The 144,179-nt window shown below is 38.5% G+C and overlaps 1 protein-coding gene across 3 annotated transcripts; it reads right to left on the bottom strand.

The window, feature by feature from the left end:
* Window positions 1-38,898: 38,898 nt before the first annotated feature.
* Window positions 38,899-140,618, bottom strand: BAALC (BAALC binder of MAP3K1 and KLF4). Of its 3 annotated transcripts, XM_044668725.1 has the most exons (3): window positions 140,173-140,618; window positions 72,496-72,675; window positions 39,178-39,260 (listed from the first exon to the last, which is right to left on the bottom strand). In XM_044668725.1, the coding sequence occupies exons 1-2, from the start codon at window positions 140,375-140,377 to the stop codon at window positions 72,542-72,544; spliced, it is 339 nt and encodes a 112-aa protein (XP_044524660.1). In that variant the 5' UTR covers window positions 140,378-140,618; the 3' UTR covers window positions 39,178-39,260; window positions 72,496-72,541. The 3 variants fall into 3 exon arrangements, with proteins under 3 accessions (XP_044524674.1, XP_044524660.1, XP_044524667.1); XM_044668739.1 differs by lacking the exon at window positions 72,496-72,675 and having other exon boundaries at window positions 38,899-39,260; XM_044668732.1 differs by lacking the exon at window positions 39,178-39,260 and having other exon boundaries at window positions 72,494-72,675.
* Between the last annotated feature and the right edge of the window lie 3,561 nt (window positions 140,619-144,179).

Genomic DNA, 144,179 nt, shown 5'->3' with positions numbered 1-144,179 from the left:
GGTGATCTTAGTCAAGTTTTGACTTTTTTAAACCTCAGTTTCCTGGTAGTGTAGTAGATAGAGAGTCAGGTCTACTGTGAAGAAGACTTACCTCTTCCTGGGTTCAAATCCAGCCTCAGATACTTCCTATCTGGGTGACCCTGGGTAAGTCACTTAACCTCTGTTTGCTTTAATCCATTGGAGAAGGAAATGACAAAGCACTCCAGTTTCTTTGCCAAGAACACCACAAGGATAGTTATTGTTATGCTATGTTCCACGGGGTCATGAAGAGTTGGATGTGACTGAACAACTACAGAGAACACAGATTTAGGTCTAGAAGGGATCTAGGAGGCACTCTGGTTTGAGTCTTACTTTACATATATGAGAAATCTAAGGCCTGGAGACGGGGAAGTGATTTGTCCAAGGTCACACATATAAGAGGTGCCAGAAAAAGGATATCCTCTACCTCCAGAACCAGTATTCTTGCCATTTGACCATGCTTGATACATTCTTCTCTTTATTCCTGATTTTAAAATTATTTATTTTTCAAGTTGACGAAGCCACTTGCTTTTTCAGAAGATAAACAATCCTCCTAAATCCTAGTTGGTTCCTTGAGCTTTATAAGCAGGCAGCTTGAAGGGGTATCTAAACACTAGGAGTTGAGACCTGGAGTCTTGTACCTTTTCTGCTAATACTTATCCATGTGGTCTTGAATAACTCAGTCACTGTAGCCTTAGTTCCCTCATCTACAAAATAAGAAATAAATGCTTGAATAGTGGCGTCAAAAAGAAATAGGAGTCCAGACCACATACTGACTTAGAAAACCACATGTTAAGCTTTTCTATGCGCTAGTCTATTCTATTTTCCTTTATTTAGTTAAATATTTCCCAAGTACATTTTCATCTGTTCTGACCACCCTCCTATGGGTGCAATGCCAGTGAAGCCTGGGGGTTTGACACATCTGACTTAGGTGATTTGAAGATCTTTTTCAGCATAAAAAGAATGCTACGGTTCTACAGGGTTTTGTGTACAGTGAAATGGAAAAAGTTAAAAAACATTATATTCATTTTTCAAGGTCTCTAATGACACACATACCCCCTTCCTTAATCAAAAGTTGAAAACTAATATGAAGGACTCAAACCTTGGATGCAGATGGAAACTCTAGCAACTGCCCTCAGAACCTCATTACTAGGAATTTTGAGTGGATTATAAACTTTAAAAGAGCCACCCCTTAATATATAAAAAGTCTAGACAATTTCCACAGCATTTAATTTGCTTCTGTCTCGCTTATAGGCAATGCATCCATTATAGGCATTATTTTATTTGATTTCCAGAGCTCTATCTTTAATAGCATTCCAAACTGATGAATTCTTAAACATTCTTAGTTTTCTTTTAACTTTTCAAGTGAGAGAAACAACATTCTAAATTCTTTAACAAAACATGGCATGATGTTCCTCTTGACCGCACTCCAAACCATATCATCATACTGTGATATTTCCTCTGGATTCCCCACATTTTCCATCGTCCTAATGAAATAGTTGAGTGATGGCTTGCTTGCTCAGTGGATGAAATATTGCCCTGGGAGCAGAGCCAAACTATCTCCTCTGGCCACAGGGTGGAGTTTTAAAGAGACTAGAGTCTTATAAAAGCAGAACTCTTCTTAAGATGGTTCTTTGAAGGACAGGGTTTCAAAATGACCTTTGAATCAAGATTGAATGACTATTTGATGAAACTGTAAATGGGATTTGTGACCTGAGGGAGGGGATGGACTCTTAGTTTTCTTCCAACTCTGAAGTCTTGTGGACTTTCTTTAGGAAGATATGGCCTCCTTCACTTTGTAGGAAGCCACCTGCTTACCTGCAGACTCTGATCCTGTATTTCTAAGGGGGAATAATGGTGAGGGTAGCTGGTTAGGGTGCCTTCCCTCATATGTGGTATCAACTATTTATATTATAGTCGGTGAGGTTGTGTAGTAGAGCACTCTGCCTAGAGTCAGGAAATTCAAAGTTAGCATCAGAAACTTAGTAGTTGTGTGATCCTTTACAAGTCACAACTTTTGTTTGCCTCAGTTTCTTCTATTGTAAAATGAGGATACTAAAAGCACTTGCTAACTAAGTTGTTATGAGGATCAAGTGAAATATTTATAAATTGCTAGGCACATGTTAGGCACTCAAGAATGGCTTGTTGCCTTCTATTTCCTTCCAATGTCTATGATGGGGTTTTAGTGTATCAGACAGAGTTGTTCATGCCTACTCCAGATCTGCTGCTTTGGGATAGAAATTTCCCAGAGTTTCCCTATTTGATTCCCCTGGGAATTTTGTACCAACTTTGGGATTAGTATAAGGCTTGACTTTGACTTACAAGCTTGCCTTGCCTCCATCTTTTTGGATTTGGGGGAAGGAGAAGCTGAGAAGTTACTTGTGAACTGTTGGCGATTGAAGAGACAGCTGCCATGAGACTGCTAGTGCTAAACTCTGGGATCAAGAGCATGTGGCTTGAGGCAGATTAGGGTAGATATTTCACATATGAAATCTGGTGATTAAAAAAAATTCTCCTTTAATCCCCTTATTGTTCCCCTAACTCAAGTCTACACTTCTGGGTCTGATGGATCTGCATCTCCCAGAAGAGAGGTTTATCCCCATTTCTTACTTTTTTATGTTTAGATGTTTACTTTGCCTCAAAAGAGCAAAAGAGGTGAAACTGTTAACTGCTTGCATTGCTATAATGTGTGTATTTTTATTCTAGTGTAGTATTCAAGAGGGTGATTAGCCCAGGCACAGAAATAGATTTAAATCTATAATATTTTGCCAGAGTGCGAATTCTGGCCAAGGGCTCAGAGTCAGGAAAGAGAGTTATTTATTAACTCTTTCCACTTTCAGGGTGGAGAGAATATTTTTAAAAAGAGTTACTATAAGGGAGAAAGTCCTGGAGAGGTTTGCAATTTCCTTTTCCAGCTCATTTTACAGGTGAGGAAACTGAAGCAAACAAGGTTGGTTAAATGACTTGCTTAGGGTCCCACAGCTGGTGAGTGTCTGAGACTGGTTTTGAACTCAGTTATTCCTAAATCCAGGCCTGCAATTCTCAAGACTGAGAAGAAGCAGATTTGGAATTTTGCATTTGCATTTGCAATTTGCATTTGCATTTGCATTTGAATTTGCAAAGGGAATTCCTTCCCTAAGAGTTCTCTCTGACCTTACAATTTAAGGTCCAGAAGAAGGATGGAAAAGAAGGGGAAACATGTTCCTATTTTGTAAGTTCCTAGAAAAAAGGAACCTATACATTTGTTTTTATTTTCCTATCTCCTTTCATGATACCTTCCATATTACATGTGCATAATAAGCATTTATTATATTGAATATTAAAATTACTCATGATATGGTATAGAATATTGGAATTATTTGTCTAGTTCAGTCAAATACTTTCTAGCACAGTACATAGAATGCTGGACTTAGTGTTAGGAAGACCTGAGTTCAAATCCAGTCTCAGATACTAGCTGTGTGATTCTAGGCAAGTCACTAAACCTCTTTTTGCCTCAGTTTCCTCAAAATAAATGAGGATAATAATAGCATCATTAAGGTTGTTGTGAGGATCAAATGAAAAGATAAGTGTAAAGCACTTAGCACATTGTCTGGCCACTAGTAAGTGCTATATAAATATTAGCTGCTGCTATTATTATTATTTCTAATGATAAAATATTCTAATAATATTTCTTTGGCCTTGGAAAGTGACTCCTCTATTCCCTATTAGTTGAGACCTAACCCTTCTGCCCAGCAATGAGAACCTCCAGCTGATGATGACTTTTCCCCAGGCCCAGAGCCAATCAGGGGTTTTGTGCTGCTCCATTGCTTTTTTTCCTTTCACTTGCTGAATTTCCATTTTCTAATTAGGTATTCAGGCTTTTTTTTCTTGGGCACTAACTTGTGCAGTGTCTAGAGTTTCTCCCTCTCTTAGATTTTGGTGATATCTTATAAGGTTAAAACTATGTTCCCAGATGAGAGTTTCTTTTTTCTTAAGATTAATTATTCTCAGGAATGGAATGTTACTGTGCCAAAAGGAGGGAAATTCAACATGGACATTTGCTACAACTATAAAGTGGACCTTAAATGTCCATAAAACTCAGGCTGAAAAAGAAAAAAAAACCACACCAGATGAGGTTGGTTCTCACCTATAACAAGGACCTCTCCTTTTTTTTTAACCCTTACCTTCCATCTTAGAATCAATACTGAGTTTTTGGTTCTAAGGCAGAAGAGAAGTTAAACAAGTGGGGATTTGGTGACTTGCCTAGTGCAGGAAGTGTCTGAGGTTAGATCTGAACCCAGGACCCCTTGTTTCTAAGCCTGGCTTTCACTCCACTGAACCTTGTAGTAGCCTCCACTTCTCCTTCCTTTCAACAAACGGTCAGTCAGTAAACCTTTATTAAGTGCCTACTACGTGCCAGGCACTGTGCCAAGTGTCAGAGATATGAAAAAAAGGCAAAAGATGGTTGCTGTCCTTGAGGAGCTCATGATATAACGAGGGAGACAACTGTACAAGGCAAACTATATTTGGCACCTATTTCTTAGGGTTGTTGTGAGGATCAATTAAAATAATAATTATAAAATGTTTATCATTTTGTCTAGCCTCTAGCAAATGCTATAGAAATGTTAGCTTCTGTTATTATTATTATTAAAGGAAATAAACATAAGAAGGAAGGCACTAGAATTAAAAGGAACTGAACCCATAGATGAGATTTTAGTTGAGACTAAAAGGAAGTCAAATGGAAAATGCTGAATGCTATCAGTCGAAATCACCTTTCTGCTATTTTTCAGGGGTTGTCCTTTGTAGTTACTCAGTACCGAGTTCCCTGGAGTTTTGTATGTGTTAAGACAAAATTCATCAGTATATTTTTAAAAAATTATTCCACTTGTGCGTCAGCTATGGGTGGTGGTGGTGGTGGATTTGGGGGAGAGGTGAAAAAAAGATGATACTGGGAATGGGGAATAAATAATAAACTGAGGACACACTCACTCCTCACAATGGAAGGACAGACAGGGGGACACAGGTAAACCAAATGGGGCTGTGAGTTTCAGGAATGTCAGTTGACTTGTAACTGACAAAATGCCAACCAGGGAAAAACCAATGTAGTGGGTTCTTATAACTAAGAGGAGACAGGAAGTGCTAACAAAATTGTGTTTAATGGTAATGACTGAGGGAAGTGTGGAGAGGGGTGTTTCTATGCTAACCAACTAACCTAAATGTTAATTGGACTAAAGTTTTAACTGAGCTATTTCACTCTCTAGACTAAGAGGGCTGAAGAGGGTTTCTCACAGTACAAATTCAGAGATGCTCCAAGCTGGTCACAGATGTAACAGGAACAAGTTCAAAAGCAGCCAGTTAATCCCAAACAGACTCCAGGGAGTAAGGTAGATTGATCTGCTGTCCACCAACAGATGACCCAGTCCTATCCTCAACCTAGTTCATGATGTTTTCCTTGCAGAATCTCCTTCTCAGTGATATCCCACACTCCTTGGGCTCCTCACTGGGCTGGTGAAGGCATCCCCACCCTCTCCCTTTCCAAGCTTGATCAGAATCCTCAAGGGCAAAAAGGGAGAAGGTATATTTCTGGTATAAGGTTACTAATCTGAAAGTCACTTATTAAATACCTTTTATGTGACAGGCACTGTATTATAACACACACACACACACATCCATATGTATCTATTAATGTAGCAGTCATATTTTAAAAGAGTGGGATGAGCCTCTTCCCCTTAGCAGGGCAATTCTGGCAAGGATACTTCTGAATGCAAAGTGAGACCTTGTCTTTGGGGAGTTGATGCTGACAGAAGACAGTGTCTGACTAGAGGAAAGGGAGACTAAGTTTCTGAGATGTATATGAGATGGGCCCAGAAACTGCATCACTCTAGTAAGAATTTATCAGATGATAAGAACATAGATTTGGAGCTAGAAGGGGACTATAGAGATAATTTCGTCCAATATTTTGATTTTATAGATGAGGAACCTCGCAGAGGTTATGACTTTTTCAAAGCTTCATAGGTAGTATCAGGGGTGGGATTGACACCAGAATCATCATCCTTTCCTCCTGACACACTACCTCCATTATTGTGTGCTACTCATTAAAATGGGAGCAAAGCTATCAGATATCAATATCTAGCTACCTTGATGACAGTCAATTAGCCTAAGCATCAGAAGACAAAAATCTTAGCTTTATAAAAGTAGCCAGATGGAAGAAAAGATGCAAAATTGCACAAAGACCTGTAGGAAGTAGGAACTGTATTGAAGGCAACTGCCTCCACGTGGCACCCCAATGGGAAGCAGCTGGTGCCAGAGGGGACATGAAAGTGGCTCAGGGAGGGGCTAAAGAAAGGTCATTATAGCAGGGATCCATGGAACTGAGGATAGGAAGAGGGGATGGAACTAAAGATCAATAAAGCATTCAGACACAGAGGGGAAGAGCAAGCTGAGACCTTGCCTTTCTTTGGTATTGTGAATTATGGAAACTGAGACAGATTGATTTTAGCAATCCCGAACTAAAACCTGGGAAGAATATATAGGTCCCTGTAGGAAGTCAAGGGAGAGTTGCCTTGGCTAATAGTGTGCCCAGGTAATGGATTCTTTCTTTGTTTTTATTGTGTAAGTAAAATCTTTTCGATGTTTAATGCTATTTTGTTATATATCAGAGTGGATAGGATGTCCATACAACTGAATACCAAATGGACAATGATCTGGGCTTCTGATTAAGTAGGAGGAAGAGAGTGGGCTTGATTACCTTTAGGAAGTTAACATAGTAGGTGCCTGGTAAATGATAGTTGACTGACTGATTATTGACCAACTGATTCTTACCTTAAGCTTTTCTCTGAAACAAAGGTTGACTTTTTTAATGCCAACATTCTTCCAGCAATGTTATGTGGCTAAAAAGCAGGGTGTACTAGTCTCAAAATAACGGAGATTGAAGATCACACAGAAGGAAATATAATGTTACACTGAGTGCAGGAGTAGGTTGTATGAGAATTTGTTCCAGAGAAATAGCACCCCTGAAAAAATTATGACTGGAGCAAAAGAAGAAAAAAAAAAAGGGAAAAAAGGCAGACCTAGTTAGAGTGAGGAATAACCAGTGAAGAGCTCTCATGTTCCCACTAGTATTTCTGAAATGTCAAAAATTGAAAAGGAAACTCCTCCACTATAGCAGGTTGAATGGACTTAAGGAAGGACATGGTTAAAATTGGTACAGAAGCAGCAGTTGTACACAGACAGGTTGGTTGGAGACAGTGCCAATGCTGATGACATCACAAATCTATTGCTTGATATCAAAGTACATTTGATGACTTTTATTGCCTAAATGTTTGTGAGGGTGTTTAGAGCCCTTTGGAGGAAGCAAAATGAGCCAGATACTCAAATTCCCAGGGTTTTCCTGTATGAGAACATGAACCAGAAAGTCTTTCAAAATGCCCCTTATTGAAGTTATTAGGGATGCCCTGAGTGAGTTCAGGAATCAGAGAGATTTTGTGTAAGATATTTTCACCCTTCCCGCACACATAAATTTTACCCAAGTCCTGGCATTGTTGGAGATGTTCTGACATGGGCATTATCCATTTGACACTGCTTCCTCAGGTCTTTGATGCACACATACATGTCTTAAATTAAAACAAAAATCAACCTAGCTTTTTTTTTCCTTACCAGATTATTTACTCATTTCCTATCAAGTAAATTGAGGAGAAAATATTTCTGTTTGGAAAAAGGCTAGAGAATAGTCATAAAGGCAAAAAATTAATTAGACTATCAAGAGGCAGTGTGGAATAATGGATAGAGTCCTTGTTTTGGGTCTGAAAGACTTGAGTTTTGTTTAAATCCCTGATACTAACTAACTACGTGACTGTTTTGCACCTCAGGCAATTCTGTAGACTTTAGTGAAGAGGTCTTAGATCTGGGGGAAAGAGTTTCTATTCTAAGGGAGACAAAGATTATTGGCATATTGGAAATGATGTGTGGGCAACTAGGTGGCTGATTGTATAGAGAACCAGGTCTGGAAATGGGGGGACCTTCAAATCTGTGTGATCTTGGGAAGTCACTTAACTCTCATTACCTGTCCTTTACTTTCTTTTGCCTTGGAACCAATACCCAGTTTGATTCTAAAATGGAAGGTAAAGATTTGTTTGTTTGTTCATTTTAAAAGAATGATGGGTTCCTTGATTTAGAGCAGTGATTCCCAAAATGGGTGCCACCACCCCCTGGTGGCTGCTGTAGCGATCCAGGAGGGCGGTGATGGCTACAGGTGCATTTGGGATTTCAAATATTTTAACTTTTTTTTGTATTATATTCTATTCTGAGTTCAATAAATAGTTTCATAATTTCAAAGTTCAATGTTTCTAATTTATTCCTTTCTTTTCTATATTTTATGAAAAAGATAGAAACATTAATACATATATCTTTCCTATTAATTGCTATTAAAATTTTAAAAAATAATCTCCAGGGGGTGCTAAGTAACATTTTTTCTGGAAAGGGGGCGGTAGGCCAAAAAGTTTGGGAACCATTGATTTAGAGCTACCTAACTTAACTCTGCTACAGAGTGGTATGGTGTGGGAAGAGTATTTTAGAATTAGGAAGATATTAGCTGAACACTTAAACTGTTTAATTTCCCTGAGATAATTATAAAATGAGAGGGTTTGATTCAATGACTTCTGATTCCCCTTCTTGTCTAAATCTATGATCCCCTCACTTTACAACTAAAGTCCAGAGTTTGAGGCAGGATTTAGACCCAAGTCTTCTTAACCATATATGTAGCATTGTCTATTCACTATACCATGTAAGAATTTTTTTAAAAATGTCACTAGTGCCTTGATTTCCCAGTATATATTTAAGGAAAAAACCCCATCATACCCTGGAAGCCTAATAAGGTGTTATCCTTATTTTGTTCCTTCTGTGCAGAAGCATTGCTGGATCTTCTGTAGATTTCACCTCTCCCATTGATTTTGAATGAACTACTTTTAGATTAAATTCATCAAATTAATTGGCTTCACTTTACATACTCAAAGTTAGGTCTTCTGAAACACAAATTTTAAGTATGTTCATTGATATGCATATGCTTATAAACTCATCTAGGATAGTTAGGTGTTATAGATAGAGCACTGAACTTGGAACAGGAAGCTTCGTTTTCCTGATTCCAAATCTGGCCTTGGACATTTAGCTCTGGGGCCCTGGGCAAGTCACTTAAACCCTGTTTGCCTCAGTTTCCTCATTTGTAAAATAAATTTGGAGAAGGAAAAGACAAACCACTTTATCATCTTTGCCAGGAAAACCTCAAAAGGTCATGAAGAATTAGATGAGACTGAAAGGACTGTAAAACAATGAAATAAACTATTATGGCAAGAGTCCCCTCGGTTTATAGGAGAAACAAACTGATAGCCTTCAGCTGGCAAAAATGTGTCCTCATGAAGGAATGATTGGCATACAACAGGCTGAGGTAGTCTAGTTACTTGCTTCTTAGCAAACAATTTCAGAAAACGATTATCTTTTGTTTTCTATGTCTTTTGATTGAAAAAGATTTTTAATGGTCCCTCTCTGGAGCCCACTGCTGACTCTCCACCATTGCACAGCAGCCTTCTTATCCTGGAATATCATTCTGCCCTATGCTGTCCCTTTCCTCTGAAAGGACAGTAACTCCAAGAACTGCCATTTTCAGGAGAGTGCTTAGGCCAGCCATGCTCGCTCTTTCATTCTTTTCTGGGCTCTACATCTGACTCCAGACTTCTTTCTCTACCATGCCTCCAAGAGGGTACCTTTTCCCCTCTCTACTTTTCCCTTTCAGCCCCCTTTTCCATATTATCTTCACTTATAAGGATGTAAGCTCCTTGAAAGTAAGACTATTTTTCTTTTTTTTACTTATATTTATATTCCCAGTACTTAACACAGGGTCTAGCACATAAGATGTACTTGATAAATCTACTGGCTTGTCTTACTGACTTTGTTGTACTTCTGGGATCCGATAATACTTGCCTTATTCATGTTCAAAGTCATTACACTCTTGTACATTTTCCACACTGGAGGATAACTTTCCTTCTGTTAGTAGGTAAGTAAAAATGCTGTCAAAATCACAGAGAAAACTTTGGGTCTCCTAAGCTTACACACAGCCAAATTAGTTCTCTTCCCACTATAATCTACCAAGTGTCCATATTTATCTCAGTGATTGTGAAATGACTTTTGTGAAGATTTCTCAGGCAAACTATTTCCCTCATCAACAAGATAGATCGCTAAGGTACACTGGATCTGGTAACAGATGCTTGTCTTGGATGAGAAAATACACAAATAGCTTATGTGAAAAATAGAACATTATCTCTTATTGTATGCTATTATGTCTGATAGGTCATGCTCTCAAAACATGTAAGAGCAAAATTTCAAGGAATCCCTTTCACATGAGACACATATATGTAAAGTCTGAGAGCTAATCAACAGTTTACAGACCCTGGATTTGGCTGAAATCCTCACCCTGTGAGTATTAGGTATTTAGCCTAACTGGACTAGTCTGTAAGCTAATCACACATTTCTAATCAAGGGAGCTGTTCCAAGTGACAACTCTACCCTTCCTCTAAAATTCATAATGAAAGGGACCTAATGTACTTTTTTGCCCCTAGAGGGGAACAAATATGTACTTTTATAGCTGAGGCTTTCACTTTCCTGTTCTGAAACAAAAGGGATGGACTACAGAGACAGATTTATAATTTTTTGGTTTTCAGCATGTTTCAGAAAAACCCCAGCAACTTCTTGGTGTTACCTTCTAAAGATTTTTACCATACTGACAGAACTCAAGATAGTTGCTTTTCATAATTATTACTGTTAAAAAAGAAAGAAAAATGGGGAAGGGGGAGGAAAAAACAAACTTGAAATTTAGTCATATAGTTGTACTTTATGTACTATAATTGCTCTTGGCATTGATTAAGAAAACTGTAGAGCATTCAAATTCCTAAGCTAAAGATGGGCTAAACTCTTAGTTATTGGCTATTCTAATAGGTACAGGGAAGAAGTCAACCAGAGTCCAGGTCCCTAATACCTGGGACTGTTGATAAAAATATACTTATGTAGTAAAGCATATGTTATCATTAAATATATTTATCTTTTACATATATTACACATATGTAATATTTTTCCTTTTACATATATTATCTTATTTAACTTTCAAAAAATTGTTATTCTAATTTTACAGATGAGAAAACTGAGGCAGATGGAGGTTAAATGACTTGATAAGACTTACACAGTAAGTGAGAGGCAATATTTAGAATCTCTTCTTCCTGACTTCAGGTCCAGCACTCCATCCACTATGCCTCATGTAACCTTTGGATTCTAGGCTTCAGTCCCAAGAGCATTACCATAGAGATATCAGACTCTGGAAATGATGAAAAGACTCCGTCCTAAGGTTTACTGGTTCGGCAATGTATTTTTGAACTTGGCTTTTGGAGATTTATGAGAGAAAAAAGCTGGAAAAGGTCATCCGTTCTGCTATCAGACAGGATAAAGTGGGGTGGGCAAGGTTGAACAGAATGTCCATTTTCTATGGAACATGCACTTGAGGTCCCACACTAGAGCACCTCAATCTTTCTGCAGGATATGTGGACATGGGTCTCTGGGGTGGCTTATTCACCCTAACCTATTCTCATATTGACAAGGATAGGTTCCAAGAGGACCATAATCTCATGATTATACTCAGACATTCTCAGGTTCCTAAGGGCTACCCTGTGGGCATGGAAGAGTGGGCACTCTTCTTACTTACCTAGAGCAGCTAAGTGATGCAATGGATAGAGCATCAGGTTTGAAGTCAGGAAGACTTGAGTTCAAATGTGACCTCAGACATGAACTAGCTGCATGACCTCAGGCAATTCACTTAACCCTGTTTGCCTCAGTTTCCTCATCTGTAAAACGAGCTGGAGGAAGAAATGGTAAACAACTCTGATATCTTTGGTAGGAAACCTCCCCCGACACACACACACACACACACACACACACACACACACACACACACACGCAGTAGCCTACATTTGAGGCATGAAGTAATTTTAATATTTACCATCCTGATTTTCCAACTAACTGTCCAGTTTCAGGATCTTTGTTTTTTGGCATTTACAAATTCAATCTTGGTGTAGTTGATAGGAATTTCCTGACGTCGACTTGAAACCTCAGGAGAACCTCTGTTCCTTCTGGCTACTGAGATCTTTCTGTTTCTGGAGTAGCCATTCAGAGGTCATCCCATGAGCCAATTGGGCTTTCTTTTCATTACCTAGGCACACGGAATGTTCCAGGGTTCACAGGAAGCTGATTGTGTTCCAGTGAGAGCTTTGGGCATCTGCTTGGGTGGGAGGAGAATGGAGGGGTGCTGCAAGCTTTGTATTTTATACTCTTAAGTGCTTCATGGGGGTGTTGTTTTTTAAAGTATAATATTTCCCTGCTGGATCCAAATAGCTCTTCCAGACATATTGCCATATGCCAGTTGAGAATCATAAACCCGATTGCCATTTTAATTTTATTTCATTAAACTCAAGGGGGGGGAAATATCCCTGATTCAAGAGAGGTGAATCAGGATTGCAGATGTAGGTGTGGGCTCAAAGCCTGGAATGGATTTGCTAGCCATGCCTGTATAATGGCTCTGTCGTGTGTGGGTAGAGGAAAACTCTAGTTTGTAACAGCAATAAATACTGATGGGGCCTGGGCAAGGAAAGAGTTCTCAGGTGAGGTAATCCTAAGACTCCCAGACACTGCTCTACATAAGTCTGGGGAAGAGAGTTTTGCCTCAAATGCTACCCAAGTTTGAACAGTTATCCCTTCCACATCTCTACTTTCCCTATTGTGGTTTCAATATATCACAGGTTGGCATAAGAAATTAAATTGGAATTTGGCAGGAGTTTTGCTTATGCCACAGATGACACACAAAGGCCAGCACATGAAACAGAAAAAGTTAAGAAACTCAGAAGAGCTTACTTAATCCAAAATTTATAATAAGATATTGGAAACACTCCATCAAAGAGAGAGAAAAAATTAAAACTTCTTCTCTGGTACAAAGGAAAGGCTAAAAAATGTTGTGGATTTTTCAGATCACAGGGGCACAGCACCCCTAATCCTAGAGATAAAGAAGGGATAACTGTATTTGCTTTTAGGGCTTATCTATGTCAAGTCTAGGGGCACATAATGCCATATGCTTAAGCTGCCTCCCTTTCATAGGAAACTTGTATTTGCCCAGTTGTATATTTATAGAATGGCTCTGTTGTTTCCAGAAAAATCCAAATAAGATCAGTTTCTATGCCATATCTAGCAGGATTCTCACTCTCCCATCCTCAGCTTACACGAAAACAAGGATAATGCCTCTCAACTCTTTAAAGGTATAAACATCTCTTCTCAGATCTCGATGTGTGCTGATGTAGAATAAACAAGGATGAATGTGGCTGCTAGAATTTTAATTTATAAAACCAGAGGCAGCTGGGAAACACAGTGGATAGAACACTGGACCTTTAGTCAAGAAAAATCTAAGTTCACATCCTTATTAGATCCTGGGCGAGTCACTTAAACTCTCATGGTCTCAGTTTCCTCATCTATAAAATGGGAATAATAATAGAACCCACTTCTGAAGGTTGTTGTGAGGATAAAATATTTGTAAAGTCCTTTGCAAACTTTAAAGAGCTATGTAAATGTTAGCTATTATTATTATAAACATACACATGGGTACACATAATAATGTAAGTAAATTATAGAACTGAGATCAGGAAACAAACAGCATAATTGAGTACCAGCTGCTCTGAGGGTCAGGTTTCTGTCCTTTCTGTCTTTATTTTTCCTTTTCAAGAGAAAAATAGATCAGAGTTGTTAATGAGCACCCCAGGTCCAGCTCTCACTGTTCTACCGTGGCAGCCCACCAGAGGAAAAGTGGAATAATTGTTCAAAAAAAGAGGAAAGGGACAAGGGATCAGATTTCCAGATGAAAGGTTCCTTTAAGTTACTATCTGTTAAAATGGAGAAGTTTTTCAATAAGTTAAATCTGCTTAAAGTTATAGGATACACAGTTAATGAAGCAGTTAACTAGTCTCAGAGCTCTGAAACAATTCTTGCTTTTTGAATTTGACAAACTAGTATTATCCGATTTTTATGATTATGGACAAATTGATTATAGACACCAAACTGAGAATTTGTTTATTAACTACAAGCTAAAGTAGAGTTTTGTTTGCTGAGAAAACTCTGAATATAAATCCAGAAAAGATAAGAAAAACAAAAAGGCAACCATTGTGGATTACTTCGAAACATGGGTTTGGGCAGTTAGGAAACATACTGGATAGAGCCCCAGGTCTGGAGTCCAGAGGACCTGGGTTCAAATGTAGCCTCAAACATTTTCTAGCTGTATAACCTTGGGCAAGTCACTTATTCCCAATTGTCTAGCCCTTGCTGCTCTTCTCTCTTAGAATTAATCCTAAAACAGAAGATAAGGGTTGATAAATACAACATGGCTTTTTTTGAATACTCTGGCAGGTTCCTGCGTGTGCCTACTTTAATGAATAGATACTGAATAAATTGTCAGAAGGATATGATCTAAGTGTATGTGTACATTGTGATTTATTTATTATTCTTGTATTTGTTTCAATTTAGGAATACTTCTGGTAGTAATCAGGTTTTTTTTCCTTATTGCTAAACAAATGATTATTTTTGTGATCCAAAAGAATTTCTCATAATGAATTTTATATAAATAGAAGCACATAGATGGAGACTCAAGACATGAGTGTTGCTCAGTCATGTCTGATTCTTTCTGACCCCAAATTTTGATGGTTCTCAAATAATAGACTGGTGGAAAAATTTGTACCACAACTGCTTTTACCTTGAAATGTCAACATGATGGATGTTAAAGGATTCCACTTTCATTTCTGCTTTTTATAAAACTGTAATTTTAATTCTATGATCTATCTAACTAATCCAGGCAGGGTATAGCCTTTCCAAAGATGAACTAGGTAGTACATGGGTTAAAAATTAAAGGCTGGACTAAATATATAAAAATGTGGTTGCCGAAATTATTACTCAATCAGAATGACTTTTATGGTAGTTTTATTTATAAAAGGAAAAAGAGTGAAGGTAAGGAAATAAGAGAGAGAGTAGATAATTAATCCAACCTGGTCTGAACCAGGCAGGGCTTCGGAGGCTCCAGCAAAAGGGGCCCAGAGGTAAATTAAACAAGGGTTTTAGCCAAGAGGCCTCCTCCAAGACGAGGGGCCTCTCTGGAGGCTAGTACCTCCAGAAAAGCCAGGAAAAGGAGTCAGCCTTTCTCACTCACCCATGTGGTAGCTCTAAGGGAAAATCCATGAGCAGTCCTAGATCCCAAGCTGAAGCTCCTTCAAGGGAGCTGGTCACAGGAAGTTTCTCCCACTTTTAAAGACCATCCCTTTCCTCACTTCCTATGCCTTCCTTCCACTTTACGTGGACCAATTGAGCTTTCGCTTTGCTTAGGACTGCCCGGGTGCAGTCAGTGGGTTTCTGATAAGTCACCCACTATAGCACATGTGGGTCACAGACCTCCCCATACTTAAGGATAAGTGGGGTATATACACTTCTGGTGATTAAATGTAAAAGTGGGCAAGGGGAGAGCTAATCCCATCTTCACAATAGCTCCCTATGGGATATCCTTTAAAAGATATCCAAAAGCCATTGTCCTCCAAGTTATATATATACATATATACATACATACACACACACACACACACACACACACACATATATATATATATATATATATACATATATATATATAAAGAGAGAGAGAGAAAGAGAAAGAGAGAGAGAGAGAGACACACACACACACACACAGAGACACAGAGAGACACAGAGAGGGAGAGGGAGAGGGAGAAAGACAGAGGCAGAGGCAGAGACAGAGACAGAGAGACAGAGAGCATATGAGACCAGGTCTCCCTATCTCATGTAGGCTGGAAGCACAATGCTAATTGCTTTGGCCTGGTTGGTTTTTCTAGCCTGGATCTGTTTCCCCTTTCTTACCTATTCCCCACCCAGGATAAAGCTTAGTATACTGGTCCCAGGTTTAGTGCAGGCACATCGTTGACCTTATCCACTGCAGCTCAAAACTGAGCTTCAGGACTCCACCAGCCCCAGCTTCCTCAGGAGCAGGGATTTTAGGGGTGTTCTACCACACCCAATCTATCTCCAAATATCTTACTCTTCCGTGGCTGAAAGCACATTGAGGGCATCTGGGAGCAATGCCCCATTTGTGGATGCCCAGGTCTCAACTAGAAGCATTTTGTTCTATTCCCTGCCTCCTGCCCCTGGTTTTTGGTCCTTAGTTCCAAATATAGTTTGTAAAAAGGAAGTGTGTTGGTTGGCCTGGGGATGAAAATGGCTCGACTAGCCTTTAAATGGTAAAAAAGGAAAATTAGGAATGGTCGCCCCCCTCTATTAAATTCCAAAGGATTTAAAAAAAAACATATAGTTCAAAATGCCTTCATATAATCCCTTATTTTTACCATCCTATCAAGGTGTCTGGCATCCCCACTAGAGGCAGCTAGCTAGGTGGAACAATGGATAGAGTATGGACTTGCTAGATTTCATCCTCTCTCTTTCCAATAAAGTGAACCCAACTTAGTGTCCACCTGCCTAAATATTCTGAGTCAGGGCCAGCTAGGTGTCTCAGTAGGTTGAGAGTCAGATCCAGAGACACGAAGCCCTTAGACACTTCTTGGGCAAATCACTTAATCCTTTGACTAGCCCTTCCTATTCTTTTGCCTTGAAACCAATACATAGTATTGATTATAATATTACCATTTATATAGCACTTAGAGGTTTGAAAAGCACTTTACAAATATGTCAATTTATCCTCACAACAACCCTGGGAAGTAGCGTATTAGTAGGCAATTATCACCTCCATTTTATAGATGAAGAAACCGAGGCAATAGGTGGCTCAGGATCACACTTGTAAGAGTCTGAGATCATATTTGAATTCAGGTCTCTACAATTCCAAGTATAGGATTCTTTTCACTGAACTACCTCTTGTCTATAATTACTTACTATTTGCCCCCTTTCTTCCTCCCCAAGAAAAGGATACAGTATTGGGAGTGAGTAGAGGGTTCTCCAGGACTCCATCAAACCCTCTAGACATTCTGCAACGTCACAATGATATTGAATCTCACATGTCCTCTGTATCCCCTGTCCCAGGCTCCTCCCTTGGTCAGCTTGGAGAGGAGAGAGGCAGATGGGGGTGAGCTCCTCTAAGATCCTCCATTTAAGGAGGGTACCCAGGGAAGCCTTCTCTTTATTTCCCACCTGACTGAACTCCCAGACTCCCTGTCCTTGTCCTCCTCAAATGACTTTTAAATTAAAGTTATGAAAGTTTAAAACTGTGCTAAGACTTTTAGGATATCCTGTATAAATAGCAGTTATAATTATTGCTGTTGTTTTGTATTTTTTCCCACCAGATTCAGGTAACTAAGTTGATAAAGCAATGAGCTATAGAAGTTTCTCCCTCAGCTTGAGCTCCAAACCCTTCTAGGTCATTTACCTCCCTAGCAATTAAACTTGTTTTCCTATTGAAAAAAAAGTGATTCTTTTCTCATTCAACCATGATTACCCATTTTTTCTTGTTATCTGATGCATATTTTTAAACCTCTTGATTCTTTGTGGGCTACTTATCCCTAGTCACTCTGGATGTATGCTGCCGAAGGCAAATTAATTTTGATATTAACCTGGACTCAACATAATTCATTAAGCAAATCTGATGCTAAAACAAAGAGTATAACACAGCACAGAGCAAAACCTAAAAGATTTTCCAAATAATCTCTATCTGTGATCTCAGACTCTTACTAGGGTAACTCTGAGGAAGTCACTTAACCACTTAATGCTTCAGTTCCTTCATCTGTAAAATGGAGATAATAATATCCCAGGGTTGTTGTGAGGATAAATTGGGATATTCTTAAAGTTCTTTTCAAACCTCTAAGTGCTATATAAATGATAGTATTATTATTTTATTTTTAAATTTTTAACTTAATTTAAAATTTTTTTCCATGGTTACATGATTCAGCTTCCATATCCACTCCTGGATTTGACAAGCGATGCAATTCCACTGGGATATAGACAAAGAATATATATGTATATTCACCCAAAACACATTTCCTTATTATTCTTTTTTTGTAATGATCTTTTAAAAACAAAACCCCAAATCATATATGTATATAAAGAAGTGATAAATCATGTATTTTCTTCTGGATTTCTACTCCCACAGTTCTTTCTCTAGATGCAGTTTCTCATAAGTCCTTTGAAGGCTAGTATTATTAAGTAAAGTTTAATGACTCTCAGAATATATGTTTTTTCAAACTTTATCTTAGAATCAATACTATGTGTTGGTTCCAAGGCAAGAGAACAGTAAGGGCTAGCCAGTGGGGAAGGGGAAGTGGTTAAGTGATTTTTCCCAAGGTCACACAGCTAAGATAACGTACCAACATTTTCCCTCTGGGTGCCTTTTTTTCTCTTACCAATTTTTGTGTGTTTAGGCAACTGGGTGGTACAAGTGGATAGAGTGCTGGCCCTGGAGTCAGGAGAACTTGAGATCAAATCCAGCCTCAGACACTTACTAGCTGTGTGACTCTGGGCAAGTTATTTAACTCTGCTTCAGTTTCCTCCTCTGACAAATGAGCTGGAAAAGGAAATGGCAAACTATTACAGTATCTTTGCCAAGGCAACAACACATGGGGTCACATTAGACAATCTGAACAACAAAAATTTTTGGGTAAAGGGCAAAGAAAAAGAAGGAAAGAAAAATGAAAATAGTAGAAAGACTATTTTCTCACGGACATATTCTTCCCACAGGGAAAATGTTGTTATGTTATGCCTAAGTCTGATAGGGATGCTTTTCTTGACCCTGAGATTACCCATCAGTCTCTCAATCATCTATTTGACTGAAGTAGAGTTTATAAATCAACAAACTGATTATATATGATATATGTATTATAAATCAATAAATTTATGGATGAGACTTGGAGATTTAGCCCAATTCCTTCACTTTACAGATGGAGAAACTGAGGTTTGAAGAAAAGTGCTTTGTCCACAGTGGGCTGCCTTCATATTACTCAACTTGTACAGAGGGAAGAAGAAAAATGGTGAGTGATATAAAGAAAACTAGGCTAAGAACAGATAAGGAAGGATGTTCAAAAGAAGTCTGTTAGTAGACAGGCAGGGTCAGCCTGTTTTAAATGTAGATATCTTTGCCTTTGAAAATATGACATTCATATATTTTTATACTTTAGTTTTATTTTAATTTCCCTCTTAATTCCCTGATAAAGTAGCTATGGTAGTTAGAAAATTGAATGAAGGGATTATGAGTGGGTGTGACCTAGTAGTGGTGAAAGAGAGCTAGAACAAGCAATTTTTGCACCTGGGGCAAGTGGTAATGACTGAGCATAGGGCAAGCTTCTGTGGAGCATATCTGCTGGCAGAGGGAGTATTCTCCCAGACATGAAGTTTTGAAGTTACTGAAAACTTCCCTCTTCAAGGCTGACACTTTTAAGGGTATGAGACAGGATTGGGGAGAAAATAGGCTATTGATGACCTTTAAATTCATAACCTCAAGTCAAAGCCTTGAGAGCATCCACCTAAGTATAACTCTGAAAATCGTGGAGAAGGGATTAAAATTCTTTCAGAAGTCAGTTGACATCTAGCAACAGAGACTTTGGGATTCAGTGTAGAAGCCAGACATTCCCTCTCAACATTTTTCCTGGATGGTCAGACAACAAGGAGGAGAAAAGGCTTGTAGATTATTTTTTAATTTTTCTTTCTTTCTACTATCTAGGTTACACATGATGTTTCCATAGCTCAGGGATTGAAAATGGAATGAATATCACATTTTTTCGGTATTTATTCACTTATTTAATAAGAAAAAGCTTTATAGTTTTGGCATCCACCATGGAACCAAGATAACTCAGATTGTCTATGCACTGTCTAGAAATATTTTTTCCTGACAAGTATACAAGGGCTGTACAAACTTGGCCTTTGGTCTTCCTGCCAGTGTAATTATTATCCACTGACATTTCCCAGTGTATTTTAATCCATAGAAAATGGTTAAGAACGCAGGGATTCCCATGGAGATATGAAATTGTATGCAAACAAGGCAGACAAAGAGCTGGCTTGTCCAACATAATTCTAAGAGCTATGAGGAGAAGTGAATAAGCCAAGAAATAATGATTATAGTTGTTCCACTTGAGTCTCCATTATATTCTAGCATTCCCTTTCTGCTTTTTTCATGTTTAGTGTGAAGTGTTTAGGGCAATTAAGCACAGTATGAACACCCATAAGTGACAAATTTAATATTCACAGACCATGTCCACAGGTCTCAGATTTACTGATGGAGTATGGCTGAAACAGAATATAATGTAATTGGAAAATGTTTAACAAAATAAATAAAAAACCAATATAACATAGATGATGTTAATTTGTGGTTTTCTGGGGCTCTTGAGTTTGACATTACTGTTATAAGCCACAAATTCAATAGTAAAGTTTTTAATTAAAACATAACAGCAATATAACTACCAAAGGAGAAACAATTGGTCAATAGACTCATTCTAGTTGTAGGACACACACACACACAATCCCCCAAGAGTTGTGTGTTTTTTAATTTAAAATTTAGCATGCATTGTGTCATAGATTTGCAGAATTCTTTTGCAACAGATGGAAGATATCTAGAAGCTTTTTCACTTTGATCCTAGATAGGAATTCCCCTGGAATTCTTGGGTTCAAAATACCTCTGAAGAACTGCTTCAAGTACTTCTGTTCCAACTTCCAACTCTGATTACAGTTGTGGCTTGTCTTCAGTTTCTTCTGTCCACATATTCCTTGCCTAGTGATGGTAGAACTCTGAGGCCAGATGGATAGCCTTCTTAGAGATGGAGTCCAAGAAATATCTCCCAATGAGTGATGACATCTGGGTCCCAAGAATTATTAAAAAATGAAGCCCTGAGGGTTTTAATCAGTCATTCTACTGAAAAAAAAAAGAATTCAAGTTTGAAGTGACTCAGAAATCTAACTTAGATCTTCTTTCTTCAGACCTAGTATTCTTTTTATTTTGACAGGCTGTCTATTAACCTGGGGATTTGGGACTTGTGATAATAGTCCACATCTCTTAAATAGCACAGGAAGAAGAGTAAATCCTCCAAAGTTGGCATAAAGGATTGATTTATTTCTGTTTAATTTAATAGATTAGTCATAATTAATGATTTATCTCAAGAAATATCAAGTTTACAGTAGCCATTTCAAGCAAACATCTCATCTCGACTGGACTAGGACATGGAAGTAGAAAGCTCTACCTGCAAGATCTAGGCTTCTAAAGTACTGTTCTCTTCCTCATAAAATGATATCTTTCATAATTCAAATTATTTTGAGAGACTGATTTCGAGTAAGAATAACAATTTATTGATTAGATTACAAGTATAATCAATAGATTGATAGGTCAGTGGCCCTCTCAATGACCAAAGGTCCTGATGGATCTCAAAGCAGATCTCTAAATGTTTTTAGGAGTTCCTCCTTTATTCAAGCCCCTTCCTTGAACATCCCAAGACATTTCTAATGGATAAATAGCTAATTAGGATAATCCACTAAACTATCCACCCTTCCCCAAGCTATTATTGATTTCATTAGACAGGAAGAGAATTATTGTCTCAATATTCCATTAACCAAATTCTGTTAAAAGGGAAAGCATTCATTGAGAGTCTTAAGGACAAAGAAAATGCAAAAATCAGTAGACTGGATGGAATCTCTGATGTAGAACCCAGACATAGGAATACATAGAAATTCTCACTGACTCTTATATAGAAATAAATATAGTATATAAAAAATAAATTCTCACATAGCTTAGATTTTAAAAGCACTTTACTGACATGATATCCTTTCATCTTCACAACAGCCCCAGGAGGTACATGGTAAATAGTAGAAGAATTTTTTCATTCCTATAGATAATGAGTAAACTGAGACTCAGCAAGGTAAAGTAACTTGCCTAAGGTCAAATGGCTACTAAATGGCAGAGATAGGACTTGTCTGATTCCAAACTCAGTGTTCTTTCTACCAAATTATATTCTACTATACTTCTCCTTTCTTAATTAAGATACTTTTTTCTTGTAATAATAGCTCATATGGATAAAGTGTTTTAAAGTATAGTAGTAGTAATAATAATAACAATAATACATTGAACCATTCATTCCTTGCAACAAAGTCTAAAAAAAAAACAAAAAATTTCAACAAACCAATATGCTAACTATGTCTGATAATATATGCAATATTCCATAATCACAGACATCCCACTTTTACAAAGAAAGGAAAACAAAACCAATGCAGCCAAGAATAGTAGGAAAATGACAAAATGAGGGAAAATGTTTATAGCAAAAATCTCTAGGGGGCACCTGGGTAGCTCAGTGGATTGAGAGCCAGGCCTAGAGATGGTAGGTCCTAGGTTCAAATATGGCCTCAGACACTTCCCAGCTGTGTGACCCTGGGCAAGTCACTTGACCCCCATTGCCTACCCTTACCACTCTTCTGCCTTGGAGCCAATACACAATATTGACTTCAAGATGGAAGGTAAGGGTTTTTAAAAGAAAATCTCTGACAAAGATCTTATTTCTCAAATATATAGAGAAATAAGTCAAATGTATAAGAATTAAGTCATTCCCCAATAGATAAATGGGCAAAGAATATGAACTGGCAGTTCTTGGGTGAAGAAACTAAAAGTATTGAAGACTATATTTTCAATTTTTGTCTGAAGTTAAACTTGGTCATAGTTACAAAGCATTTGGTTTCTTTTCAATTACACTATCCAGGCAATGTCCATATTGTTTTACTGGTTCTAATAATTTCACTTTATAGTTTGTCTTCCTATACTTCTCTGAATTTCCATGTCTGTCATTTCTTATAATTCTGTTATACTCCATGTTATTAATATACCACAATTTAGCTACCAGCTTTATTTCCAATTATTTAGCACAAATGCTTTTATCCTCTCTTTTACAAGCAAGGAAATTAAAACAGAAGTAAAATTATTCATTCAAGGTTACATAGAAACTAAGTATTCAATTTGAGATTCCAACTTGAGTCCTTTGATTGCTAAACTTTTTACCATTATGCGTTCAAGTGCTTCTCATTAATTTAAGGATAGGTTGAGGACTAGACTTGTGATGTGGTTGGGTATATGGAGTTTCCTCATCTATGGACACAGGTCAATATTTTCTCTACAACCTAAGCCCTCTCTAGAGGAGTGAGAAATTAGATATTATTGTAGTTAGACAAATCTACATCTTGTTGGCTCTGAGGCCAACTCTTTATCTAGATGATTTAAATTTTAAAAATTTTTAAAATTCTATAAAAAAATCAAACTGTTACATGCATCAATACATGAAGAAAAAAGAAAAGCAGTTACTATTTTTGTTTACCTTCTATTCAGAGTTAATTTTGTGACATGGTGACATAAGGAAAATTATACCCTTTTTAAAAATGATTGTTTTTTTTAATGATAGAAAAAGACGATCTGCCCTTCTAAATGCTATTTATTTAGTTTTATAATTTCATTGACAAAGATGTGTTGAGAGTTTATTAGCACAAGGCATCATACTAACTGAAGGATAGATCTTGACATTTCATTGGTTGAAATAAATAAAAATGCCTTGGTAATCTTTCTATAAGAATAATATGGTAAAGTTCAGGGACTTCTAGCAGATGCATTCTATCACCATTGCATATTATTTTGAATTCTGTAAAACAAAGTCTTTTCTTATTGAAGAATTATACAACTGTAGAATTGTAAGAGCTGGAAGATCTTCATATCCTCCTTATTTTACAGGTGAGGAAGCTGAGACCCAGAAGGCTGAAGTAACATGTGTAAAGGCACTTAGATGAATAGTACAGCTTTGATTTAAGCCAAGGTCAGGAGATTAATTTCTAAATCTGGGCATTTTCTCTGGCTATTTTCCTTTTCTAGAATATTCTCCTCCCTCATCTCTACCTTCTAGTTTTCCTAGACTGCTTTAAATGTCAGCTAAAATCCCACTACCTAAAGAAGCTTTTCCTGATTCTCTTCCTCCTTAATCTTAGTGCTTTCTCTCAGTTGATTATCTCAAATGTATCTAGTATATAGCTTGCATTTGCATAGTTATTTACATTTTGACTCTCCCCATTAAAATATGAACTCCTGAAATTGTTTTTGCCTTTCTTTTCTTATGGGGAAAACCAGGGGAGTTAACTTAAATATTATATGTGGGTTCAGAAGGGTGAGTAGGAGACAGGAATGAACAATAGGTGGGACCAAACAAGTTAGAGAAACTGGGTTTAGCTGTTAAGGGAAATGACTGATAACAGAAATGACAGTTAGGCCCTAACTGTCACCCTGCCCCACCTAGACAAGGGGTCTGTGAAAACCAGCAAGCAAATGACAAGAGGGTTTGTAACAAATTTAATTAAGGGAACTATGGTCTAAAGCAGTAGTTCCCAAACTTTTTTGGCCTACCTCCCCTTTCCAGAAAAAAATATTACTTAGTGCCCCTGGAAATTATTATTTTTTAAAAATTTTAATAGCAATTAATAGGAAAGATAAATGCACCTGTGGCCATCACCGCGTCTCTTGATCGATACAGCACCCACCAGGGGGCGGTGGTGCCCACTTTGGGAATCTGGTCTAAAGGATGGGAATAGGGGTTTCTACACTTCCAGACTATGGGCAAACCACAGGGTCAGGGAATGGACTTATCTACACTAAGCTAAACCTATAGCAGGACAGGGCACAATGGAGATCAGGAGGGAAAGTGGGATATCCTCACTGCAGAGTCCTGTCACAATCCAGCGATGGTACAGCTTTCCCAGGTCTTTAGCCAGTACTCCTTCAATTGGGTAAGTCAGGGAGCTAAACCAACCTGAGCTGACCAGCAACTCAGGTTAGATTTAATAATCTCTACCTAACCTCCCACAGGCAAAATCCTCCTTCCGGATATCAGGTAATCAGGGTGCAAACTTCACTTCCTCTGAGGTCTCCCAGGAGTCAGTTACACCTTGTCCCCAACCACCATGAAATCTGTCTCAGAGAGAGAAACACACTTTCTGCTTCCCCATTCCATTTAGAATCCTCCAGCCCTGCCTGCGAAGTCTCCTAAATAATAATTTAGTAATCTTCCTCACAACACTTTGTAGTCCCAAAATTTAGCACAGAGTCTGGCATAATACATGTTTGTTGATTTAACTTGTTGACTTAAGTTGAGATATCTTCAGGCAAATGATTTACTCAACCTCAACGCACTTAAAGTAAGAGACAAGATGTCCAATCAATCAGTCAATCTCTTAGGACTTAGACTAAGTGTAGAAAAGTCCTTTCCTTTTAACTCTAGTGACATGACAGGAGGATCATGTTCATACAGGCTTAGGAAACTTGGTCACACTTGAGGGGTCATCTATAAATCAAACTAGCTAGAACCATACTCATTCAGGAGGTTGGGATGAGCTGGGCATTCCAGCATATCCCTGGTGAGCTGTGGCAGAGACAGAAATAGTGAGGAGAGTTGTAGATTCCATAGATACTTCTGAGCAGAAGATTTGGTCTGAGGGAAGTCCAGAGAAAAGGCAAGCTCATTTCCCCACTTCCCCTCCTGGTGCCTGTCTATCCACAGACACTGTAATAAAAACGTGTTATTAATCTGATATTTTGTCTCCTTAGCCAAACACTCTCTGTAAACTAAAAATTTGCCAAGGATTCAACTAGAAATAGATCTAAAATTAAGTTTAGGCATAGAGTAGAGCCCAATCTCTAACTAAATGTCATTCATTTGGGGGCAGCTGGGTTGCTCAGTGGATTGAGACTCAAGCCCAGAGATGGGAGGTCCTGGGCTCAAATCTGGCCTAGCTGTGTGATCCTGGGCAAGTCACTTAACCCTCATTGCCTAGCCCTTACTGCTCTTCTGCCTTGGAACCAATACACAGTATTGATTCCAACATGGATGGTAAGGGTTTCTTAATTAATTAATTAATTAATTAATAACTAAAAATATCATTGATTTTCTGAACCGGGTGCTTAAAGTGATTGAATCTGAACCCATAACTTTCTATCTAAAATAAATTCCCCAAAACTGAAGAGGAGGAAACAATGTTGACCTTAGGGGTTGTTATATTACCACCAGGTTTAAACCAACAAAGTATTTCACTAGTATCATGGTTCTAGAGCTAGAAAGCTTCAGAGCCTCTCTTGTCCAATTCCCTTAATTTTATAGATGAAGAATCTGAAGTCCAGATTGACTGATCCAAAGTCAAGAAGATAACATCATCATCAATAGGATCTGAACCTAGGTCTGAATTCAGATCATTACTCTTTTCATTGTGCTGTGCTATTTCCACAATATGCATTTCTCTGATTGATTGGTCATAAGAGTATGTATGTCAGATGGATTATAGTGTTGAGAATATTCACTTCATTATAGGGGTGACCTGCATTGATTAGCATAATGTGGTGAAAAGAATGCTGGCTTTAGAGTCAAAGGAACTGAATTAAAATCCTGACTCTGATATTGACTACATGTGGGATCTTAGACAAATTCTCTCAGCTCTTGAATCCTATATTTTTCTATATTTCTAGTAAAATAAAAGAGTGGACTAGGTGAATTCTAAGATTCCTTCCAAAAAACATTTCATTAAATAGTACCTAGGAAGGAAAGTAGGATTTGAGATGAGAAAATTTGGATTTGAAATTTTTCTTCAGATCAAATGAGATATCACATATAAAAGTACTAGGCAAATTTTAAAGTGCTTTGTAAATTTAAGTTGTTTATTATCATCATCATCATTATTAATAGTCCCTTAGCAAATTCCTTTACCACTCTGGCTTCAGTTTCCTTATTTCTAAACAAAGGGGTCAGACTAGGTCAGTTCTTTTTTGTTCATTTAAATTTATTTATTTATTTGTTACATTAAAATACCCAATTAACTTTTCTTCTTCCCCTCCCTGCACTAGAGAAGGCATCATTTGTCAAAAAGATATATATGCATATATACATATTACAAAACTATGCCTTACTTATTTCTATTTATCAATTCTTTCTCTGGAAGTGGACATACACAAGCTATTCTTCAAATAATGTTTCTGTTGTCATATATAATACTCTACTTATTTCACTCTTCATAACTTCATGTAGGTCTTTCCAAGTTTTTCCAAGATTAACCCTCTTGACATTTCTTAGAGTGCAGTGGTATTCCATCACAATCATATTCCACAACATGTTTATCCATTCCCCAAATGATTGACATCCCTTCAGTTTCTCATTCTTTGCCCCCACAAAGAGAGCCGCTATAAATATTTTGGAACACGTAGATTTTTTTCCCCTTTTCCCAGATCACCTTAGGAAACAAACCAAATAGTGCTTTTCCTGGATCATAAGGTATAAACAGTTTTAAAAGTCTGTGAGCATAATTCTAGATTGTTCTCCAGAATGATTGGATCAGTTCACAGTTCTACCAAGAGTATGTGTCCCCATTTTCCCACATATGCTCCAACATTTGTCATTTTGCCAGCCAATCTGATAGGTGTGAGATATCTCAGAGTTTTGTTTCAATTTGCATTTCTCTAGTCAATAATGGTTTAAAGTATTTTTCACACACACACAGAGCTTTTATTTCTTCATCCCCAAACTGTCTGTTCATAGCATTTGACCATTTATCAGTTGGAAAATGGCTCATACTTTTATATTTTTTACAAAGTTCTCTATACATTTTAGATATGAGACTTCTACCTGAGAAACTGTCTAAATAAATTTTTTCCCAACTTACAGATGATATCATTTCTAAGATCTCTTGAAATTTGAAATCCTATTATCCTTTGGTCCTATAATGATGAATAGCTAGTTTTCCCTTTAAATACTACTGATGCCTCCAATAGTGTCTTTTAGACAGGTTCAAAATTTATAAAGCTCCTGGCCAATAGCTCTACTCATTCTAAATCATGAAATCATAGACTCCCAGGATTGAAAAAGACTGCAGAGGTCACCTACATGCTTAATAAAGGTTTGCTGAATTAAATTATACCTGTAAGAAAATTGCCCACAGCCAAGATGCAGTCAAGTGGCATGCCCTTGAAGACTTCTAGTGATTTGAGACTTCCTACTTTTTTAGGTACCCCATTCCACTTTTGGACACCTCTAATTTTCAAGAAGTTTTCCCCTTCTTCATTCTCTTGGACAAACAGAACAAGTCTAATTCTTCTTTCACACAGTGTTGCCCTTTAAAAAATTGAAGACAACTAGCATGTCCTTCTGAATTCATCTTTTCTCCAGACTAAATCCATACTCTTGGTTCTTTTTGCCAAACCTCATGTGGCATAGTCTCTGGTTCTCATGCCATTCTGATTGAACTCCTCTGGAATTCAGCACTTCATTTGTCAATGTCCTTCTTGAATGTGCTGTCTAGACCTGGACATAAAATTCCAGATGTGCTCTAACCAGAGCAAAGTTCAGTGGAGCTCAGTATAGAAGCATCGTACCAGGGGAAATGCTATATTTTAAAATCAGAGGTCTCAGATTTAATTCCCAGCATTGTATAATCTTAAACATGCTAATTTAATCTCTGGGTCTCAGTTTCCTCATCTGTGAAATGAAAAGACTGGACTAAATGGTCCCTGAGTTCATGCTAGCCCCAAGTTTCTGATCCTATGATAATCCCCTCCTAACTCCTAGATAGAGCAGTGAGGTGGTATAGTCAATAGAGTGTGCCTGGATTAGGAAGACTCATCTTTCTGAGTTGAAATCCAGCCTCAGACATACATTTATTAGTTATGTGACCCTGGACAAGTCACTTAACCTGATTTGCTTCTCATCTGTAAAATGAGCTTGAGAAGGAAATAGCAAACTACATCAGTATCTCTGCAAAAGAAAACCCCAAATGAGGTCGCATTTGGACACAACTGAAATGACTGAGCAAGAACAAAAGTGCTAGATATTTGACATCTTTCAGTGTTGTTTTTAAACCAAGACTTTTAGAATATCCTTTACAACCAAGGTTTCTATGACTGCTATGTCTCATGTCTTGCCTGGTATTTCTTGGGTCAGTGTTTCCTTCTGAAGGCATCTCTGGGTAGGGGAATTCTCTTCCCAATGATATGAAAACTGGTATGTGCAGTGCTCTGGTAGAAATGTTGTTGGAAAGGGTTTAGGAGAGAACGGATCTTTGCTTTAAGATTCTAATAGGGAGGGAAGGTGAAGGAGGAGATTAGTAGTAAAATCAATGATCTGAAGCAACCTGAATCTTTGAAGAGAGAGAATCTTGTTGAGGAAGCCAGGCCACTGCAGTGTCCTGACCAGCTAATGGCAAAGAATGAAGCATGTGCTGAAGATTCAGAAAGAAGAAAAACAAAGCTTTCTAAATGGATCTTTTCTTGTCTTGCAATTTTATGGGTATAGAACTGACAGGTGAGAAAACTCCCTCTACCAATATAGAAGAATTGCATATAGGATCAAAGAGCTAAAGCTTGAAGAGATGATCTACTTCAATCCCATCATTTATAGATGAGGAAACTGAGGACCAGAAAGGTAAAATGACTTACCTAATGTCACACAGGTTGTAAGCATCAGAGGTAGGATTTGAACCCAGGTGCCTTGACTTTGGTACCAATGCTTTGCATTCTGTATCACTGTTGAGTTTACAGTCTTTGGTGATTGGGGGAGGATGGGGAAAGGGGAGAAGGAGGGACACTGAGAGGTGAAGTGACTTACCAGGATCACATAGGTGTCTGGAGTTGAACCCTAATCTTTTTTATCTCAAAGTTCTTCATGCATTACACCACATTATTATCTATTCTAAGCAGACAAAACCTTTCTAAGCCTCTAAATAATTTTAAGGGAATAATCTAGACCAGTGATTCCCAAAGTGGGCTCCATCACCCCCTGGTGGGTGCTGCAGTGATCCAGGGGAGCAGTGATGGCCACAGGTGCATTTATCTTTCCTATTAATTGCTATTAAAATTAAAAAAAATTAATTTCAAGGGCGCTAAGTAATATTTTTTTCTGGAAAGGGGGCAGCAGGCCAAAAAAGTTTGGGAACCACTGGTCTAGACAAAGAGAGAATTAACAACAAATTGTATTAACTGCTCATATGTATGTGATATAGGATGAACAGAAGGTGTGAGAGTACTGAAGTTCTGTCCAACAAGCACTTAATTAGCACTTCATTAGTGTCTAATTAATGATCAGGTGGCTTTCCTAGGTTTTTTTTTACTCAAAAGGAACTAGGAGAATTTAAATATTGGGTACTGTGCAGGGAGGGTACTGGGAATATAAAAATAAAAATTAAACAATTTTTGCTTGCCAAGAGTTTTAGTTCACTTGAGGGTACGGGAAAATGCATACATGGAAGAAAATGCAAATCAAGAATAAAGTGAATATGAAGAAATTTAGTGGATTATGGGAAACTGGGGGACCAGGATAGAATTCATTTAGTTGGCGGCTCTTGATCTAGGCCTTGAGAGTAACAAGGCCTTAAAAGGAGATGAGAAAGGAGTACATTTCAGATATGGAAGGTAGAAAGGCAAAGGGGGAGAGATGGAAGATTTTGTATCAGATCACAGAAGAGGCTTGTTTGGCTGGAATGTAGGAATCATGAGACCTCTCCTGGGCTCTTTCTTCTCTCTCTAAATTCTCTCTCTTTTTTTTTTTTGGCGATGTCCTCAAATCCCCCAGGTTCAATTATCATCTCTTCAGATTCTCTTAAATTTATCCTAAACTTTTTCCTGAATACTTGTCTGGCATCACCAACTGCCTATTTGACATCTTCACTTGGGTATCCCATAAGAATCTCAACTCATTATCTTCCCTCCTCCCCAACTTGTTCTTTTTTTTTTTTTAATTTCCCTACTTCTGTAGTGGACACCATGATCCTCCCAGTCATTCAAGTTCATTACCTTAAAGTCATCCTGGGATCTTCAGCTGTCCTTACCTCCTGTATTCAATCTCTAGTCATCTCTAATCGATTCCACCTCTTCATCATGACTCACTTTTGTCCCCTGTCTCTACTATCATAGCCACCATCCTATTTCATTGCCCTCTTCCTTTCTCACTTCTATCAAAGTGGTCTCCCTGCCTTTAGTCTCTCTCCTCTTTAATCCATCTCCTTCTGAACTGCCAAAGGGATTTTTCCTACGGGGTGGATCTGACTTTATCATCCTCTTGCCCAATTCTCTTGCCTATAAGAAAAAATACAAATTCCTTAGCTTATCATTTAAAGTCATATACAGTCTAGCTCCAGACTACCTTTCCAGGCTTATTTCATATTACTCTCCTTCTTGCATTCTAGATAGCTTTGGACATTCTGCTGAACAACCTGTTGTTCTCTGTACGAGAAACTCCATGCCTTTGCATAGGTTGTCTGTACTCCACCCCCCAAAACCCGAATCCCCACCTGGAATGTTCTCTCTCCTCACCTCAGTCTCATAGAATATCTAGATTCCTTTGAAGGTCACATTTAGGTACTACCTCCTATAAGAAGCCTGATCCTGATCATCCCTCTCCTCTCCAGAAATGATCTCATACTTGTTGGTATTTACTTTTTGCCTTTAAAGTTATCCCCAATAGAATTAATCTCTTTGAGATTAGAGGCTGTTTTGTTTTGTGTATTTGTATCCCTAACACCTAGGATAAACCATTCCATATAGATGCTTAATAAATGATTGCTAAATGAGGGAATGGATGGATGAACTGTGACGGGACAAGAAAAGGAGAAATTGCTCTGTGGAGGGAAAAGGTAAGATGAATGAATTGATGAGTGTCTTCTATAGTAGACACTGAATCCCAAAATGCAAATTAGGGTCCTATCTTTCCCACTGCAGAAAAAACTCATTGAAACCCATTTATTTTTGGCTCTGGCTTCCAACAGGACAAAGAAACTCCAATCTAACTAGAGGCTCTGATGCAGGCTCATTACTTTCCTAAAGCCAAGTTCTCCACCTCTGAGCTGTGCCTGTCTCACAAATGGATTCTAATGGGTTTCATTGTCAGGCTTAATGAACTTATCACAATAGTAGGTAACTTCATAGTTGTCTGATAATAGATCTCTTTGAATTATGGCTTTAAATGGCACCAAAATGACCTTTTCAGCTTGCCTGAGCAGATGAGGTAATGAATCAACAAGTACACCTATCTCCAGTTTTTGTATATAGTCCTGAATGGGCTGACAAGTTAACAACTTGAAAAAAAAAGACTCTTTTTTACAGTACTTAGTTATTGAGGTTAAGTTGGATAAGAACCAATGGATTGCCACACTGAAGCAGTCTTTTCTGGCAGCTGCCACGTTAACCAAAGAATTTTCAGGCTGGAAGTAAGTTGGAAGAATCGCCAAATTTGTCCTCTTTTTTTTTTTAGATAATGCTATACTTTTCACTTTTTTAGTCTGTACTTTAAAAACTTTTATGAGCAATTTATATATTAGAGCAGGTTTAGGCACAGTGGGGAAAAAACTTGGAAGAAATGTGACTGGGTACAGCCTTGTCCTAAAAAAGGAAAGCATGACCTCTCAAAAGAGGCTCACTTGGCATATGCTTCCATGCCATGGAATAATCTCTCATAACAGAAAAAAGGAATGATAATAATAATAATAATAGCTAACATTTATATAACACTTTAAGGTTTGCAAAGTGCTTTATTACCCTGCCACAGTTCCAAAGAACTCATGATGAAATGAGAGGCATCTACCTTCAGGTAATGGACTCAGTGAGAACTGAAACATATTTTCCCCCCTTCTTTCTTTTTTCTGCCTTTTGGGATAGGGGTAAACATGGCAAAGGGGGGAATTTGTTTTGTATGTTTGTAATGAGTTGTGCTTTTGTTTTTTGTTTTTTCTTTACTATCCCAGTCAGGTGAGGAGGAGTGGGATAAGGGGAGAAATTTAGAACTGAATTTTTAAAAAGGTCTTTATATATATATATATATATATATATATATATATATATATATATATATATATTATCTCCTTTGAACCACTCGACGTCACTGTGATGCAAATATTATCATCATCCCCATTTCAAGGTAAAAAGAGGATTGACCTGAGATAGGGTTAAACTTCAAAATCAGGGCTTCCTGGCACCTTTTCTGAGAGATGCTATATTTGCCACATTACTTAGGTACAGGGGTAGAAGGCACATAGTGCAATGGATGTAGACCTGGAATTGGAAAGACATGAGTTAGCTATGTGACCCTAAGCAAATCACATAACCACTCTCAGCCTGAGTTTCTTCAGCTGTATAATGGGCTAGGACTGTTTCTTTTTTAGTGTTTCTATCACTAGTATCCAGCACAAAATCTTTGATATGCTAGATGCTTAATAAATGTTTGTTGAATTGACATTGACCTGAAAATGGCTAACAGAGATTTGAAACCCAGGGTAAGTCAAGAGAACACTTAGATGCCCTCCATCCATTCATCCATCCATCCATCCATCCATCCATCCATCCATCCATCCATCATCCATCCATTCATTCATCCATCCACCACCCATTCATCCATTTATCCAGCCAACCAGCCATCGCCAAGCATTTTATTATGTCAAATTAATCCATCTAACTTAAGTGGCTAATTATCTGGCCCAGGTGAACTACATCTCAAGGTACTATTGAGGCAAACAAGAACTTAATGACTAGAGCAGCTGGGAGAGTGCCCATCAGGCCCTGGACCACTTTGAGTGCTGATGACCAGGTTACAGGATTGGGACTTATGAGACTTTAGAAATAATCTATGTGAGTATCCTTATTTTACAGATGTTAAAACTGAGACACAAAGGGATTAAATGACTTTCCTAAAAGCACACAGTTAAGCAGCAGAAATAGAATTTTAACCCTGGATTAATGAACTTTATTGATGAAGAAATTTTCAGTTTTATTTTAAGCATTCAGTGAGATTCAGAGACATACCCAGAATTCTTTTGGGGGCAGGGTGGAGAACAAGAAAACTTGTGAGGCTACATTTAATAGTAGGCATTCAATTGTTCCCTTGGAAAGTACCAGCTGCACCTAAAATAGGAATATTCTCTGCATTCTGAGAAATGTGTCATGTTTAAAATGAGGCTAAATGAACTAGTAAAGCTAAGTTTCCTGCTGTGCTTAGCCTATTCCTGGTTATAGGGGAGATGACAGAGAAGTTGACTCATAGAAAGGAATAGCTTTCAAAAACTGGCCCTTTTACTTAAAGAGAAACTTGTGGTGCTTCTCTGGTTGGCTGCAGTTATGGACTTCTATTAAGTAATATTGGTAGGGACATATGATTCACAGGTACTCTAAAAATTTATTTTTAGAACATCAAAATGTCCCAAATGCTCTTTTTGAAGAGACAAAGTAAAGCTGAAAGTTTCTGGGAATTAAATGAAGTAAGAAGTGTTTTGATCCCCAAGTTATCTCTTCTTTCCTCTACCAACCTGTTGACTCCTTCCTCCCCATCTTTTCAATTAAATTCTAAATAAATTTATTAATTACTTATTATTTAAAAGGAATCATTCTGAGTGCTGTGTTTACAAAGATGAAAAATAATAATATCTTGGATTTAAATGGTGCTTTAAAGTTTGCCAAGTCCCATATAAAAATTTTTTTATCTTCACAACAACCCTAGGAAGTAGATACTATTATTACTTCCATTTTACAAATGAAAAAACCGAGTCAGGTAGATATTAAGTGACCTGCCCAAAGTCACAGAACTAATAAGTGTCTAAGGCTGAACTTGAACTCAGGTTATCCTGATTCCAAATCTAGCACTCTAATCACTATGACACTTAGTTGTCTAAAAGCATTCCCTCCCTTCAAGAGGATACCCTAACAATATATTAGAGGAATGAACACTGACTCTAGATTCAGAGGATATTAATTCAAATCCAAGATCTACTACCTGTGTGACCCTGGGCCAATAACAACTTCTCTGAATCTCAGTTTCCTCAACTATAAAGTGCTCAGATTGGACTAGATGACTTCTGAGGTTTCTTCTAGGTCTAGATCTATGATCCCATTATCCCAAGACATTCTACTGGGGAATACAACACGTCCACAGATAAACAAAGGAGGGAGAGAAATATTAATTTCTTCTTTTATGTATTAATTAATTAATATATAATCATCATAATAAGTGGGAATCAGGAAAGGTTTCTCATTGGAAATGTCACATGAACTGAGTCTGGAAGAATGTTCAGGATTCTAAGAGGAATGATAGAGCGAATGCCTTCCAGCCCAAAGGTGACAGAAAATGTACAGAGATGAGAGATGACATGTGCAGAATTTATATTATGAGTCCTTTGGAGTTATGGTGGATCATTGTATTGATCAGAGTTTCATGTTTGATTATCTCTACAATTCTGCAATTACTGTGCAGATTATTCACCTGGTTTTGCTCGCTTCCCTTTGTAGCAGTTCATATGTTTCCCTAAGTTTTTCTGAAACCAACCCCTTCATCATTTCTTATAGCATAATAGTATTCTTTTACATTTCATATACCATGGCTTTTCAGCTATTCCCCTATTGATGAGCATTCATTCAGTTGTCAACTCTGTGATTACAAAAAGGAGCTGTTATATTTTTGGACATATGAGTCATTTTCCTTTTTCTTTGATCTCTTTGAAATATAGTTCTAATAATGGTATTACTAGGTCAGTAGATAAGCTTCTTTCCTCTTATCCATAGATCTGGTCAGTTGTTTCTTCCATATTCCACTAATTTATTATTATATCACTCTTTATGCCTAAATTATCTATGCATTTTGAGTTTATTTTGGTATGCAGTGTGAAATGTTGGTCCGTATCTAGTTTCTGCTAGACTACTTTCCAGTTTACCCAGCAGTATTTTTGAAATAATGAGTTCTTGCTCCAGTTGCTGGGATCCTTACATTTATCAAACATCATTTGCACTGTATATTGTGGGCCTAATTTATTTCATTGATCGCTCAATGTATCTTTTATCCAGTGTCATATTGATGATTAGTATTTTATAATATAGTTTGTGATTTGGTACTGTTAAGCTACCTTCCTTCATATTTTTTTCATTAAAACTCTTGATAGACTTCAGCTTTTGTTCCTCCAGATGAACTTTGTTATTAATTTTTCTAGTTCTATAAAGTAATTCTTTGTTAGACAGAAAACAAATACATTTACGTAGTATTGTCATTTTTATTATATTAGCTTAGCCTACCAGGAGCAGTTAAGATTTTTCCAATTATTTAGATTAATATCCTCCAGTTATTTAGATCTCTATTTGTGTGGAGTGTTTTGTAATTGTATTCGTATAGTTCCTATGTATGTCTTGTCAGGTCAAGTATTTTATGCTGTCTGCAGTTATGATGAATGAAAATTCTTATTTTGTCTTTTCTTGTAGAGTTTTATTGATACTAAATAGATGCTGATCATTTATGTGGGTTTATTTTATATCCTGTAACTGTTGAAATTATTGTTTCAATACCGTCATATCATCTGAAAAATGTGAGTTTTGTTTTCTTGCTGCTGAGGCTTATTCCAATTTCTTTTTCTTGTCTTATTACCATAACTACTATTTCTAGTAAAACACTGCATCCTTCCTTCACCCCCAATAATACTGGAAAGACCTCTAACTCATTCCAATTATAGGTAATGCTTGCTCTTGGCTTTTTCTGATCATGTTTTCCACTCCCAAACAGCAATGACCTTTGCCTTACCCTCATCAGGGTTTCACATAGTACTTTTTACATCTCCTATGCACTTAAAATCTATTTGTGCATATGTGATGTCTCCTAAATCAGACTGTAAGCTTCTGGAAGAAAGAGATGCTATCCACTCTATGCTTGGCATTCTACCCTGTCTATCACAGGAGTCTAAACACATAGTCCCTTAATAAGATTCGTGGAATCGAGGTTATCTCACTTAACCTCTGATTGCCTGACAAAACGATCTGCTGGATCCACTAGAGAAGAAAATGGCAAACTACCCCAGTGTCCTTGCCAAGAAAACCTCATGGATGATAGTTATGGTCCATGGGGTCATGAAGAGTTGAATACAACTGAACAATTGATGAAGTTGATGGAGACAAGATCTGGGTCTGGATTTAAGACACAGAACTAATTAATATAGAAAATTTAGTTACAGGGTACTAGGATTAGTTCATTTTGTGCTATGAATCAGGGGGCCATTGGAGGAACCATGGATCTAGAATCAGAGGAATTAGGTTCAGGTTCTACCTCTTCTACTTACTTGCTTGGTAAACCTTCAATGAGTTATTTCAACATCTCCAAGGTGAGGAGGGGCAAGGACTGGACTAGTTGATCCCTAAGGAAAGTCCTTTCCATCAATGAAGTTTGAAAAACTCTGTACTTAGGATGTGAATCAGTTTTCTAGGCTCTTAGAAGTTTATGGAGCTTCAGTCTGCACCTGGCTTCAGGTGAGACTTAGTGGGACAATGAGTTGACAGGCAAGATGGCTAAATGTATTTTCACCTGCAAGTCTTTGTTCTTTGGGTTAGGTTACATAAACACACACCACCAGATTGCCTAGTTCAGCTAAAAATTGAGTTTATTTAAACAGAAGCAGATGAAAGAACCTTTATTCTCCCTTAGGAAGATCCCAGGTGTGGATCCCATCTTAGAGAAGCATGTAATGTTATTGGTGGGAAAAAAAATGCTTTCAGCTAAATATATACAGCTCTCCCTCATTTTATAGGGCTGCTAGAAAATAGTTGCCTACCAAAAGTTTTTTTAACTGTATAAACTTTCTAAGAGGGGTAAAAACACATAAGTCTAATAGCTCAACATGATGACTTCCTAGGTTCCAAGAGGACATTAATCCCTGGGATCTGCTTTAGGTTATTTACCGAGAAGGCAGCAGGGGAAAATATCAGCTTGTGCCATTGAAATGTTCCTTGGTTTCTTCCTTCATGTGAATGATGAATCACCTTTGATTAGTCATTCTTAGTGATGTCATGTAATTATACTGAGAACCCTTATCCTCAAGAAACAGAGTCCTGGATGTTGAGAGTTTGAGACCCTGCATTTAAAACCAAGCCCTCCCCCTTTTAACTTGTGTGACTGAGCAAGTCACACATCTCTGGGCCTCTGTTTACTCACCTGTAAAATGAGGGGGTTGGATATGATTGACCAAGAAGGTCTTTTCTTGTTCTTGATAACATGTTCATAGATCTCAAACTGGAAGGGACTATATAAGCCATTTCATCCAATCCCCTCATTTATAGCAAAGAAACCCAAGGCTCAGAGAGGAAAATGACTTATCCAAAGTCACATTGGTTACATGTGTCACAGGTGGAATTTGAAGCAGATCTTGCTCCAAATTCAATATTCTTTCCACTCATGATCCTATGGAAGAATGGAGACTTGGTGAACAACAGAGCTGAATTCTGTTGTGGAAAAATATCCAAAAGGGTCCCCCAGACTGGCTAGATGTGTTCTACACTCTGCAATTACTCACTGGAGCCAACACGGCACCTCATGTAAGAAAACAGTGGAAGCCAACAATCATGTAGACTTTATTTGGTGTTGTAGTTGTGACACTGGAAATGTATTCCCTTTCTTACCAAGGGCTGCTTCCCTGTTGGGGAAGGGGACATCATTATAGCTCTGAGCTAGATCTGAATCTTTACTCCCATGCTGAAGCAAGGAATAAAAAAGAAAATAGATGATTTCTTGTTTCTTGGCTTCTCCCCTTAGGGAGCTGGAAGAAGGCCAGCTTTGGAGCCAACTGAAATGCTGAAAGTATTATGACACAGGCATAAAAAAAAAACATTGGTGTGATGGCCTAGAAATATTCAATGGCAGCTTGTGGATAATAACTCTCCCCACTGCAACTTTCCTCCCCTGACATTTTCCATTTCAAAAAAGTGGCCTGTGACTGTAGTAGGTCGATGCAGTTCTGTAACCTCAAACCCTGGAAGAACACAAGACAGAACTTGGAGAGAGGGAAAAAAAACCAAACGATCCATTAGCAGTTTATTATCACATAGGAATACTGTGCTAACACATTAGATAAAGACAGCTCAGTAAATGTCCAAACACTGATGGCAGCTATTTGCTGCCACATAAGAGATGCAAAGTAACCGAAGGCACTCAGCAATTTAGCCTGTTCAATTAGGACCATCATGTTTCTTTAAGTTCCCTTGTGGGATCATCAAAGTACCGCCAAATGGCACTAGTCATCCTCCCTTTGATTGGAAAGCATAGCTAATTCACCCGAGTCTTCATAATTCTTCTATCTCTGTCCATTGGTCGGATGCTTTTGGTAACACTGAAGGTGACTTCTCTTGCTGGCATCTGCTTGCGCTCTTTTTTCACCTGTTAAAAAAGGTTTACAATATTGAGTTATACCTCCATTGAGCAACAGTCAAAGATCCCTCTTTCATAATATTTTGAAGGATAGTACAGGGAGAGGAAATGGATTAAGTCACAAGCCGCAAGTAATATTTTCCATCCAGGACTCATTTTTTGGAGTTAAATTGTTCAAGTTAGGAGTAATATATAAATGTTCTCCTAATTGGCACAGTTGGCCTGGGTCTGGGTCTGAGGTCAGGAAGATTGCTCTTCCTGAGTTCAAATCTTGTCTCAGACACTTAATGATTGTATGATCTTGGGTAAGTTATTTTACAGTTTGTCTCAGTTTCCCCATTTGTAAAATGAGCTGGCGAAGGAGATGGCAAACCATTCCAGTGTCCTTGACAAGAAAACCCAAATGGGGTCATTAAGAGTTGGACATACCTGAAAATGACTCAACAACAAAACAACACACACATATGTGTATGCATACATATATACTATATAGTCACAGGGCAGTTAGGTGGTGCAATCAGTTGAACACCAGTGTTGGAATCAGGAAGATTCATCTTCCTGAGTTCAAATCTGGTCTCAGACACTTAATGGTTGTGTGACCTAGGGTAAGTTACCCTACACCATTTGCCTCAGTTTCCTCATCTGTAAAATGAATAAGAGAAGAAAATGACAAACCACTCCAGTATCTTTGCCAAGAAAACCCAAAATGGGATCACAAAGAGTTGGATATGACTGAAACAACTGAACAAAAACAAAATGAATAAATTACTACTAGGACTTTATCTGACATTTGTATAGCATTTTAAGAGTTGCAAAGCACTTTGGATACTTTCGGCTATTCTGATCAGCACAACAATATGCTAAAGTAACCAAGTCTGAGTGAAATCATGTGACTTACCTATGATAAATAGTATGTGGCTGAGGCCATAAAACTAAGGCTTTTCTGACTTCAAGTTCAACCTTTTAGTGACTCCACTACAGGATTCTCCCTTTCAAAACAATATTTGAGAGCTGGTGGTGGTTGTTGTTTTTAATGAAATACAGCATCTCCCAAATATCTTAGTGAAATTTTAAGCTTTCAACTCCATCTTGATATATGATCCTATCCAGATCCTGGTGATTATCCCTGGATGCCAGATTACTCTCCTTTATCATATGTTCAATCATTCCCCTTTCTAAATTCTCACCTTTTCCCTTAGATCTACTATTGCTTCTATAGCACATTACTGGAGAAAGTCACACAAAATACTAAGTAGTCCACCACATATTTATCTGCTTTTTCTTCAGGGTTGCTCTGCTGCATCACAATCCTTTTACTCTTCTCTGACTGGCTATCTGTTGCATTCCTCACTGTGGCCAGTCTAAACCTCTTCTCAAGCCACACCACCTTCCCTGGTTCTCCTTCCCAGTGAAGAATCTCACCTCATGAACTTCTTAGAAGAAAATTCATTGGCTCAGTCCAGAGTCAGTCAGTTATCACCCTGAAGAAAACAACCCTAGATCTTTGTTTTACCCAGACAGCATTTCTTTCCTAATACCATCTAGACAACTAGCCAGACCCTCTCCTCACTCAGGCTACCTAGTCCTGTTGGGCCAGGATAGATATTAGTAGAAAAAACTAACAATCAGTACTCTTGGGAGCAGGGAAGAGACAAAACAACTTCTTTAAAATAAGATTAATTGATTCATACATATATAATTCACACAAAATTGCCTAGTCTGGACTGGCTGACTGGTCTTCAGCTGTTAAATTTGAAATTTTAAAAGCTCAGAATCAGCAAACTGCCATTTTTGGGAGCACCTGGCAAAATGCCCTAGAAAAGTAAAGATCATACCTAAGGGAAAACTCACTTATTCGACTGTATCACCGAAATGACAGTCCTAATTTCCAAGCTTGCTTTAAGGTTGCCATATTATCATTTTTGGTGGAGTATTAACAACAACAACAACAACAACAACAACAACAACAACAACAACAACAACAACAACAACAACAACAACAACAACGAAGATATAATCTTTATTTGCACTACAGTGATTTTACTTCAGGACTCACCAAGAAGCTGTTTCTGGGACTTGTAAACCACTGTTTTTTTTTTTTTCCCTTTCCTCAATAAACAAGGAATCTGCTTAAAACCAGAATCTCCAAGGTGAAAGGGAGAATCCTTTTAGTAAAATTCATGCCTAAAAATGACCCCCTTTCGCCCCCCATACATCTTTGGAAAATGATTTTCCTAGTTTTTCTTGTTTTAATGAGGAGGACACTTGTCAAGGTGACCACATACTTTGGATTAATTCTAATTGCTTGAAATTCAGGTTTAAATTTAACCTAAATTTGCCTCCTTGCAACTTCCACCAACCTCAAGACTTCAAGATTTGACTTTTCAATCACTCGACAGCATAATGACAATGAAACCTGTCAAAGGAAGTTAGAAATACATTCTGCAAATAGCATATCTGCTTTGGAACTGTCCCAACTATTGCATCTCTCATCCACTTGGGTAGGGATGGGGATGACAGCAGTACCCAAATATTTTTCTATGACTGGCCCTGAAATCTTAGTATTCAATTCATTTCAACAAGCATTATGTTTCAGGCTCTGGAGATGCAAAAGAAAAATAAATATGAAGATAGTCCTCACCCTCAAAGAATGTATTGGGGAGGAGGTGGTAATACAGGAGAACTACATAGATAAACATCAGATGATAGCTCAGGTCTAGCATTCAGGCTAACAAGTGTGAGATTGATTACAAGACAGGCTTTATTTCCCCAGTCAAAAACTAGGAAACACAAAGGACTCATACCAAGGTTTACAAACTGTCAGCACAACTCTTTTCTATGCTGAACTTCATCTCACCCAGGCAGTCTTCCAGACAAATAAGACTAGTCCCTGGTTGGGGGCCCCCTTGCCAAAATGGGAAACAGTAGGAGTAATAAAGAATAGCCTTCTTTCCTTTGCTAGTGAGAGTGCACATTATTCACAGTAGCACGGGAAGCCAAAGACTGGTTTTTCTTCTTTACACCATGGCTGTCTCCCTTGTCTCTCTTTAGCTCTGCTCACAGAGCTCCTCTCTTTGGTCAGAAACTTGGTGTTGCCCTTTGATGGCTTCCAACTACTGTCAATTCTGTGGCCCTATGGTTCCTCTTCTTCTAAGAATATATCAATTCTCCTCTCTCTCCTGGGGCCACATAGTTCCCCCTCAAGTGGGAATATGCATAGGTTTCTACACCAGGGAACCAAATCTGTAGCCTTTCTGCTATCCATGTATTTAAGCTCTCTGTCTCTTACTCTCTTTGTCTCTCTGTCTCTCTGTCTCTCTCTGTCTCTCTCCCCACCTCCTTCCTTCCCTCCCTCTAAGGAGTATGCCTATTATCTCTCTTATAGGGTAAACTAAAGATGTAGCTCAAATGTGTGACTGATAATGACTTAAACATCCTCTGTGAGTTGTCAAAGGGCCAATTGTACACAAGGTGAGTGTACGTGTCAACACTCGATTAAGGACTATAATCAATATCAGATCAAGATCACAAATGTGATTTCAATTGGCCTGCTTATATCTTGTATACGGAGACATGAAATGTCCTGACATTCATATATACATGTGGCTATGAACTCAAACACACAATTTCCCAGTTCATCAGGCATGCTAATATCCTAACCCAAAGACCAAGGGTATTGGAGACTCTATAGTGACATTTCTAATTCTATCTTTTCCCTCCCTTCCCCTCCTATACTGATTTCTAGGAGTTTAAATACAAAAGGTATAAGAGATTTAGGATAATAGGAGGATGGAAGGATCAAGTGAGGGTTTTTTCAGATCGAGGAAGACACTAGTATGTTTGTAGGCAGACAGGAAAGAGCTAGTAGAGATGGAGAGATTAGAAATAAATAACAGAAAGGGGATGGTGGAAGGGGCATGTTGTAGCAGACAGGGTGGAATGGTATTGCTTGAGCAGGGAGAGAAGGAAGGCTATTACATCATGTGAGACGAGGGTGACTGGCTCAATCTAAATTCTGAAAAGTTCCCAGCAACTGAATCCGATACACGTGAAGATGCCTTGCAAGTTATATTCAAATGAATGTTCTTAAGATGAAAGATTTAAAGCTGGAAAGCCTGGCCTCAGATATATCCTAGCTATGTGATCCTGGACAAGTCATTTAACCCCATTTACCTAGCCCTTGCTACTTCTGTCTTGGAATTGATACTAAGGCAGAGGATAAAGGTTTAAAAAAAATGTAAGGCGCTTTCGAGATGTATCTAGTCTACCTCTTCCTCCTTTGCAGATGAGGAAAATGAGGCCCATAGAAGTGAACGGACTTATCCAAAGCTATGTAGATAATCAAGTGGCAGACCCAGGCTGGTAAAGACCAAGAAGAGGCATTCAAGGGAGAGATTTTGGTTAAATGAATAGATTCAAGTGCCATCTACATCAGTGTGATCATTGAACCTATGTGTGAGAATAAAATCATTACAGGAGACACTGTAAAAAGAAAAATGAATAGAGTGTCTAAGATAGATCCTTAGAGGGTATCAATGTTTAAGGAGTGGATTCAAGAAGGATGAACCAATGAAAGAGATCAAGAATAGGTCTCAGGTAGAAAAACGATTAGGAAATAACAAGGGCTATTTTATTTTTGTTTTTCTATCTCCAATGCCTCCACAAAGCAAGTGCTTAATAAATATCTGTTGACCTGAATTAAGCAAGGTCATTGTTTTATTATATGAATTGGAAAAACATTTGTGAAGTTCTTTCTTTGTGCCAAGCTCTGGGCTAAGCACTGAGGCCATAAGCAGAAGAGATAGACCATTCTGGCTATCAAGGAGATCACATTCTAAATAGAGGAGACAGCACAAAGAGAAGAGTGCAGCTACAGGGCAAGATGGTTTAGCAGAAGTCCTTAGAATCCAGTGTCATAGTGTATGCCCAAGTCCTTATGGGTCTAGAGGCCATAGCAACAGGACATTGATGATAAAGCATCCTGGATCATTTCTCTATTACTTCCACTCTGACTGAAGCTCAAGTCCTGACTATTATCACAATTATTTTATTGCTGTTCAGTCATTTCAGTCCTGTTCTATTCTTCCTCACCCTACTTGGGGTTTTTTTTGGCAAACAGTGGTTTGCCATTTCCTTCTCCAACTCACTTTACAGATGAGGAAACTGAGGAAAATAGGGTTAAGTGACTTGTTCAGGGTCACACAGTTAGTGTCTGAGGCCAGATTTGAAGTCAAGAAGATTAGTGTTCCTGACTCCAATGCTGGCACTTTATCTATTGCACCACCAACATTTATATTATGCCAACAATTATATTCTACCACATTTAATGTTGTGGATCAGACCCTGTAATTTCATTAATGAGAGAAACTCTTGAGAAGAAAAATCTCTCAACCAATGCAGATGATTCATATCAGAGGCTTGCTGAGGACCACAAGGCTTCTGTGTGCACGGTAGAAAATGACTTAAACATTGCCAGGTTCTCCCTGTCTCCAGGTCATCCCTCTGTGCACTGCTCCAAGCTCTCTCCCTCTTATGGCTGTTTTGAAGCTTGGAAAACTTTCAAGGGGTCTAAGAGGTGTTCTCTCCCTATCTTAGCAGTCTATAGATGGATGGAACCCCAGTTCCAAAGCCCATTGGTTGGAGATTCTCTCCTTATTGGTGGAGATCAATGCCATGCCTGCCAGAAGAGTGGGAGACCAGAATTGGTGAGTTCTCCACCAACAGTCACACACCAATGGGCTTTTGGACTGGGAGTTACATGGAGGGAGGCTAATTGAGTTGTTTCACTTCAGCAGAACCTGGCTAATCATAATTTCAAGTATAAAGAGCAGGAGGAAAAATTGCAGGATCATAGTACATGCAGGTCACCTCCTTAAGGAATGCCCTGAGAGAGTTCTTGAGGTAATGAAAAGGACTTTGGGCTTCTAAGAGCTAAAGGTTCTGGGTCAATGCATAACCTCTCAAGTACCTAAGGTATTTGAATCAGGCAGTTATTTTCCTTTCTGATGTGGTTTCCCAGCAGTAGTTATACCCATTAATTTAGCGAATTATTTTCTTTAATGAGGGCCAAGGAGAAAGTGTCACTTCATTTAATTACTGGCTGTTCTTCTTTCTTCTGGTTCCCATTTTAGAGATCAGTGGTGCCTCTGGTATCTTTCCCTCTTTTGAGGTTGTTTTAACTACCATATTGTTCCATAAGCTTAGTGGAATCTCTTTAGAGGGTCAATTATACTTTGTGTTCTTTTGATAGCCTTTGACTGCTGCACTTCCTTTTCTTGCTGTTTGGTTTTTAACTTTTGTAGGTTTCCTGCCCCAGGAATCTGCAGTTCCTAGACCTAATAGTTGAACTTTTTCATTAAAAATGATTCTCCCATCATCCTTTCAGGGGAGAAGCCAAAGTAGGAACAATAATTCCCTGGCATCCCCAAATCTATGTGTTTGTTTCTCTCAGGGTTCAGAAGTTAATTAGCCAGCTTATTAAATTCCAGAGAAGGGTTTTTCTTCATTTCTTAGTGTAAGCATGGACTCAGAGTACAATTAGCAGATTATCGAAAGTCAGGAAAACTGGTTTCTAGTTTTAGTTTGACTATTGAGTGACTCAGAACAAGATCAAATTGATACTACCATTCTTGGAAAGGGCACATGTTTAATTCCCTATTGCTCCATTTACCATGTCAGTGACTTCCCAGTTTAAAACACCCCTCCCTAGCCACAATTTGCTTTTTATTATCTTCTATTAGAATGTAAGCCCCTTGAGGGCAAATTCGATATTTTTAATATTTGTATTCCCAGTTAGCATGGTGTCTACAATAGTAAAGGCTTAATAAATGCCCCCTTTTTAATCTATTCTGAGCCTCAGTTTCCTCCTCTGTAAAGTGAAAGGAATGGGGTTGGTCTGGATTATTTCTTATATCCCATCAATATTATGATTCAGGACTTCAGCTAAAATCCCTTTGATCTCTTTAATTTTTTTTTCAACAAATAGAAATCCAGATGCTATCAGTCTTACCCAGACTCCAAAGATTCCACCACACCCACGTGAAGGATTTTCCTACCCCTTGGGCTTTTTGAATGCCAGGTTCAAGATTTTGGAATGTATCCTTTAGGGAGTGGGGAACCATTGGAAAATTTTGAGCTGGGAGATAGTATGATTAAATATGATTAATTTAATCTGTGGATTTAAGCTACAAGACAGCCAAAAGGCAGAACACAAAAAGTGTCTGTAGGGGGTGAGAAGAGATCAGAGTTTAGGAAGCTGGCATTTGAATTTCTAGAGCTGACCTCACAGAGAGAAGGGCAGATACTCTTTAAGTGAATACTTCCCTCTAATTGAATCCTCTAATTGAAAATCAAATCTATAGCATCTTATCATGATAAAGAGTAGAGAAAACCCTAGAAAAAAGTAAATGAGCCTGTTCTAGATAGAGTCCCTAGTCACAGAGCCCCTGGCTCAGGTCAGTGAACAGATATAGCAATTAGCTGAGAGAGTTTGTTGCAAAGAACTAGTTATAAGAGTCAGAAAAATATGAAGTTCAAGGCAGGAAGATAGCACGATGGATAGAACACCAAGCCTGGAGTTGGGAGGACCTAGGTTCAAATCTGACCTGAGATACATCCTTGCTGTATGACCCTAGACAATTCTAAGTGCCTAGCTCTTGCCATTCTTCTGTTTTAGAACTGACAGTAAGACAAAAGGTAAGTATTTTTAAAAAAGAAAAAGAAAAAGAAGAAATTCTCTTGCATTGACTTAAAACTCTCTGTCTCTGTCTCTCTCTCTCTTTTTCTCCACTTTTCTCCATTCTCCAAACAACTAGCAAAGTGATTTTCCTGAAGCCTGTATCTGTGGTGGCAATTCAGAGCCATCTCTGTGGGCATGTGTGCCAATGCACCAGCACAGAGTTTGCCTAAGTTGTTTGTTACTAGAAATCCACAGGGCTGGGGGAGGGTGTGTGTGTGTGTGTGTAGAAACTGGGTTTCTCCCCTCCCCCTCTCCACAGGCACCTGAGGACATTTCTCACATCACCTAAAAGGTTCACCATCACTGGCCTATATAAACCAGACTTTGCCAGCCCCTGACTTAATAAGAACAAGTGGCTACATTTCTTATACTAGAGATGGGTCACTCACAACAACATAATATCCAGCCACCCCAAAGATTATACCAGGCCTTGCCTGCCCTTTGATCCAGCCATACCATTGTTGGGTTTGTACCCCAAAGAGATCATAGATAAACAGACTTGTATAAAAATATTTATAGCTGCGCTTTTTGTGGTGGCAACAAATTGGAAAAGGAGGGTATGTCCTTCAATTGGGGAATGGCTGAACAAACTGTGGTATATGCTGGTGATGGAATACTATTGTGCTAAAAGGAATAATAAACTGGAGGAATTCCGTATGAACTGGAGAGACCTCCAGGAATTGATGCAGAGCGATAGGAGCAGAGCCAGAAGAACATTGTACATAGAGACTGATATACTATGGTAAAATTCGAATACAATGGACTTCTGTACCAGCAGAAAGCAATGACACAGGACAGCTCTGAGGCATTTATGGTAAAGAACTCTACCCACATTCAGAGGAAGAACTACAGGCGAGGAAACATATAAGAAAAACAAATGCTTGAACGCATGGGCTGAGGAGGACATGATTGGGGATGTAGACTAGAAACTACCACACCAATGCAAATATCAACAATTTGGAAATAGGTCTTGAACAAGGACACATGTTAAAACCAGTGGAAATGTGTGTCGGCTATGGGTGGGGGGACAGCGGGGGGTGAAGGGGAAAGTAGGAGCTTGAATCATGTAACCATGTTAAAAATGAATATTAATAAATGATTTTTAAAAAAAGATTATACCAGGCCAAATAATGATCAACAAGTCACTGAAAAACCGTAGTGACTTCTACCAGAACTGCACAAGTGGTCAACTGGAGACCCCCAAAAGCAAAGCCACCACTAGCACAATTTTAGTCAATCAAAGATATTTGTATCCTATAGTGGTTTGTGTCCAGAGGTAACAAGAGTCGAGGATTCACTGGAGAAAGTCACAGGGTTGTCAGAAAGTTCTTTAGAAGTCACAGAGAGGAAAAGTAGGTAGCAACCAACATGGTGGTCCACTGAACTGAAAGTCAGGAAAACTGGTTTCTAGTTTTAGTTTGATAGCTGAATGACTCAGGGCAAGACCAAATTGACACTACCATTCCTAGAAAGTACACACAATTAATTCTTCATCACTCCCTCCACCATTTCAGTGACTTCTCAGCCACAGAACTAGACCCTATGGTCACTGACACTCATATCCTAGATGCCAGAGGGGGGCCTAAAGATAAAGCACTTTAAACACCAAAGATCCAAATTGGGGGAGGTAAGTAAAAAAACCCAGGGGACCAGGGTAAGATTAAGCAAGGCTGATCATCTCACCCAAAAGTGCAGTAGAAGCCAGAGCCTAATCCTGGCACAAAGTCCTAATTTATTAACAAAAGCGAAAAACATGAAAAAAATGGAAAAAATACTAACTAGTATAAAAAATTATTTCAAATATAACTGTAGGAAAGATTTCCCAAAAAGTCTACATGAATAGCCAGAGAAATACATGAATTCCTAGAAGAAATAAAATGAGATAAAAAAAATTAAAGCTCTTAAGTGATTGGAAAGACAATTTGAGTTCACAATAAAAATAAAATTCAACATAAGAAAATCTAGGGTCCCCCTCTTACCTCTAAGATTCAAATATAAACCTCTGTTTAGCATTCAAAATTCTTCATAACCTGGCCTTTTCCTTCTGTCACAGCCTTCCTAGACTACCATCCAGTGAGACTGGCCTACCGCTGGCTAGTGAGACCCTGGCCACCAGAAGTGACTCCATGTTTGACCACTGATTGACCATCCCAAGAACCAAGAAGTTTCTATGTACCTATGTCTAAGTTTAGTTAGCTAGATTTAGTCAATGAATGCATGGTGCTACTGATTATAATCTGTTTAATAAATCATCATAATCCAGGTCTACAAGATTAGCACACTTTACTAATCATAATGTTCTTGTCAAGGTTAATATAGGATGGGCAAAGAGTTTGGAGTCCTTGCAACCCACTGATTAACTGGCCTTAAGTGATCTTTCCCATTTAGTTCATTATGAATCTGCCCAAGAACAACAATCAGATATCAGAAAAAGAGACCCAGAAATCTGGTTTTCCATTGGGGGATACTCCCATAGTACTCCTATATTACTGCTTTTCTGCTCATGGGACCCTAGAACTAAAGAGTCATACACTTTCATCCTGTCAGTAATAAATGCTTGACTTATGATCCTTTGATGAGTTATGTTCCTTCCTGGTAACTCACCCACATCTCCATACACTTCTCTACCTGAGCAATGAAGGTTTGCCAGTTGGGACCTTAGAGCTATCCGAAAGTGAAATCAGCTGCCCCTTACTATTCCCATAGGTCTTCAGGTAGAAGCTAGGTGACCACTCACTAGGGATTTTGTAAAGGGAATTTCTGTTTGGATATGGGTTGGCCTAAATGATCACTGATATCCCTTCAAATTCTGAGTTTCTGTTAGTCTTTTATTTATAGTTTTAAGTTCCTTTTGAAAATGAGACTTTTTTTAGAAGGAAAAATTTTTGCTTTGTGAATGGTACCTTTTTTGCCTTGCATGGCCTGAATGTCCTATGAGTTTGGGAGATAATGTTTCATTATGCTCAGGATGGACCAATTATCTCAACTTCTCTGTGAAAAAGGTAGAAGGTATTAGGATACTTTTCTTTCAGATGAAGCAGTCAAAGTGACAAAGGCTAAAGTAATTTGCCAGAGCATCTGTCAGAATCACAATGAACCAAGACCAGACACACAGAATACTGCTAAGTTCCATTTTCTATGGGAACCCCATTTGCCTTTCCCACTAAGCTATCCAAGTTCAGATGAGTGGCACAGTCCTAGTGTTAATCAGCCAGGGTTTCCTTCTTATTCAAATGAATAAAAGGCAAACCTTAAAAAAGCTTTGTTCAAACTCTGCATCACCTTTTCTCAACTTTTCAAGTCCCTTTAAAGAAAGACAAATATTTAACAAACCTCTGGTTTCTCTTGGACTCCACTGGTCTCTTTGACATTGCTTCATGGATTTTCAAGGCACTAACAGGGTCAATGAGGACATTTGATCTTAGCAGCTCAAACAAGAGTCAGCCTTACTTGGATCATTAGGCAAGGTACAGACACTGCTAAAGGCCAAGATGGAAAGAATTCTGGGAGCCATCAACAAATCCAGCGTAGAAGGCAGATGGCCAAAGGACTGCCTTGATTCAGCACAACTTGTAAGTTTTCATCCACAAAAATTGTGTAAAGACAGAATAATGAGCACTCTGAACTTTAGTCTTAAATATGCAACTGATCATTTTGTTCTGGAGACCTATAAAATGGAGATGCCCAGTGGTTTACACACCAAGATGGATTTCTGGCTTTACGGGGATTGGGAGGTTTGTGTTAGGTTATTTCCTGGTCTGGTTCCATTTATTTAGTATCAGTGGCCAATTATATGCATAACCTGTGAATGAGTTAGGAGGAGGTCTACCCCATCCATGTGAAGACTTCCCCTGGCAGATGGCAACGATTTATTCCAACTACCATGAAGGCAGTTGAAAGAGATGCTGTGGAGAGCTTAGAGCCTGGTCAGCCATGGAAGGCATTTTCCACTGCATCTCTGACCATCACCAATCATCTTGACTTTTGACTTGCCACTGAACTTCGATGGCTCTGGAAGAGACTGAGATTGACTAACATAGTGCAACTCTGCCTCATTTAAGTTCAATTTATGTGCAAGTCAAGACATCACCCATTATGTAATATCATTGGTCTTCAAAAAATGAAGGGCTGAACAATAACCCATGTATAACACTCTGCCCTGAGAGGGATACAAAGAAGTAGAGTACAAGCTCCTTGAGGGCAGAGGCTGTGTTTGCTTTGTTTTAATTTTTTATCTTTGTATCCTAGCACAGTGACAAAAACATTTATTGATGTTTGTTGAGTTGGAAAAAATCTAATTTTAGTTACCTTTGATTTTCTAAGTTGTTTCCCTGAGGACAGGGCTGGTCAACTTTGCAAGTGTGTATTAGTGACACACAAACATAACCCAGGAGGTGGATCCTAAAGTCTCTGGTGAGTTGCTAAGTTTCTTCTCTCCATTGTCCAACACATCCCATCAACCCTCCCAGAGGAAGCACCATGCTATTATGAAAAAATGAAAAAAGCCTTCTTGACAAGAAGTTCTCAAATGGGAGTATCTCTGTCCTAATTAAAGTATGCTAACTATTAAGAGAAGGCTTCTTTTGTTTCTTCCTTCTCTCTTTATTAGCCTCTACAGAAGAGTTAATTGTTGAACAATAGGCAGAATACCAAACAGCAAAGGACCTACGTTCATAATTCCGACTCTGTTAGGTATGTCTTGGTTGAGATTAATATGTTTGAGTGAGGCAAAATTTGATTTGGTGTGACTATAAAATGATACTGAGCTGCATTTAAGGTAATTCAAATAATTTAATTTGGTCATTTAATTAATTAATTTAATTAATGCATTGTATTTGATCAGGGCTTTAATATGATGCTACATCATCCATCTGAGTTTGCCCATCGTGAAGGGTGGATGCAATGAAAACATTTTTCCTTTCTCTAAATCTTCATACATATGCAAATATTAAAAATGCTATTTTTAAAAAAAGAGCCCTTGACAAAATGGGCAAAAGGAAGAGTACTTCAGATGGTAGCATGGCTAGTGCAAAATAAAATAAACAAAAAACCAAAAGGATCTTCATTACATTAGAACAGAACTTTGATGTATTTGAATGATATAAATGTGGTCATAGTAACCCAAAAAACCAAGATGTCTGAATGCCTGAATCTATGGTTCATAATATTATGAGATATACAGGAGAAATAAGAGAAAAAAGGCAAAATTGCATCAGCTTTTTTTGTATTTTACAAATAATTATGAGGAATGGAAGGGTTCTAGTGTTAGAAATGAAGTGCCTTTTAGCTATAAGAATTGAAGGCTACAGTGAAAACCACATTTCTATTAGCAGAGATACCATTCAGATAAAAGCTTCAAGTCTATACAGGACAGTGAAAGAAAATGGAAATGAAGTATATAGTGAAAAAAATTTTAAGTAATGGTTCCAAGGCAGAAGTGCTGTAAGGGCTGGGCGACTGGGGCTAAGCGACTTGCCCAGGGTCATACAAACTAGGAAGTGTCTGAGGTCAGATTTGAATGCAGGACCTCTCATCTGCAGATCTGGTCTTTAATCCACTGAGCCACTTAGCTGTCCCTAGTGAAGACATTTTTATTGCAAGTGTTGGGTGGTTCAAACACTTTTAAAAGCGAGTGCAATATCATAATGTTACAATTCCTGGAAAGGCAGCTAGTGCAGATGACACTGCCATAGCTAAACAATATGATGCTTTGAAGAAAATAATCAAAGCAGGTGAATCCATTGATCAACAAAATTTTAATGTAGATAAAACAGGCTACTCTGGGAAAGGATGCCTTCCAGAACTTACATTTCTAAGAAGAAAAAAACTCATCTTGGATTTAAAGCTCTAAGGCTTGCCTAACACTTTTATTGGAAGGTAATACAGAAGGGGATTTTAAATGAAAGCCGATGCTTGTTTATTGGTCTGGAAATCCTTAAACTCTAAGTGGCTACAACCATTCATCTCTTCCAGTTCTTCAGCATTAAAATAAGAAAGCTTGAGTGACTAAAGCTGTTTTCAAAGACAGATTTGTATTATTTTAGCCCAGCTGCTGAAAAATTGCAAGGACAACATTATTACATTTAAAGCATTGATATTAGATAATGTTTAAGTCATTCAGCTGCACTTTTGTTCATAGTGTGGAAATGTGAGCATGCAGATTCACTGATATTAGGATAAAGATCTGTGCACCTATCTGCATATGTGTGAAGATTTAGAGTAAGGGAAGATGTTTTCATTGTAATACAAGTAGAGGCTTATCTTTGGGTGTGATATTTTGTAATTTTTGCTTTCTGTAATTATTCTGTTACTTTGTAAAAAACTTGAATGAGATATGCATTTTTCTTACATCCTTTGAGGTTGCGTTAATAAAGAAATTAAAAAAAATTTTAACATCTTATTGTAGGGAGCAGCTGGGTGACTTAGTGGATTGAAGACCAGGCCTAAAAATTAGAGGTCCTGGGTTCAAATTTGACCTCAGACACTTCCTAGCTGTGTGACCCTGAGTAAGTCACTTAACCCTCATTATCTAGCCTTTATCACTCTTCTGCCTTGGAACCAATACATAGTATTGATTCTAAGATGAAAAGTAAGGGTTTTTTAAAAAATCTTACTTCAAAGGGTCTTTTTGGATATACTTTTATTGAACTGGAACCAATTATATTGGACATATAACTTCATGTAGTTAAAATTTGATCATTTATGGGATTCATTATTTACACTCATCGGGACCTAGCTATACTATTTCTGTGATCTTAGGGAAGTCATTTAGCCTTTCTGGCCTCAGTATAATTACCTATTCAATTAAATCATTGAAGTTAGATGATTTTTAATCTTTTTATTTACATTTTATTTTCATATTAAGCATTTATTGTTTCTTCTTCTCATCTCCCGAAACTCATAGAAAAGAAAAGAAGAATCCTAGTATCATGTAAGTACAGATATGCAAAGCAAATTCCCAAATTGTACATGTTCAAAAATGCTTTCCTTACTTTGCCTGTTAATCAATTTCTCTCTATCTTGAGGCAAGCAGAATTCTTCTTTATCAATTTTCTGGAATCATCTCTGATCAGAGTTCTTAAGTCTTTAAAATTATTCATTTTTGTAATATTGACACGACAGCATATTAATTGTTCTCTGGTTCTGCTCAGTTCACCCTGAATCAGTTCTTACAAGTCTTTTATGTCTCTCTGAAATAAGATTTTCCCTCATGTCTTGTAGCACAGTATTACATTAGTGTAGTACAATTTGTTCAGCCATTCTTCTATCAATCAACATCCCTTTGGTTTCCAGTTTTTTGCCACCACAAAAAAGAGCTAGTATAGATATTAGGGAACATATAGTCACTGATCTCATTGGGATATGCAGTAAATGGTATAGCTGGATCACAGAATATGCAGTGTTTAATAGCTTTTTGTGCATGGCTCCAGATTGCTTTCCATGATGATTGTACCAATTAAGCTCCACATCAATGCACCAAGGTATCTGTTTTCCTGCAGTTCTGCCAACATTTGTCATTTTCTTTTTTCTCTCTCATCTATGTAAATTTGATGAGTATGAGGAAGAAGCTCAGAGCTGTTTTAATTTGTGTTTCTATGTTGTTAGTAGTTTGGATCATTTTTATGAGTATAGTTCATATTGTTACTTGGAAAACTCCTTTGTCATATCTTTAGACTTTTTAATTTGTTGTAAAATGGCTCTTTTTCTTGTAAAATTTGAATCAATTCCTTATGTATCTTGGGAATGAGACCTTTTTTTAGAGAAACTTGCCCTGGGACTTTTCTCAAGTAGTTCTTTCCTTTATTATCTTAGCTATATTGGATGTATTTGTGCACAAACTTAAAATTTTATGCAGTCAAAATTATCCATTTTCTCTTTTGTGATCCTTTCTATCTCTTGTTGATCATGAATTTCCCCACAAACATAAATCTGTTAAGTAAATCCTTTCTTGTTTCTCTCAATTGTTTGTGATCTGTTATATCTAGGTTACATCCTTTTGGAGCTTATGTTGGTATAAGTTGTGAGAAGTTGGTCTAAACCTATTTTTTTCTATATTGGTATTTAAAATTTCTAGCAGTGATAGGAGAGGATAAGGAGTTAAATAATGACTCTTTAACCTATTAGCTTAGATATTTGTGTTCTTTGAAGATTGGATTCCTAGGCTTTTTTTGCTTCTTTATTTGTGTTCCCAATTGGTTTTATTGATCTAGATTTCTATTTTTTAACCAGTACCAAATTCTTTTTGAGAATGACTGTTTTGTAGTATAGTTTGAAATTTGTACTGCTAAATCCCATTCATCCTTACTCTATTTTTCCCATAATTTCTTTTGAGACTGTTGACCTTTTGTACCTCCAGATACATTTTTGTTATTATTTTCTAGCTCTAGAAAAATATAGTTAGATTAGAGAGTTAGACTGGTATAGCACTAAATAAATTCATTTAACTATAGTTTCCATTTTATTATAGGAATTCTGCCTATTCATGTGCAATTAATATTTATCCAATTATTTAGGTATGTCTTTACTTCTGTAAATATTTTATAGCTCAGTTTATATAGTTTTTGTGTTTATCTTGTTGGGTAGTCTTACAAATATGTTGTATATATCTGATAGTTATTTTAAATAGTATTTCTCTTCCTTTCTTTTCCTGCTGGATTTTCTTGGCATTATATAAAAATACTAATGATTTGTGTGGATTTAATTTATATCTTACCACTATTCAATACTTATTTATTATTAAGGTCTTTTACAGATTGAGAAATATAATTTAGTTACTGGATTCCTTTAATTCTTTCTCCCTCCCTCCCCTTTGCTCTCACCTTTCTTCACTCCCATTCTAAAAGTCACATTTATTTGCTACGTGTGTAATAAATGTAGCCATCTTTTCTTTCTACTTTCTCAGGGACTTTAATGTCTAGATTTGCCCATCTCTTCTTGATAATATTTCCTTCTGTGATTGTCAACCTCAATTTATGAAAGCCCATTTAAATCATCAACATTCTTTCTATCAATTAGCACTCGTGTCATCCAATAGTGAGTAGATCCCTGAGGGAACAAGAAGAGGAGGGCAAGTTTTTAATAAGGTAAGGGATAGTGAAAAATTAGGCACTTGGGGATGCTGGTTATGGTCTTAAATCTACTATGCAAATATATGTTTTAAATCTTTAAACTTTGTATCTTTCCCAGTACTCAAGCACAGTGTTCTGCCCATAGTAAACTCTTGATAGCTAGCTAGCTAGATAAACGCTTAATATGTGCCAAGCCCTAAGTATACAAATACAAGTCCAAAGAAAGCTCCTACCCTCAATGAGCTTACATTCTTTTATTTCCTTTTTAAAACAATCTATTTGTTTGTTACATTAATTCTCTCCTTCCCTCCCCTCTCCTTATTAGAGAAGGCATCATTTGACAAAAAAAATCTGTATATATAAAAGAATGTCTTACCTGTTTCTGTGAGCTTACATAAAAAAAGTTTGAAAAATGGGAGACAGGAAGAAGTGGAAGCAAAGATGCCAAAGTAGTGCTGAGGATCATAATCTAATCTAGATTTGCAGTAAGTATGACTGGTGCGGGTGCTATTTAATCAATTAATGTTTGTTAAATTGAATCAAATTAGAGTTATGTACAGATTGGTTTGGAATGAGATAGAAAGTCCTGAATCTGAGTCCAGGACCTTCCTAATGGGCAACTATGGGGCTGTGGACTGAGCAGCTTGTGGGGCTACAGAAAACAATAGAACAAGCCCTAGCAAACACAAAGGCTATAAACTATGAGCCTGTTGCCTAGAGTGACTTAGAGGTGATGATTATTCTCTGAAGGATCAAATTAGGGTTTTCCAAGTGAAGCTTGTCTTACTGCTATCCAGCGTTCAGTGCTTCCTCCCTCCCTATGAGAGTTTTGTGTCCTCATGCTCTCCCATGGCTGCTTAGTCTCCGACTAGGCCTGCTTGACCTTGTTCCCTGCCCTTCCTGACCTCACTTTTCCTCTCAACTAAGAGAAATTCTGGACCTGAATATGACTAATAATTATAGCTCATAAGAGTTAGCATTTATATGATACTTAAGGCATGCAAAGTGCTTTACATATGTTATTTCTTTTAATCCTCACAACAATCCTGTGAAGAAGGTGTAGTCATTAGCCCCATTTTGCAGATAAGGCTGTGATTGAGGCTGAAAGGGGTTAAATGACTTGCCTAAGATGATATAACTAAATAAGTGTCAGAAACAGGATTTGAGCCTGGATCTTCTTATATCTAAGCCCAGTGTTCCCTCTGTTGTGCCACCTAGCTACAATTATAATGAAAAAAACAGTTATTGAAATGGAAACTGTGGGAAACTGAAGGGGAAAGGAGTGTGCATGCAGGTAGCAGGGAAATTATCTTTTTATCTTGGGATTTATGACAGAAGAAGAGAATAAAGCTGGGCTCCAGATTTGAAGAGAATAGAATTAAAAGGAAAGATAGGTAGCATTTCTTGATCTAAAGTTGGGCACGGTAAGTCAATCCATCAAAATCAATGAACATCTCTTTGTGATAGCAAAGAATTAGAAATTGAGGGGTTGTTCATCAGCTGGTGAATGATTGGACAATTCTGAGGTATATGATTGTAATGGAATATTATTGTGCTATAAGAAATGACAAACTGGATGATTTCGTAAAAATCTGGAAAGAACTACATGAACAGATGCAAAATGAAGTGAACAGAACCACAGGAACATTGTATACAGTGACAGCAATATTTTTTTGACAAACAACTGTGAATGACATAATTCTCAAAAATACAGTGATCCAAGATAATCCCAGAGATTTGGAATAAAAAATGCAATCTGCCCTCCAAGAAAGAACTGTAGGAGTCTGAATGCAGACTGAAACTTAGTATATTTCACTTTTTTCCATTTCTTTTATATTTGAGATATTTTCCACAAAATGATGAATATGGGAAAATGTTTTACATGCTTGCATGTGTAAATATATATGTATATATACATATATATTAGATTAATTACTATGTAAAGGAAGGGGAGAAATAAAAGGAAGTAAGGGAAGGAAAGTGGGAAGGAAGGAGAGAATTTGAAACTCAAAACTTAAAAAAAAATGGTAGGGGCAGCTGGGTAGCTCAGTGGATTGAGAGCCAGGCCTAGAGACAGGAGGTCCTAGGTTCAAATCTGGCCTCAGACACTTCCCAGCTGTGTGACCTTGGGCAAGTCACTTGACCCCCATTGCCTACCCTTACCACTCTTCCACCTAGGAGCCAATACACAGAAGTTAAGGATTTTTAAAAAATGGTAAAAAATTGGTTTTACATGTCATTGAGAAAAATAAAATATTATTAAAAAAAAACAAAATCAATGAGCATTTATCAAATGCCTGCTATGTGTCAGACCCTATGGTAGGAACCAGGGGCCCAAAGACAACAATTTAATGGTTCCTAACCCTTATGGAGTTTACAGTTTAGCTAAGGAAGATGGTATTTACCTATATAGGTATATGGGCTGCTAGGTGGCAAAGTTAGGTAGAGGACCAGGCCTAGAGTCAGGAAAACTCATTTTCCAGAGTTCAAATCTGGTTTCAGACACTTACTAGCTGTGCGACCTTGGGCAAGTTGTTTAACCCTGCTTGCCTCAGTTTCCTCATCTTCAAGATGAGCTGGAGAAAGAAATGGCAAACTGTTCTAGTATCTTTGCTACAAAAAACCCAAATAGGGATCATGAACATGACTGAAACACTGAACAACAACAATTTACTATGCTGTTAGAGTTGACATAAACCATCTCACCACCAATAAGTGCCGAGTCCAAGGAGAAGTGGGCTTAAGTTTGGAGACCAAGTGTAGCAAAGAGGCATTTCACAGATCCTGGAAGTCCTTTTGTTGGAATCCTTACAATTTTCTTCCTTAAATGAATTGTAGCTTTACTATTGCTTTACAAAACCATCAAGATATTTATCTCACTTCATCCAATCTGTCCTTGGCAGACATTGGTGGGAGCTACTTCCAAGGACACTGCTAGGACATTCTGAAAGTAGTTCAAAATCCCGCAAGGTTTAGGAACTCACAAGGCTATCCTCCATATTATCAGGTTATTTAGGAAAATGCTTGATTTAAATAGGGGCTTCCCTTATCCACCCTTTTACACCAATAATCATTGTTAGCTATTTGCGTTGTTTCATCCACTTTCAATGCAGAATAGGAAGGTTTTAGTTACACAATTAAATGACAGCAAGGGTCTTCAGACATATGAGCAACTATTCTTCCCACTACATGATTGATCAAAAAGTGGAACCATTCAAAACTGTATTGAAGTGCTTTTTTTTTTTTGCATTATTGTTCTTTATGGTTGTACTACCTTCCACATGACATCCCACAGAGCCTTCCCTTACAATAAAGGGGAAAAGCTGAACAAAATAAAAACATAGTTACCATATCTGATAGCATAAGAAACATTTCACACCCATAGACCTCCATCTCTCCAAGGTAAGGAGAAAGGTTCCTCATTTTGAAGAACATAATTTTGTTGGCATAAACACAAATGGTTCCAATCAGGAAGCAAAGAGTAACTCATCACACAAAGACCCATATGGGAACTCTTCGTCTAATTTAGATTTTCAAAAAGACAAGTTCAAATGTGGAAAGTGCTTTTGGAAAACAGGTATGCTGATGAATTGTTAATGGAGCTGTAAACTGATATAACCTTTCTAGAAAGCAATTTGGAACTTTTCCTCCAAAGTCATTGGACTGTATAGAACTTCAGAGTTAGTCATACCACTGCTAGGCCCATACCACAAAAAGATAAAATAAAGAGGAAACAGATCAATGGTACAAAAAGTATTTGTAGTAGTTCTTTCTGAAGTAGTAAAAAAACTGAAATTTAAAGGGTTCCCACTAGAGGGCTAAGTTGCTGTCCAGACATTTTCAGTCATGTGTAGTTCTTTATGACCCCATTTGGGGTTTTCTTGGCAAAAATACTGAAGTAGTTTGCCCTTTCTTTCTCCAGCTTATTTTATAGATGAGGCAACTGAGGCAGATAGGGTAAAGTGACTTGCCCAGGACCACACAACCTAGGAAGTGTCTGAGGCCAGAGTTGAACTCAGGAAAATGAGTCTTCCTGACTTCTTGACTCTTGGCATTCTATCCACTGCCCTACCTACCTGTCCATGCAAATGCAATGGACTATAAGGAATGGTGAAATGAAAGATTTCAGAGAAAACTAAGAAGATCGATATGAACTGATGCAGAGTGAAGTATGAGGAGGACAATGTATACAACAACATTAGAAAGCAACTTATAAAGTCTGAGAGCTCTGATAAATGCAATGACAAACTGTGATCCCAGAGAACCGATGAAGAAGCATGTTACTTTTCTCCTGATAGCTTCTGTATTCAAAATACAGAGAGATAGGTACATTTTGCAAGTTGCCAATAGGAAAATTTGCTTTTCTTGATTATGCATATTTGCTCTGAGATCTTTCTCCTTTTCCATGGGAAAAGGGAGATAAGTAGAAAGAGAAAAAATAATACTTAGTAATTTAAAAATTAAAAATAAAAATAAAAAAGGTGTGTATGGGTGATTAAGGCTAACATAGGACAAAAAAATCCTTTGATGAACTATATTAGAAAATACAAAGGCTAGTGGCAAGAAAAGGATTAGAAAAAGTGTTGTTTTTTTTAGCTAGTTCATTGTTAAGAGGAAAATCAAGGACAGGAAAGAATTGCTGATTTGTGTGGATGATGACTGAAAACAGGAAGCAGACAGATATATTCATATCCTAGCTTCCTTTTTCCCCCTCTATCAAGAATAATTTCCAACCTGGGAGGATAGAAGAAAATTAGTAATGAAGGAGTTGCAACCCAAGATAAATGAGAAGCAGATAAGAAAGTAACTAATGACCCTCAATGAAATTAGGACATCAGGCACAAGTGAACTATACCGATGATACTAAAAGTCTCAGAATGATTACAGAGACATTTTCAGTGATCTTTGAAAAATCGTGGATAACAGGAAGTACCATAGGACCAAAGAGAAGGGAACAGTGTTTCAATTATTTTTTCTTAAAGAGAAGAGAGTATATTCTTCAAACTATAGAGCTAGTAAGCCTGTCTATAATTGAGGTTAAAATTCTAGAATCAATTCTTAAAAGAATAGTTTATGAGGAGTTAGAAAGGAAGAAGTGATCACTGAGTCAGGATGCATTCTTCAAGAAAAAGACAAATGTTATTTCTTTTTTATAGAATACTAAACTGGTGAATTAATGAAATGCTAAAGGGAGGGCTGTTCTGGTAAAATGTTTAATAACTGTCTGGGTGGGGGTGAAATGTATGAGAGATGCGCTTTTAAGTTTAATCTGATTTATTGACTTTTTATCCTTCACTATCTTAAGTCTAGACAATCAACAAAACAATAAATCAAGCCAGAATATGTAGTTAGCTAATTTTCAAGGTGCAAATGCTCACACTGAAAATGTAGCAATTGGCTCTTGTTAATCAGTTTGAAATGACTCTAGCATTCTCTGGGAAACAGGCAGAGTATACCTGACAAAGATCCTCCTGTTAGCCTTGTGGGCAGATGAAGAGATATGGGATAAGTAACAGCACAGTAAGACAGATGTAGGACTGATAGAATAACTACACCCAAAGTAGAGTGATTGACGAGTCAATATCAACCTGGGGGGACATCGGGGGCAGTAGAATGACCCAGGGAGTTTTCCTTGGTCTAAGAACACTGAACTGGATAGACTTTATTGGAGATAAAGTCTTGTACTTTGGTTTGAAAAATTGAATACACAAGTAGGGAGGAGGGCAATGTGATTAGAGAGAAGTTTATGAGAAAAAAATTTGGGAGGCTTTAGAAGATGGCAAGCTCAATACAAAAAACATTGTGAAATGGCAGTCAAAATAGCTAATGTGAACTTGGGCCACATTAAGAGACACAGGTTCCAGAATTAAGGAAGTAAAATTCCACTATATTCTGTTCTGATTAGGTCACAGCTGGACACAATAGTTTAGGACAGTGATGGGCAAACTATTCCCTGAGAGCCAGATCCAGGCCCTAGTTTACCTATCACTCCCTTAAGCAATTCCCTAATCAAGACATCTGGATGTGGGGGCGTAGTGATTAGGGAATTGCTTAAGGCAGTGATAGGTAAACTAGGGCCTGGATCTGGCCCTCAGGGAATAGTTTGCCCATCACTAGTTTAGGAAGATCATTGCTAAACTGGAGAATATCTAAAGGACAACAAATAGGTTAGGGAAGGGTTTCAAGTCCATGCCATATGACAGTCAGTTTGGAACAAGAGATGTTTAACCTGAAGGTTGGAAGGTGGAGGTAGTACAAGAGAGCTGTCTTCAAGTATTTAAACAGTGTTATCTTCTGAAAGAGAGATTCATCTTATTCTTTTTTAGCCCTGAAGGGCAAAACTAGAACCAGTCGGTGAAAGTTACAGGGAGGCAGATTTAGAGTTCTGGGAAAACCTTTAACAGTTAGAGCTATCCAAAGTGAATTAGGCTACCTCTAGGGAGTTGTGGATTCCCCTTCATTGGAAGTCTTCAAGAAAATGCAGGATGACTATATGTTGTAGTGAAGATTCTTTTCCCACTAGGAACTGGATTAAATGGTCACTGAGGTTCATAAAACACTCAAATTCTGTGAAGTAGATAGACAGACAGACAGATAGATAGATAGATAGATAGATAGATAGATAGATAGATAGATAGATGGTATTCAATATAGACAGCATGCTTGTAAAATTTGCAAATGATAGGAAGTTGGAAGGGATAGTTAATATTTCATCAGGATCCAAGAAAAACCTTGACAGGCTAGAATAATGGGGATTGTAAAAATAAAGGATAGGTCATATGGCAAGACAACAATTTGTCTAAGAAATATCTGAAGGCTTTAGGGCTTTGCAAACTCAAAATAAACCAGTTGTGTAATATAGTAGCCACTAAAAACTAAAGCAATTTGGGCTGCTAATAAAACCACAATAGTCATAATCATGAAAAAGCTAGCATCTGTATAGTGCTTGAAGATTTGCAAAATATTGTCTCATTTTATCCTATAATAAGCCTGACAGGTAAATGCTATCATTATCCTCCTTTTACAGATGAAGAAACTGAGGCAGACAGAATAAGTAACTTGCCCAGGATCACACAGCTAGTATCTGAGACAAGATTTGAACTCAGATCATCCTGACTTCCAAGTCTTTATCCATTGTGCTACCTAGCTGCCTCTAAAATCATTGTGTCCTGGGAGAGAGTTCTACCATACTCAGCCCTGGCCAGATCATATCTGGAGTATTGTATTATCTTCTTGGTTACCATATTTTGGGAAGAACATTAGAAAATTGGAGCAGATCCAAGGAAGGGCAACCAGGATGGTGAGAAGACTAGAGACTATGCCACAAGAAAATCCATTGAAAGAACTAGGAATATTTCCCTGGGAGAAGAAAGGCCTAAAGTTAATAAGTACTTGAAGAGCTATTACACTTACTGCATGGCCATAGATTGAGACTTGTCAGGAATTCTAGTCCGACTCTATAATTTTACAGAAGAAACTGAGGCACAGAGAAGATAAGTGATTTTCCCAGGATCACACAGTTAATAAATGTCTGGAGTAGGGCTTGAACTCAAATTTTCCCCATTTACTTGTTCTGAGCAGTACCCAGAGAATAGAGCTAGTGCTAATAGGGTAATAAGTTAGACAAAAGCAGACTTAAACAAAATGTAAGGAAAGAAAAGAAAAAAGCCTACCACTTAGAGCTATCCAAAAGTAGAACTGGATGCCACCATAAGATGCAGAATTTTCCAATCACTAGAGATTCTCAAGTGGAAGCTAGATGACCATTTGTCAAAGCTGTTACAAAAGGGATTCCTGCTCATTTAGAGACTGGAGAAGATGAACTCTGAAGTTTCTAAAAGACCCTGAACTCTACAGTGTTTCCTTGATTCCATGTATAATTCCCTCACAGATCCTGATCTCTGAGGTGGTAGCTAGATAATAGGATTATTTTTGCTAATCTCTTTATGAAGATTCTGTTATAATTTACACCTCCTAGTGCTATTATTATATTTAAATCATTAATGTTATTTAAAATGTGTGTTTAAATAAAATAACAACTAGTTAATATTTCCTATGGAGAGTTGAACAACTGCAATTTAAGGAGCACAAGTGGTATCTCCCCATTTTATAGATGAAGATTCTGGGGCTCAAAAAGATTAAATGGTTGACTCAAGGTTACCAGAGTTTTCAGTTAAACTAGGTCTCCTAATACCAAGCTCAGCCACTCGTACTATGGAGTATCACTGTATTTCAAAAAGCATTTGTAACCTCTGTTGAGTTACCATCTGAATCCAGTTGTTCAGTCATTTTTCAGACATACACAACTCTGTGACCCCATATGTGGTTTCCTCGGCAAAGATACTGGGAGTGGCTTGTCATTTCTTTCTCCGGGTCATCGTATAGAAGAGGAAACTGAGGCAGAGTTCAGTCATTTTCCCAGGATCACACAGTTGTAAGTGTCTGAGGCCAGATTTTAACTCAAGATGAGTCTTCCTTACTCTAGGTCTGGCACTCTATCCACTGCACAGTCCAAAGGAATAACTCCAATGTTGAGGAATGTAGTTGTAGGCATATAGATTAAAGATATTTGGGGGGAAATGACTCCCTTTAGTATCCTATAATGAGGTATGCACAAGATGGAGGTAGCCATCTGAGGGACAGTAGGGATCTGCTTCTGGGAGAAGACATCCTTGTTCCCCTACCACCTGGGAGATCAGTCCCTTTCTATTGGCTGTGTAGCCAGAATGAGCTATGTCTCTAAAAATAATAGGTTTATTCTCACTTTCCAGCAGCATGTAGGGATAGAAATTTTGTTTACCTATAACAGGGCACATGAACTGAGGGAAAGGCAACCTCCCACCTCCCTATTTAGGCTCTGTGACCTCAAAAATGGGCTTAGCTTTTTGGTCTTTTTTTGTGCCTTTTTTGGGGGAAAAAAGGCTCTTTTAAGTGTTTAGTATGTACCAAGTGCTTTACAAAACACTGGGATTATAAGAAGAAAAGTAAGATAATCCTTGTTCTCAGGGTACTTAAATGTGTTATAGGAAATTTATAGATAGGACTTATTATAGTGAGTAAAGAAGCAGTCCAAAGCAAAAACCTGGCTGAGGCTGTGAACATTCCAAAACCAGAATGTTGAGAGAGGCTTGTCCTCAGAGACTAGGAGAAAGTTAACAGTTTTGCCTTGGAGAAGCTGGAGGCTGTGGCTACTGATGAACTAACTAGCCTGTGGACTTATTTGGGATCTCAAAAGAGGAGCTAAGCTTGAATCACTGAGGGATCTTCAATCAAGATTTAGGTTGAGTTGGGTGCTTTTCCTGTTGTTGGTGGACAACTACAGAAAGCCTTGTACTCCCTAGCTTATTGGATTTAACTTGCTGTTTCCCAAGTGTTCCTGTGACCTGATTTCATATAGATAACATCCTGGGATGTGCTTCATGAGATTTCCCGAATCCCTTTGCCTTGTCAGCCTGGCCAGAGCTGGCTGTTTATAAATAGAGTAGTGGAGCCATTTTCCCTAGTCAACATTCCTTGATAGTTGGCCATAGACTTAAGGTATTAGTTATCCCTTTCACCTTCTTACCTGTCCTTGTTAAACATTAAACAACCCTTTTATAAAACTTCCTGGTAGTCTCCTTCCCAGTCTTCAAGAATCCACTTAATTTAAACTATTTCCCTGGCTGTATTGATTTCTGTTTCTGTTTGTTTCCCCAGCTAAGTGTGTTATCATGTTACCTCTCCCTAATCAGCTGTGGGCTACTTTTACCTAGCTGTGTTGGTGTTTTCCCTCTCATTCCCTACCTATTTCCCCATTCCCCCAAAAGTACTATTATTTTCAGTTACTATACTTTACATGCTAATTGGGAGATAAGACATACAGAAGGTTTCACTAGGAACTCAAACTCTTAAGTCATGGGCATGCCAGGAAATGGTAAAAAAAAATGAATAAGAAATGGGACTTGGAGTTGGGAAGACCTGGGTTCAAGTTCTGCCTTTTACAACTATCAACTAAGAGACTAGGTTCAAATCACTTGACCTCGTGTGCCATGGGCTATATAGGTTATTTTATTGTCATGCAAAACATACTTCCATATTGGTCATTGTTGTAAGAGCACACTCATATATAATCAAACCCCCAAAATAAAATCATAAATACACTGATGGGAAATATAACTCCAACTGTTTTCTCTGGACATAAGCAATATTTTAAGATGTTATACTAACTATGTGACTACGGGCCTCCATGTTCCTGAAAACTCTCTCTCTCTCTTTTTTTTAAACCATTACCTTTTTAAAAACCAAATATTGAGTATTGGTTCCAAGGCAGAAGAGCAGTAAGGGCTAGGCAATTGGGGTTAGTGACTTGCCCAGGATTACACAGCTAGGTAGTATCTGAGGCTAGATTGGAACCTAAGACTTCTCATCTGTAGACCTGGCTCTATTCGCTAAGCCACCAGCTGTCCCTGGTAACTCTTTAAAATCATAAGGAGGGAATGTGGCATAAAGGAAAGAGCCCTAAATTTGGATTCAGAGGACCTGGATAACTTTCTAGATTCCACCATTTATTGCCCATTTAATATTGGGCAAGTCATTTAAATCCTGTGGGCCTCCATTTCTCAACTTTAAAGTGAGAAAATTGGACTACATGAATTCCAAAATCTTTTTCAGCTCTAAATCTATGATCTTAATTTATAAATGAGTTGTCAACCTATATCAAGGGAAAGAGTTTCCACTTTGAGAGTCCTCTATGTCTATAGATTTATACGGTTAAAAATGACTAGCTTGTGGTAAATGAAATACTTTCTAAAGTTCTCAAACTCTTTCAATTTATGAAATCTACCAAGCACCCCATCACTGTCACCTACAATTCTCCTTCTCAGATAAATCATCATGACACCCACCCTCCCCCAATTCAATGTGTTTATTTTTGTTGAGTCATTTTTTAGTTGGATCAACTCTTTGTCATGATGACCACCAGTGGAAGATTTAGCTATTTTAATCAATACATTGATCCAAGAAAATAATAAAGGACTCATGACAAAAAAAAAGCTATCCACATACAAAGAGAAAACTGATGAAACAGAGTTAAGATTGAAGCATATCATATTTCACTTTATTATTCTTGCCTTTTTTTGCAACATGGTAATATGGAAATTGTTTTACATGACTTCACATGTATAATGGATGTTCTATTGCTTTCCTTTTCAGAGGGTTGGAGAGGGGATGGAAGAGGAAAATTTGGAACTCAAAATTTTAAAAAATAAACGAAAGCAAGATGGAAGAGAGCTAATACCTTTTGCTATTTGGGTGTATTTAACTTAAATTATCAGGAATAGGGAATGGTTTTAATACCCACTCTGCTTTATTGCTTCCTTTTGTGTATTGTCTTTTCCCTTTAGATTGCAAGCTTCTTAAGGGCAAGAGCCATCTTTCTTTGTGTTTGTGGCCCCAGCACATAACACATTGCTTGCATACAGTAGTCATTTAATAAATGTTCATTGACTATTGATTGAAAGAGTAATTTTTTGTTAACCTCTTTATGTAAAGTAAGAGTGTGTGTGTGTGTGTGTGTGTGTGTGTGTGTGTCTTATATTTATGGACTGTGTTTGTTTTGTTTGTAAACTCAATTTCTAGTTCCTGGGAACCCTGACAATGATGGAGGAGACATGCCCAGAAACCACTCCCTAGACAGGTATGCTTACTATTCCTCATGCTCCACCTTCTCCTGCTACATTAGGGATATCTGGAAGTAGTTGTTGCTGAGTATGTGAAGTGGAGTCTGGGAATAGAGTATGGCAGGAGCAGCTGTGGCATTCCAAGGGCAGGGGACAGTCACATTATCCATAAGCATACTTGTGGGGAATAGTAAAGAGGGTAAACATTTTTTTCTTAACTAAGATGTGAAGAGAGGCTAGAGAGAGCTGTTGCTAACTGGAATTTGGTTAATGCATAGCTAAGGCACTACTAATAAATAAGACTCTCCCTACCCATCTTCCTTGGTATGTATGACTGCCAACTGCCATTTAGGGAGGGAAGCCCAATGGGTGAGTGGCAATATTGTGAATGTAGTCAACTGTGTGACTGACTTTATGTATAGCCAGAGCAAGCAATCAACTGGTGGGATAAAGTTAAGTTTCTCCTTTTATCAAATGGTGGGACAGTTTAGAACTGCTTTATAAAGTTTATATATGGACTACGGCTTAAATAGCTATATGCACTGTTTAAGAAGACAAGCAGTGTGGTATGCAGGGAATAGAGTTGGCCTCAGAATCAGAAAGACTGGGGTTCCAATTCTACATTTGATTCTCACTTGCTATATAATGCTGGAAAAGCCTCTAACTTCTTTGTGCCTCAGATAATGTTCTAATACTCTATTTAGTATTATTCTAATACTATATTTATATACTATATAATAACGCTATATCATATAAATATAATTATATTTAATACTACATTTATATACTAATGCTATACTATATAAATATATGTCTATTCTAGTACTATATTTGGCATTATTCTAATACTATATACTAATACAATGGTATATAAATATATTTATATTCTAATGCTATAATTAATTCTAATTCAGTTGCTAATTTGCTTTCTTAAGAGTTTCTTCAATGGAGAGCTTCCTATACTGATCTTCAAATGAACTCATGATTTCATTGACTTTTTCTGAAAATTTTAGTCCATGAGGTTCTATCTATCATTCCTCTGAACTGTTTGAAATCTTCTTTCTCCAAATCAAGGTGTATATTGAAAACTGTTATTACCTGTAATAGGGAAAATAAAATATCTTTGAATTTAAAAAACTTAAATGGAAAAATAAGCCATAAATTTAAAAAAGAAAGATCATTGGTAACTTTGGTTGAATGATAAGAGAAGTTGGAAGCTACACTATAGAAAATGAGAGTGAGAGAAGAAATACAGAGAAGCACCCAATATAGATGGCCTTCTCAAGGAGTTTAATCACAAAATGAACAAGAGATATGGGTTGATGAGAGTTTTTTGAGGGTGTAGGATCTCCCCAAAGTTACCAATGATCTTTCTTTTTTTTTAATGGCTTATTTTTCCTTTTAATTTTTTTTTTAATTCAAAGATATTTTATTTTCCCAATTACAGGTAATAATTTTCAACATACATTTTTCTAAAATTGTAAGATCCAAATTACCACCCTCCTTCTTTTCCCTCTTCCTCTCAAAAATGGCAAGCTATTTCATCTGGGTTATACATATATTAACAATCAAAACATACTTCCATATTGGTCATTGTTGTAGGAGAATGCTCCTTCCAAAATCCCAAAATAAAACCATAAATAGACTAATGTAGAAAATAGTATGTTTTGATCTGTATTCCAAGTCTAACATTTCTTTTTCTGGAAGGTGAAGAGCATAAGATATAAGTCCTTTGGAGTTGTCCTGGATCATTGTACTGCTGAGAATAACAAAGTGTTTCACAGTTGCCCATGATCTCTTAGTTGCCAAATCCAAAGATTTTTTTCTTAGTCCTCATCCTTCTTGACCTCTCAGAAGCTTTTGACAGTGTTGTCTATCCTCTCTCTTCTTAATGCTCCCTTTTCTTTAGGTTTTCATGACAATGTTCTTTCTTGGTTCTCTTCTGACTGTGGCTCAGTCTCTTTTGCAGAATCTTCATCCAGGTCATGCCTGCTAACTTTGGAGACTCGCAGGGCTCTGTGTTGAGCCCTCTTGTCTTCTCCCTCTAGACTAGCGATGGCAAATCTTTTAGAGACTAAGTGCCCAAACTGCACCCTCATGCTGCATGTGAGCCACCCCCTGACCCCAGACAGGGGAGGGATAAAGCACACACTTTGTGCTGCTGGGTAGAGGGAATGGGAGCAGTTCCCTCCAGCATGTGTGCTATAGGTTCACCAATATGGCTCTAGACTATTGTACTTGGAGATTTCAGAAAGTTCTATGGATTCAATTATTATCCTTATACTGATGATTTTTAAAGTTTTGCCTCTCTGATGATCTCTAGTCGCATATCTCCAACTGCTTATCAGACATCTCAGACTGGATGTCCTGTTAACTCAAAATGTCCAAAATTGAATTTATCATCTTTCTACCCAAACCCTCTTCCTTCAAAACTTCCCTATTGCCCCACCATTCTCTCAGTCACCCAGGCTCACAACCTAAATGTCATCCTTGGCTAACCTCTTAGCCTCCAAATCCAAACTAGTTCTAAGACCTATTGATTTTACCTTCATAACAGCTCTTGAATATGCCTCCTTCTTGCTTTTGATACCCTGCTGAAGACCTTTATCACCTCATGCCTCTCTCCATTCAAGTCCATCCTCCATTCAGTTGTCAGTGATCTTCCTAAAAGGCAGATATGGCCACATAACTCTCCTACCCCAACCCACCCCTGACTTAATAAATTTCAATGACTTCCTATCACTTCCAGAATCAAATGTAAAATATTCTGATTAATATTAAAAGCCACTCATAAGTTTCCCCATCACTACCTTTTCCCATATACCTTATGCCCATATATTGATCCAATGACATTTGCCTTTTGCTATTCCTTAAGCTAAACACTTCATCTCCTGACTTCTGCTGTTTTCTCTTGTCCCCTGTGTTTGGAATTCTCTTCTCAATCTCTTGGCATCTTTAGTTTCCTTCAAGTTCTAGCTAAAATCTCACCTTCTCCAGGAAGTCTTTCCGAATCCCTCTTAATTCTTAAATCTTCCCTTGCCTGATTATTTCCTATCTATCCTGTGTTGTGTTGTCTTCTCCTTAGAGGGTGAGCTTCTCAAAAATAGGAACTTTTAACTTTGTGTCACCAGCACTTAGCTCAAATAACTCATAGTCAGGGCTTAATACATGTTTATTGACTGACAAGATTTCTCAATATGGGGTCCACATAAGAGCTTTGTGGATAGATTTCAGAAGATAAACATAAATGAGAAAAATGATGTCTTCCTTTCATAGTTTCCTTATATAATATAGTAGAGTTTTCAATAGAATACCTTTTAAACCTTTTTATGCATTCAAAAGTATTATTTGGAGAAAGGGTCCATAGGTTTCACCAGACTGCCAAAACGGTCTATGACACATAAAAAGGTTAAGAACTCCTATTTTGTAGTATCTCATTTGAGGGATATTAATAAAATTTATTCCCTTCCCTGTCCCTTTCATCCTATTGGGAGTCCAGAGATTTAGGTACCAGTGATAACTGTGCTACCAACTGAGTGACCTTGGACAAATAACTTGACTTTTCCAGGTCTTAATTCCTTATCTGTAAAGTGAGTTTCCTTCTAGCATTAATGATCTATGACTCCTAGGAGAAAAAAGATTCTGAATAGGAAAGAAGATGGCCCTGAAGGCCAACTTTGTTGAATTCTTGAACTTTTGGCAGAGGACCTATATGTCGCAAAGTAAGTTGGAATAAAAAATAAAAATGGAGACAAGATTTAGGAGAATGGCCTAGGCATAATATATCATATTCTGGATGAAATAGAAAGGAGGCAGTATTGTTCACAGTTTTAGTTGTCTTCGTCTGAAAAGGCACATAACAGCACCTTACCTATCCTAGAATCACAAAGACCAGACTAAGCATTCATGTAAAACTCTGCTCCCTCAAGGTTCAAGGAATGTAATATTGAAGTAACAGGGCCACCTCTGTAGGATCATAGATTTAGAAATACAAGGGATCTCTGAGGTCATTCTACTCCAAACCCTTCACTAAGGCACAGAGAAAGTAAGTGACATTCAAAATAACACAGGTAGTAAATGGATTTTAACCTAGGACCTATAGCTCAAACTAAAGTTTTTTTCCACTGCACCTCCTTCCTGCTCCTCAAAAACATCTCTTCTTTCTCTGTCCTCCCCATATCAATTCTGCCTTGGTCACTTGATCACCCTGACCCACTAACACCAGAACCAAGCTACAGATTGAATCTGATTGTAATTCTTGGTAAGATATAGAATTCCTGAGATTAAAAGCTGAAGGCAAAAATTGTACCTCTTGAATGAAATGACAATTTGCTCTATTATACTTTAAAGACCCAACTTCAATGATTTGGTACAAATGGGTACCCTTAGAAGAAGTACTTCGTTTTTTTGGCTATTAAATAAAACACAATTTTCTCTGGTAAGATTTTTAAATGGTGGAATGCTTAATTTCAGTGACAAAATAATAATAACGGATATATACATATGTGATTAAATATATATGAGTATAATGTTATCTGGGCTGTACAACAATTCTATGAGGTAGATACTATAGATATTATTATCCTTATTTAAAGACAGGGAAATTGAGGCTCAGAGAGTTTAGATGATTTGTCCCTGGTTGCATAGCTAGCAAGTGTCAGAGGAAGGATTTGAACCAAGGTCAACCTGACTCCAAGTCCAGTGCTCTATCCATTGAACCATTTGGGGCAGAGCCAGCAGTAATTTTCCTGGCCTTGAATTTAGTCATGTCACATTCCTACCTCTGCAGTCTGAAAACCATTCTATTTCTGGCTGAAAGTACCAGTACTATGGCCTGGGGGTGGTGGTGGTGGTGGTACACTGAATGCCACAAGTGGTAGTCTTCTCAGAGTTCATGATTCCATTTGCTGATGAAGACAGTGGGACACAGGTCTGAGTTGATAGTCCATCTTCCAACATGCCTGGGGAAGGGGAGCAGAGCATGGAGTCATAGGATTGAATATGACCACCTCTCACTGACAGTGGGTCTCAAGCCTCTTGTTCTCCCTGGAGTTCTTTTTAATATTACTGAAGAAAAGCAAACAGACTCCTTTCCCAGGGTGTTGGGAAATCCTTGCGGTTAGTAAAAAGTTATGGAGATATCAGATAAGAAATGCTATGTAAGGAGAAAGTGTTATGATTATTGTATAAGACTTTTTTTTTTACTGTGAAGTAAAAACCCAGAAACACAAAGTATCAGCAACTCTATAAGATTCCTTAGCAGGTTCTTTGATTAATCAAACCTAACTAAACAAATAATTACAAAGCTCCTTGTTGGGATAAAGAAACATGGCTGGAAAAGTAACCAAAGGTCCAGATGTCACAACTTAAGATGCAACACACCTTTTCTAAACATTTGATAAGCTCTCGACAATGATTGTTTGTTAGAAATAGTTTCACAGAATGCAAAAACTAGAAATTACTTTAAAGATTATTAAGTCTGATAACTTCATTTTACAGTCAAGGAGACTAAGATATAGGACACTAAATGAATTGTCCAATGGTTATACAATAAGCCAGTCAGAATTGAGACAAGACCTCAGTCGTCCTATAGTAGTGTGCTTTATCTCATACCATGTTGCCTCCCAAAGAGTTCTGCTAACTGAAGTTATAAAAATACCTTCAGGGTATCTATTCCTAAAATTATAGTTCACAAGCTGCCACTAATATGCTTTTTCTTAAAAGTCAGACATTAGACATAATTAGTTCTTAGCAAAATATTTCTAACATGGCATAGTTTTTTTTAAGTAGCTATAAAATACTGTTCCCATAAGCCTTGGGTGCAGTATCCCACAAATATACTCAGTGACCATGAAAAGGTAAGGCAGACACAAACTTACAGTAAAATGGTAGTAAGAGAATGTGTGGGGAACACATGTGACCAAGGCTACTAACTTCTCCTTTACTATTAGATTTTCAAATACTTTCTTTTGGAGTCTTCTTCACAAAGTTACCCATTGGGTATGGTGTCTCTTCTGGAAGGGTTGCTCAACTAGATTTTGAGGTCTACCCTGCTCGATACCTTGACATTTCATTGTAGAGACTACCACTCCCTTGAGTCCAAAGTTGACTCACTTTTTTTTAACCATCAAATATCCCATTCTCCTAAGCTACATTATCCCAGTGATTAACTTTATCTGTCTATCTGTCTATCTATCTGTCTGTCTGTCTATCTTGATAACTATTTATCTATCTATATTTCTTAATCCATACACACATGCACTTATGTATATATATATATATATATATAGTACAGAAAGTTATACACATATAGAGAATATATCTGCTCCTTTAGCTATGCTTTGAATTATCTCAAAATGACCCTCCAGCTGCTGTACAAATCCTCTCTTTTTAAGTAAGTAGCTCAGCTGTTAAATATTAAGACCAATCCCAGTACTGAGGAGAAATGCCATCTCATTTCCCCTAAGAGGTGAAGATCTGGGTTCTTTCCTGACTGCTGGCTCTCTTCAATTCACTTGAGCTATAGACTCAGTTACATATAGCTCAGCTATATAAATCCCTTCCAGGATATGGCCAATTCTTTGCTCATCCAGTGGTTTTGCTCCCTTCAAACTCAATCAGGGATGTGCTTATACTAATAAACAGATAATATGTAATCAGAGGATCATAGATTTAGAGCTGAAACAAACCTTATAGGCCAGCCAGGCCAACTCCTTTATTTTACAGATAAAGAGGCATTCGGTCAAGATGACCCAGCTGCTAAGCGTCAGAAATAGTATTTGAAGGCAGGTCTTCCTGACATTAAGTCCATCATTTGTTAACGCCTCGGTAACATTAAAACCACAACATCTGGAATTATATCACATGAACCTTGCAGGTTAATCAGCCATGTTTCTGGCCAGCAAACTGTTTTTTTTTTAAACTGATTCTAATTGTTTTCATTATATCAAATCAGAATTTGTCTTTGTGAATTTAATTATTTAGAAGCAAGCAAGCAATCAAGGAAGGAAGGAAGAGAAGCTAGCTTAGATAAGTTGCTGCCAAGTATCATTTTAATAAGAGTAGGCTACTTTTAAGCAAACTTTAGATATGTGTGTATTTTCTACACGCACACAACCCACAGTATTATAGATTTTTAGTTAAAAGGGATATTAGAGGGAATTTCATCCAAACTGTTCATTTTACAGATAACAAAGAAAAGGCCCAAGTAGGTTAAGGGGATTGCCCAAAAATAGATAGCTAACATTTATTTGCACGTAATTCCTATGACTCTAGAACTAGTACTCTTTACATTGATCCATGTGACATTATTTTCTTTGCAAAAGGATTTATTCATTAGGTTGTTTTTTTAATGGCCAGTTCTCTTTGGCAAAGTAGAAAATATGCAAACTGGGTATCATGAGACTTAGTTACAATACTAAATCAGCCACTATGTATGGTATCTTGGTCTGTGGCCTTGGTAATCTATTTAGTCTCCTTGAAATTGCAGTTCTTCAACTATAAATGAAAGCAGAGAATGAGTAAAAAAGCATGGTCCCCTAAGGTTAATTCTGAAATGAAAATTCTGTGATTCTGAATATATAATCACATTTTAGGAAAAATCTATGTTTCTGAAAGAGCGTATCATCAGTTTTCCAAACATGAATAATATTTTAGTTGAAATCATAGCCCTGGATCAAATCCACACATATGTGTGTATATAATATGTATGTTTACAAACTAGTAGGTCTCAAAGATTTTTCCTAATTCTAAAATCTGTGATTCTGTATATGTGTGTGTATGTCATCATACACAAGGTATTCCAAATGTTCTAGTGCGGTTTTTAAAAATCCTTAGCTTCCATATTAGAACAGATTCTAAGGATCAATTCCAAGGCAGAAGAACTATAAAGGCTAGGCAATTGGGATAACATTACTCGCCTAGAGTCACACAACTAGGCAGTGTTTAAGGCCACATTTGAACCCAGGACTTCCCATTTCCAGACCTGGCTCTCTATCTACTGAGCAACCTAGCTGCCCCTCTAGTGCAGTTTTAAGCTTAAAACTATATAAATGCTCATTACTATTGAATTGCCCTTTATGTAATATTTCCTTCATTTGAATAAGATCCCTGAGAACAAGATCTGTCTTGTTTTTCTTTTGTGTCCTCAATATTTAAGCATAATTGTTGGTTTTAAGTTTAAAACTATACTAAGACTTTTAGAATTCCTGGAGAGAGAGACAGAGAGAGAGAGAGAGAGAGAGAATTGGAGATTTTAGAGTTGAAAAAAAGCTTCTAACTCTAAGAGATCTTCTAGTACATATATGTGTATACACATGCGTATGTATGTCCATATGCATAATCAGTATATTTTTAGTTCAGATGTGTGATTTTAATGAAAACATTCAAAATATTATTTGTGTTAAATGTTAATGACATGCAACTTTTAGAAATACAACTATAGCATAAAATGAGGTCACACATACACTGCATAGTACCCTGGCTTGCTCTTCAGGGAGAAGGCTATGGATATATGGTGTGCTAGCAATTAGATGATAACATTAACTACATTAAAAACATTAATAATCTGGAGAGTGTCCTAAGGACAGTGCAGGGCCTTGAGTTCATGTGATATGAGGATCTGTTTAAGGAACTGGGGATTTTTAGCTTGTGGAAAAGAAGGCAAGAGATGGAAGGAGATTGGGGCATGATAGTGATCTTCAAGTATTTGAAGAGTCCTGTGGAGAAAGAATCAGATTTGTTTTGTTTGGCCCTGAGGTCAAAATCAGGAGTAATGGGAAGAAATCACACAGAGGTCAAGTTAGATGTTGGGGCAAAATTTGTAACAATTTGAGCTGTTCAACAGCATCCTGAACTGCCTTGGGATGGGAAATTTGGGAGGGAGGTGCAGGGATGGGTCTCTCCCTCCTTAGAAGTCTTCAAGTAGAGTTTGGATATGGATAACCGTTTCTTGGAATTGTTCAGTAGGGATTCCTTTCATGTAAGGATTGAGCTAGATGGCCTTAGAGGGAAGATCCCTTTCTGTTTTCAAATACTATTTATACTGATTCTGAGCTTGCAGCAATCAGAAAAGATGGTGCTTTCTGAACTGAAGTGGCCCAAGGGAGTCACTGTAATCCCTATTCTGTTATTTGGGACCTGCTACCTAACAGTAGTTGACTTTAGACCAAGGTTTCTTAACTTTTTCTGTGTCATAGATCCTTTTAACATTCTGCTGAAACCTATGGACCCCTTCTCAGAAGAAAGTTTTTAAATGAATAAATTAAAACACATTGGATTATAAAGGAAATCAATTAAATTGAAATATAGTTATAAATTTTTAAAAACAAATTAAAGGACCCCAGGTTAAGAACTTCTGTTCTAGACTAATCATAAAATAATCAAAATCTCAGAGTTGGAAGGGGCCTCGGTCATTCAATCCATATCTGAGTTCTAAATCCTTTATAACATCCTCTTGAGGTTCAGAAAAGATCTACCTATGTGAGCTAAAGGTGCTCCAAGTCCTTCCCATCCCCAACCATCACCATTTCATATTCTACCATTCCTTTATTATCTGCTATAAACATCTGGCAATCCCCAAATCAGCTTTTATCAGTCATCAACACCTTGGTGCAAAATAATTTCTCAGACCTTTTTCTAATTATAGTTGAAAAGAGCATTCTTTAGCAAAAATAAAATGAAGTTTGATAGGAGGAAGAAGGAGATTGATCCAAAGCACAAGGCAACAGGAGGAGAACTTAGGACCCCACAAACAGGGACTGTGGGCAATCTGGAGGCAACTGGGCATGTACAAGAGGAAAGGAATAGTGGCAAAGGACAAGGTTCCTAAAGTCTCTGATCAGTTGGTTTAACAGGGAACACAGACACAGTTTGGGAAAGGCTATAAAAGGGCAATGAGCTACTGGGAGGGAAAGACATAATAGCAAAGATTTTCCTGGTTTCAATTTCACCTCTAGATGAATGGCCTTAACCCAAAGAATAGTTAGAATAATTTTTACTCTGGTCCCAGTCTTCTAGGAAAATCTTGGTAGATCTTTTTGGCTTCCAACAAGAGGGTCAGAACCCCTGGAGAAAGAGAGTACAGAGCAATTCCGGAGGGTTGGGCTATAGGCATGGCAAGAGCCAATGGCCCAGTGCTAAGTTCTGAGAACTGAAGAAAAATATCATTCTATTTTCCCCATGGTAAACATCATAATGAAAAATCACAAGCCATTTGCTTGCCCCTGGGACATATCTTCTGGATGCACTTCATAGCACTCTCATTCCATAGAGTAGACAAGTCAAATCACAGAGTTAGCCAGAAAAAAGGAACAGATGTTTACTTGATTTGCTATTGAATTTACACCAGTGACTTCTTTCCAAAGAGCAGAGACTTCTAGCTGTTGCAGAAGTTGTCTGATCTCTATACTTCATCCTTTACACCGCCGCCCCCCCCAAAGGAAACACAGAAAATATAGCAGCTGGGAGGCATTTGGTGGACAGATGCCATCCTCATCCCAGCACCTGGTCTCAGTAAGTGAAAGGGATCGTTGATCATCTGTCCAAAGTCATCAGAAATCACATGGCTATGATTCTATTAGATAGATAGAAAATTGAACAGTCTAGAATATAAAATATTATCTATTTATTTGGGAGAAATTCTCTAGGATGATATAGAAAGAGAACTGTACTCATCAAACTCTATTTGGCCCTCTAGCCTGTTCAGATCTGGACTAGGATGTATGGCTGAGGGTAATGTTATAGGAATAATGTTCTGTACTGATGCTCTGCTATCACACTGCCACCTACTGAAACCTTGACTCTTCATTCTGCAAAATTAATTACATAGGACAGGAAAATCTCTCCTTGCTGCTGGCATTTTTCTGTCTTACTGTCTTCACAAAAAATTGTGGCAAGCTGTCAAATTAGAATGTGGCAGCCCCACAGAGGAAACCATTACACAAAATCAGAGGGGGCCTGCAGGGAATAAAAAGACAAAATTGACCAGATTCCAAAGATTTTAAGGACAACTCTGGCTACAGTCAAACAACATCTGAGATCCACGTGCTTTGCCCCAGAGGGCATCTGGAAAAAATGGCATAAAATTTCCCAAAGACAAACTTAATTAAGGAAAAGCATCCTGTTCTTGAACCATGGGCAGTAGTGGTAAAAACAACAACAATAATTACCACAAAACACCCACCATGTGGCACGCAACTTGAAAAAAGGAAATCTGGGTGTGTGAAAACAACCTGATGAAAGCATCTACCCAGACCAAATCAGCAAGGGGTATGTTAACCTTTTGACTTCTTTTGATTGGCTGGGTCCTCTCAAAACTTCCAATGTAAGGGGGATGACTGGATCAGCTATTTCTTGGTTCCTCCCTAGGCTTCACTCCTGACTTCCTCTAATGGGCTTGGTGCCTGGCTCACAATTATTCCCTCCAACTCAAGTCCTGCCCTCATAATAGGGGACTTCAAAAGACAAAATGACTCTCTCTTAAACACCCTAACCATCTGGTTCCTCAACCTACTCACCTCCCATGAACTATTCTTATACCCCACCTCACACACACACAAAGATTGTTATATCTTTAATCTTGCCATCACTCACAGATATATCGTCTCTTTGTTCAAGAGTTCTAAAATCCCTTTATCAGACCATAATCTTATGGACTTTTCACTTTTCCCTCTGCCTTCTCCTACAAAACCCTATTTTTATCTGCACCATGGTCTCAATCTCTTGACCCTTCAGTTCTCTCCCAAGTTATCTCTTGCACTAACCATTCTGTCTTCTTTTCTTTATCTTAAACCATTGATGAACAAATCCAGCTCTATGCTGACCTCCTTACTTGAATTCCTAACTCCCTTATCATATTGCCAATTGTATCTAGTGAATCACTCTCACCATTCGCTGCCTTCACTCCTACACATATGCTACTGAATGAAAATGAAGAAAATCACATAGAATTCTGAGTGGGTCCACTACAAATTTATGTTATACAAACTGAACTGAGTTTTCGCTGCTGCTAGGAAATCCAACTAGATCTCCCTTTCAAATCACTATCTCTTCTCATCGCAGCTCTTCTAAAACTTTTCATCCCTCCTCAAGCATCTCATGGCACCCCCTTCCCCAAGTCTTTCAGCTAAGAACCTTGCCTCATATTTTACAGAAAATTTTGAGGACATGAGCTACAAGATCCCTACACTCTTCTCTTTCTCATCTCCTATTGCTAATGCCTTCTGCCACTTTCTCTTCTTCACCCCTGTCTCACTCATATGATGAAGTGGCCTTATTCTTTTTTCCCTATTGAAATGCCTTTATTTTTTAATTTGCTACTTATTTATTTTTAAATTCCTTTTAAAAAATTTCAAGTTCCAAATTCTATCTCTCCAATTTCTCCCCTACTCACTGAATAGACAAGCAATGATATCAATCATACATGTAAAATCATGTAAAACAGATTTCCATACTAGCCATGTCACAAAAAGCATGAAAAGTAAAGAAAGACAAAATTGTGCTTGTTTTTCAATCACAGTTTATAAGTTCTTTCTCTCTGGAGGTGGATAGCATTTTTTCATCATGAGTCATTCAGAATAGTCTTAAATCATGGTATTTATTATAGTGGCTAAGTCTGTCAGAGTTGATCATCTTTACAAAGTTGCTGTTATACAGTGATTTCTCCTGGTTCTGCTCACTTCTCTTTGCATCAGTTCATATAGGTTTTCCCAGGTTTTTCTGAAACCATTCCCTTCATCATTCCTTATAGCATAATAGTATTCCATCACAATAATATACCACAAATTGTTCATCCATTCACCAACTGATATACATTCCTTCAATTTCCAGTTCTTTGGAAATGGCCTTACTATTTACCTAAGTGACTTTACTATTTACCAAAACTGTTACCTGTTCAAACTATCCCATTCCATCCTATCTCCTCCCGTAGATTGCTTCCTCTATCATCTTCACTTTTTTCACTTATTTTCATTTTCTCCCTATCTACTGGCTCATTCCCTACTGAGAACAGAAATGCCCATTTCTTCTCTATCAGAAGAAACATTTCACCTGGTCCTTCCATCCCCACTAGCATCCTATATCTCTTCTGCTATTTTTAGCTAAACCCTTCAAAAAGGCCATTTCCTCCTTATTCTTTGCTTAAGTCCTTACAATTCTGACTTTATCTTTCCATTGAAACTGCTTGAAATCTCTAAAGTTGCTAATGATTTCTTAGTTGCCGAATCCAATGACCTTTTTTTCGATCTTGATTAATCTTCTTTGCTGCCTGTGACCCTGTCATTCTCTCCTTCTCGATTCTCTCTTCTCTTTAGGTTTTCAGGACAACATTTTCTCCTGATTCTCATCCTACCTATCTGAACTCTTCTTCTCTGTCTCCTTTGAGTCTTCTTCTTCCAGATCACATAATCACAGGTGTCCCTTGGAGTTCAGGCCTGGACCTTTTCTCCTCTCATTCTATACTACTTCACTTGGTAACCGCATCAGCTATCATAGATTTAATTACCATCTGCTCTATGCTAATGAATTGTAATTCTATCTAACCTGCCCCAAACTCTCTACTGACCTCCAGTCTCACATCTTCCACTGCCTTTCAGACATCTTGAACTAGATATCTAGAAGACATCTTAAACTCAATATGTTCAAAACAAAAGTCATTATCTCTCCCCCTAAACCTTTCCCCACATTCTACCTTCCTTATTACTAAAGAGGGCAAAAAAATCTTTCCAATCTCTCAGGCTCACAACCTAGGAATTGTGTCTAGGACTCCTCACTATCTCTCATCCTCCATATCCAATTTGCTGACAAGGTCTGCTGATTTCAACTTTGCAACCTTTTTCAGAGAAGCCACCATTCTAGTGTAGGCCCTCAGCACTTCACAGCTGGACTATTGCAATAGCCTGCTGGTGAATCAGCAAGCCTCAAGTATCCCCCCTCCCCACTCTAATCCATCCTTCATTTAGCCACTAAAGTGCTTTTCCAGAAATGCAAGTCTAATAATGTTGCTCTCCTACTCAATAAACTCTTGTGGCTCTCTCTCACCTCCTAGATCTAACATAAACTCCTCTATTTGGCATTCAAAGTCCCTCATACTAGCCCCTTCCTACATTTCAGTCTTCTTAGGCCTCAGTCACTAGCACATGCTCTTGGATCCAGTGACACTGGCCTCCTGGCTGTTCCATGAACAAGACACCCTATCTCTCAGCTCTGAGTATTTTCTTTGGCTATCTCCCATGTTGGGAACATTCTCTCTTTTTCACACTATCTTCCTGGCCTTCCTGGCTTCTTTTAAGTTCCAACTAAAATCCCATCATTAATGGAATCCTTCCCAAATCCCTCTTGATTACATTATATTACCTCTTTACCCACATATATAACTTACTTTTTATATATTTGTTTGCATATTTTCTCCCCCCATTAGACTGTAAATTCTTTGAGGGCAAGGTCGGTCTTTTGCCTCTTCCTATATCCCCAGCACCTAGCACAGTACCTGGCACGTAGTAGGCACTTAATAAATATTTATTGATTGATTATTGAATAATTTGTTTATATCCTTAGCAGTGATATCTGACACAAAGTAAGTGCTTTAAAATGTTTATTAACCGAATGACTCCTGAAAACTTAGCACATTCTTTCAACAAATATTTAAATGCCAACGTCATGCAAATAACTGTGTTAGGTGGTATAATTAAAAGATCTACTTCTTTTTCATCTACTTACATAGTTCCCCGATTAGCCTTCACTGAGCCCTTTTCCTTATTTACTTCAGATTATGTCTGTAAAAACCATACTTCCTAGGGCAGCTGGGTAGCTCAGTGGATTGAGAACCAGGCTTAGAGACAGGAGGTTGTAGGTTCAAATCTGGCCTCAGACACTTCCCAGCTGTGTGACCCTGGGCAAGTCACTTGACCCCCTTGCCTATCCTTACCACTCTTCTGCCTTGAAGCCAATACACAGTATTGATTCCAAGACCGAAGGTAAGGGTTTAATTAAAAAAAAAAAAATGAAAAAAACCATACTTCCTCAACTCTTCCACCAATGATCCTGTTTGACTCTCTAGTCAGTTTTTCTTGGCAAGAACACTCTTATATTTGTACTTATTATTATGAATTATTATTATGAATTATTATTATTAGAAATAATAACTTATCAGTGGAGCTCTGTCTAAGCACATTTATGGGAAGAGGATTGGGCTGGCCATCAGAAGACAGGCTCTAGTGTTGCTTGTGCTTACTCTGTGGGCAAATAATGATGATGAGGATCACATGTTCTAATACTTTGGTAGACCTTCTCTTCCCCCTCCTCCTCCTTTTTCTCATTCTACTTTTCTTTCTTCCTTCTTCCTTCCTTCATCATCAACTCCTTTCCCTAGCTAGGCTTACTTTCTCTCTACACTCAAGCACAGTTATGTGTATAAATCAACCAACTTCTGTAGTTACCTTTCATCTTCTTGTTTCCTTACAGCATTTCTATCCGTAAGGCTGTTCCAGTTTAGTTTGGGCCATAACTATCATAAGAATCCATATATTTATATAATATTTTCTAGAGAACCTTATTCACAATAAGCTATGAATCAGGTGGATAAAATTCCCATTTTCCTACAATGCTCTAAAACAGTGTACCACAAATGCTTTTGCATCATGTACTCCTTTGGCAGTCTAGTGGAGTCTATGGATTCCTTCTCAGATTAATTTTTAAAGTTTGTTAAGTACAGTACATAGCTTAAAAAGGAAAGGAAAAAACATTTTGGAGAACAATTGGGAACTAGGACCCAAGGGCTATACAACTGGGTATACTCTTTGACCCAGCAATATCATTACTTGGCCTTTATTCCAAAAGTGATCAAAGAAAAAGAAAAAAGTCCTATATGTACAAAAAACATTTATAGCAGTAATTTTTGTGCAGGCAAAGAATTAGAAATTGAGGGAACATTCATCAATTGGGGAATGGCTGAACAAGCTGGTATTTTATTGTGATGGAATACTATTATACTATAAGAAATGATGAAGGAAATGGTTTTGGTAAAACATGGGAAGACTTATGAATTGATGTAAAATGAACAGGAAAACATCATACACAGTAACAACAATATTGTTACAATGATCAAGTGTGAAAGATATAACTACTCTAATAGACACAATGTTCCAGGACAATTCTAAAGGACTCACAGAGAAAAAAATATTCACATACAAAGATAGAACTGGTGAATTCTTAGTACAGACTGAAGTATGCTTTTTTCACTTACTTTATTCTTATTGATTTTTGTTTTTATTTTTTGTAACATGGATAATATGAAAATGTTTTGTGTGACTTCACGTTGTATAATTGATATTATTTTGCTTATCTTCTTAGTAGATAGGGAAGAGACTGATGGGAAGGAATTGGGAAATCATTTTTAAATAAAAAAAGATAATTATTTTTATTTTGTTTTCTTTTTAAATTTACTTGTTATCCACAGACGCCCATTCAACTCTCTCCCTCTCTTCCTCCTATTAAGGAAGGCATTATTTGACAAAAAAATATACATACATACATATATATATATATATATATATATAAAATTTGTTTTTATCAGTTCTTTCTCAGGAGGGGGATATATACAAGTCATTCAAAGTCAATATATATATGTATATATGTATATATATATATATATATAATTTATTTTTATTTATCAGTTCTTTCTCAGGAGGGGGATATATACATGTCAAACAAAACAATGTTTCTGTTGCTGTATGTATATAATGTTCTCTTGGTTCTTGTCTTTTCAAAATGTTCATAATTTCATGTAGGTTTTTCCTTGTTTTTCCAAAATTAACCTATTCATTATTTCTCATGGCACAGCAGTATTCCATCACAATCATGTGCCACAACTTGTTTAGCCATTCCCCAATTGATGGACATCTCAGTTTCTAGTTCTTAGCCACCACAAAAAGAACTGTTATAAATATTTTAGAACATATAGTTTCTTTTCTATTTTCTATGATCACCTTAGGAAATAAACCCAATAGTGATATTTCTGGGTCAGAAGGTATACACAGTTTCATAACTTTTTGAGCATAATTCCAGGTGGCTCTCCAAAATGGTTGGATCAGTTCACAGTTCCACCAACAGTGTATTAGTGTCCCTATGTTTTCACATCCCCTTTTGTCATCTTGCCTTTTTATCATTTTAGCTAACCATATACGTGTAAGATGATATCTCAGAGTTGTTTTGATTTATATTTCTCCAATCAATAATGATTTAGAGCACTTTTTTAAAAATTTTTTTTTTATTTTAAACCCTTAACTTCTGTGTATTGACTTATAGGTGGAAGAGTGGTAAGGGTAGGCAATGGGGGTCAAGTGACTTGCCCAGGGTCACACAGCTGGGAAATGTCTGAGGCCGGATTTTACCCTAGGACCTCTCGTCTCTAGGCCTGGCTCTCAATCCACTGAGCTACCCAGCTGCCCCCTAGAGCACTTTTTCAGATAGTAATATATAGCTTTGATTTCTTTATCTAAGAACTCTTCATCTCTTTTGAACATTTATCAATTGGGGAATTGCTCAAATTCTTATATATTTGAAAAATATTCTTATATTTAAACATAATTATTTTAAAGAAAAAGAAAGCTAATTGTATTGAAATGCAGTGATCAATTATTTTAAAACCACCAAGTTTATGGACTCCAGATTAAGAATTCTTCTAAAGCATCTATAATTTCCACTCCCTCCCTCACCACAACATCAGCTATTTGGGTCAATTTGAGTTCTAAACAGTTGTTATAAAATAGGTTATAATCAGTGAGTAAGGATGGCTAATTTAAGTATTCCTCTATATTCATATTCTCCTTGTGTAATGGATTGAGTACTGAACATGGAGTCCGAAAGACTTTGATTCAAATCCTCTCTCTAATACTTATTAGGTGTATAACTGTATACGTTTTTTCTCTTCATTCTTACAAGTACCCTCTCTCCTAAAAGTACCTTGAATTCATTGTGTATTTGTTCTGTATTTCCTTATGAATGTGCTGCACAAGCTTCATTCCATGTTAGAATGGAAACTCCTTGAGGGAGAAGACTGTTTCACATTTGTCTTTTTATCTCCTCTGCTTAGTTAGCATGGTGCTTAGCACACAATTTAGGTGATTACCAAAGACTTTCTGATTAATTGATTGCTATTATTATCATGAAGGGCAAGAGCAACAAAAGGTATTATTAGCATCCTTCTGAGAACTCAGAACTCTGACTCACCTCACTGAAGACAGCCTTTTAGCAGTGATACCTGTGGCCCAAATGAGTTTTCCATGCTGGACAGCTTACATTACAGTATCCAAAACTGTACACATTTCTCCCCCTCCCTCCCCCCAGCTAGTTCTCAGGAATATTGATGCTACTATTCCTGGGAAAACTTGCCCTTCTCCCCAACTCTAACTGTTAGGATCTGTTGAGACTTGGCAATTTAGTAAATAGGGTGGCCTGCCAAAATGAGAGGAACCCTGGAGATAGTGCAACAGCTCTCAGCAGGCAGCCAGAGTTAGTGTGAGATTTATTTCTGGATAGGTGTTTTTCCTCCCTTTAAGTACAAACTGCTAAAATACCCAAGGAAGCAAGTGCAAACATGAAAAATTCCTTCTGCTGAGCTTTCTCTTTGAGGTGTCCTGGGAGATGGGAACTGCTTACATAAAAGAGGACCATGACGAGAGGCAGTTGATCTGGGGAGTCTTGGGAAGCTGCTGCTGCTCAAACAGTACTTTCCCAATGTCTTCTGTAGTTCCTAAGGGGATTTCAAACTATACCATCTTTCCAGGATGTTGGGCTTAATTATAAGACTGTCAGTTTGCCTTCTGATTCTCTTAATGCTAAGAATTCTGGGACTCTCTTTGCTGTTTCTTTTCCCTCCAGGCAGCAGGAACTGCCAGCCAACAGTCGTCAGAGCTCCCTATATAAAGCAGTTCTTAAACAACCTTTGCTTCATAAAGGTCATATTATAGTAGGCTATAGTAGAAAAAGTCTGTTCAGAGCCCTGACTTACTGGAATCAGGAGAAGCATTCTACAAGGTGGTTACCTACAAACTTCAAGGTGGGGCCCGATCAAGGGGGCATGGAGACAGGGTTAGGCAATTCAGGAGTCAGAGTTGGGAATATGCTTAGGAGAGCTTACTTGATTTCTCCCTTATTCCACCCCAGTGTTTCAATGCCAAAAAAACAAAAGTAATGAGGAATTGATTTGTTTCTCTTTTTAATCAAAGTAAAAAAAACTGTAATGTCCAAAAAGCTTGTCTACCCAAAGGTGGAGTTGGTGGCTGGCTGTGGCCTGTGATCAAGAATGAATGAATGAGGTGAAGAACGCTACCTACATTCAGAGGAAGAACTGCAGGAGAGGAAACATAGAAGATAAACAATTGCTTGAATGCATGGGTTGAGGTTGGGGCAGCTGAGTGGCTCAGTGGATTGAGAGCCAGGCGTAGAGACTGGAGGTCCTAGGTTCAAGTCCGGCCTCGGACACTTCCAGCTGTGTGACCTTGGGCAAGTCACTTGACCCCTACCGCCCACCCTTACCACTCCTGGGCCAAGGACGGTCCCTAGCCAGGATGAAAAAAAGAAGAGGGTTGGGCATGGGGCTAGCAACCCCACCCTGTAAAAACTACATCTGCTAAAGAAACTGCAACCTAAAATAGGGGTAGCTGGGCTAGCTCAGTGGATTGAGAGCCAGGCCTAGAGACGAAAGGTCCTAGGTTCAAGTCCAGGCTCAGACACTTTCCAGCTGGATGACCCTGAGCGACTGTGTCCCATTGCCTACTGGTTGTGGCCCTATGCTCCTAGAATGGAGTCCCAGGATAAAAAAATAAATAAATAAATAAAATAAAATAAATGGGTTGAGGCGGACATGATTGGGGATGTAGACTCGAAACGACCACACCAATGCAACTATCAACAATTTGGAAATAGGCCCTGAACAAGGACACAAGTTACAACCAGTGGAAATGTGCATCGGCCATGGGTAGGGGGTGAGCGGGGGGGGTGAAGAGGAAAGTAGGGGCATGAAGCATGTAACCATGTTAAAAATGAATATTAATAAATGTTTTAAAAAAAAGAATGAATGAATGAGAGGGCAGCTGGGTAATTCAGTGGATTGAGAGCCAGACCTAGAGACAGGAGGTCCTGGGTTCAAATCTGGCCTCAGACACTTTCCAGCTGTCTGACCCTTGGCAAGTCACTTAACCCCCATTGCCTAGCCCTTACCACATTTCTGCCTTAGAACCAATACACAGTATCAATTCCAAGACGGAAGGTAAGGGTTTAAAAAAAAAGAATGAATGAATGAATGAAAAAAGCATTTAAGTTCTTTTTATGTGCCAGTCTAGAATCATATCTATTCATCCCCCTAAATATTGTTAGGCTAGGCCGCAGTGGTTCCCAAACTTTTTTGGCCTACCACCCCCTTTCCAGAAAAAATATTACTTAGCCCCCTGGAAATTATTTTTTTAAATTTTAATAGCAATTAATAGGAAAGATAAATGTACCTGTGGCCATCACTGCCTCCCTGGATCGCTGCAGCACCCACCAGGGGGTGGTGGTGCCCACTTTGGGAATCACTGGTCTAGGGGAAATACTTTTTAGGTTCTAGTTGTACTCATGGTTGTCCTCTCTTAATGGGGAAAGAGTATCCCAAGGTGTGTGTGTGTGTGTACATACATGTGTGTACACACATATGCACACATACATATATAATATAATCTTGATTCCATTCAGAGAAGATATACATTTAAGAATATTTCAGAAAATACAAAGTGAATGAGTTATCTCATTGAGAGGGAGATAACTCAGAGAGAAAGAGAGAATCTTAGATCTCACCCAAGGAGAAATATCCTGAAGTCTCTAGTGTAGTAAGCCCAGGATAGAGATATGATTAAATGATTGAGGTAACAGCTCCTCTACATTTTAACTTCTCCCCAGACTCTTTCTCTCCCTTCAGGCATCTGTAGAGAATCCAGAACCTTGTGTTTTCTCTCTCAAACCTAAAAGCCACAAGACTAGGTTCTGTCTTCTTCCAAGCTCTCACTAATTCTGCCCTTCACACAGGTAAAGAAATTGAGTAATAAGTCTCTACCAAAGAGGAGAGTCTTATACAAGTACACTTTGAGTTTTGGGTTACACATACAACATACATATGTTTTATATATGCATATATATATGTGTATATATGTGTGTGTATGTGTATATATACACATCGTGTATATGCATTCACTCAAGACATATACAAAAGCAGATGCAAGGTAACGCATTATTAGCCGGCAGAATCAGAGAGGACTTGAACTGAATCTCGAAGAAACCAGAGGTTAGAGGTGAGAAGGAAGTGTATTCTGATCATAGGGATTGACCATGCCAAGGCAGGGATCCTAGAGAGGAGAAAAGAGAAAAGACATAGATGGGCAGCAAGTTCCTGCAAGGTTTGAAGGGATCCTGAAGCTGAAAAGACCTGAAGGGTGAATGGCCACTTGTCAGGAGTGTCGTAAAGGGATTTGGATTTCAAGAAGGGATTGATCTAAATCAGTGATGGGCAAACTACGGCCCACCAGCCAGATTGTGGCCCCCTGAAATGTTCTATCTGGCCAGGACATTATTCCTAATCTACTGAATACAGTGAGTAGGATACAATACAATGAAACGTCAAAAGAGTTGCCTTAGAAACAGACTGGCAGATGAGCATTTCCTTTCCTTTGGCCCCCTCTTTAAAAAGTTTGCCCATCACTGATCTAGATGATATGGATGAGATCTCTTCCAACTGGGCATCTCCTGCTCTTTCAAGGTTATGTTGATCCAGTAAGAGTTATTATTATCAAGCTCTTATCAGATGACTCACTAGCCCCTTACATAGCAGAGTCACTGAAGAGAAATCCTCTAAATTCGCAGAAGATGCTCACTGGGAAGTTAAACAGCATCTCTGGGGGCAATCTAACATGGTCTGCAGGAGGAAAGTGTCAAGATTCTTCTCTTTCTTTAACTATAAATGTAAATATCATTCAAAGAGACTGCAAATGGCAGAAGGACTTGAGATGTTATTCTGTTTTGGAGGTTTTATTTATGCCTTTTATTTTTATATCACATCATTATCAACTATACCACTCTCTTCCACTGTCCAGCATAAGTTTTCCCCTTGTAACCAAGAAAAACAGTTCAATAAAATCAATGGTCCCTATGACAACATTTGACAATGTATGTAACATTCTGTGCCAGCACAATATCGTAGAATGTATATTCCTCGAAGGCAGGAATTAACTTTATTTTTATCATTGTATTCCTAGCACCCTCGACAATGCCCGATACATAGCAGGCTTTTAAAATGATCACCCCCAGAAAGCCTTCTCTGACCTTTTATGTTTCAAATAACTTTGTTCCCCTCAGATCTTACAAGACTCTTTGTTTTCTATCTCTAACACCCAAATAATATCCTCCTATGGTCAAAAGTAGATCAAGTTGATAGCATAACCTGTATTGGTTTTTGTTTTTTTTTTTTTGTATTACTAGACTATAAGCTTCATGAAGGCAGGGACCATGCTTTATTTACACTTATTTCTAAAAAGCCTTCCCTTCTGTCTCAGAATTTATACTAAGTATCAGTTCCAAGGCAGAAGAGTGTTAAGGTCTCGACAACTGGAGTTAAGAGACTTGCCCAGGGCCACACAGTAAGAAAGTATCTGAGGCTACATTTGAACCAGGATCCCCTGTCTCCAGGCTTGGTTCTCTGTTAAATGAGCTGCCTGGCTGCCCTGACCATGTCTTCTTTAAACTTTATTTCTCCTTTGGACTCAGCACAGTTTTCTGCTATTATATTATAAGGGAATATATGTCCCTCTCCCTGATTGTATTAGGAACTGAAGCTGAGTCACTATGGAAATCCGTAAGTATTGTACTCTAGTTGTAGTGGTGAAACACTAAGGACCCCTCAAGTATATCTGAGATGAAACTGCTACACTCAACTTCAATATAACAGTGTCCCAGAAATAAGTAAATTAACTGTGGTTCAGATTTCACAGTTCTTCCATCTACTTATTCTGGTTTAAATTATGGATAAACACTAAATGACTGTGACAACTTTTAGTTTGAATAATCTCTCTTCCTTCAGATACCCAAGAATATGTTTGATAATCCTTAGGGTAAGAATGACATCCACCTAAGTAAGTTACAAGATTTAATGATGACAGACTTAGGGAAAAGGGAAACAGGGAACTGAAGGAAGGAGGTATAAAGGGAATCTTTGACTAAAGCTACAGATGATCAGGTTCTATCAAATTGAAGGTAGTTAAGATTTGAGATTAACAGTTGAAGAGGTTTATCTCTCTCAGTTGCTTGTTTGATGGTATTGATGTTGCTTCTTCTTTGATGATTAATTAATTAGGATGTATAGTATAGATTCACACAGGATTGGAAAATAAGGTATTGATCAGTATTCGCTGTTGGTATCCTAGCCAACCAACCAAAACCTCCCACCAAAGCCCTTCTCCAAATTGAGAGCCTTCTTTAGTCCAAATCCTGCTTTTTATACTGCCTTCAGTAACTGCCTTTCTCCTTGCTCGGTTCATTCCAAGTTCCAAACTGCTAAATATCAATCATTCTGCTCTCCATTTTGTATAGCAGAAACAATATTACACTGCATACAGAAGACACTTACTAAATGTGAGTTTGAATTAAATTAAATTATTGAATTGAAGCATCTCTAGTTTATTCTCCTGTCGAATTTTTAAGACAAAGAAGGATTGGGAGAGTTGACTCATTTACTACTTTATGGCAAAAAGAAAGAATTGCATAGAAATTGGTTGAATTCAGTTCTTTGGCTCCTCATCTTCATCATTCTTTGTTACAGAAAATTGTTTCAGAAGCTGGGACCAAAGAAAACATTTCTTCTAAGAATTAGAGACAATTAGTTATAACCAGATCTACAAGTACTAAGTAACAAGTAACAAGATCGGCAAGTAATAACCTGAGGCTGTGGTAAGAACCATGGCTTTATACATAATGCTTCTTTGTAATGATATTTATTGAGATGAGGTTTTACTAGCAATTATATATCTCCATTCCCCATCAGCACTTGGAGAATAAGCTTGAAAACTTCTTGATAGGGATGATGGGAACCCTGGGCTCTTTGGCCAGGTGGAGAGAGGTCCCCTTGCAAGAACCTTTGGAAGGCTAACCTCACAGAGGTTTGACTAGGTGAATGAACTCATGCTGTCAATGTGACGTAGTTTGTTCATAATTCATTTGCATATAGCAAGTAGACAGGAGCTAAATAATCTTAACAGGGGCCATTTCTTATCTTTCTCGTACTGAGAGCAGACACGACTCAGCTCAAGCAACAACTTGCACATGAGGCTTCCTTGCTCCAATCTCCCCAGCTGTTAATGTCCTCCCCAGGGAACTATCTTGAACTGATTTTGTAGACATTTTATCCCTCAGTAGAATGTAAGCTCCATGAGCATAGGAACTATTTTTTTTGCCTGGCACTTAATAACTACTCATTAATTGTTCAATTGAACATAGCCAAGTGTGAACGCTGGATTCTTTTTGGGAACTCATAATTCTCTTTATGATAGTCATATTTTGTAGCTGTCTATTTAATTCATTGACACTGAGAATTTAATTTGGGGGAAGCCATGTCAGAACCACTCACTGAATACAGTAGGAATCCCTCTCCTTATAGTCCCCAAATAGATAGTTTTTTGCCAGTTGTGACAAATGCAACTTGTTTCCTTTAAGAACAATAAAGAAAGGGGCAGCTGGGTAGCTCAGTGGATTGAGGGCCAGACCTAGAGATGGAAGGTTCTGGGTTCAAATATGAACTCAGATACTTCCTAGCTGTGTGACCCTGAGCAAGTCACGTAACCTCCATTGTCTATCCCTTCACCTCTCTTCTAACTTGGAACTAATACACAGTATTAGGTTGAAGGTAAGGGTTTAAATTTAAAAAAAAGAACAATAAAGGGAAAGAAAATTTATTTTGCATCAGAGAGATAAAAGCAGGATATAGTAGAGGAAGGAGAATTTAGGGCCCTAAAAACCCAGATTTGGGCACCATTTCTGCTATAGACCAACTGGGGAACTTTAGGCAAATTGTTTAGCCTTTCTGATTTTAAGTTTTCTAATCTGAAAAATGAAAGCAATAGTGATCCTTCTACAATTTATTTCGTAGGCTTACTGGGAAGATAAATTAAATAATTTATGTAAAAGACTTTGCAAGTTAATTCTACTCCCCATAGCTAACAAAGACTTTCTATAACCAGCATCTGGTATAAAATAGGTACTTAATAAATGCTTATTACTTGATTGACAAACCACTTCAAGAAAAAATAGAGTAGAAATTATTAAATGTTGAAGCCTATTTATTACAGGAAACTTAATATTCAGTATTCAAAATGTATACAGCCTCTCCAATTCTTTCTGCATAACCATATTGTTATTGCAAGTAGAAAGTCAATTCTCTTCCTTGACCAATTTTAATTTCCTATTTCTAGAATGCAGTATCTGGCCCCTAGAGCCCTAGTCCTGTCTCGGCAGCTTCCCCTGAATGTCATTAAAAGCCAGTTTAATCATCTCATTTAGTTTTTCAGACAAATCAGGTTAAAGGCTTTCCCCCTCCCCTCCTGACAAGTGCTTACAAGACTTAGGGCCCTGGAAGTAGAGATTGCTGGATTTGACTTAAACCAAACCACACCTCTCAATATTTACAGAATAAGGTGTCTTTCCCAGTGGAAGGATTTAGAAGGCATCATTATCATAGGCAATAATCTGCTTGCAAAGCCATGGGATGTATTTCAACTCTGGGATTCTATTCTCTTCTGTTGCAATATTATTAAGGCACTGGGACAGTTTAAAAAGTCAGTATCTTTCACATGGTCCTTAAATGATATTTTTTTTCTAATTTTCCATTAGTTTTATTTTCTTTAGAAAAATAGTTTTGTTGTTGTTCCATCATGCCTGACTCTTTGAAACCCCATATGGGGTTTTCTTGGTAAAGATATTGAAATGGTTTGCCATTTCCTTCTCCAGTTCATTATACAGATGAGGAAATAGAGGCAAACAAAGTGAAGTGACTTGCCCAGAGTCACAACAGCTAGTAAGTATCTGAGATCGAATTTGAACTCGAGCCTTCTTGACTCCAGGCCCAGTACTCTACCCACAGCACCAACTAGTGGCTCATAAAAATGAAAATGCATTTTAGTCTGAATACTAATGATTATTGATGCTGACTCATATTGCTTTCAAATATTACTATTACATTGAACATGAGCTGAATTAAAAAACAATGGAAACATTAAAAAGCAGATGATTTACTTAAGTGGGATATTTTTCCTCTAGAAGGAGCTAAAATATGGTTTTAATGCTAATGTTCAAGAACGTATAGTAAAATTCAATTTAAAAAATATATCTGAAAACTAATACTTAAAAATAGTATTCAGAAATGTCAAGAAAGTATAAACCCCTAAATTTACTGGAACTAAAAGGTGGCAACATGGTGCAACAGAAAGAGATAGGGGTCTAGAGTCAGAAGTTGTGGGTTCAGTTTCTACTTCTGAAACTTCCTCCTTATGAGACTGTGGGCACGTTAGTTTGCCTCTTCTCGAAGAAGGTCACTTAGATATTCACTTAGGCATCGCCAAAATGCAGTTCCCACCAATCCCATTTCCCATAAGCCCCTAATTGGATTCTTTGGCTCTTAATCATATTCCAGTCTAAGGATACCCACTCCAGCTGGGGTGTTGCCATTACTGTATAAGCTTTAGATAATTGTATATCTCCTCTATAATATTTATCATGTTCTGATGTAATAATTACTGAGGAGACTTGTTTTTATCTCTAATCCAACCCAATTTATCCCAACAAGCATTTATTTATGTCCAAGGTATCCTGCTAAGTCACGGAAGACACAAAGCTGGGACAGAATTGCTGAGCTAATAGAACCTTGAAGTCATTAAATAGGTTCAAGTGCATCCACCAGAGAGGTGGCTGCCTATAGAATTGCCAAATGGACCCAGGGCCATTGGAACAAGATTGGACATGAATCTCGAGGATAAGAGCATCTCTTAGAGGACCATAGTTTTAAAGTAGCTTAGGACTTTAGCAGTCATCTGATCCAATCCTGTCATTTTAGAGATGAGTATCTAAGACCCAGAGAGGGTAAGTGATTTACCCATGATCTCCCAAAGCCAAAATTCAAATTTATTCATTCTGAAGTCTGAGTGCCTTCTGTTGCATCATACTGCTTTACTTCTTTCTGAGTAAAAGGATTCCTTTTGACTGTCAAAAATTTCAAAGACCTTCACATCACAATAATTGTAGTATTATTGTTGTTATGTTGATTAGTTTATGACCCCATTTGTGGTTTTCTTGGCATAGATACTGGAGTGGTTTGCCATTTCCTTCTCAAGGTCATTTTACAGATGAGAAAACTGAGGCAAACAGGGTAAGTAACTTTCCCAGAATCACATAGCTTGTAAGTATCAGAAATGGGTTTTGAACTTGTTCTCCTGACTCTAGGGTCAGCGCTCTGCCCCTATGCCATTTGGCTGCCCCCCTAGTTCTACTATTGATATCCACTTATTAGTGGATTAATGTATAATGACCCTCTAACTCCTATGAATTCAACAATGCTCTTAAGCACATTTGTATTTAATAAACAAAACGAGATCTATAAACATTTGAAAACAACAACATATATTTCTGTGAAACACTTTTTACCCAATCTCCAGAAGGTGTGTTTCCTCACTTATAACTTCTTGTATGGACCTCTAGACTCTTTGGAATCACACATAGGCCACCAAAAATCTGTCACCTGCAGTCAGGGATCCACTAGGCTAAAAATGGAAAACTTGGTGACAACACAGCATTGAGCTTTGGAGTCTTGGAAAATGGGACTCTCAGAATGAAGGAGCGAGATTCACTCATTGTTTTCATTTATTTATTCAATAAGGAACTTTGGGAGATGCAAATAACATGTGATACAGTTCCTAACATGTAGGGGTTTATAGTTGGGGAAACCAAGGCAGTGAGAAGCTAAGTAACTTGCTAAGGGTCACACACTTGATAATTATCTGATTTAACTTATTATTAGCCAGATTTAAACTCAAATCTAGGTGGTTAGGTGGCACAGTGGATAGACTGTCCAGCCTGGAATCAGGAAAATCCAAGTTCAAATCTAACTTCAGATACTTAGTAGCTATGTGACCCTGTCCATGTCACTGTTTGCCTCAGTTACTTCATCTGTAAAATGAGCTGGAGGAGGAAATAGCAAACCACTTCAGTATTTATGCCAAGAAAACCACAAATGGAGTCATGAAGAGTTGGACAGGACTTAACAACAACCAACACCCTATCCACTGGCCCAATTAGCAACTTGATAAAGAGATAAGAGGCGGAACTGATGGAATGCCAGTCTTAGAGTTAAGAAGCTTTAAGTTTAAGTCCTGTCTCAGACACATACTGGCTTTGGGATTCAATACCTTGGAAGTCTTAGAAATCTCTAAGATGGTAAGTCATAAATACATTTCCCATCTACACAAAAGAGGTGAGTTTTGACATTTAAAGTTTCCAAATTATAGGTTTGAAAACCTTCCCCGCACCTTTACAAATTATTTGATAGACTTCCTTGAAGTTCTTTTCTGGTTCCTCATTATGGTTTAGAGGTGACTGAGTTCTTTAAAGTATTTTCAGGTATTAACAAAACTACAAATGTTTCAACTACATTAAGGGCCTAGTGATGGTCTATATGTCCATTATCTGAAAGCCTGTTTATCTGACCTCATTTATTCCTAGAAGGTTGACCATAAAGTATTAAACTTTAGGAGTCATCAAAATTCTCAAAGATCATTTCCTAAAATCTTTTGGAGTGGATTGGGAGTTAAGAGACTTTGGTTTTAGATTTATTTCTGCTATATCTTCTTTGTGGTCTTGGACAAATTACTTGACCTCTGTTGTCTCGGTGTTCTTAACTGCAGAATTAGAGGGGTGGGCCAGAAGATTCAGCTGTGATGTTTTCTAGTTCTAAATGAAGTTCTCAATGCATCCTCACTTATTCTGGTCTCTCAGTTGTATATACACGGCACTCATTAATTTAGCCACATTCCACCTATCTTTTCTCTCTGTCCAAGAGTGTGTTCCATCCAGTAAAAGCTGCCCTTTACTCAAGCCAGGCCCCAGGAGTAAATGTTATAGAGAGAAAACACCAACTGCCTTTCAGATCAGCCTTGCCTGGCTAATAAGACACAGCTCCTTTATTCTACAAAGTTGGTCAGGTCAAAATGATGGAACAGAAAGAAAGGCCATGAATACAGGAGGTGAGGCTAGGGCACAAGGAATTCAATAACTGCTAGAAAGAGGGAGTCATTTGAGGAAAACTCTTGTCTTTAGTATTCTGTGGCTGTTCCAGTAAACATGCAGGGCTATAATGACATTTACAAATAGAGGTTTTATATCATTTTAGTTGAACAAGAAAGTATTGAAGGATTCATGTAACCCTATTAATATTCATAGAACTTAAGGGAAATGCTATTCTGTTAGTCACTCAAAGTTTAGACTAATCAGCTAGAATGTTTGGGCTACCTATCTAAATTACGCTGATTTCCTTTGATATGTTGCATTTCAGTCAACAGTCTGGGACATCTCCAAAGGTTGTATAAATCCTGATGTGCAATCAACTAGAGTCCATTTTTGGTGGTCCTTTGACTGAACTCCTTAGTTTGGTATCCACTACTCTCTCTTAGTGAGTTAGGGGGATGTCTACCCAAACTACCTGTTCTAATAGACATGAAGCAAGTATTGTAGAAGGCCTAAAGTTTGGCCAGATATCTAGAATGCCAAGATCATCCACTGCATCCCAGGTCATCACCGGTCATCTTGATTGACATTTGTCTTGCCACTTTTCTTCAATGACTGGAAGAGAAATTGAGGCTGCCAACTTCATGTGATTCTGCCTTACTTACATCCAATTAACTCTCATATCAAGACATCATCCTGTGATGTTATTGGACCTCTTTGAAGGACAAATAACAACTACTCTCTGCAAATTGATTCCAGCCTGCCTTCCCTTTTATGGACTTCACACTTTAGTCAAACTGTCCTACATATCATTTCCCAAGGATCTTCCTTGCATTCTAGTCTTTTCTCATACTATTCCCTTTGTCTCAAATGTCTAACAGAATTATAGAAGTTCAAGACCTCTGAGGCCATCTAGTCTAAGCCATCACTAAACAAAATCCCTCTTTCTGACATACCTGGTATCCATCTTTTGTTTCAATTCTTTCAGGGACAGTTTTTTCCTTACCTTAAGTCTAAATTTGCCTATTTGAAAATTTTCACTTACTGTTCCTGATTTTGCCCTCTGGAACAATAAAAAATAAATTTAATTCTTTTTCCATAACAGCCTTTCAAATGCTTGAAGAGAGCTATCAAATCCTTCTCCTGTCCCTAGTCTTCTCCTTCCCCATATTTAACATCCTTACTTCCTTCAGCTGATCCTTATAAGCATTGATCTTAAATCTTTTACCCACCTGGTTGCCTCCTTCTGGGTACTCTCCAGCTTATCAATGTCCTTCATGAAAAATGGCATCCCAGAGTTGAGCACATTACAGATGTGATTCAACCAGGGCAATGTACCACCAGACTTCTGTCTTAGTTCCAGATACTATTCTTCTTTTGATATAGACTAAGACTGAATTAGGAGGGAGCTAGATGACTCAGTGGATAGAGTACTAGGTCTAAAGTCAGGAAGACATGAGTTCTAATCTAGTCTCAGATACTTACTAGTTGTGTGTCCCTGGGCAAGTTCTTAATTTCTGTTTGCCTTAATTCACTGGTGAAGGAAATGGCAAAACATTTCCAGTGTCGTTGCAAAGAAAATCTGTTGGACAGTATAGTCCACAGAGTCACGAAGAGTCAGACACAACAGAACAAATGTCTGGAAAACTGAATTCGTTTTATTGGGTGCTAAATTATACTATCAATTCACATTAAGTCTAAAGCCAAATAAAAGCCCAAGATTTGTATGAACTGCTATCTATATAACCATTCCTTTGAGAATAAAATGCAAACTTCTTTGTCATTTAAAGCTATTATTCATCATATGCCTCTATCTTATCTTTCCAGAATGATTATATATTACTGCCCCTCATACACGCTGTACCTGTGGTGTCAAACTCAAATAGAAATGGGAGCCACTAAACTATATATAGGGATCCCAGCAGGCCACATATACACTTAGAAAACCATGTAAGTTTTATTTATTTGTTTTTATTAATACATCAACACATTAAAATCAGACAAGAACTACATTTTATTCTAGTTCAGGTTTACTTAACTCAGCAGTGTTGTGGGCTACTGTCTATAGGCTGTGTATTTGACGCCTCTATCCTACCCTCCAGTCAAACTTCTCTATTTTGTCTTCCTAATGATACCATCCTTTACTTTGCCTCCATATCTCTTCATAGCCTATACCATATCCCTGGAATTTGCTCCCTTCTTGCCCCTGGTTCTGAGAACCCTTAGCTTCCTAGTAGGCTCAGTTCAAATGTCGACTTTTTCATGAGATCTTTCCTGATTCTCACAGTCATTATTCCTTCCTCCCTCCTTTTCAGTCTTCTTTGCTGGACCATCATTCTTCTCCCATCGATAAAGCATAAGTATCCATGTAAGGATTATAGAAGCCTCTCAATTGGCTAAAGAAAAAATGCTGGGGGAAGCTTAAACTCACTGAGTCTCCCTGTCAAGGTAAGATCTGCAGTAACAGCCTTTTCCCAGAGAAGAGGAGTTTGGATAGTAACCACCTGCTATTTCCCCAGAAGCTCCCCAGTAGCATGAATCAACTTCTATCTCCAGATCCAGGTTCCTCATTCCATTTCCCCAATGCCTGATTTGTCCTGCTAGACCAAGTGAAAAACCTATAAAAAGTCTAGCAGATTTTACTTGTTTGGGAAGAGGGTGCCCCATTCCCTCTGGGCCCCAGTAGAGCATCCAATTCTATGCAGGGGCCCAGAAAATCCGGCCTGTTTCCATCATTCTTCTTGACAGATCTTCATTTTGTGCATATCTCCTCTCGATAAAACTGGCTTGCTCTCTATCATCTTGGGAGCTCCTTATTTCCTTTTGTGAGACTTTGGTATTCCAAACCTTCCCATCTCAGTATTAAAGCTTTATCTTTGTATCTACCAGATCTAGCATACATTGCATAAATGAGGCACTTAGTAGGATTTGTTGGTTTGCATTGCACATGGTAGGTGCTTCCCTTCCACTCACTTTTCAGATTAGGAAACTGAGGTTGAGAGAGAAATTGAGTGACTTGCCGAGGGTGACACAGCTAGTAAGTGTCTAGGGTGGAATTTGAAAGATGGGTATTTGCTCTGTAATATAGTCTATTTTTAACATAATAAAACTCTACTTTAAAATGTAAAAACCTTTCTTAATGTAGAAAACTGCTTAGAACTCAGAGAGGTTAACTGCCTTGCTGAGTATCTTTCAAATAACATCTGGCAGAGTTAAAACCTGAACTCGGGTCTTCTTGACTGAAGGCAGTACTCTCTCTACGTACTGAGCTCCATCTCAAAATAATTAAGCCCAGGGACTGAGTACCTCAGTAGGTGAAGTCCATCTCTGGGATCTCATGAGAATATTTATCCTATTTGGATATGGAATCCAAATACTTACTACTATGTGTACCCATCAAGCACCTATATTTGATGTGAACATTGGCTTTTCTGTCTTTGTTCTGAAGAGCTAAAAAATTCTGCAGAGCCAAATAAGCTACTCAGAAGAAGCCACCCGCTATCCGAGTTCCTTTTATCAGGAATAATCTGTCACGAAACAAGACAAACTGTCATCCCAAATGAAAACATCTTTGTCTCCCAAGCACAATTGCCATTCACGAGAACTCAGGAGGCCTCCTTAGAGTTTTATTGACCATTTGCACATGACCTGAATAATCAGAGATGTTCTCTTGCCCACCAGAAGGTAGTGGGGAAGAAAGGATTTAACATAAACTAGATATGTTTATGTTATAATATAATAATACATATAATGAAATAATAAATAATATATACAATAGTACATGCAATTTTAATATTACCTTCTTATATATTATTTTACTATTATTTTATTAATTTATATAGTATAATTATGTTAATATTGTAATGTGGTGGTCTCTATGCTGATATAACTATGTTAATTTCTGTAATTTATTACAATTACATTAATTATGTTATACTTTTTATATTAATATGTTTATGATCATATCACTATATAATTAGATTAATTAGATTCACTGCCCCATCATATACTGTATTCTGGCCGTTCTGGATTACTCTCCATTATTAGAATTTAATTCACTTTCTCCCTTCTCTATGTCCTGGAATATGCTTCTTGTGCTTCCCCTCATCTCTACTTGTTGGCATCCTTCTCATCCTTGAAGGCCAAGAGCAGATGCATCCTCTTAGGTCAGGTGTTCCTCAATTCCCCAAACTCCCTCCTATCCTCGGCTCCCCTCCCCACCAAGCCTGAATTTATCTCTTTCTTTGAATCATTCATGGTGCTTTGTTAGGAAAGACAGCCTTGCATAGTGAATTGAATATTGGACTTGGGGTTGGGAAGATCTAGGTTCAAATTCTACCACAGACATTTAATAGCTATGTGACCATGAGCAAATCACTCAATTTCTCTCTTAGTCTCAGTTTCCTAATCTGAAGAGTAGGGATGATAAAGTAATAGGAGTTGATCAAAGAAACTCCTGCTTTGCTAGCCCAGAGCTTCTCTTTGGAGTTAGACATGCATGAATTCTGGCTCTTTTCTGAAGGACATATCTTTTTTAGAATGGCATAGAAAAGATGATTGAAAACAAAGTTAGGAGGATGGACTCTTTTCAGGACTCCCCCTCTGTGGTCTATAAGAGCTGTAGAAATGAATCTGCTCTTCTTCTTCTTTTGGACACACTTCCATGCTCTGTCTTTAAATAATTTTTTCTCCTTTGGAAATCCAACAAAGGGTAGAGAGAACATTTCTCCTCCTCCTTTCCCCACCCATTGGCAATAGTACCTTGTACCATAAGCACATGGTGGCAGGAGTATTAAAAAATATATATATTTATTTGCTTGGGTAAGCCTGAGTCCTTAGCTGCCATTTTGTTTCTTTTTTACAAGCACCAGTTAACACCTAGCAAGCTTGAGGAATGGATCCTTCCAGCCTTCCTAGCGATTGCCTGGGTTAAAAATTGCTACATATGGAATTTTGGAATCAGGGAGAGGAAAAATTTCTCTAAGAGATTATTTCTTAGAAGAGAAAATGAATATGAATACCACCAGGATCACTCTGTCACTGATGACCTAAATAATGTTAGACCCTGACTGCTCAGGAGATCCTTGAACGTTATGAGGTAATAGCTCAGAGGATGCATTTCCAAAATGAATATGGAATTTCTCTTTAGATGTGGTCCCATAGAGTTGTCTTTGGAAGGTAGGTGATACAGTGGCTAGACTGTTAGGCCTGGTGTCAGGAAGACTTGAGTTCAAATCTAGTCTCAGACATATACCTTATGATTCTGGGCAAGTCATTTCACTTCTGTCTGCCTCAGTTTCCTCAGCTATAAAATAGATGTAAAAGTACCTACTTCCCAGGGTTATTTTGGAGATGAAATAAATTATATATTTATTTGAACATGTGAATTCAAATGAATTATATGTTCATATAATGTTTCACATAGTGTCTGTCTTAATTAATTCTTCTTTTTTCTTGCCTTTACTTTCTAAGAGGAATATGATGAGCATAATGAGCTATTTAATCTGTTTTTTGTATTTGTGAATGAGTAATGTCTTGTCTGTATGCCTCTAATGTCTTGTCTCTAGGGTAGGAAAGGTGGCACAGAGGAGATCCTGAGAAGGGGTTGAGGCCGGGGTGGGGAAAGTGGGGGCAAGTAGAGTAGTTTATTTCTTCTTTAATGAAGGAAGAATATAATCAAAACTTTTTTATATGGACTGTTGTGCAATATTTTGGAAAGGGACATTGGAGTATTTTGAAACTTAGTTTGAAAACAAACCCACAATTGATCAAATCTATAGTTTCTATTGTTTCTGATTTTTTAAAGTTTGTATTAAAAGCATGATGTGTAAAAAATAAATCTGTGGTGAAGGAAATAAATACATATTCTATACCTGATACCCATATTATACACAGAATACTTTGATGAGAGGGAGGGACTCTGAGGCCTGCTATTAAGGAATCCCTAGATTTATCTTAACTATTTTTTAAAAGATTTTCTTAGAAATATCCTTGGGGGCAATACCAGAGAGTTAAATATGACCATTTTAGAACCCCTAAAATTCGACCCACTTTGATGTGAACCCAGATGCTTTCCCTTTTGGGGTCTCCAGGGCTACAGAGTATAATAATAACCAAAGCACTTATCTCACTTGATTGTTGTAAATATATGTAAAGTGACTTGCATGCTTTAAAGTACTATATAATCCTCAGTAATTATTAATAATTTTTGTATGTACTTACCTTATTTGACTTTGTATTAGAAAGGCAGCAAGGCATAATGGCTAGAAATCTGGTCTTGAGGCTAGGAAGACCTGCATTCAAGTCTTACCTCTGTCACAGTGTGACCCGTAACCTCTCAGGGCCCTGAATGACTCTATGAGACTGTAATTTAGGAAAGGTGCTGGTCTGCGTTGATAGAAAGAGTTTTCTTACCTGGAAGTTCCCTATATGAAAGAAATCACAGGTCCATTCCCTGGCCCCTTTTCTAGCTATTTGAGTCCTTATTTTCTCTCTCCTACTAGATTATAAGCTTTTCAATGACAAGAACACTTGTCTTTTTCGTCTATACGTCTTGCTCAGTGGCTAGTCCACTACCTGCACATAGTAGGTTCTCACTGAATGTTGTTGGATGGAAGTAAAGACTATGATGCACAAGAGGGTGGAAAAGAGCATTGGAAGAAGGGCAGAAACTCTCTTTTGACTTTCTTTGTATGCCCAGTGCTTTCTATGCTGCCAGGCATATTGTTGTTGTTCAATTGTGTCCAATTCTTTGTGACCCCATTTGGGGTTTTCTTGGCAAAGATATTGGCGTATTTTTCTGTTTCCTTCTCCAGCTCATTTTACAAATGAGGAAACAGGCAAACATGCTTAAATGACTTGCCTGGGGTCACACAGCTAGGAAGTGCCCAAGGCCAGATTTGAACTCAAGAATATAAGTCTTCCTGACTCCAAGCCTGACACTCTATCTGCTGTACCATCTAACTGCCCAATGCCTGATACACAGCAGGAGCTAAATAAATGTGTAGAGCAACTGATTGCTCTAGTTTCAAATTTCAGCTCTGCCAATTACTATATGTGCATGATCTTGGGTAAATCGATGTCTTTGTATCTTAGTTTCTTCATCTATAAAATAGGATTGGACTAGATAAAGATTAAATTCTGGGGGCAGCTAGGTAGCTCAGTGGGTTGAGACCCAAGCCTAGAGACGGGAGATCCTAGGTTCAAATTTGACCTCAGACATGTCTTAGATGTGTGACCCTGGGCAAGTCGCTTGACCCCCATTGCCTAGCCCTTACCATTCTTCTGCCTTAGAACCAATACACAATATTGATTCTAAGATGGGAGGTAAGGGTTTAAAAAATAAAAAAGATTAAATTCCCTTCCAACTCCAAATCAATGTGCCTAGGATCTCTAAGCAATCTATATTGTTATTGTTACAATTCTATACACTTGCAGTGAAAAGATTTATAAAAACAACAAATTCTTCACAGGTTCTTATACAGTGAATTTTCCTTTTATAACTAAGAACTTAATAAATATTGAATCATTTGCAAATCACTAACTGCTTAACAAGGAAGTCTAGGACCTTGAAGCCCAAATGTTGGGGGTCACTGTCAAATGAAGGGTGATCAGAATTGAAGTCAAAAGCATCTCTGAAATTAGACTGGAAGTCAAAAAGAAAAAGAACCCTCATTTTGCAAATGCTGCATCTGCAAAGTTCCTTAGGATACATCGATTACGAGGGGAAAAAAAAAAAACAGCTGCACCTGCCCTAAATTCTATTTAATTGTCATGGGAATTGGTATTTGTGAGCAAGCAATTTTGTCTCCTCCTGATGGACAGATGTGTTTCTGCAGCCCACCAAACCAGGGAGAATAATTAGTAGGTAATTGTCAGAGACTGGAAAAGCTAGGAGGCGAGATGGCAAAGCAAATTCCCTGGGCTGAATAGAATTTTAAATGGGTTCTCTGATTCCTGAAAACACATTTTGAAAATGTATTTGTAAGGCAGAGTTAGAGGGGAGCTTGACTGCATTTTTATTACTTCATTTACAGCGCTTTCTTTGGCTCTGATTGCAAGCCTCACCAGTAAGCAGAGCTTGACAAAATCTATACCTTGTTTTCCTACCTTTCTACATTCTGCCATTCAAGCACCTTCTCTACCAAAGATTGTGCTGACCGATGATTTCAACTCCTCCATCAATCTTCTGATTCTTGGCAGGATCCATCTTAGAGGCAGGGGGAACCTTCCCTAGGCCACTTATAAATATCTCTATGACTTTATCCATTGCTTTTTCTATCCCTGTTCAATCCCATTCTGTAGCCATTTCACAAGACAGGATAGGGATAGACAGAGGAGAATGGCTGAGCCTGTAATTTTATCAGAATGGAGGTGAGAAAACTCCCACTGCCAGTAGAGGTCAGCATCTTCTCTACAACTTATGTCTCCGGTTCCTAGGATCATTAAGCGATTTAATAAATTGTTCATGGACACACAGCCACTGTATGTCAGAAACTGCACTTGAACTCGGGTCTTTCTTAGCCTTGAGTCTACTTTTCTAGTCACTATATGACTACCTCATTCACAGAGTAACCCGAATACTATTCCACAGTGTTAGAACTGAAAAAGAAACCTTCAAAATCAAGTAGTCCTGAGGAGTCTAAGTCTGAGGGCTCATTCCTGGGTGCCCAGAACTAGAATAAAATATAATCTAAGGGCAGGTTTGTGGTACAGTGGATAAAGCATCAGGTCTGGAATCAGGAGGACCTGGATTCAAAACTGACTTTGGATACTTCCAATTGTGTGACCCTGGGCAAGTCACTTAACCCCAATTGTCTAGTCCTTGCCACTCTTCTGGTTACTAAGACAGATGGTAAGGCTATTTTTAAAAATTTAATTGGAAAATATTTAACAAAATAAATAAAAAATACAAAAAAGAATAATATTAAAATGTGTTTTTTCTAAATCAATATATTACCCACATGAGCAGCTAGGTGATGCAATGGCTAGAACACTGGGCTTGGAGTCAAGAAGACCTAAATTCAAATCTGACCTCAGACACTTAGTAACCCCGTGACCCTGGGCAAGTCATTTAACCATTTTTGCCTCAGTTTCCTCATCTGTAAAATGATCCAGAGAAGTAAATGGCAAACCACTCCATTATGTTTCCCAAGAAAACCCCCAAATGGAATCATGAAGAATCAGGCATAACTGAAACAACTGAATGATATGCTACCCATAGGGATCTTTATAAATGACTTGGTGGTTCCTGCTTAAGTCTAATTATAATTTTCTTGCATTATGATCTGAAAAAGTTGTATTTATTATTTCTGCTTTTCTGCATTTGATTGTGATGTTTTTATGTCCTAGTACATGGTCAGTCTTTGAATATGTACCATGTACTGCTGAAAAGAAGGTATAATCCTTTTTTATCCCTATTCAATTTTCTTCAGATATCTATTAAATCTAACTTTTCTAAAATTTTATTCACTACCCTTACTTCTTTCTTATTTATTTTTTTGGTTAGATTTATCTAGTTCTGGTAGGAGAAGGTTGAGGTCCCCCACTAGCATAGTTTTACTATCTATTTCCTCCTTAAGCACCTTTCATTTTCCCTTTAAAAACCTGGATGCTATGCCATTTCATGCATATATGGTGAGTACTGATTTTTCTTCATTGTCTATATTGCCTTTTTATCAAGCTGTAATTACTTTCCTTATCTCTTTTAATCAAATCTACTTTTGTTTTACCTTTGTCTGAGATTATGATTCCTACTCTTGACTTTTTTTTTTGGTCTCAGTTGAAGCCCAATAGATTCTGCTCCAGCTTCTTCCCTTCACTCTATGTGTCTACCTGCCTCAGATCTGTTTCTTGTAAACAACATATGGTAGGATTCTGGTTTTTAACCCATTCTACTATCTGCTTCTATTTTATGAATGAGTTTATCCCATTTACATTTACAGTTATGATTACCATTTGTATATTCCATTCCATCTTGATTTCCTCTTTTAATCCTTTCCCCCCTTTAGTTTGACATCAATAGTCTAACACCTTTATGTCATAGTTGATAGACTGGGGCCAAGAGAACTGAAGTGATTTGTCTGAAGTCCAAGTAAACAGCAAAAGTGGGACTCAAATTTGGAGCTTCAAGTTCAGTTTTCTTTCTATTAGCAGGCAGAATGCTACACTAAAATGATGTCAAAGGGCCTAAATTCAAGAATCCTGTACCTGTCATTTTTATGTGAAAAGACTTAGGTTTGAATGTTAACTGATGGCTTTGGGCAAGTCACTATTAAGCAGGCTTCAGTTCCCCCATCTGTAAAATGAATGAGTTGGATCTGATGGGTTTTAGGTTGTCAAAAGTCTAACTCAATATTTTTAATGCTTTTCCTTTGCCTGATATTTTGAGAACACTGTCCTGATTCTTCAGAAATCAGAGGTCAAACATAAAATACTTCCAACACAGAAGGATCACAATGTCATGATTCAATCAGCCACTTGGTCCCAATGAGAAAGATGGTCCCATGAGAGCCATGAAATAGTCCCCTGCTCTATGGATCTGGCACTGGTATCTAGGGAAGTCTTTTCTGTGACTGATATAAGAATAATTTCTTAGACTGTTCTAACCAAAGGAGCACAAAAATCTTTCTCCTTTCTTCCCAGAACACAGTGGGGCTACTTTCTTTGGTAAAAAGTTTGGATAGAATTTCTATAGCTTGATCAGTTACTAAAGAAGGACTGGCAGGATTCCAACCAGGACTGATGTCACAGCCAAATGTCATTTCCTGAGGGAAGTGGAGAGACCAGCACCACATGGCCAAGACATCCTGGAGGAGCCAACTGGTCTCCAGTTCCCAGGCTTTTATTCTTATTTAATGAAGACTTGATTATTCATTCTCTGGATGATTCACAAATCTAGGTCATTGGTTTTCTCAATGGTGATGACATTGCTCATTCTGGAAATGTTTGTCTTTAAAAAAAAAACTTGCTCTTTTTTTATGATGGTTTTAAGAATTAATCTTTTTAGTCCCTTCTTATCCTTATGTAAATTGTTAGCCCATGGGACAAGGAGGCTGACTAATCTTACATTCTGTAAAGCAGCTCACTCATTATTTGACATCATTTTTTTACTAATGCCAGCTTTCTAACCTTAAGCTTCCTTATGGTTTAAAAGTAGAGAGTTTTATGTTTTTTTAATTACTATTTTTTCTGCTTTAAGTTTTAGATATGAGTAAGGAGAAACCTGGGTTATAAGCCCAGATCTGACACTATTATTTATTTGAACTTGGTTAGGACTCAATCAGACCCAATGGGTTATAAGGCCCCACGAGAGCTGTGAATGATCCTCTCACTCCTGGTGTGAAACAAAGTATTGTAGCCATGTGATGGTAATTAATGTGATGTAATTACTCTAAGCTTCAGTTTTTCATCATATGAAATGGGCCCAGCCATATGTGCATTGTTTCCGTCATGGGATAGTTGTGAGGAAAGTGCTTTACAAAGCTTTAAATGGTTCTTTTTTATACATAGGAGAGGAATTTGTATGTCAACAAGAGATAGAGAGCATTGTGAAATTTGTAAAATGGATAATTTTGAGTACACTGAATTGAAAAGTCTTTGTATAGATAAAACAAATATTGCCAAGATTAGAAGGAAAGCTGAAAATCGGGGGAAATTTTTTATAGACAGCCTCTTGGGCAGAGGTCTTATATATCAAATATAGAAAGAACTTTGTCAAATTTATAAGAATAAGAGTCATCCTCCAATTGATAAAAAAGCAAAAAATATGAACAGCTAATTTTTAGATGAAGAAATCAAAGCCACATATAGATATATGAAGAAATGCTCTAAATCACTACCAATTAAAGAAATACAAACCAAGACAATTCTGAAATATATCATATCCATTAGATTGGCTAACATGACAAAAGGGCAAAATGATAAATGTCAGTGGGGATGTGGAAAAATGGGGATGCTGATACACAGTTGGAGCTATGAACTGATCCAACCATTTTGGAGAGTGATTTGGAATTACACTCAGAGAGTTATAACTGAAATTGTATATCCTGAGACAAAGCAATACCATTGTTAGGTCAGTTTCCCAAGGAGATCAGAGGAAAAGGAAAGGAAATTATATGTTTCCAAAAACTTATAGCAGCTGTCTTTGTGGTGGCAAAGAACAAGAAATTGAGGAGATGCCTAGTAAATTGTGATACATGATTGTGATAGAATACTACTGTACCATAAAAGATGACGAACAGGCTAATTTAAAAAAAAACTTGGAGAGAACTACACAGGATAATGAAGAGAACCAAGAGAACATGATACACTGCTATAGGCTTAATACTTGAAGAATAAATTGGGAATGTTCAGAGAATGAATTGAAAAATGCAAACATGAAAGATATAATTTATATATATACATATCTGTCTCCTGAATAATGCCTTCTATGATGAAGGGAATGGAGGGAAGAGTTGAGATACTTGTAAATAAATTCTATTAATTTTTTTAAGTTTAAAATTTTGGCCTCTAAATGTGAGTTCTTATAATATTGATGATTATTATTCTATAATGTTTTGAATACAACTGGTAATGCCTAACGAATTTCACACTGGGAATACTTGACTGAAAGAAAACAGCTTCATTTAATGGGATGCTTTTGGTTCAGATGCTTGTGAAAGTTGTGAGCTTTAAGACATAACCTGGTTTAGGCAACAGTTTCTCTGATGAAAAAATCCCCCCTCATCTCTCAGCCCAAAGAATGTTAAAGCTAGAAATTGACCAAAGGTCATTTAGTATATACTCCCACTTAATGTACAGCATTCTGGATGGTCATGGTTATATGATGGTCTTTCCTGCCTCCTGAGGAAGCCTATTCCAGTTTTGATTAGTTATAATCATTAAAAATTTCATTTTTATAGAGAGCAATTTTGAAATTTGCCCAAAGAACTCTATAACTGTGCATACCCTTTGATCTAGCAATACCATTACTAGGTCTGTATCCCAAAGAGATTTTTTTTAATGGGAAAAGGGCCTATTTGTATATGACTATAATGGAAAACTATTGTGCTATAAGAAATTATGAGCAGGGTGATTTCAGAAAAACCTAGAAAGACTTACATGAACTGATATGAAGTGAAGTGAGCAGAACCAGAAGAACATCAGAACATTGTACACAAGGCCAGCTGGGTAGCTCAGTGGATTGAGAGTCAGGCCTAGAGATGGGAGGTCCTAGGTTCAAATCCAGCCTCAGACACTTCCCAGCTGTGTGACCCTGGGCAAGTCACTTGACCCCCATTGCCCACCCTTACCACTCTTCCACCTAGGAGCCAATACACAGAAGTTAAGGGTTTTTAAAAAAAGAACATCGTACACAATAACAACAGTATTTTTTTATGAACAACTGTGAATGACCTAGTTACTCTCAGTAATACAGTGAGCCAAGACAATCCCAGAGACTCATGCTGGAAAATACCATCCACCTCCAGAAAAAGAACTGAATGGAATCTGAATGCAGATCAAAACATACTATATTTCACTTTCTTTGTTATTTTTGTTGTTGTTGTTTTGAGATCTCTCCTACAAAATGACTAATAAGAGAAAATGTTTTATATGATCACACATGTAACACCTCAAGGTTATCTCAAGGAGCAGGGAGGGGTGGGAGGAGTGATGGAGGAAGAAAATTTAGAACTCAAATGTTTTTTTAAAAGAATGTTTAAATTGTTTTTACATGTAATTGAGGAAAATTAAATATTATTTTTAAAAGAGAATTTCATTTTTATACTGAATCAAAATCTGCCTATCTGTAATTTCTATCCATGGATCCTAATTCTTCTATTTGGAGTCAAACAGAGTAAATCTAATCCCTCTTCTTTGAGATAGTTTTTCAAAGATTGGAAGGTAATTACCTTGTCAGTTAGTCAAGAAGCATTTATTAGTCACTTATGTGCCAGGCAATAGACTAACCACTGGGGATACAAAGAAAGAGAAAAGATTGTCCTTGTTCTCAAGAACTCCACAATTTAATGGGAAAGAGAATATGCAAACAACTGTGCACAAACAAGATATGGACAAGGTAATTTGAGGGTAATCTCAGAGGAAAGACGTTAAGATGAAGGAAGTCTTGGAAAGGCTTCTTACAGAAAGTGAGACTTCAGCTAAGAATTAAGGGAAGCCAGGGAAGCCAGGAGGCAGGGGGCAGTGTGGGGAGAAGAGGGGAGAGTGTGCTATGAATGGGAAATAGGCAGAGAAAATGCTCAAAGTTGGGAAATGGAGTATTGCATTTAAGGAAGAGCAAAGAGGCTAGCATTACTAGATAAAATGTGGGAAGTGAGTAAAGTGTAAGAACACCAGAAAGGGAGGAAGAGGCCAGGTTTTAAAGGAATTTAAAATGATGCTACTATGTGTCTTCTTTCCTCCAAGTTAAACATCTTCAGTTCCTTCAGCCACTTCTTATATGATGTGGCATCATAGGCATATGATTGAAGCCCTATTCTGCTTTTGGAATCTTGGAAAATACAACCACCATGGGCCTTACTTAGTTTCCACATCTGTTCAATAATAATGTTGTGATATAAGGTCTCTAAGTCTCTTCTTGCTCTGGGTCTATGATCTTATGATCCTTTTCATTCAAAGAAGAGAATTGCTACTGGAAAAGATGTGTCAGTCTACTGTAACTTTCTGAACCACAATGCTTCTCCTTGGTCCCAGCTCCCTTTTATGTATTAATTTACTCTCTTAGAATATAAGCTTTATGAAAGCAAACACTGCCTGGAATCCTTTTATTTGTATTTCCAACATTTAGCAAGGTTCCTGGCACATCATGAATACTTAATAAATGCTCTAACCATCTATCTGTCTATCTATCTGATGCCAAAGGAGCAGTATTAAGTATGAGGAGATGATCAACTGAGTCAAAGTGGGGAAAGAGGTCAAAAAGGATGAGGACTTTAAAACTTGGATGTACCAATTTGAAGGTCAGTGGTGACCTTTGAGAGAACAGTCTCAAAATCAAGGGAGCCAAGGAAATAGTGGGTAAAGAGGAAGGGGAAGTCATAAACAAGTTCTTCAGAAGGTTAAGCAATGAAGAGGAGGGAAAAAGGACCATATCAGAATAGACCAGGAACATCAAAAAGGCAGACTTTTTGATAAGTGAAAATGTTTGTAGACTTATAGGAAAGAGCCAGTGGAAAAGGGAGAAGTCAAAGTTGCATGATCAAAATCCTGGAGAAGGCGGGAGAAAATGGAATGAAGAACCAAGAACCTAGGGAGAAGCATTAGCCACAGTAAGGATATATTGTTCTATGACAGGAAGAAAAAGCAACATGGCACTAAGACTGAGAAGTTTCAAATAATTTAGGAAGAGACAGAGAGAGCCCTTGTTAGAACATCTCAAGCTTTCTCAATGAAGTAAGAGGCTGGACCATCTGATATGTGTGAGGAGAGAGGAGATTTTGAGGAAGACAAGAGACTTCACAGAGAGAAGACAAAGTTTAGAATGGACACTGGAGAATGAGTTTGGGAATCAATAAGGGCAAAAGAGAAAAACTATGAAGCAGGGGTGAGAACCTAGTTGTAGTAATTTAGCCTAAATTTGTAAGGGATGAAGTCAGCTCAGGGTTGTGATGCTCTCCACCAAAACTCAGTAACCCTAGATCAAGAGAAGAGAAATGTTAAGGTAGAGAGTATTCAAAGATGGAGTCAGGAAAGATGGGATATAAGGGGCAGATAGTGAAACATTAACAGAATGGGCTCAAAGCTTGAGCATGGATGAAAATGAAACCAGAGTGGGAGAAAAGGGAGAGATCTGGTGTGTCAAGACCACAGTAGAGGAAAAGAATAGGTTAGGAATTAGTCAGACTGGGGAGAGCTGAAAGGATATGAGGCAGTGGTTGAAGAATCAAATTTCAAAATTCCAGATATTAGAGAACACAAAGGTCTAAAGTCTGATCATATCACTGTATCATGGGATCATAGGATTATTGATGCAGAGCTTGAAAGAACGCAGAGGTTATCTGCTTATTTTAAAGAGAGTTCAGCTTGTCAGTATAGGGAACATTGTTGTTCACTCGAGGACTTGAGAGGCCGGAAGTAACCATAGCAACCATGCAGACATTTTTACCCTGAGTTCATTGCATGAGTGGGATGTGGGATGTGCTCATGGCAAACCCTACAGAATATACTTTACAAGTTCCTAACTATTCTGGAAACAGTCTAGGAAGATAATTTTATCTGTGTGGGGAAACCTCACAAACCATCTCAAAGAATGGTTGATAATGGCACCATCACAGAATCCAGCAACCCATATGGATAACCTGTTATGTGGTAAGGAAGATACCACATGTGTAAAGGCTACCAAACTTTGGCCAAAAGAAGCAAATTGGACCAGTACACAGTGTCAAGGGGCCAAAATGTTCTGGACTGTCTTTTGTCCAGCCAGTAAAGGTTCTCAGTCTTAGATTTACTCAAGTGGATGTTATCAGATTTCTATATCACTAGAAGAAAGAAAAAAAACCTATATTCATCCTTCCAGTGGTATTTTACCAGTTTAATATCTGCTCCAAGGTATCTTGGAGGTATTTGCCAACTTATAACTATTGATGCAGAAAAATATTTGGCAGCATGAATTATCTAGAGGTGCTGGTGTATCTTCAAGACTTCATTGTCTTTGGAAGAACATGAAGATTTAAGGACAGTGAAACTGTGAAAAGTACATTGACTAGAGTAAGCTAGTATGAAGCGGCCAGTTGACAAGCATCAATTCCACAGAACCTCTGTCAAGTATATGGGTCGTGCAATATCTCAGCAAGGCATGAATACTAACCCAGTGAGGACAGAATATTCCTAAATTGGTCCCATCCACAGAACCTTCAAGATCTGAGGATTTTTTCCTCAGCATTTGACCATTTTCACAAATGTCACTGAAGCTAGGTCACAAAATGACCTCACAGGCATACATAATCAAAAAGACAGAAAAGCAGGATTAGAAAGGTCAAATTGCTCTAACATCTATAAAGCTATTTGGAGATCTATGGATGAGCAAATGCAAACAAGCTTTCAAAGGCTTGGTTGCTGTGGGAGACACACATCAGTGTTGACCTCTTACAGATCCAAACAAGTCATTTGTCCTCCACTTGGATGCTAAACTTGAGAGCAATTCTATGTCAAGAGAATAATGATCACCAGAGACGAATTTGTACTCGCTTGAATAGGACTTAGTGACAATGAGACTCATTCCCCATACACAATCTGAAGTTCTTGGCTTTTAAGTGGGTTGTCACAGAAAAGTTCTACATAAATGGAGCAGAACTTCAAGTGCACAGGACAACTCTCCCCCGACATATTTTGATCAGTGTCAAGTTAGATGGTTCTTGCCAGAGATGAGTAACAACACTAGCTAATTATGAACTCGGCATAGTTAAAGAAGACTTAGAGGGAGGCAGACACTCTATCCTAAAGGCCATGTGATATTGAAGCTGTAGTGGTAATAAAAGAAAGAGCAAAGGTGATATATAATACAGGGAGCTTGGCCACCATCAACTAGAAGAACATCTGAGAACTTTAGACTTCCACCAGACAAAATGGTAGCAGACATGAAACTTGTTTCATTGAACCTACTTTCTTTACCTCTGGTGTAATGTGGATGATTGACAGCAAGATCAGATGGATGATGAAGGAATAGGAGAAGGAATATGAATCAAGGAAGAAATTATGTTAATGCCCTCAAGTTTCACTCATTTGAAAGCAAATGATTATTGTCAATGGTAAAAGCTGAAGCTCTACAATGGAGTAGCAGACTACTAAAAGTTCTCACCCATGGGATCAGGAAGCTGTTGGTTTTACCAAGCATGTTGCTCTAAGGATGTGAAAGTACTGCATAAAGACTTTAGACTTAGGGGTTCGTTCACATAATGAGCACCAGGAAAAAGTCTGCTCAGTTGCCACAGTTATTTCTGACTTATTTAGTCTTCCTGATAACTCCTGCTGAACTGAAGCTGGTAAGGAACTGATTTTACTGGCCCAAAATGGCTATAGATGTCACTAAGAAATGTACAAGTTGTGCTCAGTGTGTGAGAAGTATTTCGTAATTCATACTGCTCATTTGGAGAGAAAGCAGTAACAAATCTTTTTAAGTTGTCTGCACTGACTGTTTTACCTGTGGAAGAGATAGCAATAACATAAATCATAGCTCCATAGCAAGTGATCATTTCATACAATCTGAATATGAATCCCCAACCGAGAATAAAAAAATCTTTCATGACAGACAAAGCATTACAGGTAACATTATTTTTGCTTTGTTTTTAGTTTTGTTCTTTTTGGGGAGGCAGGGAAAGAGACTGACTTCCCTTATCCCATCTTGGATGGGAGTTCAATAACCCTTATGGGGTAGATTCCAATGCGGATTAGTAAAGAAGCTTTAATCTGCTGCATTTTTCAGACCTAAACTGTTTCATCCTGCTTTGGACAGTCTGATGGTCCTCTACTCTTGCAGGCTCACTATTTTGGTGATGAATTCAGTGTGATCATTTGGGCTTACCATATTAGTAATCGATTTACGATGATAATTTGATCAGCTTTAGTCAAGCAAACGACCAGATATCCAATATCCAATATCAGGAATTACAAGCATGTGTCATCATACCTGGTTTAAGAATTTCTCAGTATATTAATTCCCTGCCATATGAACAAGGCAGAGCCTTGGAGAGCAATCTACTCAAGGAATTCCTAGCTTTGGTGTGCAGAAGTTTAGCACTATTCCTTACTCCCCTAAGCATTCCAATCAAACATTGTAGAATGTTAGGAACACTAACTGAGGAGGGAAAATATCACTGGAGTCATCATGTACTTCACCAGCTATAACGGTACAAACTTTATAACATAAATGTTGTGATGTTTGCCTACCTGACTTGTGCTTTGAGATTTCTGAATGAATGAATGAATGAAAAAACATTCATTAAGCACATGCTATGTTCCAGGCATTGTGCTATGTGCTGGAGAGACTATTACAGAGGGAAAGACAGAAGATGCTAATACTCACAACCAATATATCTTTCATTTGAGAGCTTTTCTGTTGTTGTTGAGTCATTTCAGTCATGTTCAATTCTTCATTACCCCATTTGGGGTTTTCTTGGGAAAGATACTAGATTGATTTCCTATTTTCCCTCTCCAGTTCATTTTACAAATGAGGAAACTGAGGCCAATGGGGTAAAGCGGCTTGCCCAGGGTCACACAGTATCTGAGCTGGATTTGAATTCAGGTCTTCCTTACTCCTGATCAATGCTCTGTACACTGTACCACCCTGTTGCTCATGCAGGAAGCTTACCAGCAAGCTATAACTTCACTTTAGAAGAGTTCATACACAAATAAGGTATACCTAGTAGGACACCAAGCTAAGGAGGAAGAACATTCCAAGCATGGGGGAATAAAGAGCAAAAATGCTGAGAATCAGAAAATGGAGTGCCTTCTTTGTGGAATAGCCAGGATGTATCTTGCTCATGGAACTGCCAGGAGGCCAGTGCCACTAGATTGTAGATTAGATGGAGGGTGCTAGAAGGTATAAGAGAATGCCACATAGAGAATTTTGTATTTGATCCTAGAAGCAATAGGGAGCCAGCAGAATTTATTGGGGGTGGGAGGGTAACATGGTTGGACCTTCACTTTAGGAAAATCATTTTGATGGCTAAATTGAGGATAGATTGGAGTGAGAAGAGACGTGAGGCAAGCTATCTAAACCAGCTGGTTATTGCAATATTCCATGAATGAGTTGGTAAGGGCCTCCACCAGAATGGTGGTAGTGCCAGAGGAGAGAAGAGAAGTATTCCAGAGATGTTGTGAAGATGAAATTGCAAGAACTTGGGAACAGATTGGATATGTGGGGTGAGAGGTGGTAAGGAGTTGGGGATGTCACCTAGGTTGTGAGCATGGGGGACTAGGAGGATTATGTTGCCCTCTACAGTAATAGGGAAGGGAGGAGGAAGTTAGAGTACCTATCTGAGATCTTGTAGAGGAATTTTCTGTTTAGGGACATACTTAACTAGATAACCTTTGAAATGCCTTCCAATTCTAAGGTTCCATGAATCTGAGTTGGCGTAGAAGGGTATCAGTTCTGGTTTGCGGATGGTTTGAAGACTGAGGCATTTGAAGACTACAAGGAGAACCTTGGAAATTTCGGTGGTAGGTAGGTTTGGCATGGATTTGTTGGGAGCAGTTTGGAGAGATTAATGAAACTTGGGAATAATAGTTGTGATCCCAAGGAATATTGGTAGAATTCTAGAGAAAGTGGAAGCTTGAACAATGAGAGCTCATGACTTATATGGGTCATTGTTGACTTTGGGATTTTTTGCAAGCAGACTGTGTTCTCATTGTTTTTAATGTTCACTGAATTAAGCTTGTTTTATGTTAGAATTGGTTCAAATTGAATAAAACAATTTTCTCCTCATTTTCTTTTTCCCTGATTGGCTTTCCTAAGCTGCAGCTGGCTCCATTTGGCACGGTTTCTTCCATTCTGAGTAGATATGAAAGGTCATCCAACAGAAGGAAATTATGTACACCTGAGATTCATCATCTACTACCAGGCTGTCTGAAAAATTCCACATTATTCTGAAAAACCTAAGCAAAGACTCAATGATGCTTTAGTAAGTGGATTTAACATAAGAGGATGAGATCTGAAGAAGGACATGGTGACTGCTCTTTCTTATCACTATTCAATTTGTCTTCTTAGAGACTGACCTTTATGGTTCCCATCTGACTTCATGTTCTTTGTCCATGTTGGTTTTCATTCTGGCTTTTCTATTTAGTATCTCTTTGGCTTTGTTGTTCCCCTAGGTGTATCTGTCTATGGGCAGTTGGTGGTACAGTGGAAAGAATGCCCACTTTGGAGTCAGGAAGATACAAAAACTGCAACTTATCCAAGGTCATACACATAGCAATTGGCAGAGCCAAAATTTAAAACTAGATCACTCAGTCACTAAGCATTTATTAAGGCATTGGGCAGCTAGGTGGTACAGCAGATAGAGTGCCAGGCTTGGAGTCAGGAAGACGTCTTTCTGAGTTTAAATCAGGCTTCAAACAGTTACTAGCTATGTGTCCTTAGGCAAGTCACTTAACCTTGTTGGCCTCAGTTTCCTCACCTGTAAAATGACCTGGAGAAAGAAAAAGCAAACTGTTCTAGTATCTTTACCAAGAAATGCTCTGATGGGGTCAGAAAGAGTTAGGCATAACTAAACAATAAAATCTGTCTATGTTAATTTCTTTGGGATAACCTCAAAGTCTCCTTCTAGATCTAAATCCATGATGCCATTATCCTAAGGCCCTAATTCTTCCTGCTCTTCCACATGTGGCCAGACCTCCTGGGAAATTAAAAAAAGCCAGCAATCTTTATTCCATTATGGTTTGAGCCAAACACTAGCAGCCTTGTATTAATGTCTCATTCAGTTCTTTGGGATAGTAATTGGACATTGCATTGATCAGAGTTCTTAAATCTTTCAAAGTTGTTTATTTTTACATTGTTACTGTTAGAGTATAAATTGTTTTTCTGGTTCTGTTCGCTTCCCATATAACATCAGTTCATGTAAATCTTCCCAGGTTTAGAGGAGAGGGTGTTTGAATTGCCAGATATAGGATGGAGGGTGAAAAGAACTAGGTTTTAAACTAAGCAATTTAAAACACCACAAAGACTGGAAGAGGTAAGTTGGACTTAAGAGGTAATGGACTCAGAGGACAGAATTGTGTGTGTGTGTGTGTGTGTGTGTGTGTGTGTGTGTATACACACATACAAGCATTTGTATGTATTTGGATATGGCCAATGTGGAAATCTGTCTTGCCTGACTATATATTTGTTACAAAGATTGATTTTTGTTTTTTACTTTTCTGCCCTAACTGGGGAGGGAAGCAGAGGTAGAAAAGAGGGGGTATGTAGGGGTGAGGTTCACCAAAAGAAAAGGTCATTTTTTAAGGCACAGAAGAGAATAGAAAGAAGCCAGAAGGAAACAAAGATAAACAGAAGAACTTTGGACATTAAAGGTCGAATTTAAGATATACTTAAAGGGAAAAGAAAGCCATTTATAGCAAAGATTCCGTTTTATGCACAATTCTCTATCTCTCTTCTACTTTTTATAAGAAAGCTCATGAGTTTATGCTTAAAATAATTTTTAAAAATTTTAAACTCAAAACTTATGGTATATTGCTTATCATCTCAAAGAAGGAAGGTGGGAAGGAGAAAAAGAACAGGAACTTAAAATTAAATGTTTTACAATTGTTTTTACATGTAATTGGAGGGAAATTTTAAAATTTCTTTAAATAAATAAATAAAACTTAAACTCTCACTAGATCATATCACTTTAGCTAACTATAACCCCATATATTACTTCCCTTTCTTGGCTAAACTCTTTGAAAAAAGTCATCTGTAATCTTACTCCCTACCCCCAACAAATCCCCCCCTTGTAAACTTTCCTCTAATTGTCAAAGGTCCATCATCCTCCCAGATCCCCAGGCTCATCCTTAACTCCTCCTCACCTTTACTCTCACCTCCCATATCCAATCTGTTGCTAATGCCTGTTGATTTCACACTTGCAATATTTCTCCAATATACCTCCTCTTCTCTGAAACTGTTGCTATCATGGTACAGTCCCTCACCTCCTCAAGCTTAGATTCTTGCTATATTTTGCTGGCTGGTCTGCCTGCTGCAAGTCTCTCTCCACTCCTAACGATCCTCCATTCCTATATCATAAATGATTTTCCTGAAGTATGTTTATGACTATGTCATGCCCCTCCCACCAAACTCCAGTGGAATCCTATCCCCACCAATTCAAAATTCAAAATTCTCTAGTTGGCATGTTTCCATTTTTCTTTTTTCTTTTTAAAATTCTTATCTTCTGTTTTAGAGTACATACTAATTATTGGTTCCAAGGCAGAAGAGAAGTAGGAACTCCACAATTGGGATTAAGTGACTTGCCCAGGATCATACAGCCAGGAAGTTTTTGAGTTCTGATTTGAACCTATGACCTCCTGTTTCCAAATCTCGCACTCTATCTACTGAACCACCTTGCTGTCCCATTAATGGTCTCTCTCTCTTTTTAAACCCTTACCTTCCATCTTAGAATCAATACTGTGTATTGGTTCCAAGGAAGAAAAACAATATGGGCTAGGCAAGGGATTAAGTGACTTGCACAGGGCCACCATAGCTAGGAAGTATCTTAGTCCAAATTCTGAACCTAGGACCTTCTGTCTCCAGTCCTGCCTCTCTATCTACTGAACCACCCAGCTGCCCCATCAATAGTCTCTTAATTGCCAAGGCTCTCACTGGGTTCTACCTACCTGACTAATCTTTTATCCAATGTCCTTTACTAGATCATCAGCTATATCATCCCCCCTAACTATGCATGTCCCCCAAAAGTCTGTTCTGAGCCCTTCTTTCTCTCAATATTATTCCATTTGGCAATCTCGTTAGCTCCATGGGGTTCAATGATTACCTCTATACAGATTATCAGATCTGTATATCTAGTCTTAGTTTCTCTCCTGAGGTCTCCATCATCAGCTGCCTGTTGGACAAGGCTGAACTGGAAATCCTAGCAAAATCTTAAACTTAAAAGTCCAAAAACCTACCTATTATTTTTTCAAAAACCAAAATTCATTCCTATTCTGACCTTTTCTTTTACTGTTGAAGGCATGGTCATTCTCCCATTTGCCCAGATTCTCATCCCATCTGGCCAATTACCAAATCATGTCATTAATATTGCCATAATTAAGAATTAACATTTGTCATTTCTTTTTAAAAATTTATTTTAAAACCCTTACCTTCCTCCTTAGATTCAGTACTATGTTTTGGTTCCAAGGCAGAAGAGTATTAAGGGCTAAGCAATGGGGATTAAGTAACTTGTCCAGGGTCACATAGCTAGGAAGTATCTGAGGCAAGATTTGAACCTAGAACTTCCCAGGTCCAGGCCTGACTTTCTATGCACTGAGCCATCTAGATGCCCCAACAATTGCCATTTCTACCTCTCCTGTAAATCCTCTTCTCTTTACTCTGACAGCCATAATCCTCACTCGGGCAATACTCTTCTCTTCTAATTAGTCTCATTTTTAATATCTTCTGTCTTAGAGTACATACTATTCAAGTATCTCTCAATTGTCTAATCCATCTTCTATTTAGCTACCAAACTGATTTTCCTTAAACTAAACCTCAAAACTTTGTACACCCCAGTAATCTCTAGTGGCTCCCCATTGCCTCTAAGGTCAAGTACAAAGCCTTTGTTTTAGCATTCTTTATAACCTGAGTGAGGGCAGCTGGGTGATGCAAAGAATAGAGTGTCCAGCCTGCAAGTCTTCCTGAGTTCAAATCCAACCTCAAGACATTTACTAGTTGTGTGACTCTGGGTAAATCATTTATCCTATTTGCCTCAGATTTCTCATCTATCAAATGAGTTAGAGAAGGAAATAGCAAACCATTCTAGTACCTTTTCAAAAAAACAAACAAACAAACAAACAAACAAAAACAACCCAACCCAAATGGTTGCAGACATGGTTGAGAGTGTCACAAAGAGTAGGAGACAACTGAAATGACTAAACAATAATGCAATAGCCTGATTTATCCCTTCCTCTTACATGTTACATGTCATTCCTCTTCATCTTTGGTACAGTCTAGTCATTCTGGTCAACTTCCCATTATTTAAGCATCATGTTCCATTTTGCATCTCAGTACTTTGACTCTGTCTGCTCTCCAATACAAGACTCTTGGTTTCCCTTAAGGCTCTTGGTTTCCCTCAAATCTCAAATGTTGCCTTCTGCAGGAACCCTTTCTAGGTTTCCCCACCTTCTAGTCCCATGTTGGTGAACCTATGGTATGCGTGCCAAAGGGGGCTGCTCCCTTCCCCCTCTCCATCATTCCTGAGGACATTTTTTCACATCCTCCACCCCTCTGCCCAGCCCAGAGGGAGTGCTTCATCCCTCCCCTATCTGGGGTTAGGGGGCAGCTCACATGCAGTGTGAATTTGGGCACTTATTCATCATTGTAATGTAGTCTATATCTTCCAGTCTATAGTTTCCTTCTATTTCCTCTGTATGTATTTCATATGTGCCTATTTATTTACATATTTTCTACCCCACTAGAATGTAAGCTCTTTGAGGACAGGGACTATTGGACATTTTCTTTTTCTCAATAGGGTTTAATACAATGCCTAAAAATTTACTGATTCATTGTTCATTCTATTGCAATTTTAAAGAAAAGTCAGGGTTTTGATGATACAGAGCTCTCTAAAACAAAACACTAGTACAGAGTTTGGGATCCCTTATCTGTTCAGGCAAGACAAAGGCATATTTCCTACACTAGTAATCTCAATGGGGCTCATTCTGATGATTGTACTCTCTTGCCATTCCACCCCCCAAAAAAAATATTATATAGCACCCTGCCCCTTTGTCCAAACAAAAAACACAATCTAATGAAAATGTTTAGGAGGAGAAACAAAGACTCCAATAGTAGCAGTGCATATATACAAAGGCTAAAATCTTTTTCAATTCATCAAACATTTACTAAGCACCCATCATGAACAAGGTACTGTATTTAGTGCTAATGGAAATCATGATAGCCCTGGATTTAATCTGACCTCTGATAACTTTCTTATCTGAGGAAAGAGATTGTTTTTAGGTAGCTAGGAGGCAAAATAGATAGAAGGTCAGACCTGGAATCAGGAAGGGCTGAGTTTGAATCCCAATTCAAATGCTTAATTAGCTTCATGACTGGACAAGTCACATAGCTTTTAAATGAGTCTCGGTTTCCTCATCTGTAAGATAGCCTTAATAATACCACCAATCTCGCAGAGTTGTGAGCAGAGTATAATAGCATAGTGTGAGAACACATGATCACAGATTTAAAGTTGAAAGGAATTTAGGAGTTATTGAGCCCAACCTTTTCACTTTTTTGGATAAGGAAACTGACCTACAAAGGTGAATGACTTGCTTAGGATCATATAGCCTTAAAGTATATATTACCATTTTTTTGTGTGTTGTTAAGTCTTTTCAGTTATGTTCAACTCTTTGTGACCCCATTTGGAGTGTTCTTGACAAAAATAATGGAGTGTATGCTAGATTTGGAATCAGAACTCCTGGATTCAAATTCTGATTCTGCTACTTATTAATTGTGTGAATTGAGGCAAAACTCAGCCTTTCTGGAATCCAATTTCCTTGCCTATTAAGTTATGGGTTTAGACTAGATAGTCCCTAAGGTTACTTTCAGCTCTAAATTTATCATCCATAAAATTATCATCTACAAAATGTGCCACCTATACTAAAGGATTATTCAATTCAGATCTATAAAGACAATTATAAAAATGAAAAGAGACATAAACAAAGCATCTCCTGGGAGGAAATTCAAATACACTCTACCAGATTCTCTTCCCAATCTTTGATCCGAAGTGATACCCATTGCACGTAGTCCTTTAGAGCCCAGCTGATGGGAAATGTCCATAGGGTTGAGTTCAAAAAGAGTAAGAGTCTCCCTTAAGGGTCTAAGGGAATAAAAGAAGCATGTGTAGGTTAAGAAAAAGGAGGGCAAGGGGATAAGATAAGGGAGGGATTCTTAGAAGGAAATTCATATTGAGAAATAGGAGGCAAGGTAAGGAGATAAGAGAGGATCTCTTAGGACAGTGGTGGTGAACCACTTAGCACCTTTTAGGGACCTTGTGCCAACCACTCCCTTCCACCAAAACCCCACCTCCTGCCTTACCACAGACAGGAGTGGGAGAAAGGGAGGGAGTGGTCCAGGTGCTCTACTCAGGGGAGGGAGTAAGTGCGTCCGTGTGCTACTGGGAAGAAGACAGGAGGTGAGGTGGAGAAGGGGAAGGGAGAAGTTCTGTCCAAGTTCCTCTGCCTTTCTAAGAACTAACTCTGGTCATAATGGCACAAGTGCTCACAGAGGTCTCTGCATGCCATCTTTGGCATGTGTGCCATAGGATCCACCATCATGGTCTTAGGATAAGATATGGGAGGGATTCTTGGAAAGAAGTTCATATTGAGAGGAGGGACTTCCAGGTTAAGATGGCTGCAGAGTAGTAGCAGAACTCTTACCCTCTTCACCACTGACCCATATATGATACCTCAAAAAGACAAAAAAAATCCAGGTGAATGAAGGGACTTCACAATAGGGCGCAGCATCAAAGGTACATGGGATCTGGGCATTTCCATGCTGTAAGGGGGTGAAATAACTCCCACCAAAATGTGAGCTGACCAACCCTCCCCCACCCTACCTATGGTCCCAGAGTCAGAGCCAGCATGCTAGAAATAGAGAGAGCATGGGGCAATCTCTAGGTTTTGGGCAGCTGACTGGGACCTCCAGGGGCTTGCCCCTGAGAGCAGCTAGATGTGAGACCCCAGGAAGCTAAAGAATGTGGACCTTGGGCATGGAGATAAAGCTGAGAGGGGCTGCAGACAGTGGAAACAGCAAAGAGACTTGAAAAGGAGCCTTGGGCAGAGGAGCCAGTGTGGGGCAATCTCTGGGTTCTTGACAGCTGACTGGGACCACCAGGGACTTACCCCTGAGACCAACTAGACTTGAGACCCCAGGAGGCTAACAAGCACAGACCTTCGGTGCAGAGATAGAGCTGAGAGGGGTGGCAGACAGTAGAAGCCATGCTGAAACTCAAAAAGTAGCCTCAGGCAAAAACTGTTCCTTAGCTCCATACACAGAGAGCCTGCCCTCCTCACTCAGACTTCTGGCTGGGAAGGAAAAACCAGCATAGTGATGGCAAGCAAAGCCCAAGAAATACAACCTTCAAACACCAGAAAGAACAAGAGAAAGGCACTGACCCTGGATAATTTTTATGGAGGAAAAATCCAGACCACAGAGGAGACAGCAGAGGAGGACAAACAAGTAAACACATCCAAACCTTCCTCCAAAAATGAAAATTAAGCACAAGTTCTTGAAGAGTTCAAATCTGAGATCATGAGAAAGGTGGAAGAGATTTAGCAAGAAAAGTGGGAAATAGTTCAAAAAGAAATTAACAATTTAAAAGACAGAAACTCCCAAGTGGAGAAAGAAGCCCAAAAATCAAATTAAATGATAAGCAAATTGGAGACCAAAATTAAACAGCTGGAAACCATGAAAAACAGGATAGACCAAACTGAAAAGGAAAATCAAAAGATTATAGCAGAAAACCAGTCTTTAAAGACCAGAATTGGGCAAGTAGAAGCCAATGATCTCATAAGACAGCAAGAACTAATAAAGCAGAGTCAAAAGACTGACAAAATAGAAGGAAACATGAAATATCTCACTGAGAAAATGACTGATCAAGAAAACAGGTCTAGAAGAGACAATTTGAGAAACATTGGTCTTCCTGAAAAATCAGAAACAGGAATGTTGACATCATACTACAAGAAATTATCCAAGAAAACTGCCCTGATGTTCTTGAATAAGAGGGCAAAATAGAGATTGAATGAGCCCATAGATCACCCTCTACACTAAATCCCCAAAAGAGAAATAGGAGGGCAAGGTAAGGGGGTAAGGGAAGATCTCTTAGGATAAGATGAGGGAGGGATTCTTAGAAGGGAGTTCATATCAAGAGTTCATGAAGAGAAATCAGTTTAAGTCCATACACCACAGACACTAAATGTACTATCACAACAAAGCAACTTGATCTCAACCTGTTGCAATCATCTCTGCCTCCTGGGGGCTCATTCTTAGAGATAATGAATGAATCAGGTCTTCCTTGGAAACTGTGCTGCCTGTTTACTTTTGGTGCTCAAACATGAGGTAAGGATCCCAGGGTTGGAACAGCAGACAAGTGCCCCTGGTCCTAACATCACTCTCTGTTGTTATGGTAACCCATTTTCTAAACAGTCCTACTGTTGTCTCCCAGGCCTTTCAGTTTCTCATCCTATGAAGTCTATGAGCACATTGGACAAGGGCATGATGATTTCCCAAATTTCCACAAGGAACTTTGCCAAGGCTTTCAATTAGCCAATTGTCCATTGTCTCCTGACTTCCCCATAAGCTTTCAGCCTTCCTGTCTGCCAGTGACCCCTTGCTGTGAACCTTTGCTGCTGTTGTCACTAATTGGATATTTGTGCCACAGAATGTTAGTGAGCACATTATTCTCTGGTGGGCCTCGGACTCCCACGAAGTTGAAGGAGAAAACAAAGATGTGACTACAAAACATTTGGTGTTTGCAGCACAGACAGCTTTTCTTTTCCCCAATACATCTTTTCCGTGGTCCATAATTAATACTGGGGTCTCATCCTAAAATCTCTACATTGACATCCTACTATATTTCTGAGTAAAAATTATGGGGCTAAGGGCCATTAAGATTATCTATTTTATATTTACTTAGAATATATGTGTGTGTGTGTTTATGTCTATATATTTAACATATGTATCATACTTTCTTACTGTTGTGGGAGATTGGTGAGGGAAGGAGAAGGAAGAGTTAGTGACCCCTATATTCAAGCCAAAGATAAAGTGAGATATTAAGTTTTCCAAACAAATGGAGTTTTGATTTTCTCAGTAAGGAAACCAGAGCCAGAAGGGGATATTGCCTCATTTGGAGATACCAGATCCCAATTGGAAGTCCTCCCTTCCCTAGATACATTTTTCTGTGACCTATGATTTATCCTCATGGTCTAAAATGTCTACATTGGGCTCTTTCCATACTTCTGCTAGTGCCCTTCTTGCACCATAGGTAAGCTATGGTGTGATTCTACTAGATTCCCCATGAAGCAATCCATCTTGGACCAAGCTGGAGTAAGAAAACAGTCAAAGGCCTTAAAAAGATCACTGGATTTCAAGTCAAAGGATCTGGGTTCACATCTCATTTTTGCCACCGGTGTGACCTCCTACAAGCCTTTTCAGGGCTTCAGTTTCTAGCATTTTTTGTCATTGTCATTTTTTAGTCATGTCTAACTGCCCATTTGGGGTTTTCTTGGCAGAGATGCTGAAGTGGTTTGCCATTTCCTTCTCCAGCTCATTTTACAGATGAAGAAATGCAGGCAAAAAAGGATTAAGTGGCTTTCCTTTGGTTACACTGCTAGTAAGGGTCTGAGGCCTGATTCAAACTCAGGAAGTAGAGTCTTCCTGACTCTAGCCCCAGCATTCTATCTGATATGCCACCTTTGCTTGTATTAGTAGAGGGAATATTGATGAAATAATAAATCTCCTGAGATAATTGAATATTTGCAAGGGGGGGAGGGTAGAGGTAGGGGAAGAAAGCCTAGAAAAATAAGTAGAGCCCAACATCACACTTCTTGTAAGTGCCAGGACTCAGAGATCTCGGCATGCTGATTCTAAATTCAACACTCTCTTAGCCACAGCACATTGTATCAGAAAGTAAACCTTGTCATGGACTGGGCAATGCCATTTATGACATAACACAGCCCCCTGCTGGTTCATTCCTGATACTTCATGAAGGAGCACCAATGCACCCTTAAAGAATGACATAACCCCAACCAGTCAATCAATGAATCCAATGGCTTCATCCTGGTGGCCTCTCAATGGTGGGATTAAATCAAACAATGCTACAAACATTCCCTGAGCCCCTACGGTGCCAGGCAAAGGCTTCCTGGCCAGCAACCTCAGATTTCAAAATGAGGATAGTGACTGTACCATGATGCCAATGGCATTACCAGCCAATGAGCATTTATTAAGTGACTGCTATAGGTGACCGCACATTGTGCTAAGTAAACATTGAAGTTATAAAGAAAGGTTACAAACCTATTATCTGCCCTCAAGGAACTCAAATAGCCAAGTACATATAAGATATTTGTCCAAGTGAGTGACTTTATAGAGATATGATTGGACTTGGAGCCAGAAAGACTTGAACTGGCATCTTATCCCAAAGATTTACTAATGATCTATATGTAGGCTAGTCATTTGACCTCAGTCTCAGTTTCCTCATCTGTTAAATGGGGATAATAATGGCACCTACTTTATGGAGTCATTGTGAGCATAAAATGAGATGTTTGTAAAGCATTTAGAAATGTTAAAGTGCTACATAGATGTTGATTATTGTTATGGTGATCATTCAATCATAGATAGAATGAAAAGCGACCTTAGTGAGGTCACCTTGCCACCCTTCTCATATTACAAATGGGGAAATGAAGGTCTAAAGAAATAAAGTGATTTACCCAAGGTCACACAAGCATTAAGTATTCCAAATCTAGCATTTTTTTTTCACTTTTACCTCACTACCTCCCCAAATAAAAGGCTGTCTATCCAAGCAAAATGATGCTTCCCCAATTCTATTATCTATGCATTCATCTTTTCAAGGGCCTCAGACAATTTTATTGACTTCACACTGACCCAAGTCAGTCTAAATGAGGCCAGGAAGAGTTTGGAAGATATGTAGATGCTTGTTGCAGCTTGGCTCATGACCTTCAAAGTTCTGCAAATAAGAGTGAGGAAGAGCAAGAAACCCTGATCCTGGGCTTCAGGAACCACCCCTTTCCCCCAGGGGAGCTCAGGGTCTGGCAGCTGGATTTCAGGAATGGCATTATCACAAGATACAGGAGGAGTACCAAGTTCTGCTAGTCACCCTACCCTATTACCAGAGCCCACCCCAAAATTCCTTAGGCAGTTGCCAGACCTTTGCAAATGTATTCTGCCTATAGGAAACTGAGTTTCTCCCTCCACATTAATGTTTCAACTGCATAGTACATCTTTAAAATTTTTATCTTTATTATATTCCAATAACAAAGTTACTGTATACATGTTTATGCTAGAGGCTCTAATCCCCACAGGTGATGAGCACTTCGAGAGTCCCTAGAGAATGACCCACTGTGATAGATCAGTTAATCTAATACTCAAATTATCCTACTAGGCTTCTTTACTATTTGTAAAACACAACAAAACAAGTGGATCATTCAGAATTAGCCAATATTGGACCCTGCATGGGATCACCATTCAGAACAACTATTGCTTGCTCCTAATTCCTGACCTACTTGAATAGCTGGAGAAAGGTTCGGGGTTAATGATAATAATAATAATAACAGCTAGCAGACATGTAATGTAGCTTTCAGTTTGAGAAAGCACTTCACCTACATGTCACTCTATTCCTCTTTATCAAACGAGAACCGAGGCAGCTCAACTTGTTCCAAATTCGTTGTTACCCAAGTCCCTAAAGGCTGACACAAATAGGCAAAAAAAAATGGATGTATGGGGGCAGCTGGGTAGCTCAGTGGATTGAGAGCCAGGCCTAGAGATGGGAGGTCCTAGGTTCAAATCCGGCCTCAGACACTTCCCAGCTGTGTGACCCTGGGCAAGTCACTTGACCCCCATTGCCTGCCCTTACCACTCTTCCACCTATCAGTCAATACACAGAAGTTAAGGGTTTAAAATACAAAAAAAAAATAAAATAAAATAAAAAAAAAATGGATGTCACCAAAGCAACTCTAGTCCAAGTCAGATTTGTAACACTAAAGAAAAGCTCGTAGACTCTTTCCCAGTCTATGTACAGAAACCTTTCCTCCATGCAGAGTTAAGTCCTATACTATTTCTTCACATATATCCCTGGCCCCTGTTCTGAAACATTTATGAGAATCTACATCTCCTAATGCTATTGTCATCTCTGGCACCTTTGGATGCTCAGAAGAAACGTGGATTGGGGTAGACCGGCTTCCCAATAGTCATGGTCTTCTTAATGCTAAGCTACTTGCCTGGCCACGGGGGCTGCAGACCAGAAGGTATCACAATGGATACATTGCAGAAACTCCCCACACTAACTCGTTCAACCTTCCACAAGCAACACTTCTGTCAGTCTTGTATCCAGGCAACGGGGAGGCCCATCTGGGAAGGGAGTTGTGTCAGCACCCCCACGGCAGAGCTGAGAAAGCTCCCCCCCCCCAGAGTGGTACTGAGAGACATAGACATAGAGACAGTGCAGGGGCAAAGCCCTGAATGAGCAACTCCTGGCTTAGTCTAATGATGTTGAGCCCTCCTGATCCTAGAAGCTCTCCTCTGGGTATCTGGCTTATCCTGGTTTGTGAAACTTGATTCCAGATTGTTCAATGAAGAAGATTGTCTTTGGACTTTGAATCTCAGTTTCTATGAATGGCTTTAGGATGGCACTTCTCAGTGTGGTCCAGGGAATCCTGGTTGGGGTAGGGGTGTCCTAAGACCCTTTCAGAGGGTCCATGAGTTTAAAACAATATTACTAAAATGTTTTCATTTCTAATACAATGGAAAGATGATAGACAGACAGACAGATAGATAGATAGATAGATAGATAGATAGATAGATAGATAGATAGATAGATAGATAGATAGATAGATAGAAGCCAAATAAACAAAAGTTCTCTAGGGAGTCCTCAAAAAATTTTAAGAATATAAAGTTGTCCTGAGACCAAAAAGTTTTAGAACCACTGCTCCTCCTTTTTATTCCCTTCTCCCATGTCTATCCTTCCATTCTTTTCTTCCTCTTCCTTTCTTGCCCTATATCTGAAGCCTGCTGGGAGTTTCCAATGACTCACAGAGGCACTTCCAATAGCTCTTAGGGATAAAGAAGTTATTGAGTCTTGATCATGGGAGTAAAGATGAGGTAGAAAGGTACTGATGTTAATTTTATAAGTTTTATTAAATTAAATAGAATCACTTTAGAAAGCTTTATATGCCAGATCTTAATTTTAAAGCAGAGGTCATCAAAATATTTTAGTACTGAGAAAAAAATATCCTTATAATTAAGAAACCGAAGCAATCAAAAAAAAAAAAAAAGAATAACCCAGAGTTTGATAAACCCTAGAAGATTAATTAGTAGAGAAAGAACTTATCCTTTGGGATAAGTATTTCAGGGAAAACAGGAGACTTACCACAAAATAGCTGTGTATTAATTGGAGAATCAGCTTTGTGGCACAGTGGAGAGAGAAGTGTCATGTCTAGATTAAAAAAGATTCTTTTTTTTTTTAATTCAAATCTGGCCTCAGACTCTTACTAGCTGTGTGAACCTGCACAAGTTATTTAACTCTGTTTACTTCAGTTTCCTCATCTGTAAAAAGAGCTGGAGAAGGAAATGGCAAACCATTCTAGTATCTTTGGCAAGAAAACCCCAAATGGGATCACAAAGAGTGAAACATGACTGAAAGCAACTGAACAACAATTGATTGGGGAAAGGCATGTGGAAATAGTATGTTAATTTAATATTGTATTATTATATAGTAAGAAATTACAAATTTGAAAAATTCAGAGAAATTGAAGGCTTCTACAAATGAATATGAAGCAAAATAGAACTAAGAGGAAAAATACATGACAACAGCAATATAAATGAAAAGATCCCTAAAAGGAAGTTAAACTGAGTAATAAAAAACCCACTGAAAGTCCTGAAGAATTTAGATAATCAAGCAAACCTCCTCCCTCATGGAAGAAGTGGGGGACTTCTTGAGCAAAATAGTATCTACATCTACAGACACGATCTTTGTATCCAGTGTTTTTGTTAAATAGCATTCTATTTAAGAATTTCTACTTTAAGAACATTGAGGTGGGTTTGCCAATTAATGGACTATTTCAATGTCAGCCTAAGGTGATATCCTGAATTTAGGGTGGTAGCAGTAGGAATAGAAAAAGAGACCAATACAAGAAGTAATCAAAAAGGAGAGTCAACAATACTTGGTACCTGATTATATATGAAGGCTAAGGGAGAGAGGGGAGCTAGAAATCACTCTAAGATTTCAAGCAAAGTTACTGTAAGTGGTGGCATGAAAGGAAATAGGTAAGTCAAGAGCTAACTATGGAAGGAAGATAGTAAATCCCACTGGACATGTTGACTTTGAGGTCCCAGCAGCACTTTCAGGTCAAGATAGAAATGACTAGCAGAAGTTAGGAATTGTGGGGCTCAAACATGGGAGAGAGTGCATGACTGCAAATAATCCATTTGGTAATACTCTCCAATATTGGAGGCCATACTAAGGATATGAACTATAAAGAAGAACAGGTTCAAATCTACCTACCTCTGATTATTCGAAAGGGCATAAGCAACACTGCCAAAAGGAATCTAGGAAGCAATATTAAAGATTGAAGAACCTTGGCTAGGAAACTGAAGACTTTGGTGGTGGAGTCTTTCCCCTGTTGTTGATCAAAGGCAAGAACTTCAGGAGAGAATGGCAGATTTTGGAAGGGAAAATTTCACTAAGAAGAAAGCATTTGATAACAGGGCTTCAGTTTCTGGACAATGACTTAAAAATGATGGCTGGTGATGAACCAACAAATGATCCTGAAAAGGAATAGGTAGACAGTTTGGAGATCCGAGATAGAAAAACACAGAGAAGAGAAAGTAAGCAGAAACAAAATGGTCAACAGCATAAGGTGCTTTGAGAAGGTCAAGAAGGATGAACACTGAGAAAAGGTAATTGATTTAATTTGGCAATTAAGAATTTCCTTGTAACTTTGCAGTAAACATTTCAGTTGATTCATAAAATTAAAAGTCAAATGGACCTAAATATGAGTAAGAAAAAAGGAAATGAGGGTAGCATGTGTAGACCACCATCCTTCTTTCCATAGAGGTTTAGCTATAAAAGGGAGGGGAGATAAAGGATGACAATTTGAAGGAATTATGATACAGTCAAGTGAAGATTTTTTGTCAAGCTGGATGTGAACTAGGCATGCATGTAGGTAACAGGGAAGAAACCAAAAGACAGGAAGAAATTAAACTTGAGGGGGTGTAGTGGATAGGGAGAATAGATGATTGCAAGAGTAATCTACTCAAGACAAGAAGGAATCATGGGTATAAGTAAAGCGTTCGTGCTCAATTTAAGAATTCCTATTTTAAGAGGTGGGTTTGCCAATTAATGGGATATTATGTTCAATGTGTTTATTAGACACCAACCAAAGCATAGAGGACTAGGAAGAGTTGGGGGAAGACAAACTGCCAGCCCCCTCCCAAGTCACTGTCACAAGTCAAGGCTTAGGATATTGAGGAAATCAAAAGTCTCAAAACTACCAAATTAACAACTCAGGAGAAAAAGTTCTCTCCCCTCCCCAACTCTGTGTATGTATTTGCCAGGCGATCAACTGTAGAGATGTATGAGAAAAGGAGAGGGGTTCCCCTCAATCACAGACCAAGGAAGGTGGAAGGCTGAGTTCAGTAGGAAAGTAGAAGTGAGGGGAAGAGGAGAGACTTCTGGGAGAGAACGGTCAAATCTTCATCAGAGACTGTAATTAGAAGAGAATGGGAAATGATGTCAAGAACTTTTGAGATAAAGAATAAAAAAGTAATGGGAGTCCAAAATAAACATCTTCTATTTTCTCAGTAAAGTCTGAGGCAAGGTCCTCTTCAGAGATGGAAAACTAGGAGATGATATGGGAGAACTGAGGATGGAAGGAAAAGTTTGGAATAGCATTTGTGAGAAATATGATGAGTTCATTTGGGAAGAGTAAAAAATATGGCCTTGCTGTGGTAAGAAGCTAGTTGAAGGGGCAGCTGGGTGGGTCAGTGGATTGAAAGCCAGGCCCAGAGACAGGAAGTCCTGGGTTCAAATGTGACCACAGATACTTCCTAGCTGTGTGACCCTGGGCAAGTCACTTAACCCCCATTGCCTAGCTCTTACCACTCCTCTGCCTTGGAACCAATACACAGTATTGATTCCAAGATGGAAGCTAAGGGTTTAAAAAAAATAAATAAGATCAACTTAGAGAAAGAATGGCAAACCATTCCAATAGCTTTACAAAGAAAACCCAAAAGGAGTCAAGAACATGACTGAAAAATGACTAAATAGCAATAACATAGATCACCTTTGTTTCAGATGAAGGAACTACTAGAGCCCCTTCAAGCTCTAGGATTCCCAGAATCTAGTCAGCCTTCCTGATTTTAAACCTCAAGGACCTGCTAGAATCCATGCTGCTTCTATAGAAATCTCTGGCTCTGTTAATATATTATTTATTGCTCATTCATTTTAGTCCTATCCAACTCTATGTGACCGACTGCATTTGGGGTTTTCATGGTAAAGATACTAGAGTGGTTTGTCATTTCCTTCTCCAGATAATTATACAGATGAGGAAACTGAGGCTAACAGGGTTAAGTGACTTGCCCAGAATCACACAGCCATTAAGTATCTGAAGCCATATTTGAACTCAGTTTGATAAGACTTTCTGACTCCAGGCCCCACATTCTACCTACTATACCACCTAGATCCCATAACCTTTGCCTGCCTCTATTTCTTCATCTGTAAAATCAGGATAATAATAACATCTATCTTCCCAGGGTTGTTGTGAAAATAAAATAAATAATCCATAAAGCACTTTGTACACTTTAAAGGGCTGTACACATGCTAGTTACTGTTATAAACAAAACACAGTAGCAGCACTTTAAAAAACCTGTCAACTTTTTTAAAGCCAATAATTGATCTGAAGTCATTACTCTCCCAGATATTGGCTTATTATATAAGTTAAAGGTGAGAAGAAAATTGCTGTGAAGCATTTAATCCATTCAGAGGAGGCTGTATAGGGTAGTAGAAAGAAAGGGGACCTGGACTTGAATCCTGGCCTGGCCACAGTGTAAGATCTCAAGCAAGTTATTCGGCTTCTCTGGACTTTATCTCTAAAATGAGGAGGCTGGCCTCAACTTGCCTCTCAGATCCCTTGCAGCTCTAAAATTATGATCTTGTGATAATTTACCTGGCTTTTAGCAAAGCCTTTCATAAAACCTTTCATGCTATTCTTGTGCAAAATAGGGAGAGATGTGGACCAGACCAATTAGGTATATTGGAAACGCTGAATGGCTGAACTCAAAGAGCAGTTGGTTGGAGGTTGATGTAGTCTTGTAAGAAGTCCTTCAGTGGATTACCTCAGCAACCTGTGAATAAGCCTGGGCTATTTAACATTGCTTGTCAATGACTTGGATAAAGCACAGACTGTACATTCATTTAATTTTCAGATGATGCCAAGCTGGAAGAAGTAGCCAATATGCCTGAAGGAGAGTCAACCTACGAAATGATTTTGACAGGCTAGATAGAACTTATGAGCTGACTCTATTCAGGTGACCTTCAATAGAATAAATGCTGTCTTGAGTTTCAGGTTCAAAATATTGATTTCATAAGTACAAGAAAGGAGACACATGGTTAGATGGCAGTTTTGTCTGTGAGAAAAATGGAATTTTTAAAATGCCTCTTAAGTTCAATATGAGCCACCTATGTGATATGGCAGCCCCAAATTGCTCCTGTGATTGGGACTGCATGAAGAAAGGTGCTGCTTCCAGCAATATGGAAGCAATTTTCCCATCAGACTCTTCTCTGTTCCAACCATACTAAGTTCTGAGGTCCACAGTTCAACAGGGACATTGATAAGGCAGAGAGTATCCAGAGGAGGGCAAGTAGGATGTTAAAGAGATTAGATGGTCTATAAGCTCCATAAGGGCAGGGATTCTGTCTTCACTTTGTATCATACCCAGTGCTCAGGACATTATTCCACATAAGCATTTACTAAATGTTGGTTGAATTATAAATGGGCAGATGAAAGGTTGAACTTCTCTACAATTGTTGGGGAGTGAGGCAGACATATATCATGACATAGCTTAGTTTCTCAACTCTGCCCTCATCCTGGATAGCATGTAACCCCTTATTTTCTGCCAGACTCATGAGAAAAGATCACTTTCACCCGGGGAAATCTGAGAATGGAGATATTAGCACTTGAATTTGGCCTTGAAGGAAGAGAGAGCCCTTAAGAGGTAGAAAAGGATAAGAGGGAATCCATTCCTGTCATGGGAGACTGTGAGAAAAAGGAAGATGGGCAAATACATACCCAGCATCATCACCCAGTAAAAGAAAGAAGGGGGATCCAATTGGATTGAAGAGTAGTGTCCATGAAAAAAGTAAACTGAAACATGCCTAGAAAGGCTAGAGCCATTTTATGAAGGCCTTGAATACCAGGATCAGAAGTTCCATACCTTATCAGGTAGTTAATGGCAGGCTCTGAAGACTTTTGACTAGAAGACTAATCAGAACAGTGCATTTGGAGAATTTGTTGGACAGCAAAAGTAAATGATGGATGGAGAGAATAGATAAGAACAGAAAGCAAAAAGATCAATTAGAAGGTTGTTATAATAGTCAAAATGAGATCTGGGAGCTTGAACTAAGGTGGTTGTAGTGGGAGTGAAGAGAAAGACATGGATGTGAGAGATATTACATTTAGAACTTGTTGATTTGATAACTGGTTAGATGATAGGTTGAAAATCTGGTAGGGTCAGAGCACACTTACTAGAAGTTAAATAGTGAATATAAATAGGACACGAGATGACAGTTTGAGGGGGCACCTAGGTAGCACAGTAGAAAGAGCACCAGGCCTGGAGTCAGGAAGATCTCGGTTCAAATCTGGCTTCAGACACTTCCTAGTTGTCTGGGCAAGTCACTTAACCCTGATTGTCTAGCCCTCGCTGCTCTTCTCTTAGAATTCATACTAAGACAGAAGGTAAGGATTTAAAAAAAAAAAAAAAAAAGAAGGAAAAAGAAGGTGGTCTGAGAGGGCTACAAAGTCAAGAGAAGGTTTTGTTTTGCATTATTTTTTTTTAATTTAGGACTGAAGAGATTGGAAGACGTGTGTAAGTAGATTGGAAAGAGGCTGTGGAGAGTAATAAGAATAGGAATGATAGTTTAGTGAATGGAGAGGAGGGGGAGAAGAATACGACCAAGGGCATAGGTGACTAGAATAACTTTGGCAATGAGGGGAATTATCCTCTGAGGGAAGACAAAACAACAGTATGAATTTGTCCTCTGCCTTTTCTTTTTGTTCCTTCCTTCATTTCTTTTTCTAAGGAATTTCAATGAAGGTTTTTCACTTCAAGAGGGGAAGGAGAGGGAAGGAGACTTGGCTAAGCATTTACTACATGTCAGACACTGTGCTAAAAACTATACAAATACATATTAGCAAGATGGTCGCTGCCAAGGAATGGCTGGTGATGTCCGGGTTCTACTGAGAAGGCTGGGAAATCATGAGTAAGCTAAGGCCAAAGTTGGCCAATCAAAACTCAGAGTGGGTTCAGGGGAAGAATATGGTTTTTTTCCCCCAGGGCGAATAGAATTGCAATGACAGCCTGGGGGAAAAAAACAAGACAGCAAGAGTTAAAACAGGAAGATGTTAAGTTATGAGAGAGAGGAAATGAAAGAGGTTTAAATTGGATGGCCTCATCATCCACATATATGGGGATTCCTCTATCCCACCTGATTTCCCCAGTCATTTACTGCTGTTTGGGCCTCATTTTCCTTCCCTTTACAATCTTGTTGTTTCATCTGTCTATATTCTCTCCAATGGTACACATCATAACTCTGTCACACTTTAATTATATATATTTAAAGTTGTAATGAGGGGCTTCCTCCAAAAAAGGAAAGAAAAAATTACTTGATGGTGGTGAGTCTCCAAATTTAGGTAGGCTGGTCTTTGAATAACTGCACACTGGGCCAATACTTGGAGATGTAGAAGATGGTTACAACTTGTTAGGACCTCAGGGCTTTTCATCTGCTGATATTCCCTTTAGAATCCAGTTGCCTCTATGGAATGAGGAAGTGTTCATTAGAAGGTGATTTCATGATGACTCTCCAACTCACCCTCATACATTTAAGGTGAATTTGCATATTGTTTAGCTGATTATTTACATTTCTTTTTATTTTTCACAAAAAAACTAAACTGATAGCTTGAAGGAGAGAGTCATGGCTTCCACAAGGTTAGATTTGGGTTAGCATTCTAGTGCTGCTACTTTAATTCCTGTGTGACCACCAACAAATTGCCTGCTTTCTCATCAGCAAAATGAGAGGACTGGACTAGAGTTTGTATAAGGTTCTCTAGCTTTATGATCTTATGGACTGTCAAATGCAGAAACAACACAGCAAGATGGTAGGCTTCAAGTGGTTAGCTATGCAGGCTACCAAACAAGGAAATTGTTTTGTGAAATTTGATTTGGTTTGGTACTAATGGAGAAAGAAGATGGTAGTTAACTCCTTTATAATAAATAGCTAAATATGAGTTTTTTTCCTCTTCTTCTAATAAATTTTGGAAATTGTGGGTGAAATGTCACAGAACAATATCAATTAGTTTAAGATGTTAGGGTGGGGGGCAGCTGGGTAGCTCAGTTGATGGAGAGTCAGGCCTAGGGACGGGAGGTCCTAGGTTCAAATTCAGCCTCAGACACTTCCAAGCTGTGTGACCCTGGGCAAGTCACTTGACCCCCATTGCCCACCCTTACCACTCTTCTACCTATAAGCCAATACACAGAAGTTAAGGGTTAAAAAAAAAGATATTAGGGTGATGAGGAGCCTCAAATTTCTGATAAGGATTAGTTGAGGGAACTGGAGATACTTAGCCCAGATAAAGGAAAATGTCAGGAGGAGATGGCCTCAGATCACAGGCCTTGGGTTTCCCAGTCCTGGCTCCAAGTAAATGCCATGTATTATCTGTGTGGCCTTGAGTAAACCACTTAACCTTTGTAGAACTTGGCTTTCCTAGGTGTAACTAAAGGACTTCTAAGACTCCTTCCAACTCTAAGTCTACATTACTAAATATTTAAAGAGTTACCCTGTGGAAGAGAGATTTGATTTGTGCTTTGTAGCTCTAAAAGGGGGAACTTAGATGAATGAGTGGGAGTTAAAAGAAAAATGTGTTTTGGCCCAAGGTAAGGAAAACCTTTCTTAATTTTAGAACTCTCTGTACATCAAATGAACAACTTAATGATGTACTGAGTTCTCTCTCAGCAGAAGTATTCAGCTAGATGCTAGATTTTAGAAGTAGACTTTTTCACAGTACAACTCCCCATAATGGTCCCTTCAGCTTTATGATTCTTTAGATAACATTTATAGAGAGCAGCTGGTGGGGCTCAGTGGATTGAGAGATAGGATGTCCTAGGTTCAAATCTGGCCTCAGACACTTCTTAGCTGTATGACCCTGGGCAAGTCACTTGACCCCCAATGCCTCTAGCCCTTGCCACTCTTCTGCTTTGGAGCCAAAACAAAGCATTGGCTCCAAGACAGAAGATAAGGGTTTAAAAAAAAAAAAGATAACATTTATAGGAATAGAGATTAGATCTATGATTTTATTGATACAGCGAATTCCTAGAAGAGGGAACTCTCACCACCAATTCCAATGAGAGCCTTCCCTGTAACTTATAGTCCTAGAGTTAACTAGAACACTGAAAAGTTAAGTGACTTACCCAAGGCCACTGAGCCAATATATGTGGGAGGTGAGACCTTTGAGTAAAATGATTCTATATCAGTCTTCATTGTTCTCTGTCTGTTTTCCTTCCAAATCCCGACTCTGTGGCTGGACCTAAAAGCTATCTGCATATTTTTAAAATCTCATAACATAAAAACATGGAACCCAGACATGGAAGGGATCTTTGAGATCACCTAGTCTCTTCTCCTTTTACACTAGAGAAGAACTGTGCTGGGAAGTTATTTACACTGTAGCAGAAGAGCATGTATGATCTGGTTGCATTCTAGCCCTCAAAGAAAAGAATGAACCAAGCACCTAAGAAAACATCTTTAAAGAGTGAGCGCTTTTCAAGGATACCCAAGAACAAGAACACTTGCCAAACGTGAACATATGAAGCAAGTTCGAATTTTGCTTTCTGGAAGAAGCAATGAGCTGCTTTCTAAGACTAGCAAGATGTGGAGAACAGAGGGAAATACTGCTCTCCAGCTATTAGCTTGAGATACAGCATCTCAATAGCTGATCCATGTCCAAGCAGAGTAAGGCCAGATGACTAGGTGGATGAGGAATTGGCTGGGTGGAGAGGTGATGAGATGGCTCTAGAGAAAGAGAGATGGAGAGAAACATGGATGCAGAGGTAGAAAGGGGGTATGGGGGTTGGGGGTGTGTGAAGGGTGGGGGGAAGAAGGGATACGCCATTGTGATAACACCAGGATGTTTTTCCACCCTGTCGCCTTGTAGATGAACAAGCACAGCGAAATACAGAGGGAAGCCAGTCGATTTCGCCCAGAACTTGGGGATGGAATTGGGAAGAAAGCCAGCCTTTGATAATCAGGTCTCCCAGTAAAGACAGTTGCTGAATGAGGGTACCACCCTACGGACATGTGTCGCCCCATCCTGCTGTGGGTCCCTCGGTTACCCCTTCTCACCCTGTACCTATTTCTCCGTCCTCTTTTCCCTGGAGACCCAGCAGGGCTTTGGGCTGGAGTCCAGGGGGAAGTGCTGCCTGGGCGCCTCCACTCGGTCGCTGCCCCCGGCGAGCTGGAGAGAGAACTAGGGTGAGGACATGGGAAAAGCCAATGAACGGCTGGCTCACTCACCCGTGTACAGGGAGCCCTGGTCCCGCAGGCCGCCTGCCTCCGGGCCGCTGTCCGGTTCCCCGGGACTCAGCCCGGTGGCAGTAGCCGTAGCCGAGAGCTGCAGGTCTGTGTCTGTGTTGGTCAGCCAGGTGGACTCGGTCTCTCGTGTCCAGCTCTCGTAGTAGCGGGGCTCGATGGCATCAGCGCGGCTTCCCCCACAGCCCATCCTCCTCCACCAGCACTACCTCCTCCTTTCTCTCTCTCTCTTCCAACTCTGGTCCCGCTTTGGACTCCCTTGGCCGCTGGGTTTGGCTTGGCTGAGCCTTCACCCCCAGCAGTGGAGCCCGGTGCAGGCAGGCAGCAGCAGCATCGCCCGCCGCCGCCAGCACCTCCTCGGTCCCTGCGCCCAGCTCCCTCGCAGACCCAGCTCCGGAGATCTTCTCTCGGCGCCCCGCTCTGCGCTCTCCCAGCTCGCCTCCCTCTCCTCCTCCTCCCTCTTCTCCAAAGCCCGCCCGCTGCCGGCCCCCTTCTCACTTGATCAGTCTCTCGCCCCCTCGGGGGCTCCTCCCCTTCGCTGATTCTCCTTCGCTCGCCACTTCTCCCCGGTTCCCTGGCTCTCCACTTGCCCTCCTCATTCCTGCGCTCTTCACATGGTCAGCCAGGGGTGGAGCTGAGGGAAGCCCCACAGTCAGAACAGCTCCTGGGATCAGATCCGGGCTCCACCAGCCTCAGTTACCTGGCCAAACCTTCTCTCCATCTTCAGATGCTCCTAGAGCCCTGGGTGCCGGAGGATTCCACGCCAGCCCACCCACCCGGACCTTGACCATGCACTCTGGAGGCTGATACTTTAATGGGGATACTTTGCCACCCGAGCATGGGCTGATCAAGCACAGTAGTGCAAACAGCCAGCAAATGGGGAAACGCCTGAAGAGAAATGAGACCACTAAAACTGAAGAATGGAGCCGGGAGAACGATCTGCACTTGCCCATCCAGAGCTGTGAAGGAAAGGCTGGTTTTCCCCCCATGTATTAAGCTGGGAAGAGGTAGGTAGGTTCCCAAGCAAACTTCAGCTCCTGGTCAGGGCTTTTTTCTCTCTGAATGTGGGCTGCAAAAGCTTCAAGGGCCTTCTTCCTCAAGCCTAAGCCCTTTCCTAAGCAGATCTGTAAGAGAGCTGTGCATCCTCAGTTACCGAGTATCAAATACAGGGAACACAACCGGGGGCTCCTTCCTAAGGTGTCTTTCTCTGCATGTAGGTGGGTGTGCCAGCTGAAAGACCCTATCTGATAAATGGCCCAGTTCTGTTCAACTAATATTCTTGTTGAACCTTCCACGTGCAAGGCACTTTGCTGAGGTGCTAGACACGAAATGGGGAGGGAGAGAAGGAAGTACACCTTGAGCAGGGCTTAGGGAAAGACGTGGAGATGGGAGAAGAAAGGAATCACATCCGTTGTAAACTGTATTCCGCTGTCCAATACAAACTCTTTGTGGAAGTTCATTTAACGTTAAGTGGTGATGCTGATGCTGGGGTAAGTACCAATTTTGATTGCTGGAAGAAAGAAGAACAAAGATGGCCAGATTCTGTGCTACCACCTCATTCTTTTCTGTAATCTTCTTGAGCTGATTTGAATGGCAACCAAGAGGTGATGGGATTGAAAGGAACCCCATCACCCCAGCTCCACTCAGGTTTTTGAAGGTTTGCTAAGTACATTCCCTAGGAAGATAGGTAGAAAATCCAGGCCAGCAGTCCAAAGGATATGTCAGAAGAAAATTTTAGAACATTACTTGGGCAAAAGTTTGAAAATGAATCAGAGTGACATCAGGAGAAGAAAAAAGAATTCAGATACCTACATTCTCTCTCTACCTGGCTGGCAGTAGATGGCAAATGTCTGAAACCACAAAATAGTTAACTAGGGAACTATGAGCAAAAGAACTGACAGATCCCTTTCCCAAACCAGAACACAAGTCCCATAGCAGCTGGGGATCAGAAGATGGCGGCAGAGTAGAAGAGAGGAGCACAGTGAAGATGTCACCAGAGAGCAGCTCAGCAAAGTAACTTAGAACCTCAGCTTCAACCTATCCTTCACACCACTGCCAAAGTGATTATCCTAAATTATTGGTATGATTGAGTCATTCCCCTTACTCAATATACTCCAGGGGCTCTCCATTACTCCTGGGATCAAATAAGTTCCTCCAATTTGGGACTCACTTTGGGACTATCTATAATCTCATCCCATTCTACCCTTTCGGACTTCTAGATACATAGTTGTTCAGGCATTTCCAACTCTTAGTGACCCCATTTGGGATTTTCTTGAATTCGTTTGCCATTTCCTTCTCCAGTTCATTTTGTAGCTGAGGAAACAGAGTCAAAAGGGTTAAGAGACTACACTCCAACCGAGCTCATCGATTTTTCAATCTCCTGTATCCATGACTTTTCTTTCTTTAAGCCCTTCTATCTTAGAATCAATACTAAGTATCTCTTCTAAGCAGAAGAATAGTAAGGGCTGGGCAGTTGATATTAAGTGACTTGCCCAAGGGTACACGACTAAAAAGTATCTGAGGCCAGATTTGAACCTAGGTCTTCCTGACTTCAGGTCACTGTGCTCTCTATCCCCTGTGCTACCTATCTGCCCCTTCCGTTACTTTTCTTGGGCTGTCTTCCTTGCTTGGAATGTACTTCCTATTGACCTCTACCTTTAGAATCAGTAGGGTGTTTTGTTTTGTTTTGTTTAACCCATACCTTCTATCTAAGAATCATTACTATGTATTGCTTCCAAGGCAGAAGAGTGGTAACTCCTTTTGGTGCTTTGCATCAGCTTCCTCCATGCCTGGAATGCTTTCCCTCCTTATCTTTCTCTTAGTTTCCTTGACTTCCTTCAAGACTTGATTCAGATCCCACTCTCTGCAGGAGCTCTTTCCAAGAGCCCCTAGTGCCTTCCTTATTCATAATATCTTCCATTTCCTCTGTACATTCCTTGGATATACACTTTGTTGCTTGTTGTCTCCTCTATTAGAATGTGAGCCCCTCAAGGGCAGGGACTGTGTTTCTGACTTATCTGTAACACTTAACACAGTGCCTGGTTCATAAAAGGCATTCAATCAGTGCTTGTTGGCTAACTAATTGGCTGCCACATCTCACTCCTGACTCACATTGAGTGTACATGAGCTACTATGGCCAAAATGATGGTCAAGTCTCTGGTTATGGGTTTCTATGAACTTATCTAGACTGATTCTCAGGTGACAGGCATAGTTTGTTGCTGAATCTGTGTTCAAAGCCCTTCCTGAGATACTTTCATGCTCCCAAGGCTGAACTAGCCTTTGGTGAAGGACTGGGGAATTAAGGGAAAACAGAAAGTAAATCCCAGGTGCAAAGCATTTTCAGGTTTACAAAAGCACAGAGAAGTAAGTGTTTGTCTGATCCTGGGACTTTTATTCACTTAATTTTCAAGTTATTTTCAAGTGGTGGTGATATATATCTAATAATTAATCCAACCACAATTATTTATTAAGCACTTATTATGTGCCAGGCACTCTGCAAAGCCCAGAGGATACAAATAAAAAACAAGAGCCCAAAGTCCCTTCTGGTTTTGTGCCATCCCAATCCCAGTAACAAGTTACTGGGTTGGCAATCAGTTTTTAAGTCCTTAAATACATTTTTCCCTCTCATCTTTAACAAAATGCTACAACTAGCAGAGTCCCTTCCACCTATCTTTGGCCCAAAGCACATCAGACTTTTCTTGTTATGGGAGAGGGTTCACAAATTAGAGACTTTATCTGCAGACCTTCTTTAGGGGACATGTTAAAGTAATTTTGTCCACTCTTTACTAGTTGAGGCATTGATCTCCAAATTGCTCTTGAGTGGCTTGTAGAAAGAGAGACTTCAGCTGAGTTTCCTCCGAAGCACAGAATCAGATGTCCTATCACATTGTCTGAAAAGGGATAAACCAGAAATTGGCATTGAAGTGAACCCATTCAAAAAGGCATCTTGCTTTTGAAGCATTCCTGGCTCCTGGGGGAAGTGAAGACAGTCT

The sequence above is a fragment of the Gracilinanus agilis genome, chromosome 1, assembly GCF_016433145.1.
Source record: "Gracilinanus agilis isolate LMUSP501 chromosome 1, AgileGrace, whole genome shotgun sequence".
NCBI lineage: Eukaryota > Metazoa > Chordata > Mammalia > Didelphimorphia > Didelphidae > Gracilinanus > Gracilinanus agilis.
This window is presented reverse-complemented; position numbering and strand designations above follow the sequence as displayed.

What these genes read in the sequence shown, in the direction of transcription:
- BAALC (XM_044668725.1), bottom strand. Translation starts at nt 140,377, where the DNA reads ATGGGCTGTGGGGGAAGCCGCGCTGATGCCATCGAGCCCCGCTACTAC. An exon ending in CCAGGGCTCCCTGTACACGG is followed by an intron (nt 72,676 to 140,172) that starts GTGAGTGAGCCA and finishes CCCCTTCCCCAG; the next exon opens with GCATGTTGGAAGATGGACTA.